Source organism: Rhinopithecus roxellana, chromosome 10, assembly GCF_007565055.1.
Source record: "Rhinopithecus roxellana isolate Shanxi Qingling chromosome 10, ASM756505v1, whole genome shotgun sequence".
In the NCBI taxonomy this organism is placed as follows: Eukaryota; Metazoa; Chordata; class Mammalia; order Primates; family Cercopithecidae; genus Rhinopithecus; species Rhinopithecus roxellana.
This window is the reverse complement of record NC_044558.1, coordinates 91,347,733-91,491,911: the sequence shown is the minus strand read 5'-3', so window position 1 is coordinate 91,491,911 and position 144,179 is coordinate 91,347,733. Positions and strand designations below refer to the sequence as shown.

General features: G+C 44.9%; 1 protein-coding gene and 2 long non-coding RNA genes across 7 annotated transcripts; 2 read left to right on the top strand and 1 right to left on the bottom strand.

Moving 5' to 3' along the window:
- Positions 1–47,546: 47,546 nt before the first annotated feature.
- On the bottom strand, positions 47,547–101,884 carry TBX5 (T-box transcription factor 5). 5 transcript variants are annotated; one of them, XM_010380140.2, is made up of 9 exons: positions 101,257–101,884; positions 97,218–97,402; positions 94,965–95,059; positions 92,630–92,749; positions 91,695–91,842; positions 87,826–87,978; positions 78,834–78,925; positions 59,597–59,823; positions 47,547–49,730 (listed from the first exon to the last, which is right to left on the bottom strand). In XM_010380140.2, the coding sequence occupies exons 2-9, from the start codon at positions 97,362–97,364 to the stop codon at positions 49,156–49,158; spliced, it is 1,557 nt and encodes a 518-aa protein (XP_010378442.1). In that variant the 5' UTR covers positions 97,365–97,402; positions 101,257–101,884; the 3' UTR covers positions 47,547–49,155. The 5 variants fall into 5 exon arrangements, with proteins under 5 accessions (XP_010378442.1, XP_010378440.1, XP_010378441.1 ...); XM_010380138.2 differs by lacking the exon at positions 101,257–101,884 and adding an exon at positions 99,777–99,846; XM_010380139.2 differs by lacking the exon at positions 101,257–101,884 and adding an exon at positions 99,077–99,592.
- Positions 101,885–102,178: 294 nt separating this feature from the next.
- Positions 102,179–103,203, top strand: LOC104675549. The gene is made up of 2 exons (XR_004059770.1): positions 102,179–102,461; positions 102,930–103,203. It is a non-coding gene; the product is annotated as an uncharacterized LOC104675549 (long non-coding RNA).
- Positions 103,204–104,115: 912 nt separating this feature from the next.
- Positions 104,116–106,259, top strand: LOC115900088. Its single transcript, XR_004059771.1, has 2 exons — positions 104,116–104,270; positions 105,425–106,259. It is a non-coding gene; the product is annotated as an uncharacterized LOC115900088 (long non-coding RNA).
- Positions 106,260–144,179: the final 37,920 nt, after the last annotated feature.

The window sequence follows — 144,179 nt, the reverse complement described above, 5'->3', positions numbered from 1 at the left end:
ATCCAGGCAAGGATGACAGTAAATACAGAGGCTGAGTCAGCAAAATGCAAAGTATCATCCAGGCACAGTTAATAGATCATCAAGCCTAATAGATCATCCAAGGCTGCCCTGGAGGTGTGTACAGGAGATAACAATATATTGATTAGAATAAAGTTTGACTGCTCTTACAGAGAGTGAAACTAACAGTGATTCAGAAAAAACAGAAGTTCATTTCTCCCACACATATAAATCCCATTAAGATGCTCAGGGTCAATACAGTGACTCTACAATCACCAAAAGGTTTCTCCAGTTTTTGCTCTTCCATCTCCACCACACAGCTACCACCTCATGATCCAAGACAGCTGCTCGGGATCCTGCCATTATGTCTGAGTTCCAGCATGAGGGAGGGAAGAAAAGGAGAAGGGTAGGGCACATCACTCCCCTTTAAGGGAGCAAATAGAAAATTATACAAATCATTTCTGCTCTTACTCCATTAGCTAGGATTTAGTCCCACAGCCACATTTAGCTGCAAGGGAGTCTGAGAAATGTATTTTTGTGTGTGTGTTGGGTAGCTACACATAAGCTACAGATTCCATTACTATGGATTATTTGGAGGAACTGAATAATCAAGACTCTGCCACAAATAGCAATAATTTTTAAAACAATAATAATAACAATAGCTAAAATTTGTGGAACGCTTACTCTTGTGCCAGACACAGTTCTTTTAATCCACAACAATGCTGTGATTGATGTCATTATCCCCATTCTACAGAAAAGAAAACTGAGGCTCAGAGAACCACATGTAACTTACCCAGGGTTGCACAGCCGGTAATTGGTAAAATCAGGAGTAGATTGATTTGGCAAAGAAGAAAAGTCCAGCTGTTTGTAACCCAAAGAGATGAAACATTATTACCCTCAGAGCACTGGGGAGCCATTGAAGGTTTACAGCAGAGGAAGAAAACTCCGAATAGTCCCTGAGCTCAGGGCTTTATGTGCATTGTCTCATTTCAACTTCAGTACTATTAATATCCCCATTTTGGTGATGTCTTTTTGGTTCACAGCTATATCCCTTGTCCCTAGAATGTTGTCTAGCCTATAGTAGATGCTCGATAAGCATTTGTTGGAGTTGTTGAAAAATCATATTTGCAATTAAATTACTCTATGTGTCATTATGGTTTACAGTCTGTTTCCCCTAACAGACTGCAGATTCCACTTAGGAATTCCGCTTAGGACAAAGTGCGAGTCATACCTATGCTGTATATTACTTCTTATTTCCCCAGTTCTAGCTCAGTGTCTGCAACATAGGAAGCACTTGATAAATGCCTGTGGAATGAGTGATCATCATTGTCACAGGGAATGGAAAGATTGAGAGGAATCTCTTTAAAATACTATCCAGGAACCGATCCTTTTGTCAAATTGGAAACAAAATTAAAACTAAAGAACACAACTGCCAACCACTGATGAGGCTCCCAACTGCTGGGCTCCAAACTCACTTTGGATTCTATTCAGAACTGACAGGACGCCACCGGCTAGTGCAGGGGTGACTGCAAGGATCATGAAGTTTCTTGGGTATCAAACAGTGTTGTGTGGACTTTGAAACCAAACAAATCAGTTTTGATGAGTTGGGTGCGAATAAATCAGAATCACATGAATTAAAATCCTCTGCAACATGAAATGATTTTGAAATGAAAAAGGATTCGGCTGGAATATCCCCCATATCCCCCAAACAAATTGTTTTTTAAACTACTTTAAGGCATGTTCCCGAGCTTACCAGTGCCTATGGTCTGCTTGACAGCAGGTGCTTTTCAGTGAATAGTTGGGATTGGTTTTTTGGCAACTTGGAGTAGTCCATAGTGCAGCTCCTTTTCATCTGAAAAAAGACTATGCTATCTGACATCCCAGGGCAGGGACAATTAGGCAAACAGTCTAGACTATCAAAGCCTTAGGAGCAAAACACTTCACAGTTAGACAAATCAAACTATTGAACCAGGAAGGCAAAACTCTGTGTTTGGCAAGACAAAAATTTAAAGTGTGTTTCTACTGCTGGTCAGGCTGGGAGGATATTAGTTCTTGATGAGAATCCTGAAATCAGTAGAGTGACTTATCACTGAGAGTCAGCTGTCCTCCGCATTATTCTAGACACGATAAATAATTACTTGCAATAAAGTAATCCAAAGGTTCCACGCTCCTGTCTGTGTCTCCTTCTCTGCTTTTCTGCCACTTACATGGAAAAATAAGGCACAGCTGGAGAATCTTCGTCTCACACCACTCCTCTCACTGCCCACGACATACTTGCCTTCTTGCATTTCCTTGAATCCAGGAAGCTCTTTCTTGGCTTGGATTTTAGCAGCCATTGTTCCCTCTGCCACCAAGGTTCTTCCCTCCAACTTTGCATAAAAACTTGAGACTCTTTCCACTCTCAACCCAAGTGTCACTTCCCCAAGGAGCACTTCCCTCCACCCCACCCCTCATCCACCTGTATGTTTTCCGTCCTATCATTCACCAATATTTGTAACGAGATGTATCATTCTTATTTGTCAAACATCTCATTCTCTCACTTATCTGTACTTTCCTTGGGGAGGGGGTTTGGGTGTTTTGCTGTACCCCACCCACTTATCTTTCATCTAGAAACCAGACTCTGCCAGCCAGAGGGGCTGGAATTCAGAGCCTTAGAGGAAGACACAGACTCAGCCAGTGCTAACAGAACAACAGCCATCTATCACTTCCCCATCTGTGACAGCCTAGATGGATTAATAATCCTGGTTGGCCTGAAAATAACTGGTAGACGCATCTGGTCTATGCTTTCCCTTGGCTTTTGAATTCCTGCAATGGCACGGACTGGATTTTGCCCACCTCATCCTTCAAGCCCTTCTCAAACCCCATCTCCTTCATCATGCCTTTCCTGTTCTTCCCAGGATGAAGTTTGCTCCCACCTCAGATTTCCCAGAGTAAATCCTGTCTATTCCCTGCAATTGACAACAAATCTTTCATGGGCCTGTAGCAACCCTTTCAGTTTCATCTTGAGCTCTTAAATCTCTTTTTGTTTAACTTTCAATATTCATTCATTCTTTTACCTTATAACATCCACTCATTCTCTGGCCGATATGTAAAGTATAGACCATATGAAAGAATAACAATCTTGCCTTACTAGATCTGGTCGAGCAAGCAGTCAGTGATCTGATGTAAAACATATCCGATTCCATCCCCCTTCTATCCAAACCCTCCAATGGCTCCCAGTTCACTCAAAATAAAATCCAGGGTCCTTACCACCATCTTCAAGCCTCTATAGGAACTGCTTCATGGTGATCTCTTGCCTTCACCTCCTACCATTCTCACATTTCTTCATCCCACTCCAGGAATCCTCTGATGTTTTTCCAGCATACAAAGTGTGTGCTACCTCAGGACCTTCGCACTTGCTTTTATGATAGAATGCTATTCAGCCACATGCACTTCTTACCTGGGTAGGAACATTTCACACCTCTGTGTATAATCTTCATCCTAACCTTACCTATCTGGTGGGATCATGCCTTTCTCTGCCTCAGATGTCTGCCTGGCTCATTCACTTAATTCATTTAGGTCTTTGCTCAAAATTCAACATCTTAGAGAGACCATCCTTGGCCTTGATCACAGTTGTCACGCTTTATTTTTTTACCTTGTTCTTCTTTTCTCTCTGGCCCCTTTGACTACCGATTTCATATAGACTTACTTATTTCCTTACTGTCTACCCCACCATTAGAATATTCATGCTTGCTTTCAGTAAGGACCATGTCTGTTTTGATCACCACTGTATCACTGGCAACAAAAACAGGGCTTGACACTTATTGAGTGCCCAATATATACAATGAATTTAATGATTTCTTTCAAAGAATTATTACTGAGCACCTCTGTATTAGTGCTGGGTATTCAGAGATGAATAAAACACTGCTCTAACCCTTGAGGAACTGGAAAGCTTGGGGCTGGGGAGAGAAAAGCAGATATGGAAACAATTAAGTGCCTGCCAATGATTCAAGTATAATAGAAGACTATATATATATGACACTCTGGAGCCCTGAGGGTTAGTGCTACCTTTTCTAGAGAGTTCCTAGAGGAAGGCATACTCACAGGGTTTCAAAGGAGGAGTTGGAGTCAGACCCCATCAGGCAATTGAGTGTGATTCTATCATAAAGCTGTATAGTAGGCAGAGCCTGTGTCATGAGGGTGCTTGTAGGCTATTGGAGGAGTCTGGATATTGTCCTGAGCGCAGTGGAGCTCCTTGGGGTTTTAAATAGGGAGGTGCTTCTGAGTTAGCTTCTGCCTTTGTTCAGACTGCTACAGCAAAATACCATAGATTAGGTGGCTTAAACAACAGACACTTATTTCTCACAGTTCTGGAGGCTGAAGCCCCTAGATGAGGGTGCCAGCCAGGTCAGATTCTCGGTAGAGCCTTCGTCCTGGTTCACAGATAGCCATCTCATTGTATCCCCACGTGGTAGAGAGCAGACGGAGAGGGCCAAGCTCTCTGGTGTCTCTTTCAATAGAGCTGTCAATCCCATTCATGAGAGGTCCCTCTTCCTGACCTAATCACCTCCCAAAGGCCCCACCTTCTCAAACTATCACATTGGGGATTGGGATTTCAACACATGAATTTGTGAGGGACACAAACATTCAGTCTATAACCGTTCTTTTAATTAATTCAAGAAAGAGAGTGTCCTATGTAAAACAGCAAATCCAGAGTGCCTCGAACATAAGTGCTTTTTTAGTGGTCTGTGTTGATTTGGATCCCTACTTCTTCTGAGAGCAGCATCTCAGTTTTCCTTTGAATAACGTTTGTAGTTAAACTGATGATTTTCCTCCAGTATCTGTTATCTTCTTCCATGGTAAGAGAGCTTGATCAGAGCCCATGGCCACCTAGCTAATGTGTTTTGCAGCTTCCCATGCAACCAGGAATGGTCATGTTTACTAGATATTGGCCAGTGGGATGTGAGCACAACTTCCAGATGCTGTTTTTGAAAGAAAAGGGCCCTCCCCTTTCATTGTCTTCCTTCCTGTTGGCTGGTGTGCAATGATGGCTGGAGGAGCAGGCATCCTTGTACCTAGACATAGAAGTTACAAGTTAAGAAAAGCAATGCACCTACCCCAAACAGCTCTAGGACAATAGAAATGAACTTCCATCTTGTTTAAGATACATATTGTGAGACCCTTTCTTATAGCAACTTATGCTGTTCTCTAATATAGGTTCGTTTCCCCGTTGTTTGCAGTTTTGATGGGACTGTCAGTCAAGACACCTTGTGGTATATGGTCAATTAGTTGTTGAGTGACCCGAAATAAGCAAATGAGACCTTCTCTCTTGTAAGAAAAGAACAATGAGTATCCTGAAACACTCATGGAAAGCAATGAGAGCTGATTAATCATCTCAAACATTATATTTTAAGGATAGCAGCTCTTGCTACCTAGATATTGGAAGCCTCCAGAAGCTTACTGTTTGTTTTGCTGTTCAGCTTTTCTTTCAAATCACTGGCATAACCTGTGTCCTTGAAACAAGCTGTTTAAGTTAGCATGAACTGCCAAGTGATAGAATGCTTTATGGCTGCTTACTCATTTGATGTGATTCAAATTGTTGCTGTAAAGTCTAAATGTTTATTGGTTAGTGTCTAGTCTGGAAGATAGAGGCACCCAACCAGGTGGCTCAAAATAAAGGATTTAATGTAGTTCACTAGTTACAAAGGTGTTGAAAGAGCTGAAAAGACAAACAGGACATGGGAAACACCTCGGAGACTTGCAAGAGCAGAAATCTGCTACAACCCTGGGACAGGAGCGAGTGAGGGAGGAGGTGGTATTACTAGAGCTCAGAAATAGGCATTACCCAGTGGGAGCTGGGGCCATGGAGGAACACAGATGAAGCTGGAACCATGTAGGAAATACAGCCACTGCTGGAGTCTCCACCACACCAAAAGACAGAGTGTGAAGTATGGGAGAATGATCTTAACATCTCCCACCATCCCGTCTTCCAATCTGCCAGTCCTCCATAGCAGACTTACATTGGCTGAACCCAACCAGAAGCAAGGGACATTGGGAGCTGTAATTTGTAGCAGTCAGCCATCCACTGGAAAGGAGCGAGGCAAGGAAGAGCAGGAAGTAGATGTGAGAAAAACAGACACAAAAGGAACAAGAAGAGTCCCTCTCTATAATTTGTCTCCCTTACACTCATGTTGGCTTTCAACATGGCGGCCCAATGGGAGAAAACTAGGGTGGAGAAGAAGAAAGGCACATTGCATCATTGTACTGCCTGGTGTAATCCTACCATCTACCAGCAAGTCTCTAGGTAGCCCCTTTACAGACTTCAGTCTGGACCAATGGCCTGGCCACTCCACTCCTGAATCCATGAAGTCCACCAGGCCTGCTGGTAAGCAGAGTCCTGTCTTTTGCTGGGTTCCAAATAACTGGAGGTGACTCAACTCCATCCCGAGCTCTGGGCAGGGCCAGGGCAGCAGAAATCAAGCCCTTTTCCTGTCTAGAGTTTGATGAATTCTCTACCAGTTGCTTCTACCCTCAGAATTAAAAAATAATGTTTGTGCAGCCCAGCCCATTAGCGTGCTTCCCTGGTGACACAGCCTCCTCCACCTCTTTGCTGCAGGCCTGCCTTTCCGAGTTCCAGCCAGAGCTCTTGTTAACATGCTCTCTGAAAGTCATTCTTGGACCAGAAATAAGGAAGTGGGGCCAAAGCTCACTTCGTGGAAAGATTTTATTTCCATCTGAGTCCACTTCAAGGAACAGCCAGGAATTAGTTTTGCTGGGTTTTTTGAACCTTCCCCCATCCCCCCCAAAAATTGCCAGGCCTTTCTGAAGCAGATTTATGGTATTGCTTGGCAATCATGTTTCAAACTATGGAGACCAGAAGCCTTTTCTTTGGGGATGTCTCCAAATTGGCTGGCACTGCTAAATATAGGCCAAATGAAAAACATTCATCAAGCTTGGCATGGGCAGTCTCTTTCAAGCCAGGTTTGACAGAACTTGGTGCAATGCTGAAGGGGTCCAGCTAATTTCCTATATGCTAGTTAAAGCTAAGAACTCATCCAACTTCAAGTAATAAGGAGAAGTAATAAGACAGATAAAGAAACTTAACATTGAGGGGTTACCCCCAGTTATGTTCCTGAAAGCAGTGGTTCCCAGACTTTAATGTTGCACCCAGTCACCAGGGGACTCTAATTTGGTGGGTCCGGGGTGGGGCCTGGGATTCAGCAGCTCTAACCAGTTCTCAGGTGATGCTAATGCTCCCGGTTCAGGACCACACTTTGAACAGCGAGGACCTGGACAGTGGTGTGCAAAGCAGTGTACATAAAATAATCCTTTGGGGTTTGAGGGAAGATACCGGAACTTCTATTTATTTTGTAGCTCATCCCTTTCATTTCTAATTTTTGCATCTAGTCATAATGGGGTTTTAAAACTTTATTTTTATTTTATTTTAAGTTCGGGGATATATGTGCAGGATGTGCAGGTCTGTCACATAGGCAAACGTGTGCCATGGTGGTTCGCTGCACCCATCAACTCATCACCTAGGTATTAAGCCCGCATGCATTAGCTATTTTTCTTGATGCTCTCCTCTACCCACCCCTCCTGTGACAAGCCCCGGGGAGTGTTGTTCCCCTCCCTGTGTCCATGTGTTCTCATTGTTCAGCTTCCACTTATAAGTGAGAACATGTAGTGTTTGGTTTTCTGTTGCTGCATATATATGTATAAACCTAATGTACATGAACATATATAGGTATGTGTGCATATATATATCATCCATCCTAACTTTTGTTTTAGTTTTGAGATGGGGGTCTTGCTCTATCACCCAGGCTGGTCTTGAGCTCCTGGACTCAACAGATCCTAATGCCTCCGCTTCCCAAGTAGCTGGGACTATAGGCACAGGTGCCTCTGCACCCAACTCTCAATTTTTTTTATACTGGTGAAAGTGAAAAACGTTTAAAATTTGTAGTCCTCTGTCCAAGTTCACAAAGAATGTACTCCCTCAGACACTTGGAAGGAACCTATATAACATAGAAACGTCTTCTCCAAGTTGCTTATTAGCTTTTTCTACAACTGAGAGCTACTTTTATATGAATAGGAACTTATCATTGAGCACTTGTTATGTACCTAATCCTGTGTGAGGGGTTTTACCTCTTTATCTTGTGAGTAATGTTCACATTACTCACTTCCTCAGACACTTGGAGGAAATCTATATAACATAGAAACGTCTTCTCCAAGATGCTTATTAACTGTTTCTACAACTGAAAGCTACGTTTTTTATGAATAGGAACTTATCATTGAACACCTATTGTGTACCTAACACTGTGTGAGGGGTTTTATGTCTTTACCTTGTGACATAAATAGTATTACACCCATTTTACAGATGAAGAAACTGAGGCACAGATCAGGGAAATAACATACTTACGTTCCTTCATCTAACCACCACTAAAGTGTCAGGCTCAAATTTGATTCAGAGAAAATACAAACAGAGGCAAAATGCTACAGTCCCCAAGTTAGTCACTACTAAGAAGGGGTAACAAGAAGTCCTGAATTTTGGTGTCTGAACATTTTCCTGTTTACCTGTATTGCTCAAATTAAACAGCCAGTGTGGCCTATACTTTACATACCTCCAGCAGCTTAGAAGACAAAACTTTACCAAATTCAAAAAGCAGCTGTGTGTTAAAATTGGCAGACTTTCTTGGTATCTCAAGCCCCAGGAGTGATTAAAGTAACCTGCAGTCTGTGATCAGGACTCTGGGTTTTCCTCCTTGTCTATTTTCTTTTTGAAATAAACTTCCCCTTTTCCCCTAGGAACTTACTATATGGCAGATACTAGCATCAGCATTTCATGTGCATTATCTCCATTAACCCTCACAGAAACCACCAGAAGCTGCTACTACTGTCCCCACTTACTGGTCAGGAAACTGAATCTTGAACAGAATAAAGGCATTCCAGGAACGGGACACGCCAACATTAGTGCCAGAGTTGGTTTGAGGTATATCTGGTGCCAAAGCTCAGTTCTGAAGCCATGTGCTCTCAGTCTTTCCCGCTGGATTCTTCATCCTTCCTTAGCCCCATACAGGAGTGTGGATGTTCACTGGTTCATTACGCTGACACCCAGCTGGCTTGAGAGAAGAGAAAGAACCTGTCACACCTCAACCCTGCTTACCTGGGACCGAGGCGTGGAGGGACACATGTGCCAGCCAAGGCCTCCGACACAACAGTTCCAGTGAAACACACAGGTGGCGTCTCCATCGCTCTGCAGTTAACAAAGCAGGTGTTCTGGCTCCCTGGGCCTGGGTGAAGTTTTCTTTGGAACCAGTCAGGGTGTGAAGTTTGGGGAAACTGACAGAGCCAGGGTGCCTAGAGCTAGAGGGCTTATTTTTAAGTTGTAAGTCAAAAAGAGCCTTGAGCAGAAATGTCTCCACCTGCTGCAGAATTAGGCATCCTCTGCCAAGGAAGGGCTGGGAGGTGTGGGGACCTCTCAGACACGGAAAGGTGCCCGTGTGTGTGCATGCGAGTGTGTGCATGTGAGTGTGTGTGTGTGCGAATGTGTGTGTGCATGCATGTATGTGTGTGCATGTGTGTATATGCTTGTGAGTGTGTGTGCATGCGTGTGTGTGTGCATGCGAGTGTGTGCGTGCGTGCAAATGTGTGTGTGCGTGTGAGTGTGTGTGTGTGCATGCGAATGTGTGTGTGCATGCAAGTGTGTGCATGCGAGTGTGTGTGTGCATGCAAGTGTGTGAACATATTTGAGTGTGTGTATGTAAGAATGTGAGAGATTGTGTGTGCATGTATGTGAGAGTGTATGAGAATGTGTGTGTATACATGTTTGAGTGTATATGTATGTGGGAGTGTACATGTGTATGTTTGACTGCATGAGTGTGTATATGTGAAAGTGTGTGTGAGTGTGGGAGAGAACTCTGAGTATGTATGTGAACCTGTGTGCACATGTGACTGTGTATGTGTGTGTGAAGATGTGTGCAGGTGTGTGTGGACATGTTTGAGTGTGTGTGTGTAAGAATGTGCATGTGTGATTAGGTTTGAGCGTGTGCATATAAGAGTGTGTGAGAATGTTAACATGTTTGAGTGTATAAGTATGTGTGAGTGTGTGTATGAAAGTGCATGTGAGAAGAATGTGTAGGTGTGAGTAAATGAACATGTTCATGTGTGTGCATGTTTGAAGGTGTGTGCATGTGTGAGTGTGTGTGTGCATATTTGAATTTGCATGCCTTGGTGGGTAGTATGCATAATTTAGGACAGAAGAGACCCCAACCACCTCTGCTATTGATCTCCAATTCACCACCTGATTCCCTCCTCTGGGAATGTCCTAATGTATTCAGAGTTAACATGACAACTAGGGTCATGGTTATATTTATATTCAAATCAGAGACAAGGCAGCATCATGCCTAGTAACACCGCATTGGAACTGGAGAACCCTGGGTTCCAATCCTAGCCCTACTACTCTCTTAGCTCTGTGACTTTGGGTAAGTTTTTACGACAATAATAATGAATCTGGACAGTGTTTAGGAGTAGAAAAGTTTTTAGGGTAATAGGAGAAACAAGAATAGAGACTCAAGGAAGTCTATCAAAGAGAGAAACTAGGAGAGAGACTGGAAAGAGAAGTCCCAGCCAGCATGAATCGAAAAACTATCAGCGGGAACTCCGATGACATTTGTTGGCAGGAAACAGGGCCCAGTCAAATGCGGTAACTGCGAGAATTTAAGGATGCTATTTATAAAGGTGTGGGCAGGACTAAGGAAATCAGCAAGGGTGGAGAGGCACATTAGAGACCCTGAGGAGTTAGTGGTATTACTAGTCCTGAAGGAGCAAAGAAAGAGAATGTCACTGAAACTCAGACAGAAAGGGAGAAGAGAGGTCTCCTGACAAAAGCTGAGACTTCTGGTCAAGACACTGCCAGCCCTAGGCAACCTAGCAGTGAAGGAACCAGGGAAACAAAGGTCCCAACTTCACTGTCCCCTACCCCTCACATCACTTATGGTGCATCCCATTGTCTGAATCCAGTTGGGAGCCAGAGACAAGAAGTCAAATGATAGCATCTTTACAGGGCAGCCATATGGGTGGAGTAAGATGTAGAATGAATGGGAAGGGGCAAATGGAAGATTCCTGGCATGTAAGTCTAGCGTCTGTCAGGATTGCATTACTCTACTAGTCAAAGAGACCTAGGACTAGCAAGATAGGGATTTGTCTTATCTCATATAAAAAAGAAAAGTATAGGCTGGGCGCGGTGGCTCACGCCTGTAATCCCAGCACTTTGGGAGGCCGAGGCGGGCGGATCACGAGGTCAAGAGATCGAGACCATCCTGGCCAACATGGTGAAACCCTGTCTCTACTAAAAATACAAAAATTAGCTGGATGTGGGGGTGCACATCTGTAGTCCCAGCTACTCAGGAGGCTGAGGCAGGAGAGTCGCTTGAACCCAGGAGGCAGAGGTTGCAGTGAGCTGAGGTCACACCACTGCACTCCAGCCTGGGCAATAGAGAGAGACTCCGTCTCAAAAACAACAACAACAACAAAAACCACAGAGGTAGGTAGAGCCATCATGTTGCCTAACTCCAGAGACCTCTGTTCACAGCATAAACAATGAATGGTGCTCCCTGAAGTTAAGAAACAAAGGCTAGCAAGTGATATAGTCAGTGTCTCAGGTTGCCTGTGTTTTTCTGCTCTGCCATCCTTAGCACTGGCTTTCATCCTCAAGGTTGCCTCATGATCACAGGTGGTTGCTAGAGCTCCAGCCATCACATTAGGAAGAGGAAGGAAAGGAAGAAGGGGCAAAAGCTCTCTGGAAGCTCCACCCAATGACTTCTGCTTATATCTATCTCATTTGCCATCCCTACTGCAAGGATGCTGCAAAGTATAATTGCTTTTTAACTTGACATCATCTTACTCCCCCCAAAATATATAAGACTTTAATTGAAGAAGAAAGAGAATGATTATTGCCTCTGCCTCAAATAAGTACTGAGTTGGGAGTCAGAAGGCCTAGGTTCTGGTCTCTACTTTTATCCTAATTGACTGGATGATCTTGGGCAAGATACCAGTTAATCACTCATTGGCCTGTGATTAGCTAGTATGCCTCAGCTTCAGGCTATGAGATTGAATTCAGTTATTGTCTGTGTATCCATCACTTTGAAACCCAGGTTAAAGCCTCACCAACCACTTAAGGCATGCTCTTCTCATGGTTCAGGGCAGAAGTACAAAGGGACAAACCAATACTATATAAGCACATTTAAAGTTTCTACTCAGATGGGATATAGAGTACATCTGCTCACATCTATTAGGCAAAGTAAACCACAGGAGCAAGACTGAAGTCCGTGGGCCAAGGAAGTATATTCCTGATACAGTAAACCATGATAAGCGTGGCGAAAGAAGAAAGAATTATAAACAAATAATGCAATCTTTAACTATTGTCTTGAGGTATTGAGCATTACCTCAATTCATTCTCACAATAATTGTTTATGATAGGAACTTTTACCATTTGACAGTTTAAAAAACAAAGACAAAAACTGAAGCTCAAGGGATTTAGCAACTTGTTGAAGGTTGCAAAAGTGTCAGACCTGCAACTCAAACTATCTGAATCCTGAACCCAAGCTCTTAACTTTCAGGCTAGCTATAGAAATCTAGTCTGATTTTAAAGTCCCTTAATTTCACATTTCCTGTAGTTCTTCTGCCACATTGGCACATATTTATTTTCTATGCAATGAAATGTTTTATGATGTTTCAGCCTAGCAGCTCACCTGTAAGCTCACAGCATTTATGTAAATACTTCTATTATTAATATTATATGAGCCTTGTTTCTAATTTATTGCAAAATCCAAGGCTGTCATATTGGGAGCTGTGTCTCCAATAAGCAATTGCATTCAGAGATGGAACAAACAAATGTGAATTTATAGATAGAGTGTACACAAATGTGAATTTATAGATATAGAGTTCACCCATAAGCTCCCAGTGCACACCGTTCCTGTGCATGCTGATGGCTCCAATGCAGGCATCCACAACTCTCCCTTTGAGGGCTTCTCCTGGAATCTCCTCCCGAGGTAGACCAGCAGTTCTGGGGAGCTGACTCTCCCAGGAACAGCCCTCAGACAATGACAGACTGGGGTTGGAAGACATGTACTCTATCTTTTTATCCCTCAAGTGGGACAACTCCAAGGCACGTTCTGTACTGTGTCTCAAAGTTCCCCAGCAGGAGTGAGCCTCAGTTTCCCATGACAGTAACCTACTCATTAACACATGCTGTATGAACTTCTCGCCTTTCAAATTTCTCCACTCCCTTACTGGTGCTTACTGGAATCACCTTCAAAAGCCAAACAAAATGAAATAAAAATTTATGAGCACTCAGATACTTGTCTTGGGGATTACTTCTGAGGAAACACTGCTAAGACGAGAGGTGACTCATTATTATTTTATTATTAATGAAAAGTAATTGGCATCCTCTACCTAGGTGGTAACTACTTGCATTCCGTTCATTTGTTTATTTCCAACAAGGTTTAACTTTTTCAAGGAGGGATCCCACAGGCTCCAATGAAGACTTTGAATACTCTCAGAAGAAAAATGGACACTCGCATAAAATGCATCTCCTAGGATTCTTGTCGGCCCTAAATTGATTTATTCAATACAGAAAGAGAGAGAGAGAGCGCTACAGGCAAGCCCCAACTGAGGCAAGAGATCCCAGAGCTCTAACTCTGGGGGAAAGCTCATAGACTACTGCTGAGCTAATAGCTTCTTCCATTTCTGGCTTAGCCAAGTTCAGGAACATCATCCTTCATAGCTCTAAAAACTAGACTAAGCAAAAGCCAGGCAAAAACTCATTGTCGGAAATTCTTCATTCTGTGCCTGGGAGTGCACTCTTGGTTGTTTAGGTTGCTTATCTGCTGGCCCTGTGTTCACCTCTTCAGTTCTCCGAAGCCTTCACCCTCCACGGCGTCACTACCGACTTCAAAGGCTTCTCCACCCTTGGAAGTGACTCGTGGATGTGTAGGTGGCAGGAGGAGGGAGCTGCAAGCAGGACTCCAGCCTCTTGCCTTTTGGAAAGGAAGCAAGGGCTGCTGCAGAGGCCAGAATTAATTCCTCCTGCTAGCCAGGAGGCCAACACATTGGGATGAGCCAAGCACGCACCCCACACTCCCACAAAACCAGGCTTCCCTTTCCTTAGGGTAGATTTCTCCACTCCACTTTCATTAGTCTGGCTCCACAGTCTGATAGTGGGTGGAAAAATGGGCTTTGAAAGCAGCCAGCCAAGCTTGAATTGGAATCTGGGGCTCAGTGGAGAATGACTTCACTTTTCTAGGCCTTACTTTCTTCATCTGCAAAAAAGAAAACCAGTATCTCTTTTACCAAATTGTTTTAAGAATCAAGGAGAAAACTAAAATCATGTGTCGATGAGAACAGAGCACACAGTAGGTGCTTCATGATTGCCAACTTCGATTACTGTCATCGTTATTGCTACTATGCCCAAAGGCCCTTGGCTAGTTTCCCTCGCTAGCTTTAATTCCATTTCTCTGCTTTCCTCTCCTTTCCTTGCAAGCTAGAGGACGTAATTCATCTTGCTCCCCTCCCAAATCCTACCTCGCTTGCAATATTCTCCTGGGTTTTTTCAGAGCCATGCTACCACCTGGAATTATCCCACTGTTCTCTCTCAGAGGCAATAAGATCTTTCTTTATGAAAAAGCCACAGCAAAAACCAGTTGAAGCATTTTAGATGTGGTCTGACCACCGCCCGTTCAGCTCGCCCAGAACAATGTCCCCTCTATGGAGGCTGCGTCGTAAATATCTTACTTGCTTATCCTGGGCTGGGAAGTGGTCTCCGGGGCCAAGAGATTGCTTTCTTCTCGTTTATTTATGGGGAAGACTTTTAAAATCCCACTCTTTGGGTCTGTAAAGCCCATTACTGACACAGACAATGGCAAAGTTTCACTAAAGCAAGATATCTATCACTCAGTGCCTCAGTTTCCTCATCTGGAAATGTGTCATGACTTCCTGTTACTAATTATGATGCCTGGTAAGACTATTACGATAATAAATAACAGTATTAGGAGAAACACCAATTCTCGGTTGCTGAGGGTTTACAATGCCACAGACACTGTGCTAGTGCTGTGTTTCATTCATGCCTCCATTAATACAGGTCATCGTCGTTACCATCCTCATTTCTCAGATGAGGAAATTGAGCATCAGACAGATTACATACACATAGTCAAGATTATATGATAATAAGAGGCAGAGCCAGGATTTGAATCTGGGTCAATGGCATCCCATAGCCCAAAGCCTAATCACCCCCAACAAACTACCACTCGGTAACCATGCTACCATAGTTACCATAGCAATTGAGAACCCAGTAAGAAAAACTCACAGAGCATGACCAACACCACTGGGCAGGATGGAGTTTATCTTTCCTTCTATTATTTTTATTATAAGACCAGAACACCCTAGTAACTACCAGCCCCCGCAGCCTAAACAGGCGGTAACCAGGGCTTGCTGCGTGTTATTATGGTCAGCCTCACCCTAGAACTAATAACACAGCATCTGCGCTCTTCTATGACCCTCCAGTCCCTGGGAGCTATGAGCAAACTCATTCCCCTATAAAAACAAAGAAGCCAAATTGGTTTCAAAGCAGCTGTCTTTATTATCTGGAGGCAAGGAAAAGCTTACGAAAGCTTTCTTGGGATCTGAGCCTGGTTTTGCTGTCTTTTTGTAGAAGACCCCGAGGGGAGCGCCTTTTGAGTTAATTCTCTTAGCCCCAGTGCAGAGTGCGCACAGGCTGCCTCCTGGCCTGTAACTCAGAGCTGACGTGCCCCCGTGGTCCTCTGGGAAGTGCCAAGCTGGCTTCTGGAAGAATGGACAGAACCTTGAATGCCCAGCAGGAAGGGCCCTAACTGCCCCAACTAGAAGAAGACTTTCCACTCTTCAGCAGCAGCTGATGTGGGAAGACACAGTTTTCTTTGTTCTTGGGCTGGTCAACAAAATCTCTACACTTAGTCTTCTCAGCTTGAGGCTGGGAGCTTAGTTTCTTCCTCTCCTATGACGAAGACATGGCAAGTGGTCAGTCCCACATCCAGAAGCCTCCACCAGATATCTCCATGGGTGCTTTCTTCTCAACCATCAAATTCTTAGCCCAGTTGTCACCTCGTCCAAGAAGCCTTCCCTGACTACTCAACCTATAGCATCACATCTCCCTGTTTGTTTTCTTTTCATTATGATAAATTACCTTGTTAGATTAGATAATTGATGGCTTATTGACAGCACTCCTCGTCCTCCCCACCCTGGAATGTAGGCCCCAGGAGGGCAGAGTCCTTATCTGTCTTATTCACTTCCATGTTTCTAAAATCTAGAACAACGCTTGCTTGTAAACTAGATTTGTTCAATGAATAAATTTAACAAACAAATAACTGATTGAATGAAAGATGGAAGATGAGCACTCACTTCTATTTGCTGCTTAAGGAGAGGGAGGACTGATGAAAGCAAAGCAAAATGGACAAGCCAGCAGTCGTGTGAGCTCCACGAACAGCCACCACACTTCCTCAGACCCCATCCCTGGCCCTTTTCTCTGTCCCTACTGAGTGGTTGGTTCTCCGCTAGACTGAGCTCCTGGCAACATGAGGCATTGTTTCATCTAGTTTCTTATCCCTAAAACCAGCACAGATCTGGGTGTGAGCAGAGCGGGGCATCAGACTTTCTAGATTCAAACTCCACTGACTCAAGTGTGATTTTTGACAAGTGACTTGTACTCTCTAAAGTCAGCTTCTTCATCAGTACACAGGGATCATGATAGAACTTCCCTCTAGAATCCACGCAAGGATTAAATGTGACAGCTGTGTATAGTCTAGGCCAAACTCAATAATTATAATAATAATTACAATCATCACTAAATGTGTTAAGGTCGTAAATGTATTATTACAGTACCAAGTGTTTTAATATGTGTAAATATTTATATACATATTTAAAATGTATTATTGAATATTCTTATGTCATAAATATATTATTATAAGATGTTTTCCTGTTTAAAATGTATTATTAAATATTTTAGTGTTTTACATGTGGTATTTTTTAATGTTTGCTGAATAAAGAAATTTTTTAAATGGATGATTTCATTTTTCTCTCTTTCCCACCTCCTGCCCCTTTTCCTCTGCAAATTGAGGGCTTAGGCTCTAAAACTTGGACTATGACAGCTCCATTTCTATTTCTATCCTTGAGTCCACATTTCTTTCCAGAAAGGTCTAAGGTGAGTATTCTTATGGAGAATAGCCCGAACAAGAGCTTTGAAATCTAACAGACCGGAATGTGAAGCCTGGCTCTACTATCTATCCCTTTAAGTTTCTCTTTCATTATTTGCAAAAAGAGACTCAGGAAATCTACCTACTTCGCAGGTTCATTTTGAGGGTTAAAGGGGACAGTGTATAAGAGAGGGCTCAGTCCAGACTATACACATTTATTGAGCACATACTCCATGCCAGTTCCACTACTAGGTACCGGGGATAGCTCAGCAAACAACAGAGCTCCTGCTCTTATGGAGCCCCAGTGCAGCAGGCTGGTGTTTTTCTCTTTCTGAGTAGCGGACTCCATATTTCCTGGAAGGTAAAGATTCTGAAGTCCCTGTCTAATTATGTGGCTGTCTGCCTCCTCCAGCAGTGTTTCTCCTCCACCCAAGTCTCCTTCCTCTCTTGTTCTTTATCTAGCTCACAGTGGCAGACATTTAAAGAATATGCAGAGCTGAGTATGCAAGGCACAAAAAACTAGAAAGATGCTACCTTAGATGGTGAGCAACTGAGAGCAGGGTCGATGCTGTAGTGGGCACCGTGCTGATTGCCCAGATCCCACCTTGGATAGAAGCATTATTCCCTCACCTGCTGGGAATATTGCCAGCTGATTGCCAGCTGGTAGCCTCCCTGGAATTGCCCTTGGCTAAATTGCTTTTTCTCTCAAGGTTACATTCCCTCAGCCAACATCCAATGACTGGTTCATGCTGGTCTCTTTCTTCCAACTCAGGACAACTCAGAAAGGTGGTCCCAGTTCCAGCAGTCTCTGTGGGTCTAGCCAACATCTTATAACTGTACCACTGCTCAGTCTCTCCTGCTGTCTAATCTTGCTTCCTTCTCTCTCATTGCACATAGTAATCTCCATCTCAGAGTCAGCCTCCCGGGTGAATTCAACCTGCAACACAGTGCTATCCTCAGTGTCTAGCATGTAGTCAGCGTCAATCAATATTTGCAGACTAAATGGCATACTGTTTAGAATTCTTGTGATGGCAAGCAACAGAAACCCAACTCAAACATAGGAGATGAGACACTCAAGTATCTGAAGAGCCAGAGCATGTCAATGTCATCAGGACTTGCTCTCTCTACTCTGCTGAGATCTGTTCTCTTCCCTATTAGCTTTATTCCCAGTCCAACCGTCTTCATATGGTGGCTCCTTAAACTTCAAGTTTGCATTTACCCAACTTTCCCCACATTTTACTGTCTATTATTTTAATTGGCAAATAAAAATTGTACAGTCCAGGGATGGTGGATCACGCCTATAATTTGAGCACTTTGGGAGGCCGAGGTAGGAAGATTGCTTGAGTTCATGATTTCAAGGCCAGCCTAAGCAACATAGTGAGACCCTCGTCTCTATCAAAAAAATTAAAAAATTAGCTGGTCATGGTGACATGTGCCTGCGGTCCCAGCTACTCTGGCAGCTGAGGTGGGAGGATCACTTGAGCCTGCAAAGTTGAGGCTGCAGTGAGCCATGATCATCTCACTGCACTCCAGCCTGGGCTGCAGAGTAAGGCCCTATCTCCAACAATAGTAATAATAATTGTACATATTTATCATGTATAACATGATGTTTTGAAACATGTGTACCTTGTGGAATTACTAAATCAAGTTCATTAATATACACATTACCTCCCATACTTTTTTTTTGCAGTGAAAAATCTTAAAGTCTACTCTCTTAGCAATTTTCAAGAATGCAGCACATTATTATTAACTATACTCACCATGTTGTACAATAGATTTTGCCACTCAGTTTTAAGACCTTCAGAGAGAGAGGACTTCTCTTTCCAACAGTACCTGAAAAACTACCAAGGCTGAATCGCATTGGCCTGGTCACATGACTATCCCCAAGCCAATCATTAAGACTGATGAACTGACTTTCCTGATTGGCCAGGCTTGAGAGGTATGGACACACCGGGAGCTGGAGAGAAGGTTCAACTTCACCTAAACCACAATGATAGCAGAGAATCAGTGGTTCTCTTAAGGAAAAACTGGAAAATTCTGCTATAAAAAGGGATAATAAATGTAGGGCAGTGAAAACTCCAAGGGGGCCGCTACAAGTAATTTATACAAAAAATTCACCTGACAACTTTGATTCTTCCTTTTTCCATTATTCATGCTTCCCAGCACTTAGGTATTTTGGGAGAACTTTCAGTCTTCCCTGGAGATACAAATGACACTATCAGCCAAGAAAATGTATAGGCATTCTATGCATCCACTAATAAAACAATCAGGAATCTTAAAAAGTACCTGCAAAATTCCTAGTATCTTTGCAAACCCAGCTCCAATGTCATCGCCTCCTGGAAGTCTATCCTAAATCATTCCAGAAATAATCCTCTGATCACTCTTCAGTGTTGCTCTGTCCCTGTTGTACCGACTCCATAAGGTGCCGTTATCTATTTCAATGTCTCTTCCACTGACCTATGAAGCTATACATAGTGGAGCTTCTCAGAGAAATATTCTGTATACAATGGAAGCTAAATATAGACCTTTTCAGGGTCTGTTCTCCAACTGGTAAATAGGTGTTTGGCCAGGATATGTGAAACCTGCTAAAGGAATCCCTAAAAAGGGTTCTGGAGATTCTAGAACTTCTCTCTTTCACAGAGCTTGCCATGATCCCTGGGTGTATGGTCAGTGGTAACAATTGCTTATGTTCGCAAACACTCTCTTGTGCGTGCCTTTTATCTGTTGTTATTATCAGCAGCAGTCATTAGTTTATGTCTCATTTGTTGAGTTCATGATGTGTACAAGCCCCTGGGGTAAGCACTTTACCTATATCATTGTATTCATTCCATATGGCCTTAAGAGGGAGGTACGACTTATTTTATAGATGAATAAGCTGAGACTGTCTCAGAGAAGTCAAGTGATTTGCTCATGGCTACGCAGCTAGTAAGGAGTGGAGCCAGAGCTCAAACCCAAGTCTGTTTGGCTCTAAGATCCTTGGTGTTTAGCAAGGAACTAGTATTACACATCTCATCTTTACAAAGTCCTGTGAGGGAAGCAGAAAAGATCTGCTTATCCCCATTTTGCAGATGGGAACCTGAAGTATAGATTATTAAAGGGAAATTTACAGAAAGTCACAAATACATCCTAAAGATCATAAGGATCAGCTATGCGTCTGCAAGAGATGGTTGTTATTAATTCAGAAAAGGGAAGCGAGGTGCAGAGAGCAGCAAGCCTGAGGAACACTTACTCTCCCAGAGATGTCTGGTTTCAGACACGTGTGTGAATTAAGCACTTGGCACAAAATAGACCCTGGATAGGCATAAGCTGAGCCCGAAGCCATGGACGCAGCAAGCACAGAGGACTCCTGACAGATGTGATATTTCATGTGGAACCATTCATTCACGTGATGGATGTGAGGCAGCGAGGCTGAGCCCAGGGTCCCATAGAAACCGGCATCCATGGGGAAGCACCTCACATGCCACAGCCCCCTCCCCACTTAGACTTGGAGCCAGCTCCCAATAGTGCCTGCGGGCTCTCCTCCTTCCTCAGCAATAAGCTCCACTGTAGAACTTTATCAAGTGTTTCCTGACCCTGCAGTAAGTACCTAACATTGCCTGTACTCTCCCTATTCTGCCACCCCCGCCCCCGCCCCTGCCACAGCCTGCACCTTGGCTGCAATATCTCCTCCTCATAAATCACACAGCCATATTAACTGTCTCTCAATCAATCTCTTCCAGGTGTTGGCTCAGACAGTCTCTCAAGGAGAGTGTCTCTCCCCTTGAGGCTTAGGCGCTAAGAGCCTCCTCGTCTGGGAACAGTTTAAAGCCAGATAGCTTCTTTTCTTTCTCAGGATTTCTTGATTCAAACTTGAGACCCCCAGGATCCACAGACTGCAGAAAGCTTTGAAAAACCCAGGAGAGGGTCAAACAGGCTCTAGTGGCATTTATCAACAGCCAATGGCTTAGTAAATATTGCCAATGTTTGATATTTCCACCAGCACATATACTGCAAAGGAAATCTAAACCTCAAAGCTGGGGCTTGAAGCTGAAAATGTTGGATTTTCCAAATTCAACTGTAAATATGAGTTTGTTTTAGAGAGTTGCCATTTCACATTGTCTGCTCCCTTTATTGGACACTTTGGTGGGTGTGGCAGAGATAACGCTATGTATTCATAGAATTCTATTACAATCTTTTATTTCCCACAATCTTTAGTTAGTTTGAGGACATGTGACTAGGTCTTGGCCAATGGGAGGTAAACAAGCATATCCTACCACTTCCAGGTTTGGCCATGAGATTCCCTGTGCAATCATCCATAATCTTCTTTCCTTTCCTCAATTACCTAGGAGGTTGTGTATTCAAAATGGAAGGAGCCTTGGTCCCTGAATCACCACCCGGAGGAGAGCTGCCAAAGATGGCTACCTAATCCATGTGATGAAAGTGAGAATCAAGCCACTGAATTTTCTAGCCTATCCTAATACAATTAGATTCAGAAAAGCCTATCAGTTTGCAAGATATGACTTCCACCTACTTACATACCGCCTTTCATAACTCATCTTCACTTATAAATGCCATAGCAGCTGTGATTAGTGGTATATCCAGTGACAAGGAACATCAACTGTTTAGTTGATATTTAATTTGCTGTAAATCAGGCTATCAGTTTGCCCCACTAATTAGACTTTAAATTCTATCAAGGAATCATAGAACAGTGGTTAAACATGTGGACTCTAGAATTGAGCAGACTTGGGCTTTGAATACAGCTTAATTATACACACTAATGTGTAAACTTAAGCAAGGCTTAACTTTCTTTTTTTTTTTTTTTTTTTTTTGAGGCAGAATCTCGCTATGTTGCCCAGGCTGGAGTGCAGTGGCACAATCTTGGCTCACTGCAAGCTCCACCTCCCAGGTTCATGCCATTCTCCTGCCTCAGCCTCCCGAGTAGCTGGGACTACAGGTGCCCGCCACCACGCCCGGCTAATTTTTTGTATTTTTAGTAGGGACGAGGTTTCACCATGTTAGCCAGGGTGGTCTCGATCTCCTGACCTCGTGATCCACCTGCCTCGGCCTCCCAAAGTGCTGGGATTACAGGCGTGAGCCACTGCGCCAGGCCTGGCAAGGCTTAACTTTCAACACTCTCATCTGTAGAGAAGAATAGTATTTGTAGTAGATACTGTTGCCTGCTCTTTTCCTAGATCCCTTCTTTAGAATTGAAGGATTGATTCTCCACCAGAAAGATTGTCAGCTGACAGCCTTCAGATGCCAGAAATAGCCTCATCAGCAGAAAGCTACCTCTTCTAAGGTCACAATCCTTTCCTGGGATGGCTCACGTCCACTGATGGATTGACAGGGAGGTATAAAAGTCTGATCTTCTGGCTGGGTGCAGTGGCGAACGCCTGTAATCCCAGCACTTTGGGAGGCCAAGGCAGGTGGATCACGAGGTCAGGAGATCGAGACCATCCTGGCTAACATGGTGAAACTCCGTCTCTACTAAAAATACAAAAAAATTAGCCGGACGTGGCAATGTGCGCCTGTAGTCCCAGCTGCTGGGGAGGCTGAGGCAGGAGAATGGCATGAACCTGGGAGGTGGAGCTTCAGTGAACCGAGATCGTGCTCCTGCACTCCAGCCTGGGCAATAGAGTGAGACTCCATCCCAAAAACAAAACAAAGCAAAACAAAAGTCTGATCTTCTTTATTCCTGTTCCCAACTTGGGACAGCTCAAAAAGACCATCCCAGCTTCACAGCTTGTGATGGAGAGTCCCTAAGATGGTCCTAATGATCTCTGCTTCTTGATTCTCATGTCTTTGTATCATCTCCTCCTCATGAGCATGGACAGGATCTGTGACTTTCTTCACTGTGATGGAACACAGTGAAGGGGAGGATGTCACACAAGGCTGTAAGGTCTGACTTCCCAGAAGGTTCTTTCCTTTGTTGACTTTGATGAACCAAGTGGCCATGTTGGGAAAACCCATGTGGCAAAAAAACTAAATGTGGTCTCCTGCCAACAGTCACCAAGAAATGGAAGCCCTGAGGCATACAATCTGCAAGAAACGGAATTCTTCCAACAACCACAGGGGCTTGGAATAAGATGCCCCCACCAGCCAAGCCTCCCGTTCTGTCTGACATCCTGATTGCAGCCTTGTGAGAGACCTTGAATCAAAGGACAAGCAAAGCTATGCCTGGACTCCTGACCCACCAGAACAGTGAGATACTAAATGTGCGCTATCTTAAGCTGCTAACTTCATAATTTGTTATATAGAAATAGACAACTAATATTAAGCTTTCTGTGGGGTTGGCTAAAGACTTCATTAAGACTTATTACATGGGAGGCTGAGGCAGGCAGATCACTTGAGGCCGGAAGTTCAAGACCAGCTTGGCCAACATGGTGAAACCCCATCTCTACTAAAAATACAAAAATTAGCTGGGCATGGTGGTGTGTGCCTGTAGTCCCAGCTACTTCAGAGACTGAAGCAGAAGAATCACTTGAACCCAGGAGGTGAAGATTGCAGTAAGCTGAGATTGTGCCATGGCATTCCAGCCTGGGTGACAGAGCAAGACTTTGTCTCAAAAACAAAAACAGAAAAAAGACAACTGTCCTACTCCTTCCTCTGTTTACTCTTGCTTCCCTTCCTTCCCTTTCACAATTGTTGGTCCCAAGAGCACTCTTGTCTTCACTCACTTTCTGCTGCTATAACAGAATACCACAGACTGGGTAATTTAAAAACAATAGAAATTTATTTGGCTCAATTGGCTTACAGTTCTAGAGGCTGGGAATTCTAAGAGCATGCACTAGTGCCTGGTAAGAACATGAGATAGAGACATGTGAGGCATTAATCCATTCATAAGTGCAAAGTCTTCATGACCTAATCACCTCTTAAAGTCCTCACCTCTTAATACTATTACAATAGCAATTAAATTTCAGCATGAGTTTTGGCCAGGACATTCAAACCATAGCAATTCCCTAATGAATCTCTTGCACTCTAAACTCTGAAGGTCTACTTCTCAGAGAACCCAACCTGTGAAACCTATTTAATATCTACTTGTTCCCTTTTCTGTTTTGCTGTTAAACTCTGATTTTTATATTTGATTCTCCTTGAAATGACCGTATGCTTCCAGGGAGGCAGACCCCAACCCATGGGTCAGTGGGGTGGACAGATGGATGAGTGAATTAATAGATGGATGAGTGGAGGGAGAGATGAGAAAGAAATTGAAAGATGGATGGATGGATGGATGGATGGATAGATAGATGAATTGATGGATAGCAACACTTTCTTCCTTGCTGCCTGATGTCGTTACACAGAGGTCTGATGTTTCTCAAACCCTTGCCTATAGGCCTAAGCTAATGTGTGTGGTCATTTTAAGAACTTTTTATTTCCTCTTTGTCAATGACAACACAAAACATGAGACTTCTCTTCCCTAATGTGCCTCATGTCTCTTTAAATGGAAAATGGAGTGGGTATGCACATTTTTTAATGTTCCTGTTATCCATTGTCACCTTCCCATGGAAGCACAAACAAGAGTACAAACCTGGGATATGCTAGGTTCCCACTGAGACCAAGGAGGCAGAAGTTTTCTCTGTCAGTGACTTATTGTATGACCTGTGCCAGCCCCTTCCCCTCTCTGAGCCTTGGTTTCCTCCTCTGTTTAATACGAGCATCGAATGAGACAGTGTCTGAGCTCCCCATTCTCTCTGTCATGCCCTATCATTTAGGATATATGTGCAATGAATAGGATTTCATGTGCAATGAAAAGACAACTAAATATAGCAATAGTAAAATGTATATTAAAATATCATTAACAAGATTAAAATCTCCAGAACTGTTGCAGCTGCTCAACAATTTTGTCAAAGATATAGACTTTTGTTTTTTTAATTTTAATTTTAGATTCCGAGGGTACATGTGAAGGTTTGTTACCAGGATATATTGCATGATACTGAGGTTTGGGCTTCTATTGATCCCGTTACTCAGACAGCGAACATAGTACCCAACAGGAAGTTTTCTCAGCCCTTGTCCCCCTCCCTCACTCTCCGCAGTGTCCACTGTTCCTAACTTTATATCTGTTTGTACCTAAGATTTAGCTCCAACTTATAAATGAGAAGATATTTGGTTTTCTGTTCCTGTGTTGATTCACATAGGTTGATTGCCTCCAACTCCATCCATGTTCCTGCAAAGGACATGATTTCATTGTTTTTTTGTGTCTGTGTAGTATTCCATGGTGTATATGTACCATATTTTCTTTATCCAGTCCACCACTGATGGACATTTAGGCTGAGTCCCTGTCTTTGCCATTGAGACTAATACATGTGCAGACTTTTTCAATCCTTTCTCTTCACCATATTTAACATGTTGGCTTCCAGTCTCATTTGTGTCGTCTCACGGTCATATTATAGCTGCCAGAGCACCAAATATCATACTTCACTCTAGTATCCAAATCAGGAAGGAAAGACCCAACAACAACAAAAAATTGTTTTCACAGAAAGGAAAACTTTTATTAGAAGCCCCCCAACAAGATTCTTCTATGTTTCTTTGGCCAGAATTGAATCATGAGGCCACATCTTGCTGTAAGGAAAGCTGGGAAAGTAAGTACTTGACAACAACAACAAACTGGGATTTCCATGGGTGTTTTGCTGCCTTGATCAGGGCAAGGAAACAAGATATATTTGAGGGAAGGAACTGAGAGCGTCTGCTCGGGGGCCTCAAAGGTGGGTATCAAGTCATCCATGCTCCAGTCTACTCAGAGAGACAGAGCAGCCATGAATGAAATCATTTGAGGCCACAGTGAACACACACGAGAAAACAGGAGAGAAACAGAACGCTTGAGTACTGAGTGGCTGTGTTTGAGGGAATGGAGGCAGGAAGGAATTGGAGATATTGATTGGATGGGGATGAGCATGAAGAGACAGGAAATCCTGACCTCTCGCTCATCCTCCCTGGTTTCAGGGCCCTTCCTTTTGTCCCCACATTTGTACTTGCTGTCCTGAAATCTTCCATGTTCCCTCCTGATGGAGACCAGTGTGAACTTGCCACAGTGCTCTCTTGCTGAAACCCCTGACATTGTTTTCCATGTTCTGAAGAGTAGAGAGGAAATTCCTTCAACCAGTTCCCAAGGCCCTCTGTGATCCAGTCTCTGCCAACCTCACTGGCCCTCACCACTTCTGCTCTCCCAGCTCCCTGCACTCTAGCCACACTGACCTCTTCCCGTTCCTAGAATTGATTTAGCTCAGTCCCACCTCAGGGCCTTTACACATGTGTCCCCTCTACCTGGAGAACAACTGGCCCTTATTTTTGCTAGTTAATTCCTACTTATCTTCCTAATTGCAGCTTGGAGAATACTTCCTCAGAGCAGCCTTCACAACTTTCCTACACCATCACATAAATCAGCCATACTGACAGGTGTTCACGTAAGTCTATCCCTACCTCCCACACCTCCCATACACTTGCATTTCAGCTCCAAGAGGGCAGGAATGACGTTCATGTATCTTGCCAAAAGCGTAATAGTGATTAAAAGTGGAGGCTTTAGAGCCCAACTGCATGGGTTTAAATCTCAGCCATGCCACACACTAGCAGAGTGACCTTGAGCAAGTTTCTTAACTTCTCTGTGCCTTACTTTCCTCATCTGTATAAAGGTAAGAATAAAATCTACTTCATAAGATTATTATAAGGATTAGATGAGTTCAATGTATATTAAAAGCTTCACATAGCACCTCACATAATATGTGTTATATATGTATTTGAAGTAATAATAATAATTAGTATTATTATTATTATTGTTACCTCCACATTCCCAGTACCTAACAAATGCTGGCACATAGTAGGTACTCACACAAAAAAATACTTGTTGAATAGATAAGTGATTGTTTATTTCTCTCACTCAAGGCAGAGATAATTGTGCCTTTTTGTTTCTTTATTCCCATGATAGGAATAGGACTTGGTGCATAGTAGTTCTGCAATAAATAGGGATTGACTCAACGCCTAAAAGCGGAAAGTTTCCTCCCCACCCAAGCCATGTGGACTCTCAATATTGCTATCTGCTTTGAGCCTTCCCCCTTCCTTTTCGAATCCAGGTGGGGATCTTCAGCTGCCTGGCCATGGGACAACCTCCCAGCCCCCTTTGCATCCCCCAACCCCAGCCAGAGATGCAGAGCAGCTTTGATCATTGACAGCAGTCTTCTTGGAAGAGAGAGAGAGAGAGAGAGAGAAATCTGGCCATTTAAGCCCCCTGAACATGACACTTATTAATAGAAGGAATGGATTTCAGCTCTGCTCCAATTAGTTATCCATCATGCAGGGGAGACAAGGCTTCAGGATAACCACAAAGCTGCAAGTTGGAAGTAGGGGGACAAGTGAGAAGTCACTGCTTTCAGATATTAAACTCAGGAGCAAGCCTGGGCTTGTGCTACTTGGTTGAGAAAGGCCTGGAACCCTTAGAATTCCCCAATCTCATTGGATTTTGACAGCCTTAGGTACTACATCCCCAATTTCCTCCTGTTTTCCTATTGTTGTTAAGTTTTCTGTTTGTTTGTGTTTGTTTTTTCCAGACAGGGTTTTGCTCTGTTGCCCAGGCTTGAGTGCAGTGGTGTGATCATTCACGGCTCACGGCAACCTAGACCTCCTGGGCCCAATCGATCCTCCTGCCTTAGCCTCCCAAGTAGCTGGGACTATAGGCATGTGCCACCATGCCCGGCTAATTTTTATATATATATTTTTTTGTAGAAATGGGGTTTTGCTGTGTTGCCTAGGCTGATCTTGAGCTCCTGGGCTCAAACCATCCCTCCACTTCGACCTCCCAAAGTGCTGGGATTACAGGTGTGAGCCACTGTGCCTGGCCTGTCATTAAGTATAATTATACATTCAATACCTGAATAGGTTCTTCTTGCTTAACTCTACAGATAAGGGCACATGGGCCCCACCCCACCTTGGTCTCCTCATTGTCTCCCAAGAAGTAACCATTGATAGCATTTTGGAATATATGTCTCTTTCCAGAACTTATTTTATGCTTGACTTTCTCTGTACCTCATTCAATAGATAGGCTTACTTTGCATGTGCATATATTAGTATGTAGACTTTTCAGTGGAGTATGTTGATTTGTTTTGTTTTTCTTTCTTTTTTAATAGCACTATCTTGAACATGTGATGCTACACCTGGTTTCTTTTGTTCAATGATGCCGTATAGGTCCATGCAGAACAACCTCATTCTTTTTTACTAAGGCATAGCATCCCTAAGGGTAGATAAATCCTAGTTTATTCAACCCTAGCTGCATATTAATTACTGAGGGGTGTGTGTTTATGTAAGGGAGGGAGGAGTCCTTTATAAAATATGAATGCCAAGGCCCATCCCTGGCAGAGTTGAATCAGAACTCCAAAGTTCAGGCCTGGGCATCAGTGTGCTACAATCCCTCAGTGATTTTAATGTGCAGCAAGGGTCAAAGCTTATTCATTTAGCCAGTCCCATACCAGTCCCCTATTAATGCATATTCAAACTGTTTCCAAGTCTTTGCTATTGGGGGGAAAAAAGCCTTTCTGGGCATCTCGTTTTCATTCTTCCCTGTGCATCTGTGCTGGTATTTCTCTAGGGAAGGTTTTTGAACCTCAACACTATTGATATTTGGAGCCAGATAATTCTTTGTGATGAGGGCCTGTCTTGTGCATTGTAGGGTGTTGAACGCCATCCCTGGTCTCTACCCACCCAATGCCAGGAGTACCCATGCACACACACATCATGATCATCAAAAATGTCTCCAGACATATCTGTGGCGGGGCCGGGGAGGGCAAAGTCACCCCTGGTTGAGAATGACTGCTCTGGGGAGGAACCCAAAAGCGAAGTTACTGGATTATATGGGACATGCACTTTTTCTCCTTTCTTTCTTTTCCTTCCTCCCTCCCTTCCTTCCTTCCTTCCTTCCTTTCTCTCTTTCTTTTCTTTCTTTTCTTTTCTTTCTTTCTTTCTTTCTTTCTTTCTTTCTTTCTTTCTTTCTTTCTTTCTTTCTTTCTTTCTTTCTTTCTTTTCTTTCTTTTCTTTCTTTCTCTTTCTTTCTTTTCCTTTTTTACAAAGCAATTCCGGCTGAAGGGGAGGGGTGGATACATCCCTCATCCTGCCCGTACCTCGAATTTCCAGAATACACTCTCAGTCTCATTAAGGTCACTGCCTCTGTCCTGGTTGTTCTCATTTTATACGTAATGAGAATAGTGGACAAGAGGGTGGAAGATGAGGTAAGCTGTATTGAGAGACAGAAAGAGGCTTCCCAGGGACTCTGTGTGTGTTTATGTGCACGTGTGTGCGTGTGTTGAAAAGAAAATCAAATTCACAGGCTGGGCAGGAAGAGGAGGGGGAAAAGCAACAGGCCCAGCCAGTCGTGTCTCTTTAAGCAAGATAAGACCCCTGGCCCATCCATCTCTCCTGACACTATCGGCCTGTTGTCTAAAGTACTTACAGTTCTCTCCTGGGGGGGAGGAGGCCTGACCTGGGGATGCTGGGGGAGGGGAGGAAGTGGTGCCTCCAGGACAGGGTACCCTGACTGGCCCACTTCCCCAAAGAGCAGGATGCCTTGCAGACTGAGGTCACCCCTCCCCTCCTCCACTCTGGGCCTGGCCTGTTTTTAGCTCAACCGTGAGTGCTGGAAAGATGGGCTGGTGCTGGCTCCCTACCTGGGGCCCCGTTCCCAGGGGAATGGAACCACTTGAAACTGCAACTTGTCTTTCTCAAGTGGCCGGGAGAGAGTGTGAGCCCCAGGATAGAGAGAGTGAACAGAAGGGAAAGGCCAAACCAACCTCAGCTCTCCTGCCTTTAAAGGGTCCTTCAAAAAGCACCGTGTTCACCGTGATTCTTACTATACTATGAAATAGATATGATTATCCTTTAAAAATCTTTTATGTGATGAAATAGGTCTGAGTATTCTCCCTGTCTCAGAGATAAGGACACTGAGACCCAGGGAAGTTAAATATCTTGACTGGATTCACAGAGCTAATCAGAAGTGTTGGGTAGGATTAGGACTTGGACTTCTCTAAATTCCAAAACTGGTGGGGCGTGGTGGCTCACACCTGTAATCCCAGCACTTTGGGAGGCTGAGGCTGGTGCATCACTGGAGGTCAGGAGTTTGAGACCAGCCTGGCCAACATGGCAAAAACCCGTCTCTACTAAAAACAGAAAAAATTAGCCAGGCATGGTGGCAGGAACCTATAATACCAGCTACTTGGGAGACTGAGGCAGGAGAATCGCTTGAACCAGGAAGGCAGAAGTTGCAGTGAGTCGAGATCACACCACTGCACCACTCCAGCCTGGGTGATGAAGCGAGAATCTGCCTCAAAAAAATGAAAACAAAAATAAAATAAATTCCAAAGCTGATTTCTGGCCTCTAACCAGGGTATTTCTTGCATCTCCTCTGTGATGAGAAATCATGTCGTGAATGATTGGTCTGAATTGATGTTTACAAAGATCATTGGCTTAACCAGACTTTTAGTTAGGTTTCTGAATCTTTTCCTGGGCCCATCTGTGTACTTTCTTGTAAAATCCAACCTTAGCAAAAGCCCTGCTAAGTCAGGTTAGCCTGTATCTTCAAACTCCGTATCTGATCACTCTCCATATCTGATCCCTCTCCATATGTGACCAGGTTCCTCACCCTCCAGCACTCCCCAGGTGATGTCTGACCACCCTGGCCTGTCTTCAGCAAGACTCCTGTTAGGTCAGTTTAACCAGAATTGCCCTGAGCCCTAATGCTTCCTTTCAGTAATATTCTATCCACTGACCCCCAACCCCGTTCCCTGGCTATAAATTCCCACTTGCTCATGCTGTATTCAGAGTTGAGCCCAATCTCTCTCCCCAACTGCAAAATTCCATCTCACTGGTCCCTGCACCTATTGTGATCATTCCCCCACCTTGAACAGGCTGCCTTGCCATCTTGAACAATCATCATGAATGATTTTTTTAAATTTCAACTTCTGTTTTAGATATAGGGTACATGTTCAAGTTTGTTACATGAGAATATTGCATGATGCTGATGGTACAGATCCCGTCACACAGGTAGTAAGCACAGCACCCAGTAGGTAGTTTTTCAACCCATGCTTCCCTCCCTCCCTCCCATCTCTAGTAGTCCACTGTGCCTATTATTCCCATGTTTATATCCATGTATACTCAATGTTTAGCTCCCCCTTAAAAGTTAGACATGTGGTATTTGGTTTTCTGTTGCTGTATTAATTCATTTAGGATTATGGCCACCAACGGCATCCATGTTGCTGCAAAGGACATGATTTTATTCTTCTTATGGCTGCATAGTATTCCATGGTGTATATGCACTGCATTTTCTTGATCCTATCTACCACTGATGGACACCTGGGTTAATTCCATGTCTTTGCTATGGTGAATAGCGCTGTGATGAACATATGAGTGCAGGAGTCTTTTGGTAAAATGATTTATTTTCCTTTAGGTATTTACCCAGTAATGGCATTGCTGGGTCAAATGGTAACTCTATTTTAAGCTCTTTGAGAAATCTCCAGACAGCTTTCCACAGTGGCTGGACTAATCTACATTCCCACCAACAGTGTATAAGTGTTCCCTTTTTCCACAGCCTCACCAGCATCTGTTGCTTTTTGACTTTTTAATAGTAGCTATTCTGACTGGTGTGAGATAGTATCTCATTGTGGTTTTGACTTTCATTCCTCTGATGATGAGAGATGATGAGCATGTTTTCATATGTTTGTTGGCCATGTGTATGTCTTCTTTTGAGAAGTGTCTGTTCATGTCCTTTGCCCATTTTTTAATGGGGTCATTTTTTGCTTGTTGATTTAAGTTTCTAATAGATTCTGGATATTAGGCCTTTGTCAGATGCATACTTTGTGAATATTCTCTCCCATTCTGTAGGCTATCTGTGTGCTCTATTGATAGCTTCTTTTACTGTGCAGAAGTTCTTTAGTTTAATGAGGTCCTATCTGTCAATTTTTGTTTCTGCTGCAATTGCTTTTGGAGGACATGGCCAAAAATTACTGGCCAAGGTCAGTGTCAAGAAGAGCATTTCCTAGGTTGTCTTCTGGGATTTTTATAGTTTGAGGTCTTACCTTTAAATCTTTGATCCATCATGAGTTAATTTTTGTATACAGTGAAAGGTAGTGGTCTAGCTTCAATCTTCTGCACATGGGTAGCCAGTTATCCCAGCACCATTTATTGAATAAGAAGTCCTTTTCCCATTGCTTGTTTTTTTGCTTTTTTCTTTGTTTGTTTTATTTTTTTGAGATGGAGTCTTGCTCTGTCACCCAGGCTGGAGTACAGTGGCAGGATCCCAGCTCACTGCAACCTCTACCTCCCAGGTTCAAGTGATTCTCCTGCCTCAGCCTCCTGAGTAACTGAGATTACAGGTCCCCACCACCACACCTGGCTAATTTTTGTATTTTTAGTAGAGATGGGGTTTTGCCATGTTGGCCAGGATAGTCTCGAACTCCTGACCTCAGGTGATCCGCCCACCTTGGCCTCCCAAAGTGCTGGGATTACAGGTATGAGCCACTGCACCCAGCCCCATTGCTTGTTTTTTATTTTTTTATTTTTTATTTATTTTTTGTCCTTGTCAAAGATCAAATGGCTGTAGGTATGCCGCTTTATTTCTGAGTTTCCTCTTCTATTCCATTGATGAATGATTTTTTTCTTTAATGACATTTAGCCATTCATTCTTTATTCATTCAACAAACATTGCTTGCAAATCACCTTTGTGACAGGCTCTTCTCTGAGTACAGGTGATAAAGGCCTGGCCTCAATTGCTGATCAATTTCTATTAATGCTTACCTAGATTAAAAGACCTGCAGGCCAGGCCTGGTGGCTCACACCTATAATCCCAACACTTTGGGAGGCCAAGGTGGGTAGATCATGAGGTCAGGAGATCGAGACCATCCTGGCCAATATGGTAAGACCCTGTCTCTACTAAAAATACAAAAATTAGCTGGGCATGGCAGCACGTGCCTGTAATCCCACCTACTCAGGAGGCTGAGGCAGGAGAATCGCTTGAACCTGGGAGGTGGATGTTGCAGTGGGCTGAGATCATGCAGCTGAACTCCAGTCTGGCTGTAGAGCTAGACTCCATAAAAAACAAAAACAAAAACAAAAAAACCCTGTGGAAGGAGCAGAAAACCAAATACGAAATACCACATGCTATTCCTTATAAGTGGGAGCTAAAAGATAAGAACTCATGGACACAAAGAGAGAAACAACAGACACTGGGGCAGTGGAGGGTGGAAGGAGAAGGAGAGGAGAAGAAAAAAATAAATACTGGGCACTAAGAGCTTCGTACCTGGGTGACGAAATAATCTGTACAACAAAGCCCCATGATACGAGTTTACCTGTATAACAAACTGGTACATGTGCCCCTAAACCTAAAAGTCAAAAATTAATTAATTTTAAAAATGTTTTAATCAATAAAAATAATTTAAGCCTTATAAAAAAGACCTGCAGAAACCTTGTATATTAGTCAGGGTTCTCTAGAGAAACAAGACTAATAGAATAGATGTAAACACGAAAAGAAGTTTATTAAAGAGTACTGACTCACATGATCACAAGGTGAAGTCCCGCAATAGGCCATCTGCAAGCTGAGGAACAAGAAAGCCAGCCCAAGTCACAAAACCTCAAAAGCAGGGAAGCCAACAGTGTAGCCTTCAGTTTGTGGCCAAAGGCCCAAGAGCCCGTGGCAAACCACTGGTGTAAGTCCAAGAGTCTAAAAGCTGAGGAACTCGGAGTCTGATGTTCAAGGGCAGGAAGCGTCCAGCGTGGGAGAAAGATGACGATCAGAAGACTTAGCCAGTCTAGTCTCTCCGTGTTCCTCTGCCTCCTTTCATCCTAGCCACATGGGCAGCTGCTTAGATGGTGCCCACCCAGATTGAGGTTCGGCTTGCCTCTCCCAGTATACTGTCTCAAATGTTAGTCTCCTTTGGCAACACCTCACAGACACACCCAGGAACAAAACTTTGCATTCTTCAATCCAATCAAGTTGACGCTCAATATTAACCATCACACCTTGATAACCAGCCTTTATCATTTTGTCCTCCAAAACACTACATGTCCCCAAATTGTGACTTGGGATTTTGTAGCACATCTAGGGAACCCAGGAGAAACAGTCCTATAATATTTGCCATTGGGTTTACCATGATGGTGTCATGAAGAACATCATCAAAAAATTATGCAGCACTGCAACATCTGTACAAGAACCCAAGGGAGAACTTGCTCCTGGTTTTTTGCAAACATCTCAATTTATTTGTCTTTTACGAACTCACGAGCTCTTATAGCTGACTATAATTCTCAACTTGTTTTGGCAGCTAGGAAGCTCAGAGCCAAATGTATTTCTGTTAACTACACAGAATGTTCCAGTTCTGAAGGCTAAGAAGTAAAATACCCTAAAACTTCGTGGTGTAAGCAAAATACCCTAAAACTTCTTGGTGTAAAATGACCACTTATTATGCCTTTGGATTCTGAGGTTGGCGATTTAGACAGGGCATAGCAGGAGCTACTTGTCTCTGGACCATGATGCTGAGAGTTGAGGGTGGAATAATCTGAAGGCTTTTCAGTCACATGGCTGATGGTGGATGCTGGGTTTAGGCTGGGGGTTTCAACTCCTTGCCATGTAGGCCTCTCCTGTGGTCTCTCCCTGTGGGCTAGTTTGGGCTTCCTCGTAGCATGGTGGCTGGGTTTCCAAGAGCAAGTGTTCCAATGGGGGAAATTAGGTGGAAGTTGTACCACCTTTTTATGACTTAGCTTCAGAAGGGTTGCAGACTGAGGAGGTAACCCCCATTTTCCCCAACCTAGTGCCTGGTCTATTTTTATCTCAGTTCTTAGTGCTGGGTAACATTAACCCCCTAGCACATCCTATCTGTCAGAAGTAAGCTGCTGGATCCAACCCATAATAAAGTGAAGAATCACATTCCACCCCTTGATAGAGACATCGAGGTTCTGAAAGAGAAGGAGTGTAAAAATATTGCTGTGGCCCTTTTGAAAAATAATGCCACACAAGACCAAATGGAACTCAGTGATAGGTGCTCATTACTCTTGGCTTTATCACTATTTTGTACATTGTTGTCATTGTGGGTGGCATGTATTTTTGCAAGCAGCCTCAAATTCTTTATGGAAACAGGCAAAAGGTAGACAACAGCTGTGACCAATGCCATTTTCTGAGTATTTGTAATGCGCTTGGCACTGTACAAATAGTTCCTTCCTGGTGCCTTCACTCATTTAATTCACAAACAGCCTTTTATCAATATTTTGCAAGTGAAGAAAGTGGAGCACAGGAAATTGAAGTTTACTAGATCTGACATCACTGAATAGTGGCAGAGGTGGGGTTCAATTTCAGACCGTCTGATTAGCTCTGCCCAGGTAGTCACCTCATACAGCTTCATTCTTATCCTTCGAGCCTTACTCCACACCAAGGGCCTGACCTGGCGTTGTAACATGAAGGTACTCAAGATTTACCCCTCTCCTCTGCAGAACATCTCCCCTGACCACTAAGTGTTCTGAAACACCACTTTTGCCAGGAAATAAGAGAGTATTCAGTGACCCCTTCATATTCATCAAAATTAGCATTCTCTCCAACTTAGATCAGCCAGCCTGAGAGAAACGAGGCAGAACGTTTCTGAGCACCCACTTCTGGCCCAGCACTGAGCTAACGCTCATGAATCTAAGAACAAAGCAGTCCATGTCACACTGGACTGAGATCTCCTTGAGGGCAGGGATTGGGGTTGTTTGGCTTTGTAGTTTGGCACATTACAAAATGTACCTAGCATGGTGAATGAAGAAAGTGAAAGTGTTTGTCTATCCCAGGAATGAGACCTTAGGTAAGTGACAACCCTCTAAGCTTCCATTTCCTCATCCATAAAAGAGGGATAACAATATTTTCCTGCACACCTCATGGGGCTATATTGGGAATCCTTTAACTGAGTAGGTCTCCCTTCTGGCTCTGACTTCCAAAAAGCTCAAGGGCAATTTTGAGACCTATGCATGATAATCATATAAAAGGCTTAGCACGTAATCAGCCTACAATAAACAGGGCTTTGGGAGCACTCTGGGTCTTCTGCTCTGCACCCCATTATAGTTGATGGCAAAGGGAAGGAAAAGATTGAATGAAGTCATTGGTCTTCTCGCTTCCCCACCTCTGAAAGGAGCAGCCTCAGTGCAATGGGATGGAAACTCGGGCTTTGCTGTTTCAAGAACTAATGGAAATCTCCTAAAAACCTATTTTTATAAGCCTTTGATCCTTCAAGCCAAGATCTTTGGGCCAAATGTCTGAGTTAGTGGATCCAACCAAATACAGTCAATGATGCTCAGAGGTTGCAGCCTCTTTGGGGTGTGCCTAGTGGAGGGGTGTTGAGTGAGCAGGTGGGACTAGCAACCTGTTTGCAGAACACAAGAAGTTAGCTCCAATGGCCAGGACTTGCTTTGTCTCTCTTGGCCCAATTAGCACTGACTGCTATTTTTATTTTTGATGTAGGATGTGGCTGGTGAGTCAGGAAGAAAAGGGTGCCTCATTATTTGTTCCTTGCTTGCTCTTGGAAATATCAAGAATACTTGGCCCTCAAGACAAACCCCAGTTCTGGGCCTAAAAGCTAAGTCCAGATATGTTATATATTTATTCAAGGCAGCAATTGGCCAGGAAACGACTATAAAACACACATTTTGAATAAAAGAGGGAGATTTATGGTGCAATGGCGAATCTGAGTCATATCTCTCTGCCTCCCCCAGGCCAGGATCCTTTAATCACTAACATACCCCCAGCTTGTACACTCGGTGGGCACAGAATTGCTTCCTTCTGGTCCTGTCCCTGCTAAAGATGTGATGGGGATTGTGCTACTTTATCTGACAGTCGGTAAATGAATTGCCAATTCATTCTGAGCTTAGATGGGGGCTGGTTTTTTCTTTGGGAAGAAAAAAAAAGTGGGGTTCTTTCATATGTATCTTTGATCAGTCGGGACTTGACAAATTATTTTCCTAGGAATTTCTCTGTCCGTAATGCCACTGGGAAAAAGTGGATTTACTCTAAAAGAATAGCTTTTATGTTTCAGAAATTAGAGCAATGTAAAAGCTTTCACTGAGTTCCTTTATCCCTCTCTCTCTCTCTCTTTTCTCTCTTCAATTGTATTTTTCTCTAGAGCAAGGAGGCAGGTAGCAGAAAGAGCTAGAAAAGTCCACTGATAATAGATAAGTTTCTGGCTGCTTATTTCAAGTGTATAAAAGTAGCAAGAAAATAAGTCTCAACTCCCTTATACAATTGGTATTGAGAAAGCAAAGTCAAATCTTCTACCCCAATTTTTCCTTGCAATAACTGAATTTTTCTCATTAGAACTCTTGTTTTAGGGACAAACTTTGACCTGTAGAATACCTGAATTGTATTTCAGCAGGATGCAATCACGCCACAACTATCTCATGCCCATGGCTTAGACATCAACTTACAAAAGGCAGAGGACTGGGACAGAAGATCTTGAAGTTATTTTCATATCAAAGTTTTTATCAGCTATAGTACAACCTGAAAGAAAAAAATGTATTGAAAATATCATCGCACAGAACCACACGAACAGTTGGGTGAGTTGTGCACTGCACAACTCTAAGAGGCACCACTGAGATGGAGTATCAATGTGAGTGACTTACCCTTAGGATTGTGCTGTGCACAAGCTGTAAAACTGTGAATGGAAGATTTGAAAGGGAACTCAAAGATAATCATAATAAAGGGCAATCTTGGGGATCTGGATCAAAGGAACTAAAAAGAGTTTTGTTAGGGACTAAATGAGCCCAGTAGTTTTGGTCTGTTTATTTCTCCACTCAAGATTCTCTCTCTGGGAAAGAAAGTCTATAAGTGCCCATGAGTCAACTACTCCCAGCCCCTTGTCTAAGGAGGAGAAAGCTCTTTGGTTAACAGCTTTACTTTCTTAGTAAAGCATACCCTGAGATGAGGATTTGGATGCAGCATTTTATTTGGGTAAGGGGGGTAGGAAACGAGACGAGGAAAGGAAGGAAGCCAATGTGTTAAAGTAGTAATGTGCTAATGTGTAGGTCACCTTTGTGGGCAACTGGGGCTTGCTAGCAACTGATCCCTGCTGGAGACCCTCTGAAAGCGTGTGGAACATGCTCAAAATTGTCCCACCAAGGAGACAGAAGACTTGGATATTTACATACCAACCCCCATCTCTCATTGCTTAGGGGACATTCTAGGAGGCCTTAATTCCCTGGCACTTATAGCCTGACCCACACACAGGCCAATTACACATCTGTGGCCAGAGAAAGACCTCAGGCAGAGAGATATAGATGCGGGAGGTAGGAAGTTGTTGGCCTACATGAGAACTACACACCAAAGCTGCAGGCGACCTGGAGGATGGGCCCAGGAGATAGGGCCAGGCACTGACAACATCTGCATACTTGCCAAGATCAGTCATAAAAAGAGAAAGAAAAATGCCTCTCACCAAAAACAATTAGGGTGACATCTCCAAAAGAAGAAGAAATGGATTCAGGGAGGTCACAAGTCACCTAATGGCAGTCACACAAGGGTTCCAGAACAAGTACAATTTTGCCCAGGTTTTTGCCCCATCTCTGGCACTAAACAGCCTTATGACCTTGAGCAAGTCACTGACTCCACTCTGGAGATACTCAGGCTTCAGTTTCCCCTTCTCAAAACTCTGTAGAAGAATAATATCTGACATTTCCAGGGGCCTCAGACCTCGGGGATAAAAACAGGGGCTCCTCTCCCAGTGGTTTCAGAGTTGTAACATAAAGCAAAGGCTAAGTGAATTGCTCTCCAGCATGAGATGTACACTAAGTGTCTGCCCCACTTCATCAGATGAGGGTTGAGAGTTCACATCACAGCTGAGCTCAGAACTTGCCTGCAACAGGAAGGACCTTAGATGGGAGAGTTCGTGTGGGGTCTTAAAAAGCAAAGCTGAGGCTTCCCTAAAACGAAAGAAGAAATTCTGCCTGTGGACAGCAGCTTCAACCATAACTGAGAGTCACAGCCTGCCAGGTACAGACTGAATTTTGCCCAGCCCCCACTGCCAAAAATTCATATGTTGAAGCACCAACCCTCAATATGACTGTAGTAGAAGATGGAGCCTTAAGGAGGTAATAAAGGTCAAGTGAGTTCATAAGGGGGTTTCCTAATCTTATAGAAAGAGGGAGAGACACCAGATCTCTCTCTCTCTCTCTCTCTCTCTCTCTCTCTTTCTTTCTGTCTCTCTCTCCTTCCCACCCTCATGTGCCCACAGAGAAGAGACCATGTGAGGAGACAGCCAGAAGGTACACTTATACTGTGGAATACTAGTCAGTGATTTTTAAAAAAAGAATGAACTATTAGTACACCCAATGCATTGGATGAATCTAAAGGGAAGTATGCTGAATGAAAAAAAGCCAACTGCCCAAAGCTTATATACTGTATAGTTCTATTTATATAATATTCTTGAAATAGTCCTATTTATATAACCTTCTTGTCATGTATATAACATTCTGTATAGTTCTATTTATATAACATTCTTGGATAAAATTATAGAAATGAAGAACAGATTAATTAGTGGTTGTCTGGGGTTAGAAAAAGGGTTGCAGGGGTTATATGTGGTTATAAAAGAATAACACGAGAGATCCTTGCAGTGATGGAAATGTTCTGTGTTTTGACTGTAGTAGAAGATACTACATGCGTGCTAAAATTGCATGGCACTAAATACACACACCCACAAGTGAGTACAAATAAACTGGAGAAATCTGCATAATATTGGTGGTTGTACCAGCATTAATGTCCTCATTGTGCTATTGTGCTAAAGTGTTGCAAGGTATTAGGATATATAGGTAAAGGGTATAGGGGATTTCTCTGTGTTTTCTTACAACTGCATGTGAATCTACACTTATTTCAAGATAAAAAGTTTAAGAGAGGCTGGGCACAGTGGCTCACACCTGTAATCTCATCACTTTGGAAGGCAGAGGCAGGTGGATCACTCGAGGCTAGGAGTTTGAGACCAGCCTGGGCAACATGGTGAAACCTTGTCCCTACTAAAAATACAAGAAAAATTAGCCAGGCATGGTGGCATGTACCTGTAATCCCAGCTACTTGGGAGGCTGAAGCATGAGAATCGCTTGAACCTGGGAGGCGGAGGTTGCAGTGAGCCAAGATCGTGCCACTGCACTCCAGGTTGGGTGACAGAATGAGACTCTGTCTCAGAAAAAAAAAATTAAAAAAAAAAAAAGAGTTTAAGAAAAAGGGAGAGAATACAATGAGTCTGGAGAAGGAAGGGCTAGCAAGAGCCAGTCAGACCCTGACTTAGTTTAGGCTCACCCCGAGGGCAGGATTTGGGAGGATTTGGAAGGTGATCCCAGGGAGGAAGAAGGATGAAAGGAGAAAAAGCCAAGTGATTGACTTATTGAGCTGATTACCACTGTGGGCAACCAGAGTGCAGGCCTCTGAGGACTCTCTGAGGAATTGTGTAGAATGTACCTCCAAACTGTCCCTCCAAAGGATAGGAGGCTGGGGCCTCTTTCCACCAACTCCCCACCCACTCTACAGAGAGTGTTCCCAGAGTCATTATTTCTGGGTTGTGCCTGCGTTCAGGCCAAGGGAGCCTCTCAGCTTTAGAGACAGACCTGCTGCAGAAAAACAGATTTGTGATGGAGCTCAAGGTGGGATGCTGTCAGCATGCACCGAACCTTCTGCCCTTACTATGTCTGAAATTAGAGGTGGGCAGAGAGGATGCAAGACATAGCACAGGAATCCTCTGCTACAGCAACCTGGACAGGTAGAACCCTGTCCTCCAATGAGCACATCTGGTGAATCATTCTTAATCCGTTTGTTCAGATCATAGTGAATACCTTCCAGGGTGAAAATACAAGCAATTAAGACTGGAGCAATCCTGCCTCTATGAAGCTCTCTTGGTCCCAGGAAAAAATCTACAGTTAGAGAAATGAGAAGATCCCAGTGCTTTGAGAGGCCGAGGTGGGAGGATCACTTGAGCTCACGAGTTCAAGACCAGAGTGGGCAAAATGATGATACTCCTCTATGAAAAAAAAAAGAAAGGAAGGAAGGAAGAAAGGAAGGAAGGAAGGAAGGAAGGAAGGAAGGAAGGAAGGAAGGAAGGAAGGAAGGAAGGAAGGAAGGAAGGAAGGAAGGAAAGTAGGTAGGTTAACTGTGATTAATCTTTATAAAAAAAAAGAAAGAGAAGATTCTCCTAACTCATTATGTCATGAGGTTGTGACATGAGGGAAGTTATGGTTTTTAAGCCTCTGTTATTAAATGTGTAGAGAGGGCCAGATGCCCTGCTGATTGCTTTACATAAACTCTCTCCTTTTATCACTACCTCAAGTCTGCAAAATAGATCTTATCACTTCCACTTTGCAGAGATGGAAACTGAGGCTTGGGGCAAGTTAATAATTTGCTCACACGCTAGAGGGCTAGCTGGGCTTCCAAGACCAGGGAGCCAGTCTTTAGCTACAAGATTACAAATCCTCCTTTACTTGTTCTGAGATTGACATCTCCAAGGACATGCCACCCAAAAGCACTGCTCTGTCATGCTCCAGCCACCATCTCCCTCTGCCCCTCCCTCTCTTCTTTTAGGCACATGGGAAAGGACAGCGATGACATGAATCATTCCATCCCCTAAAGGAGTCTGGACAGCGTGGAATGGAAGACAAGCCACCATGAGCTGGGGAACACTGGACGATCACCATGTTGCTTGGTATAGGGACTAGCACATGGTACATAAATGAAAGCTATTATTGCTATTGCTACTACTATTATCAACACTGGAGGGACATCAGTCAAATATCAAAACTCTGCCAGGAACAACCTTCAACTTGCACACCAGGCTGTCTCCTCCACCCCAACACTCACAGTTCTAGGAACTGGAACCAAGTATGCCTAAACCAACATATTCACTAGGATTAACATGCATGACTTCTTTCTAAGTGGAATAAAAATGAATTCTGACCAGGCGAGTGGGCTTCTGCCTGTAATCCCAGTGACTCAGGAGGCTAAGGCAGGAAGACTGCTTGAGGCCAGGAGTTGAAGACCAGCCTAGGCAACATAGTGAGAACTCATCTCTTAAAAAAAAAAAAGGCCAGGTATGGTAGTGTGCACCTATAGTCTCAGCTACACAAGAGGCTAAAGCGAGAGGATCACTTGAGCCCAGGAGGTTGAGGCTATAGTGAGTTGGCACTGCACTGCAGCAGCATGGGCAACAAAGAAAGATCCCATCTCTTAAAAAAAAAAAAAAAAAGCGTTCTGAAGTCAGAAAAGAAAAGGTGAGGTGCTGATAATCAGTCTTTAGAGATGTAAAAACTACTCTTCCTTCTTTGTTGCCACAAAGGTCCAAAGTCGACAGTCACTTACAAAACCAGCTATTTATTTTATTTTATTATTTTTAGAGAGAAACGGTCTCCCTCTGTCACTCAGGCTGGAATGCAGTGGCTCAATCATGGCTCCCTGGAACTTCCAACTCTTGTACTCAAGCAATCCTCCTGCCTCAGCCTTCCAAATAGCTAGGACTACAGATGCATTCCACTATGCCTGGCTAATTTTAAAAATTTTTATAGAGATGAGGTTTCACTATGTTGCCCAGGCTGGCCTTGAACTCCTGGCCTCAAAACTATCCTCTTGCCTCAGCCTCCCAAAGTGCGGAGATTATAGGTGTGAGCCATTAGCCACTGCACCTGGCCCAAAGTCAGATATTTAAAGAAGATTTAAGATGATGCCTGTGGGAAAGCTGTGTTTTAATTATTGTTGAAAGTGATGGTACTGATGACGGTAGTGGTGGTGGCAGTGGTGGTCAGGATGATGACGGTGATGTTTTCTAACCCCTGCTGAGCTTAGGTCTATTATAAAAATAGTAGAAGATTATAGGGGCAAATTTTCCAACAAGAGAAGGAAGAGGAGAAAGACAAGAAGAAGCAGCATTAATAATTATAAATCTGGCCGGGCGTGGTAGCTCATGCCTGTAATCCCAGGATTTTGAGAGGCCAAGGCTGGTGGATCACCTGAATTCGGAAGTTCGAGACCAGCCTGACCAACATGGAGAAATTCCATCTCTACTAAAAAGACAAAATTAACTGGGCATGGTGGCACATGCCTATAATCCCAGCTACTTGGGAGGCTGAGGCAGGAGAATCGCTTGAACATGGGAGTCAGAGGTTTTGGTGAGCTGAGATCGCACCATTGCACTCCAGCCTGGGCAAGAAGAGCAAAACTCCATCTCAAAAAAAAAAAAAATTATAAATCCTAGTTAATCTTTTCATGAGCTAACAGCTATTGAGCATTTTCTCTATACCAGGTGATATGGTTTGGCTGTGTCCCCACCCAAATCTCATCTTAACTTGTAGCTCCCATAATCCCCAAGTGTCCTGGGAGGGACCTGGTGGGAGGTAATTGAATCATGGGGGCGGGTCTTTCCCATGCTGTTCTCATGGTAGTGAATAAGTCTCACAAAGCCTGATGGTTTTATAAAGGGCAGTTCCCCTACACAAGCTCTCTTGCCTGTCACCATGTAAGACGTGCTTTTGCTCCTCCTTTGTCTTCCACCATAATTGTGAGGCCTCCCCAGCCGTGTGGAACTGTGAGTCCATCAAACCTCTTTTTCTTTATACATTACCCAGTCTTGGGTATGTCTTTATTAGCAGCTGAGAACAGACTAATACACCAGGCTCTGTGCTAAGCATTTTATGCTCATTGTCTCATTGAATCCTCAGACAAACGAGGAATCTCTGGGATACTCATAGTAACCCCATTTTACATATGATCAAATGGAAGATCAAAGAGGTTCAGTGACTTGCCCAAGGTCACAAAGGCAGTAAGTGACAGAGTGAATTTTATAACCCAGTTCAGTTAGAGAACAAAGGTGAGATAAATGAGTACCTGATTCAACACGTGTGTTGTGTTTATTAAAAGGGAATAATAGCTCATCCCACGCCATAGTCTAACCTCCCAAGAGGACCAAGAAAACACACAAATAGCACCCTCAGAAAGTGAAGACAAAGAGAAATATCCAGGCGTCACCTTGTCTTTTAGTTGAATATGGAACATTCCATGATGAGCAGTTGGCTGGTCGGTACCAGTACCCAGCTTTGTCACTGATGGGGCCAATGGCTCTCATTATGGAAGCTTTATCCCCTCCTCCTCAAGGTAGACAGGAGTGTCCCATCTTCCTCACAGACTCATTTCAATGAACAAACAACAAGCTAGATTTTATTTACTAATTCTACTTCTAGTTACAAAGATAATTCATCTTCATCATGAGGAAAACTGGGACATCCCCAAAAGAACAAAGAAAATTTGAACACCCACAATCCCATCACTGTTATTGTTATACATCCTAAGAGTGCTTTTGTTTCAAGTGTGAATATGTACTGGTGTGTTTAATAAAATTGGAAGCTGCTGTGCAAGCTACTTGAAGCTTCTTTTGCTTGCAGTGAATCTTAAACATCTCCACAAATGTGTTTCTTTTCTTTTCTTTCTTTTTTTTTTTTTTTTTTTGAGACGGAGTCTCGCTCTTTCATCCCAGCTGGACTGTAGTGGCGCCATCTCGGCTCACTGCAACCTCTGCCTCCCAGGTTCAAGAGATTGTCCTGCATCAGCCTCCCGAGTAGCTGGAATTACATGCATGCACCACCAGCTAATTATTGTGTTTTTAGTAGAGATGGAGTTTCACCATGTTGGCCAGGCTGGTCTTGGACTCCTGACCTCAGGTGATCTGTCTTGGCCTTGCAAAGTGCTGGGATTACAGGCGTGAGCCACCACACCTGGCCCACAAATGTGTTTCTTAATGGCCATGTGGTATTTCATCATGCACTAATTTATTTAACCAACTCCATATTATTGGATATTAAGGCTGTTTCCTATTTTGCATGATTTTAAAAAATCATGATAGACTTCCTAGAAAATAAATGTTTATATACATCTCTGATGATTTCCTTCAGACCAATTCCTCAAAGCAGAATTATCAGATTAAATGATTTGCACATTAACACTTTTGATACATTTTGCAAACTCTCCTTGCAAAGGTTTATCTAATTTGTATTCCCAACCATTAGTTTATGAGATTTCCTACTTTCTCATTAGCAATAGGTAATATTATTTTTAAAATATACATTTGCCAAGTCAATGATTTAAAAAATTATATTTAACTTGCATTTCATTGATTAAAGTCTTTCAAGCATTTGTTGAACACCTACTTGTTAAATACTTCACTGGAAACTTTCACAGATATTATCTCACTTAAATGCACAACAGTTCTTTGAAGCATGTAGAATATCTTCTCTTTTTTTTTTTTTTTTTTTTTTTTTTTTTTGTAGAGACAGGGGTCTTGCTATATTTCTCAGACTTATTCCTGGGCTTAAGCAATCCTCCATCCTTGGCCTCCCAAGGTGTTGAAATTACAGGCATGAGCTACCAAATCCAGCCAATTATCTCCTTTTTAGAGAGGAGGAAACTTAAGGCTTGGGCTAACTTAGGTTTCATGGTAAACCCTGCCACACACCAGCTGTGTAATCTGGGGGGAATTTTCAACCTCTCTGAGCTCAAGAATACTAATGAGCTGACCCTCTTGAAAGTTCTTGTGTTTCTTCTACCCTATAAGCTTGGGTCCCAAACTGTAGAGGACCAGAAGCCAGGCAGATGCTGTAATACTCCTCTCCTGAACACACACAAAAAAAACCTACCATCTCACATATCCAGAGTCTGTCCTCTGCAACTTTAGAAATTACCTGGAAAAGAGCCTATCACAATTAGTAGGTCCTGTACAAGTAAAGATATCGACCGCACATAGTGGAACTTTCCTACATGTTACTGAATGAAGGAATGTGAACTGGGTGATCGACAAACCTACATGTCATTTCCTCCATCACAATTTCTGCCTCAGGACATTTGCACACATTATTCCCTGTGTCTGCAATCTTTTTCCTCCCAACCTTTCACCTGATTAATTCCTACTCATCACTAGGGCTATGCTCAAGAGTCATCTCCCCCAGATGGCGTTAGGACCCCTTGCCTTATCCCTTTATGCCATCGTGCAGTCTGTCTTCATAGTAATTTCCACTGCCGCAATCCACTGAAGATGCACATAATTTCCTAAAGGCTGTTTCTCTCACTAAATCGTAAGTTCCAAAGGAGACAGCCCCTCTCTTTTTGTTCACTGCTGTGTCCCCGGTACTTACCACACGCCCAGTCTAAAGCAAGCACCCACCAAATATATTATCGGAATGTAACAATGTGCATTGTGCCTTACCATGGTTTTATCAACACCATGATGAAACGACATTAACTCTTGGACATTGTATCCTTAATCCTACTGATTCAGTGAAAAGATCCACTATAACAATCGTTTGGAACCCAAAGAGGTTAACCTGTATTGGTTATGAAATGACAGTGTCCCTTGTCTGATTTGTGAAACTTGCTGTGAACATGTTTTTAATGATTTTCCAATGGTGGCAACTGTTTGAGCTGTGGGGTGGGGACGCTGATTCCTAATTTGGATGATGTTCCTCTGAAAGGGTAAGACTGACTGTTGTATAGAGTTGATAAAATTAGTTTCAAAGGCAATTTCTTCGAAGGCAACTCTTTTTTTAAAAAAATCTGAACCCATCAGAATAAATATCTATTTGGAGCACAGTCAGAACCTGTTCAGTGAAACTTTACTAATGCAGTCCTTTGGGGGAACAGGAAAGCCATTGACCTAGTTTCTCCATTGCACTTGAAAGAAGCTGAACTGTCATTTCTTTATAATTAATTCACACTTCTCAGGGCTTCTTTGCCTGGGAAAGGTCCCAGGAGACCTGATTAAATGAATAATTTGTAATCAACAAGCCATTTGTTTCTTTTTCAAGGGGATGTGGCATATTTGATAGCTCTTGATAATTTGAGGGGTGTGGGCATCAAAATTACAAAAACAGAACAAATCTGCAGCACAAATGTACTTACCAATTTGCTGCTCTCTTCTGTCCCATATGTGTTCTAGAGGTCAAGTTCACAAATCCTAGATCCATGGATTTAAAATAAATATCTGATTCACTAACGATTCATAAAGTTATTTGCAGTGGAACCTCCAAAATGCCTGGCTCCAACAATTAATTCAGAGAAAGAGATTCTTGAAAAACCCAAACATTAGGTGTTACATATAGTATGACCGATACTGTTTTAAATCAGTTGGAATTCCTAAAGACTTTTCTTCTCCGATGCCTACACAAATTCCATTAAAACAAATAACTTCATTCCAGGGATATAAACCAGTGGATACATATATTCAGCTTCATCACACTCAAGGACAATGGATCCCAAATTCCCCTGAGATGGGCATGAGAAATCAGGTGGGGTGAGAAATTCACATGCAACTCCTTCCTGTTTCCTCCACTTCCTATCCCCTCTATTCAGTCGGTAGAAAGAACATGAAAAAAAAATGGGTGTTCAAGTTCCTTGTACTTGTTTAAGCACATGGTATTTATTAGGCATTAATTGGCACACAAATATAAGGCACGAGTACTTAGTCCTCACCCTCCCCCCTTAGCAACATAAAAAGACATAATCGCATAGGGACACTCACTTACAAACACACGCGCACTCTCTCACGTACTTAAACACACTCAGCCTCACATCTTACCCTGTTCTGTTTATTAGGGTCTGTTTAAAAAAAAGGAAAAAAACTTATTTTTAATCAGAAAAAGCAAAGCACATTCGAAAGAGGAAAAAAACAAAAAAACACAAACTTGGTTTTGAGTATCAATAAAATTAAAAGCTCTCGGCCAGCTCGTATGCTGGGTTTCATTTCATGTTATTACTTAATTAAAATTCCTATTTATAAATAAATAGTACCAGTAAAATATTACATCTGAAGAACCCTACCATAACACTTTACTTACACACTTTTTTTTAATACTGTTTTCGGCTTTCAGTAAACACAGTTTTGTGTCGGCATTGGTGTGGGCGTGGTTTCTTTGGAGGGACATCATCGGTGACCGTGTCTTGCCTCTTCTGTAAGAATTATGCATTTTGCTTCACATCCAGTTTGGATTGTTGGTGATGGAGGTTTGGAAGGTTGGGCTGGCCTTGGTTTTTTTTTCAAGTTTTCTTTTTTTTTTAATCAGGAAGAATATTTATTTTGGCTTTTTGTCCACAACTCTTGTCAACACAGACCTTGCACTGTTATCACAGTCCTGCCTGCATGTAAACCGGGGCTTTTTAAGTTTTTCAAAGCAAGCTTTCCGGAAGGGAAGCTATAGGCCACATTTTAGCGACAGACAGTTGGAAAGACAGAGCTGGCAAGACGGTAGGGCTGAATAAGACAGGATGCCAGGGGGCGTCAGTGTTATCCTGACTCCATGGGTAAGTAGAGGCAAAACTGAGCATGTGATATTGGAGAAGGCAGGACAAAACCAAAGCAAATGGGGACATAGGGAGGCTTTTCAGAAACACATCGCATGGCAGAGGTAGGTGCTTTTCTTAGTCAAGGAGAAAAGTGAATTTAGGTTTCAGGGGTGGTTTACTTGAAGGGAATCCCGCAAGTACACATTTTGAAATATACTTGCCTCAGACCTCCCACCAAATAAGGGACTGGGTCCCATTAAGAAAATTGAAAGAAAAAAATATATTATCATTTATTTTATAACAATGTCAACATTAACACCAAGACAGGGAAAGACTCCAACTACGCACCAGGGAAAAACACTCAATGAGGCAAGACTCTCTGGAGCCCAAAAGAAGGAATGGGGGAAGAGATCTGGGGAGTGGTGTGAATGTGGCTGGTTGATGAGTGTGGTGGTCGTGGGGGGTGGGACTCAGCTTTTTGTGTTTGTTTTTTTAAGTTTTGAGACAAAACAAGAAAGTCACATTTTTAAAATTGTGGTTTCAAGCTACTGATTAGATCAGCATCCAGCGACCTTGAGTGCAGATGTGAACATTGGGTGAAATGAAAAATCTTGTCTGTGGGGTTCTCTTGGCTACTGTCTGTCTCCTTCTCTCTCTTTCTCCTCTATCTCTCTCTGTCTCTCTCTAGGAAATGTCTGTTGTGAAGCAGGCTTCACTTTAGCTATTGTCGCTCCACTCTGGCACCATGCCAACTCCATGCACTGAGTGGTACTGATGCGGGGACAGAGTCCTTGGCACACCATGCGAGTAGAGGAACTCAGGGGGCTGAAGGGTGCCAGGGGACTGCAGGCCAGTCTGAGGCCCACACTGCCTGACCACAGGCTGGTGGGCCACGGAGGTCTGGTGCTGGAACATTCCCTCTCCCAGCTGTGGGGAGCCATGGTTGGCCATGCCTGCCAGCCGGGGGACCAGGGGCCCCGAGGTGAAGTGAGCAGAGAAGTGCTGGTAGGGTAGCCTGTCCATGGGCTGCACAGTGGTGACGGTGCAGCTGCTGTAGGAAGGCATGCTTGGCCACGTGTTGCAGCTGATGTCCTCCAGGCTGGGCACAGGCTCACTGGGGGGCGCAGAGCTGGCATACATGCAGGCCTGCCGCTGTGCTGACTCTGTCCTGTAGGAGGCACCCAGGCCCTGCTGCTGTGGGTAGCTTGAGCGGTAGAAGGAATCTTCTTCACTGGGTGATGTCTCCATGTAGGGCTTCTTATAGGGATGGTCTGTGGTGGAACATTCTTCCTCTGTGAAGACAGGAGAGACAGCAGTGAGGCCAGGAGCAGGCACCAGGCAGCTAAAAGTGGAGACAGTTATTTGGCCAAAGTACTGAAGAATAAAGCCTGAGAGATTGTTAGCCCTAACCACCATTCTGAAAACAAAAAAAGAGGGGTGGACTGTAGTGGTTAAGACCTTAGGCTATGGAGTTCTATGCAAACAGTTTGACCTTTCTGAGTTCAGCTTCTTCATCTGTAAGATGGAAAGGGAAATAATAGCATTTCCTACAAAGGGCAGTGTTAAGAATTAAACGGAAAAATACACGAAGCACTTAGTCCAAAGCCCAGAAACACTCAATAAATAGCAACTAACCAGGTGCAGTGGTGCACACCTATAGTTCCAGCTGCTTGGGAGGCCGAGAAAAGAGGATCACTTGAGCCCAGGAGTTTGAGACCAGCCTGGGCAACACAGTGAGAACTCCCATCTCAAAAATAAATAAATAGCCATTATTATTATCTTTCCTCTTCTCCAGCATGTAAATTTCATAAAAGCAGGACATTGTCTGCCTTATCCGTCACTTTATTCCCAGAACCTAGTAAACACCTACTATTAACAAGAGCATCAACAATAAGTCAAGACAAACACATATAGTGTGTACTCTGCGTAGCACGATTCTAAGCACTCTCCATAAAGTAATGCATTTAATCCTCATAACAACCCTACCAGGTGGGTTTTACTATTATCCTTATCTTACAGATGAGAAAAAAAAGGACTCATGGAGGTTAAGAAACTTGCCCAAGGTTTTACATGGCTGATAAACAGTAGATCCAGGATTAGAATCCAAGTAGTCTGACTGCAAAGTCCTTGTTTTTCACTGTCTTGATACATAGAGAAGGCATGCAATAAATATTTGTACGATAGATGGATGGATGGATGGATGGATGGATGGATGGATGGATGGATGCATGGATGAGTGGGAGGGAGCTTGAATGAATGTTCAAATGCTTTCCTGATTCTTTATGTGAGCAGGTGCCTAGTTAATACTTGTTAAGTTGGTACAAGTTAATGTGTTGCTGTTTCCTGCTGAGCAAGTCACTTCCCTTCCCAGTGCACTAGTTATTTCCTAGTGTAGGGCAGTGGAGATAGTTCTGTCTCTGAAAGGGGGTCTCGTTTCACCACTTTGGGGCCACTGGCCCCTTTGAAAACAAGCAAAAGTGCTGGGCTCTTTCCTAGAAAACTGCATTGAAACACGTTTTGAAAACTGCATGTGCATACAAGGCTTTGCATACAATTCCAGGGAGTTCAAAAACTCCCTAAAACGCAGACCCCAGGTTAAGAAGCCTAGACATGTCTGGATTTGAATCAGGCTCCTTTACTTAATATCTGTGTGATACCAGCAGGGCATCTATGCTCAGAGACTCATCATCATCTCTGAATCAAAGTGAGTAATACTTACCTTACTGGGTAGCTAAGAACTACGTAAGATTGAGCATATAAGTCTCCTGATTTCCGTCAACATGAACAGCTCTTGTTGCAGGGGCAACACCACCAGTCAAGCTCATGGCAGACATAATTCACAGTAATACCCTCAAGGTATTCCCTTCAGGGGAAGCAATGCTTGGGTATATCTACCAAGGTGTAAACCTCAACACAGACTCATTACTCATCTGAAATTTTACCTTCCAAACTGAAAATTCTCTTTCCTCATCTTTCTGTCTCTTTCTAGTCAATAAATGTTAAGGAGTTACGTCTGTCTTTGGAGAAGTGAAGAAAAATGAAACACTGGGGCATCCATGCAACTCACTGTGATGGCTGATGGCCATGAAAACAGAATGCTGAACTAAATAACAAGAGGAAATGATCAGAGCTATTATTTATTGAGTACCTACTACGTGACCTTACTCTTCATCTCACAGTAATTCCTCAATTACAGTGTCTGCTGTAATGCCTGTCTCCATAAAGGCAGAACTAAAGCTCAGAGAAGTGACTTGCCCAAGGTCACATGGCTGAGAAGGAACAGAGGCTGGAATCCAAGCCAGATTGGATTGACTTTGCCTACACGCCTTGCTTCTAACTCTCTAGATTTCTAATATCCAGTGCCACTCAAGCAATCATATAATAGATAATTACTGAGCTGCTCCAAAGTGCTAGGTATTGTGCCAGGTGCTGGAGATAGAGTGGTGAACAGGGTAGACATGATCCTGTTTTTGGTGCATGTCCTCAATCCCAGTCCATCCTACCATGAGCAGTAAATGAGGGAGGCTGACACTCTGCGACTGAGAGGTGGTCCTGAGATATAAAGACACAAGTAAGCCATTGACTCAAGAGTAAATCTTTTGGCTTTGGACTGGCTTGTAAAACAGTTCCCCAACCCAGGTAGAGTAGATTGGGTTTGGGTTCCACCAACCAGCTCCATTTGTATCAATGTCCAAGTGACACCCACATATAAGCCAAAAGTGTCCACAAACAAAACATATCTATGTTAGGGTTGTGCCCACTTAACGGCAAGCAAACTTATTTTCAGCTAGACTCCTTCTGGGCCACATCTGGGACCTATAGGATGCCCAAAAAGTTTGTACCAAAAAAAAAAAAAAATATGAAAAACACATTCTTCCAGGTGTTCTATCTACATCATGCCAACCATGCAGATGTTTGAAAACATCCAGATGAGTGAATGGCTACATTTTTCACCTTTTAACTGTGCGGTTTTGTGTGTGTGTGTGTGTGTGTGTGTGTGTGTGTGTGTGTGTGTGTGTTTGGAGTCTTGAAGACATTGCTATACTCAGCTTCGTTTTGTCCTCACCACCTCCTCCCTTGATTCCTTTCCTTCCATTCTTCCTTCCACCCCCCAGATTCATAAACCTGAGTGTTTCCATTGTTGCTGGAATCATAACCTTTGGGTTTTCCATTTAACCAGGCTGTTCCCCTTTTCAATAATAGAAAGTACAGCTGCAGGGCACCCTTGGCCAGAGAAAAAAAAAAAACAAGGCAAACTAACTATTCTCAAGTTTCTGATCCCCTTCCAGATTTGTTACAAGTAAAAAAGGAAGAATAATAAGAAAACGGCCGGAACACATTTTGGAAAATCGTAAAATGATACATTCCAGTCTTTAATACCCCAAAGATCTAATGCAGAGCACTAAGAAAAACTCAATCTTGGCTTATTGATAAAAGCAGGTACTGAATATTCTCAAATTCCTCTCAGGCCTCATCACATTGTAAAGAAATTCCAACTCAAGGATACACATTTCAGGTCAGTCATGATAAATGCTCGGGATGTAATCTCTGTGTTTATTTTGGTTATGGCTCAGTTTGTTTCTGTTTTTCATTTTTCTTTTTGAGAGCCCAATAACTGTTCAACAGCAAAGACCTATCTCCGGCCAAGTCATGATTAGCTTTCAGGGTTGGTAAATGTGCGGTTGTGTGTGGGGGGGGGCGTTAAGAGTTAAGTATCAAGTCTTCTGATGAGAAGAGTCCACAACTTGGCTTCAGAAAGTTGCATATTAAGAGTGGTCAATTACATTGCAACTATTCTAAACCCAAATGAGTCTCTTAGGTAACAGTAAAGTGCCTCCTGATTCTGACCATTCATGATGTCATGGCGCTGTAGAAAACCCTAGTACTTTGGACTTTTCTAGATGTTTTTGATTCTAGATGAAGAGACTTTAGTAATGTATCCAGGGCACAGATATTAAGGCACAGAGTTATGGCTCCAGTGCTCACTGGCCATGTGACTGTGGATGAATCACTGGGTCATTTCAATCTCAGTTCTTGATTGTAAGTGGAGATAATACCTGAGCTTTTTATGAGATTTAATTTGAGGTAATACTAAGGGCAGTGGAGTTTTTATCTTCCTTGCACATAAGGCATTCAAATCTTGTCTGTCCAAATGACCTGGGTCCATTCTCTTTTCCCTCTTTCTCTTTTGGAAGACTGGACAGATAGCATTCTGAAAGCTGTCCCATACTTAAAAGTATTTGGGTAGATTACAGAGCTGGAAACCTCACAGAGTGCTTTCAAATACTAATCCTATTGAGCAAATATTGTCACTATTCCCAAATGGGTCATTTCTCTTGCCAATTCAGTTCATTCAGATGAAGAACCATTGTCGAGTCTTCCCAGACAGAGACCCTGAAACTCAGAGTAGTAATCTTTCTAGCTGAGTGACCTTCAGCAAGTTGGGAAGGTGGCTATAATTCAGGCCTTCTGACTCACAAAGCAGTGCTCATTCTGACAGATGGCCCCAGGCTTTCCATTTCATGCAACCCTACATGCTCAGCCAACATGAAAAGGTAGCAAATCTTGACTCTTATGGATGAGTAGATAGATGGATGGGTGGGTGAATGCATGCGTAGATGTATGGGTGGGTGGATGGGGGGATGGATGAATGAGTGAGAGGATCGATGGATGAGTGGGTGGATGAGTGGGTGGATGGATGGGTGGTTGGATGGGTGAATGGATGCTTGGATTGGTGGGTGGGTAGATGGGTGAATGGATAGATGGGTGAATGAATGAGTGAGTGGATGGATCAGTGGGTGGATGGGTAGGTAGATGGAAGGGTTGATAGATGGGTGGGGGGATGGATGAGTGGGTGGATAGGTGAGTGGATGGGTTGGGGGATGGGTGGATGGATGAGTGGGTGGATGGATGAGTGAGTGGATGGATGAGTGGGTGGATGGATGAGTGAGTGGATAGATAGATGATTGATGAATGGGTGGATGAAGGAATGAGTGAGTGGGTGGATGGGTGGGTGGACGGGTGAATGGTGGGTGGATGGATGGGTGGGTGGGCAGATGAGTGGGTGGATGACTGGTTTTTTGTTTTTGTTGTTGTTATTTGTTTTTGATGTCCCCATGCTCTTAGCTCTTAGCATAAAGTAGAAAGAGTTGGAATGGTATTGTGGGAAGATTCTCAACTAGAAATCAAAAGAGTCAGTTCCAAATATCACCTAGTCACTACCTGAAATCATTATATTTACTTACTGGCTTATTATATGTCCCATCCAGTAAGAATACAAGTTTCTTGAGAGCAGGAGCCTTTTCCACTGTGTCCTCCACTTATCCCAAGCACCTAGCACAGTGTCCATTATACATTAAGTGCTCAATAAATGAAGATTAACCTGATGCATCCATCCCAGTTCTGCCACTCATCGGCCACATAAGCTTAGAATCTAACCCTGTCTCTTGGTCCTCCATTAGACCCCTGCAAAACAGAGATGGGTGGCATCTCCCCTGGTTCAAAGACTGCTGCAGGGAGCTGGAGAATCAGCAAAGGAATGGATGTGAAATCTCATTTTAAAACACACAGCACTGAGAAAATGCACCCTGCAAAGCCCTTTTCCATATCTAATTCCCCTTCCCCTCTCAATCTCTAACTTTCCTTTGAATATCTGATTCAACTCCTGGCTATGCTAGAATCTTTATTTGGGTTGCTTTTGCTTTATAATGTAAGTTGGGGTGAGAGTCAGGGGTGGGAGGGAGAAAGACAGACAAGTGCTGTCCCAAGCCCTGGGGTCCTGGATTTGATTGAGTGGCATTGATAAAAGACCTTCCCGGCTTTTTTGGCTCAATCCATCGGGAGAGATAGTTTGGAGACAGCCGGTTCCAAACACAAGGAGCCCTCTGGCCTGCCTGCCTGAGCCTGACTCCTGGGCTCATTGGAAAGGAGACAGACAATGAGGGGAAGTCAGATAGTGGGGCAGGCAGGGGCCAGGGGGAAAACCACCCATGGAGTTATCACTTAACGAGAATCCCAACTGGAAGGAAACCTCAGCTGATTTCTTATCACTTTACAATGTGGAGGCTGATGATGAATTGCTATTTGTTGTCTCCTAGGCAGGACAGAGAGCCCTTGGCTGGAATGTTCCCTGTCACTGGGAGCTCCCTTTTGGGGGTGGAGGGAGGTGAGAAGGGCAGAGGTTTCTGGAAAGGTGAAAGGATTTCTCCAGGGTGCACACCCCATTCACCCCGAGCCCACAGGCCTCAGTGTACATCTCAAGCTGGGCCACTCATGAGCTGGGTGACTTCGGGTAAGTTCCCCAGTGTTGGTTTCCAAATCCACAAAGAAGGGGCAATTCTTCACCTTGTTATCGCCAACCCGCCACTAAGACCTGATTCCACCCACATCTCTAGCTTCTCCCCACACCCTGGTGGGAGCCACCATCTCCTGTTTCAGACCGCACGATGGCCTTTCAATGGGTCTCTGGTGCCAACTAAATAGTCCTGTGCTATCAGAGCAAAGTGACGGCTTCCAAATGAAGAACTTAGGCATGTTACTCACAAATTTAAATCCCTCCAATGGATGTGCACTGGTGGTAGGATAAAATCTGACGTCCTTCATTAAAATGGCTTATACAAGTTGCCATCTCGCTGGTCCCTGCCTTTGTCTCTAGCCCTCATGCCCCACCACTTTGCCCTCGCCCTGAGTGCCAACATCCCAGCCTTCTGTTCACTCCCAGGTGGCAGGCTCTCCCTCAGCCAAGGGGCTTCATGCATGCTTTCCTCTATGTGTGGATACCCTCACACCGCCCACTTCTCCTATCCAACACTCACTCTCCTCTGATCTCAGTCTCAATGCTTCCCTGATCTCCCACCCTAGACTGACATTCCAGTTTGATATTCCTTAACACTTTGTATATCTTCTTTATAGCATTCAATCATTTATTTTATTTTATTTATTTTATTTTTTCTTTGAGACAGGGTTTCATTCTGTCACCCAAGCTGGAGTGCAGTGGTGCAATCACAGCTCACTGCAGCCTCGAACTCCTGGGCTCAAGCAATCCTCCCATCTCAGCCTCCTGGGTTAGCTAGTACCACAGGCATGTGCCAACACGCCAGGCTAATTTTTTATTTTTTGTAGAGATGGAGTCTCACTATGTTGCCCAGGCTAGTCTCAACTCTTGGGCTCAAGCAGTCCTCCAACCTTAGCCTCTCAAAATGCTGAGATTACAGGTGTGAGTCACAGTGCCAGGCTTCACAATTTCAATTAAGCAATTTATAATTACTTGTGTAATGTCTGACCTGCTTGCAACAGTGTGAGCTTCATAAGGGCAGGCCTGAGGCAAGCACATGTTTATTGAGCACTCATAGCTGCCAGACACTGTTCTAGGTGCTTTCTGTGGATGATCTCATTTCCTCTCATCACAACCATATCAAACACGTGCTATTGTTATTCTCACTTTGCACAAAAGATAGTTGAGGCCCAGAAAGGTAAAACAACTCGCCCATGGGAACACAGCTGCAAACTGTGAGTATTTCTACAATGGATCAGCCCCCAACTCCATCTCCCCCAGTGGCCCCTCCAAGTTGATTTTAAGTTCATCCGAGGATCCATTAAATGTTCCATGAAAGTCAAGTCATAACCTAAGAGGTTTGTGAACCTTGCATTCAAAGCCTCCCCGCCGCATCCTTCAGGAATGCATTTATAAGGATGCTGCTGTAAATATTGAACCTGAAAAGCATCATGATCCTTTTTAACTTCTTCCTGCCCGTCTTTTGGTCTGGCATTAATTTAATTGATTAGAGCTCCCTAATTCAAACCTGGTGAGCTCTTAATCAGCATGTCTGACCCAGTCTCAAAGACAGATCTTCAGTGGAAAATGAAATTTTGAGACTGTAGCAGATGAGCAAAGGTAACCAAGACAGTATAGAGTGGTGGTGAAATGCACAGGTTTAGAATCTGTAGACCAGGCTGGGGTTCAAGAACCACTGGCAGTTTTTGTTTGGAACCTTTCTGAGCCTCAGTTTCCCCATTGGTAAAGTGGGCTAATAATAGCATCTACTCCATAGTGTTGTCGAAAAAGCTTGATCTGGGACTTAGGAAGGGCACCCTTAGATATAATATAAAACAGAATCTCTATTCAGGGACCTGTATCCCATGGGACATTCTTAACCTCCTGCTCATGCCTAAAGAGGCAGACATATTTGCAGGCATCTGGTCTCCAGTCCATCCGGCAGCAGATGTGCCGGGAGTCATGCCAGGGAGCCTGTTGGAGTGATATTGCTCAGGCCTTTGAGATTCAAGGAGTTTGGATTGGCTTCAGGTAAGTCTGGAAGTCAGGCCTCACCCAGGTCAGCTCCCAGCCCCATGTAAATAGCAATGACAGCTCTTCCCTCCTTTAAAACACAAGATTGGTAAGTGTCAAATAGTCAAACTGTGTTACTTTCCTCATGTAACCCCAGCTCCAGAAAAAGCTACCAAAGCATCCATTCCTATTGGTTGTTAGCGAGTTGTTTTCTCCTAAAGGTCTAGGCACTGGGTACTGGATTCACAAAGGCTTGTGTTGACCACTGAGGCTGTGAGGTTCAACAGGCCACTTTGTAGATTAACACTGGTGTCGTTTAGAGCAAAACAGTTACTACTTTCTGAGTCAACCCTGAGATAACATATAATGTGTATGATTTTTTGACATCTTTGCACCAAGCCTATGAGATGAGTCGTACCCTGAGGCCAAATTTACAGATTTTTTTAAATGAGGCTTGGAAAGGTTAAGTAACTTGTCACTATTTATAAAAAATTTTTTAATTGCAAAGGTGAACTTCATCCTGATTTATTCTGCAGACCATAAATGTAAGCTTTAGCCTACACTATCCCCTCTGCATCTGTCTTCCCAAGCTCTCACCTAGAGAGGCAGTCTTCCCTGGGAAGACTGATTAAATTAATGCCAGACCAAAAGACAAGAGGCAGATTCCTCCTGGGAATCACTTTCTGGAGTGATACCTGCCACATACCCAATCATAGCTACCACCTACTGGGTGCTTGCTAACTATCAGATGCTTTAGGGAACATCATCATTCACAAAGTGAGAAACCAAGGCTAGGAGAGGCTAGACCTGAGTGAGGTCACACAAGAAACAGGGAACAGAAATGAGATTTGAACCTGCATCTCTCTGTCCCCAAAGCCTGCAGTCTCCCCACCATGCCATCTATAGCTCACGCCAAGCAATGGTTCTAGCAAGCTGAATTCCACCACACCACCTGTGCCAAACACTTCTATTCCGGCTCACAAGAAGGGCCACCAGGAAATTCTTTCTTTAGCATAGCCCCTTTAGATTTGAATGACTTAGAAAAAAAAGCCATTCATTTCTCATGTGGCAAAAAAAAAAAAAAAAAAAAAAAAAACACGGAATGCCTCAGCTTAGTAGATTTAAATGGGGGATGAGATGTAAAAATCATTTGTGATTTGTGTGTGTGTGTGTGTATGTGTGTTGGTTTTTATCAGAAAAAAGAAAAAGAGTTCAAAATCCACTTGGGAGAAACACTGACACATATGCCAGAGAAATATTCACAGTCACAAGGGGTTTTCCTACATCATGGCTTGTAATACAATCAGGGACCACTCAAGCAACCTCCCTGCCTACCAGAGGGGGTTGCAAAATAAAGTAGAGTATGTGAATGCATGCCTGTAGTCCCAGCTACTAGGGAGGCTGATGTGAAAGGATCACTTAAGCCCAGGTGGCTGAGGCTGCAGTGAGCCATGATTACACCACTGCACTACAGTCTGGGTGATAGAACGAGACCCTATCTCAAAAAAAAAAAAAAAAAAAAAAAAGTAAAAATAAATCTAGTTCATTCTCTGCACTCTCCGTGTTTGTGTGTGTGTGTGTGTGTGTGTGTGTGTGTGTGTGTGTGTGTGCATGTGTGCATAAATGAATACAATAGGTCTGAACATTTCAAATAAGCTTTCTCCAAAGAAGGGGCTGGAACTGGAGGTGGGAACATGTCAAGGGAACTTTTAGTTTTGGCTGTATGGTTTAAATTTCTTATCTCCATGTATTTTTGTGTTGTTTACATTTTTAAATAAAGTAAATAAATGCACACTCCTCCCCCGCACCCCCAACCCAAGGAAAGGAAAAGGTAAGAAAGAAAGCGAATTGATCAGAGGTGATCACACTCACCTTTTCTCTTGGTGCAATGGTAAATTTGGCTATGCTCCTGGGGCAGTGGGTATGGGTTGGGTGGGGGCAGGAGGTCCTGGGAGGGGCCAGAAACACCGTTCTCACACTGGTATTGGGACCCCAAATTGGATGAGGTGGAGAGAGCGCGAGACTCGCTGCTGAAAGGACTGTGGTTGGAGGCCACTTTTTGCCTCACGGTGCTCCTGGGGACCACGGGATATTCTTTACTGAAAGAGAAGAGATAAGAGATTATGCTTATCAGTGCCCTGATACAGATTTCCCGAGTGGCTGAACCAGGCATGAGAGAATCACCAGAAAAGTCACAGAATAAGGGAAAAAAGGGGTCTTTAATGAATAAAATGATCCAGTTATATTCATGTCCATCACATTTCACAAATGTATATTTGGGTACTAATTTTTCATGCCTTATATATCAGGCAAGTAGATTTACCAACAGTTCTATACCTAAGCAGAGAAGTAAATAAACACCCCCAGTTAAGAACCGCTTTGAACAATCAATAAACACACATGGTATTTTGAAATACATCAATTTAGTCTACGTATGTCTTTAAATTCTCTAATTTGAAAGCTAGTTAATCTGAGTATTTATTTAGACTTAACCTGTGGGTGTCCATCTTTAAGATGCGGCTCAGGTCATTGCCCGAAGTTAGTAAAAACTGGTAGCTGACCACCTAGGAAGGTCAGGTATAATCCTAGGTTACTCTCATCTGGATAGATTGCTGCTAGTGTCTTAGAATTTCCTTCTGAGCTTCTGTCCTTGTGACCACTGATGAACTTAACTTCTCCATACCTTAGTTTTCCCATCTATAAAGCAGGGATAATGAATGTCCCCAGTTCAAAGGACTGTTGATAGAAGAAATGGGTTAATGAGTTAATCATGAAAAGACTGAGAAAGGTACATGGCACACAGTAAATGCTCAACAAATGGCAACCATCATAATTACTGTTATTCTTTTGGGCAGAGAGAATAGAGGGGGGGAAAGAAAATGAGAAAGAAGGAGGAACAAGGACATAGAAGATTAAAAAATAAAAAGAAAGAAAAACAGCATGGGATCTAAGATTACGCAGCTCCCAATCCAGGCCCCATCCCTATCCCTTATGGGCTGTGTGTCCATCTGACACGTAACCCTCCCCTGAGCTTCAGGGCTCACACAGGCAAAGTGAGCATAATAAAAATTCCATGACATCATAGGTATAGCATCCCTCAATGTGCTCAAAATCCGGCCCCTCACACTCTTAGGATTGGTCCTCCACATTCCCTTACTTTCAGATTTCATACCAGGTGTTCCCACTTTTTTTCCTTAGAAGGACGCAGTGGAAACCTCTCCTGGGAAGAAGGAAAATCGTGCTGTGCAGCACGAGAAGGCTCAAAGAAAATGAGACAGGTGGGGAATGGATCAGATGTGGGAGGCTGCAGAGGAGTAGAGAGAAGGTGGGGTGGGGAGGTGCTTCAAGATAAAAGGGACAAAGAGAGAGAAATATCCAAGTATGTGAGACAAGAAGAGCTTGACCCCTAACATCCCATATCCAGCATTTAGGATGGGGATAGGGAATCTTGGGCATGGCATTTACAAACTGCATATATTGCTATACAGCATTTATAAAATATTTTGGTAACTATATTTCAAACATAACTGGCTTCCCTTGTAACCTATGTATTCTATTTCATGCATTTAATCATATTATTCTTAGAGATGATTCATAGACTTCAACACACTGCAAGAGAAACCCATGGCATCAAACAGGTTAAGAACCCTAGAAGGAGCATGCGTCAGTAAATCCCAAACTTCAGTCAGACACAATATTCACCATGACATAGAACAATCCATTCTTTAACTTATGACATTTTAAAAATTAATCATTTATCCAAATAAGTTAAGCTTCACTATAAGTGATCAAGCCTGTGAAATCACAGGCTTGTGGTGCTAATTATAGTTCTTTTAATGCAATTAAGACAAATGTTTATGTGCCTATGGTCATAGCAACTCAGGAGGCTGAGGCAAGAGGATTACCTGAATCCAGGAGTTTGAGGCTGCAGGGTGCTATGACTGCACCATTGCACTCCAGCCTGGGTGACGGGGCGAGACCCTGTCTCACTCAATCGATCAATCAATCAATCAATGCTTACCTATTAAAATTAAAGAGTATACCTGAAATAATCTCATGTGCAAAGAGCTACACATAATGCATTTTGAAGGATCTTGAATTTGTCCATTTCATCCTTCCTGTGACTCTGTGTGGTACGTATTATTTTTGATCCCATTTTACAGGCGAGGAAGTTGAGACCCAGGGAGATGAAGCAACTTGTTCAAGATCACAGAGTTAGAAAGAGACACAACTAGAATTCTAAACCAATCATTTCCTCTTAACTTTTGCATTGTCTCCTAATGACATCTTTCCATTTTTACAACACAATATGCTTTTAGGGGAGCAGGGTTTGGGGCACAAGACTCTTTCCACTTTTACCCCCTCAAGTGTGTGAACATCTCTACCCTATATTCCTGCCTTTGTTTGTCATGTGAAAGTACATCAGAGTGGCCAGGCAGGGACACCGAGCATCTGCCAAGTTTCCATGAGGCTATAGACACCCTCGGGACACCCAGGGGTCTCCTAGCCCAGCTTCCCTGTGCCATCTCAGAACCAAAGCTGGAGCCATCTGAGCGGCCGCACCAGTCAGAATCTCCCCCTGGAGCCAGGAGGCTGAAGGGAATGGGATTAGCTTTATGGCTCTTGCTTTGTGGTTCAAGCTACGTAATGGAAAAAAAAAAAAAAAAAAAGAAAGAAAGAAAGAAAAAGAAAAAGAAGAAAAATTATAATAACAATAAAACATTATGAAAGTTGTCAAAAGTCGCTGGCAACTCTATTTAGATCCATTTAGTTCCAATATTTCACTGTCAGAGCTCCAACAAGAAGGGGGAAATCTCTTTTGGTTTTATATTTTTAATAGGAAAGGTTTTGCTTTTTAATTAAAGAAAATAACCTCCAAAAAATGTTGGCTGAGAGAATTTACAAGAAAATATATCAATGGACTCCGTGGAATTCTCTGTTCCAGTACAGCCAAATTGCAAAATTGCTCTCTGGAAAGGCCAAGTCCTGCTTTTGATTACCAACACAGAAGTGGGAAAAGCAATATTATCCCAATAACCACTTGTCCCTCACAGCTTGTTTCCCTCTAAGGAGCCTGAAACATCATCTCCATCACCGATCATGAACATCTCTGTTAATGCCTGAAATACAATGTCCCCAAATCCCTCTGACAGGTGTCAAAATACGGGCGTGGAAAGGGGAAGTGACTTCTCAATCATTATAGAATTACACAGGCAAAGGAAAGAAAATGTTAGAATCAAACAACAGCGGGGCAATTTTCACAGAGCCCATCCATGGATCAAAGGAATGATCAATCAAAGAAACGTGGTTAGTATCACTATGACAGAAATCTCTAAAGTCCTCCAGATGAGAAGATAAAACTATTTTCTTGTACAGCTTAAGAACATCCATGAAGCAAGGACACAAGAGAATTAAAGTGAAAGCTGAAAAGCCCTTGTGTCTCTGGAAACACAGGCAGCAAGAAAGTCTGCTCTTTTTTTAATCATCATTATTATCATTCTCATCTACATTGTTCTTCAAGTGCCTCCTAATGTTCCAGCCACTGTACTGCTTGACTTATATGCTTATCCTGATTTGATCCTGGCAAGAACTTCATTTCACAGGTATAGTTAGATTTACATTAGAGATAAGAAAATGCAGACGGGCCAGGCATGGTGACTCACGACTATAATTCTAGCACTTTGCGGGGTCGAGGCAGGCAGATCACTTGAGGTCTGGAGTTCAAGACCAGTCTGGTCAACATGAAAAACCCTGTCTCTTCTGAAAATACAAAAATTAGCTGAGTGTGGTGGCAGGCGCCTGTAATCCCAGCTACTTGGGAGGCTGAGGCAGAACAATCACTTGAACTTGGGAGGTGGAGGTTGCAATGAGCCAAGATCATGCCATTGTACACCAGCCTGGGCAACAAGAGTGAAGCTCTGTCTCAAGAAAAGAGAAGAAAGAGAAGAGGAGAGGAGAGGAGAGGAGAGGAGAGGAGAGGAGAGAAGAGGAGACAAGAAAAGAGAGAAGAAAAGAAAAGAGATAAGAAAAGAAAGAAAAGTAAAAGCAGGTGCAGAGAGGTTAAGTGACTTGTCCCAGACCACACAGCTAAGAGGCTGTGTCTCACCCAGGGTCAGTCTTATTCCAAACCTCATGCCACCCAATACTTTTAAAAAAGCACATACACAGAAATGTATTTTCTCATAGTTCTGGAGATGTGGGTGCTAGCATGGTCAGTTTCTGGTGATGCCTGTCTTCCTCGCTTGTAGTGGCCGCCTTCCCTCAGTGTCCTCACATGCCAGGCAGGGAGGGTTAGAGTGGGGAACTATCTCTCTCTCTCTCTCTCTCTCTCTCTCTCTCTCTCTCTCTCTCTCTCTCTTCCTCTTTTTTATAAGGCCACCATCCTGTGAGATTAAAGCCTCAAACTTATGACCTCATTTAACCATTTTTTTCCTATCAGTTATCCTCTTTATTATTTTCACATAACATTTTTAAAATTTTTTGTTTTGCGGGAATAGGTAGTGTTTGGTTACATGGATTAGTTCTTCAGTGGTGACTTCAGAGATTCTGATACCCGAGCAGTGTACACTGTACTCAATATGTAGCCTTTTATCCCTCATCCACCTCCTGCCCTTCCCTCCAAGTCCCTATATCAAGGGGAATAGTGGTAGGGGGGGTGAGTGATAAAAGTCCCTATAAGCCCACTATTTCAGCCACCTAATACTTAATAATAAGCAATTGTTACCTCCATACCAACTAATTAGCAAATCCCACTTTAGAAAGCATGCCGGTAATGAGAGAATTGAACATTGGCTCCACCCGGGCAATAGCAAGATCTGCTGATCAATTCTACTCTTTGCAGAAACTTTAGTTTGCAATGGTCAAATCTCACTGCTCTCTCTGTATCAAGCAGCTATACCTGCATCTCTCGGACAAGCTCTGACAAGAGTCTGGGCCCCCCCCCACCCCAACACGAGGGGGTCCTGAGTACCTCGGCTGGCCTTGGGTATCAGCACCCACAGACCAGCTTCTCCCCAGCTCTGCCCTTCTCTCACGTTCTGTTCCACGTGAGCGAGTGCAATGAATGACGCCATTGTTGCCGGGTCTGGGTTGTAAAACGTTACAAGGGAATATTGAAATCCATGGCCAAACTGCATCCTCAGCCTCCCTCCAGCTAATGAACACCCCGGAGAACGCTTTCCACCACAGCTGACTGAATTGGCCTTTTCACGGGAGCAGGTGGTAGGGGCGCTGGCATGTTAGGACTTTTGTGTTTGTTTGTTTTCCCCTGGTGATCCTTACCCAATTTCTGGCAGCCTTTTTCAAACAACTAAAGCAGTGCACTGGGGCAAGGCAAGGGACTGTAAAATCTCTCTTCTCTTGGAGCAAATTCCTCTTCTCAATAGTATTTTAATCTGTGATTAAAATTAAAAAGGGGGCCACATCGCCCCTTGAGAGCTTTCTTGATTTATTAACATTCTAATAAACTTGAGGAAGTTGTTCTGATCTAACATGCATGGACACAGTAGGGACTGTGGAGGGCACACCCAAGGCTGGATTTAGCCTAATGCAAATAGTAAATAATCACTGGCCTCTTCAAGTCTGCCAAGTGCTTTCTCAGTTTACACTACACCAGCAAGCTGGAGAAGGGCGCTGGGTACCATGTTGCTGATGAGAATAAGGGGACACAATGTTCTCACTTATAAGTGGAGCTAAAGAATGTGTACAACGTGGGCATAGAGTACGGAATAGCAGATATTGGAGGCTCAGAAGGGTGGGAGGCAGGTGAGGGATGAGAAATTACTTAATGGATACAATGTATACTATTAAAGTGATAGCTACACTAAAAGCCGGACTTCACCACAATGCAATAGATCCATGTATAAAAGCTAGCCTTGTACTCTCTAAATTTATACAAATCTCAAAAAAGAATGGGGGTGAGGGCACGAAGAGGTTATAAAACTTTCCCATTGTCGGTTTTTTCTTTTGTTTGTTTTTAAGACAAACTCTCACTCTGTTGTCCAGGCTGCAGTGTGGTGGCATGAACATAGCTCACAGTGACTCCAAGCTCCTGGGCTCAAGGGGCATGTGTCACCACACCCAGCCAACAGTTGTATTTTTTTTCTAGAGATGGGGTCTTGCTATGTTACCCAGGTTGGTTTTGATCCGGCCTCAAGTGATACTCCCTTCTGTCTCCCAAAGCACTGGGATAATAGGCATAAGCCACCTTGTAAGGCCTAAATTTCCCATTGTTGACTCAACCAGGGCTATATGACTTGAGGAATGCCAGGAAACTCAAAGGCACTTCTCTTTCTGGCCTTAAGTACCCACCACTTATAAAAATTTTGGTTTGGGGCCTTGGGTCCCTCTTGTTAAATCTGTAGATAATATAGTATCAGAGTGGTAGCATCAAGCTCAGGCTCCAAAGTCAGGCCAGGTGAATGTGCCTTCCTTCAGTATCCAGCCACGAAGTTGACCACTACGTTGCTGGCTAGGTTCTTCCTTTTCCCAAGCCTCAGTCTTCTGTCTGTAAAATGTGGATAATAAAATAGCCACCTCTTTGGGGTATAAAATGAAATGATGCATGGAAAGGCTTAGCATACACACACACACACACACACACACACACATACACAATGGGGACACATTGCTCAATAAACACTATTTTGTAAATATACATTGTATTTTGGAGAAGAGGTTCTTAACCAGCAAGGGCTTCAAATGGGTATAAATACCCAAAAATATCAAATATTTAGAGCTGGTCACTTTTTCAAGGAAGAGGTTCACATTTGCATTGGCTACTCAAAAAGGGTCTGTGATTCAAAAAATGATTTTGACTCAAACTATAGAGATGGTTTGGAAATCATGGGGAAGATTCTTGGACAATTCATGACATCACCCTTTGTCTCAGTTTCCCTGTTTGCATAACGGAGAACAAAAGGCCTAACTCACAGGGTAGGTGTGGATCCTGTAGGTAAAAGCTAGATGTAAAACTACAGACATAAAAGGACAATTCAAGCTAAAGTTTGTTTGTTTTTGAGATGGAGTCTCGCTCTGTCATCCAGGCTGGAGTGCAATGGTGCAGTCTCAGCTCACTGCAACCTCTGCCTCTCAGGTTCAAGCGATTCTCCTGCCTCAGCCTCCCAAGTAGCTGGGACTACAAGCGCCCACCACCACGCCCAGCTAATTTTTGTGCTTTTAGTAGAGATGGGGTTTCACCCATATAGGCCAGGCTGGTCTTGAACTCCTGACCTTGTGATCTGCCCCCCTCGGCCTCCCAAAGTGCTAGGATTATAGGCGTGAGCCACTGCACCCGGCCTCAAGCTAAACTTTTAATGAATTTATGGTAATAATTCACCAAATAGTCTAGTACTGAATTGAACAGCTCAATATTTTAGTCCAGTCTTGTAAAACTAACCATTTAAACCAGCTTAACTATGACTTAGGTTTAGCCTTTTCTTTTACATGATTTTGGAACAGGGGTAGGGTGGTAAGAAGGAGTCTTCTGAGGCCTCAGTCATTCTGGAAGCTGGAAGGCTACAGCTTTCTCAAACTGCTTTCTGTACCAAAGGGATTGTCTTGAGTCATCTTTTGTCCCAGGGAAAATCATGTGAAGGCCATTGATCATTCAGAAGTAAGCCAAGGACTTCCTGGTGACCTTCGCTTCTGATGATGACCTTGGCAAAGTCACCCAAAGCAACTATTTCTGAAGGAATGCTAAATGTTTTGTGTGCTAATATAAAACTCTGCCTCCTTCCCTGTTCAAAACAACTACAAGGTAGCGGGTCTCTTGGAAAATAAAATTTTAATGTGAGGATATTGATTAGTGGGGTTGGGTGATTGGGGGACATGGCTTAGGGTGGGGATGGACAAAGACGAGGAACTTCCTCTAGGGGAGTTTCAAGCCTGGCTGCATACTATAGTCACCTGGGGAATTAAAAATACATGTACTGACACCTAAACTCACCCCCAGGGAATTTGATGTTATTGTTCTAGGGAACAGCATGGACATTGGGAGTTTTAAAAGCTTCCCAAGAGAAAGAAGTATTCCACGAAAGGTATACACTGGACGATCCTATTTATAATGAAATTCTATAACAGACAAAACTAATCTATAGTGAAAAAAAGTCAGGACATTGATTGCCTCTGGTGAAGAGAAGGAGGCAGGGAGTGACTAAGGAGATGGGAAATGAGAGAATTTTCTGGGGTGATGGGAATGTTCTATGTTTTGGTAGGGGCTTAGGTTTCACAGGTATGTGCATGTGCCAAAAAGTGAGAGGTGTACTTAAGCTTTGTGCATTTCACCCTGTATAAATTCAACCTAAAGTAAAGGAGTGTGAACAAAAATTGAGTCCTAGTTAATGATTTGCACACTGAAGTGTTTGGGGTAAAATGTACCCATGTCTGCAATTTAATTTGAAATACATCAATAAAAAGAAGGAGGGAGGGAGGGAGGGAAGGATGGAAGCATGGATAGATGAATGGATGGATAGATGAATGAATGGAGGGATATGTGGTAGATCAAATATATAGCAAAATTTTAACTGTAGACTCTAAGCAGTGAGTATATGGGCACTCATTGTACAAGTCTTCAATGTTTCTCACACACCTTCAATTTTTCATAATAGAACACTGAGGGGAGAACTACAGATAATTCTAATGTTCAGTATGAGTTGAGTACTAAGTAGAGAAAAGGGTTGCCTTTTATGTAAAACAGCCCATACATGGGCTTTGTTTGCAGAAATACAATCACGTGTTCATCTACATTCTCTAGTGGTCAATCATTCCCTAGAACCAAGGGATTACCCGGGTGTGACCAGGGGACACCTCCATCAGAGCCACTGGAGAAAATTGTTGAAGGGCAGTTTCTGATCCATCCCTGGAGCCACTGACTCAAATCTCTGAGAGTGAGACCTAGAAATCTTTTTTAACAAGCCCCCCAGGTAATTATGATGTCTACCAAAAGTTTGAGAAACACTGCTCAATTGTGGATGAATGAAACACACAACTCAATAGTGGTGAAAAATATCCCATTAAAAAATGGGCAAAAGACCTGAATAGACATTTCTCAAAAGAAGACATACAAATAGACAAGAGTTATATTAAAAATGTACAACTTCACTACTCATTGAGGAAATGCAAATCAAAGCCACATGAGATATATCACCTTATACCTGTCAGGATGGCTATCATCAAAAAGACAAAAGGTAACAAATGTTGGCAAGGGTGTGGAGAAAAAGGAATCCTTGCACACTGCTGGTGGGAATATAAGTTAGTGAAGCCACTATGGAACACAGTATGGAGGTTCCCCAAAAAATTTTAAAATAGAACTATCATCCAGGTGCAGTGGCCCACGTTCTGTCATCCCAGCACTTTGGGAGGCCAAGGCAGGAGAATAACTTGAGCTCAGGAGTTGAAGACTAGCCTGAGCAACATAGCAAGGTCTTGTCTCTACTGAAATTGAAAAACATTAGTAAGGCATGGTGGCATGTGCCTATAGTCCCAGCTACTTAGAGGGCTGAGGTGGGAGGATTGCTTGAGCCCAGGAAGTGGAAGCTGTAATGAGCCCTGATCATGCCACACACTCCAGCCTGGGCAACAGCATAAGACCTTGTCTCAAAACAAAACAATAAATAAATAACCAAAAAATAGAACTATTATATGACCCAGGGATATATGCATATTCCTCTTCTAGATATACACCCAAAGGAAATGAAATCAGTATCTTAAAGAAATACCTACACTCCTATGATCATTGCAGCATGATTCAAAAGAGCCAAGATATGGAATCAGCCTGAGTATCCATGATACTCAGGATCCATGAGTGGATGATTCATCCATGAGTGGATGAATGGATGAAGAAAATGTGGTGTGTGTATATATACAAACACACTCTAGAATACTATTCAGCCTTAAAAATAAAGAAGGAAATTCTCTCATTTGAGACAACATGAATGAACCTGGAGGACATTTATGTTAAGTGAAACAAGTCAGACACACAAAGATCAACATGACATGACTCACTTATAGGTGTAATCTAAAATAGTCAAACCTGTAGCAGTGGAGAGGAGAATGGTGGTTGCCAGGAGCTGGGGAGGGGGGAAATGGGGAGATGTTGGTCAAAGCATACAAAGTTTCAGTTATACAAGAGACCTAATTCCTGGAGAGCTAATGTACAGCAATGTGAATACAGTTAACAGCACAGTATTGTGTACTTAAAATTAACTAAGAGGGTACATCTTAAATATTCTCATATATATACATACACACACACACACACACACACACACACAAGAAAATAAAATGGTAACTATATGAGGTGCTGAATATGTTAATTAGCTTGATCATGGTAATTATCTCATATTTACATATATTAAACTATTCCAATTTGTATAACCTAAGTATACACACTTTTTGTCAATTACACCTCATTAAAGATGAGGAAAAACACGGATGGGTGAGTGAGTTGCCCCCAGCCCTGTTCCTGAATAGCAGATATGCTGGGGATGGGTTGGGTAGGGGTGGGGGTACCTGAGTGGGAAAGCGGGAATGTGGGAGGGGGTGGGTTGTGAGCATCCATGCCTTGATAAATAGCCATGATCCAAGATGAGATCCTTTCAGAAAAACAACTCAGTGTTACAGCTTCACTTAGGCTGGCTCAGCTCCCCAGACACAACCCCTCTCTTGTTTTACATAAATGCACTGCTTCCCTGGAGGAAGCCATGTGGCTAGGTAAATTACAACCCTAAGAGGGGAGTTAATGCCATCTCCAGAAGGTTGTCTAACGTTGTCTGGAAAACCACTTCTCATTAATTGGGCATTCAGATTACCTTTAACCACAAGCAGGAGAACACAAGAGTGCTAAGCCTTCAGTTTGAAAATGATCATTTGAGGTTAAGAGCTGAAAATTAATTTAAAATCAGGAAGGAAGGAATAGAAGAGGGAAGGTTCAAATAGAAGAATTTTAAACTTTTAGGAGACCCAGGCCTCATACATCCCTTGAAATTGTTTGAATTTTTTTAATTGAGACAGCATCTTGCTCTGTTGCTCAGGCTGGAATGCAGCGGCATAATCATAGCTCACTGCAGCCTCAGACTCCTGGGCTCAAGCAATCCTCCTGTCTCAGCCTCCAGAGTAACTGGAACTACAGAAACATGCTATCACGTCCAGTTAATCTTTTTTTTTTTTTTAATCTTTATCATTTCTTTTCTTTTTCTTTTTCTTTTTTTTTTTTTTTTAGAGACAGGATCTTCCTATGTTGCTCTGGTTGGTCTCAAACTCCTGATCTCAAGCAATCCTCCTCCTGTCTCAGCCTCCCAAAGTGCTGAGATTACACACATGAGCCACCACACCTAGCCTGAATTTTTTTTCTCTATTCATATATTATGAGCCTTTCAGAGGGTCTCTTGCTTTAATTAGATTTTCAAAAGGAGTCTTGCACCTATTTTCAGAAGCCCTGCCCTAGAGGAACAAGGTAGAGAAGGTGAAAATAAGCACCCATAGAGGCAGGAGAGGTTGGCTAGTTCCCAATGTGGCTGTGTAGAGTCCTCTCAATAATCAAACTGGAGCTGAGTAATGGGTGGGCTTCAGTCTGACTGAGACATCCTGGACTCCAAGCTTTCCCATCCACTCTCTGGTTGGGTGGCTCAGATCCCAGTCACCCAAAGCAGAGCCTCAAAGTACCCCTCATGTTCAGGGACCACGCCCCCTGATGCTGTCTGCAGCACACTAAGAGAGCAAGGAAGTAAAGGGAGCTTTATTTCTTCCATGAAGAACTCTGAGGCCAACCAAGCCTCCCAATCCATCATCTACTAACCCCCCTGAAAACGCTCCATAAATACTTCTTATGGTGAAAAGACCAGTCATTGCTCATGGCCATTCTGTGTGAGGTGAGGTGAGGTAATAAATACCGAGATGAAGGACTTTGATATTGCTTGTTCATATTCTGGGGTTTACGTTTACAAGAAGACGAGCAGCAGCCCAGATTAGTGGAAAGGGGGTTCCCTCCATCCTGAAGAAAGCAAACCTGCAGCCAGGCAGGCCCCTTCATCCAAACTAACTGTGTGACTTTGGGCAAGTCAACCTGGCATCTGGTTTCGCCAGACCATGGACCGTATCTTAACACCTACTGGCGATTGAGCATCCCTCTGGACCAGACACTGCTATGTGCTTCCATGCCTGCTGAGGCAGTTTTAAAACGCGTCGAGACGTTCCTTGACACTCCTTCTAGGTAGAGGAGAGAACTTGTCCTGCCTCCTTGAATCTGTTTTCTATTTGTTTGGTTTTTTTTTTTCGAGATGGAGTTTCACTCTTGTTGCCCAGGCTGGAGTGCAATGGCACGATCTGGGCTCACTGCAACCTCTACCTCCTGGGTTCAAGTAATCCTCCCACCTCAGACTCCCAAGTAGCAAGAATTACAGGTGCGTGCCACCACACCCTGCTAATTTTTTATATTTTTAGTAGAGATGGGGTTTCACCACGTTGTCCAGGCTGGTCTCAAACTCCCTGGATCTGAACCCCCCTGAGTGAGTCACATTCAACCAAAAGAATGCAGCAGAAGTGATACTACCTGTCCTCTGAGGTTCAGTCAGCAAGGACCAGGCGGCTTCCACTTCCACTTTCCATGAGAAAGTCTGAACACCCTGAGTCTGCCTTGCTGGAGAGGCCACATTTTGATTTTTCAGTGGACAACAGCTGAGGTCCCATCCAAAAGCAGCATCAACTGTGGGTCACAGGAGTGTGCCAAGCTGGACATCCTGCCTGATCTGCCTTCCGACACCTGCAGCCCAGCCACCATCTGATGGCCAGCAAGAACTGCACAGCTGAGTCCTTCCAAAAAGAATGACCCACCAATCACAGACAAAATAAAAGTGCCTCCCTGGTGCTTCCTGCTTCCCCTTTCACACAGTAGCGACCAGCAAGGCCTGGTCTTTCCACCGTGAGCAGCATTTATGGAACATTACTGGGGGCTAGCAGATTGCAACTGTAGGGAACTTGGGGACTTTGATGGTCTGGGAGCTCTTTGTGGAAGCACTGTGGTTGCCTATACTGCCTTCCTCTGTTAGAAGACTCCCAATGGGTTGTGGGGGAAAGTTGTCTCAGGTGAGACACTTTGGCTGGCCTGGTAGCATCACACACAGAGAACAAATGGGATAGTTTGGAAGCCAGGGTATCCCAGCCAGCCCAGCTTAAGCTTGGGAGTCATTTGCTATGCAGCAATAATAATCAGTACACATGTGTTACCTCATTTCATCCTTGCAACAGGCCTGGAGGTAGGCTATGTAATGATTTCCTTTTTACAGATGAGGAAACAGACACTCCGTGGAGTAGAAAAGCCCCGGAGCTGCTCAGGGCAGTAGTCTGGACCCCAGCTCCTGAGCCTGTTTCCGTCCATGGACCCTGGTCCCCTGTGTGTTGATTCATCCTTGTATGCCTAGTGCTTGGCATACAGCAAACACTTAACAAACGTTTTAGTTGCATAAACAAATCAGATCAAAAACTGAATAAGTAAATGAGTCTCTGGGCCTCAGTTTCCCATTCTGCAAAAGGGAGCAGGTGGATCAGATGCCGTCTTCTGGAGTCCCTTCTAGCTCTACAATTCCACGCTTCTAGGAGCAGCTCTCCTCATACCTGTCATAGAGCCACTCCAGCTGGCTTTCAGAGATCTTCAGAATCTGATCCCTACTCCAGCCCCCTAGACTTCCAGACCCCTGCCCACTTCTTCCTTGTTCCAACCCGGAAAACCCTTCTTCCCAACAGATTCAGGTCCCATTCTCTCTACGAGGCCTACTTCTACCCTCTCCATAAAGCCTACTCTGCCCCAGTCCCAGCTCTAGCCCCTTTGGCTCCTAGGAGGTTTAGAACTTGTTTGAATACATCTTGAAGACCGAAGCCAAGTCCAAAGAAAGAGTTGTTCTATGAAAAACCAGGGCCTCAATAGTTTCAGACAGTAATGGCACTCTCAAGCCTTTCTTTGTAGGTGGTTGAGCTTTTATGTGTGTTTCTCAAATTTCTGTGGTTTGCATACTATCTTGACAACGTTCCCCAAACCTTGTTACCAGCCATTCTGCTATTCAGTTAATATTTCCTCTTTAATCAGTCTTAATTCCCCTCCCTTCATAGCTTCCTTCTTTTCTTCCTTTCCTATAACTCAGTCTCATTCTGAGCAATAACATCTATGAAATCACAGGCCTGATGTGTCCATGGGTCTGTGCACCATCTAAAATCTGTAATTCCCATGCTTTAGAAGGGCAAGACATGAGGACTGCTTGAGACGAGGAGTTTGAAACCAACCTGGGCAACATAGTGAGATTCCATCGCTGGGCATGGTGGTATGCACCTGTAGTACAGCTACTTCAGACGCTAAGGCAGGAGCATTGCTGGAGCTCAGGAGTTCGAGGCTGCAGTGAGCTATGATTGTGCCACTGCATGCCAGCCTGGGTGACAGGGAACGACCCTGTCCTACATAAATAAATAAATAGTTTTTATTTAAAAAAATCCTTTGTCACCAATCTAAGGGTACTGAAATTTGGGGAAATATTAGTTTTTAGGATTATATATTTTTTTAAGCCACAGATTGATTAACCTTTCTAAATAACATTGGCACACCCTTTAATTGGTCTGCTTGAGACAGGATGTTTAAAAGACTTTATGCCTTGTGCTTCCCATAGCTCCCAAATTTTTATAATAAGCAGTGATTGCTCCTGTAACTAGAAACCATTAAAAAATGTTGGAAAATAATGAAGACATCATCTGCGTTTTCCAAACACAGGGAATTGGGCCAAGAGCTAGAGGTGGGAACGGCCAGACATTTGCCAAGCGAATCCAAAAGTTCTTTCTGTGGAATAAGTGCAAGGTAATGCTTAACTATCTGTAACCCCACCTCACTCCCTTCTTCCAATTGTTGGAATTAGAGGAAATTTCATCCGTCCTGCTTTTCTCCCATAGCCAGCTGTCACCGGGTGTGTAGGGGACAGGAAACAGGATTACAAGATTAGCAGTGAGCCTGCCATTCCTGCCTGGCTGTTATCAAGGCTGACTCTGGAGAGTCATATTCCCCACTTGCCACTACTGACTGCAACCTGGGGGTTGGGAAAATGACCCAAAATAAATTCTGAACAAGGGCAAAATTGGGAGTAGTGGGGAGTTGTCCCCCAAATTAGTTAAATTTTACTGAATATTAGACTAGGAATCAAGCACTCAGTAGGCCTTTGCTCATATAATTTTTAAGGAACCCTAGAAAGTAGAGGCTATACTTATCTATGCCCCTTCTGTAGATGAGAATACTGAGGTTCCATGAGGTTAAGTCACTTACCCCAGGGCACATACTGATAAATGCAGAGCAAGAATTGACCCCAGGTTTGTCTGACTCCAAAGCCCTCTGTTGGAACCACTCTTCTTCACTCTTTCTCCTTCCCCAAGGACATGTCCAGAGACCTTGGCCAATGACCTCGTCTACTCCCCCTACCCATCAGTGGTTAGTTCAGCCCTCTGGTTTCTGGGGCAACTCCTAACATGGCCACAAAGACACACATGGCTCTTAGGCTGAGTGGTTTGACTCAACACGTCAATTACTGGCTTTCTACTGATGACTAGCCAAACTTTCCTCCATTCCATCTGCGAAGTTCCTACCCATTAAGGACACCTAGTCCAGGCCCTCAAGCCATCTACAATACCTTGACAGATGGTTAGAACAGCCAATTTAGGCCAAAGAGGAGTCATCTGCCTAAATATATAAACAGCTGTGTGACCAGCCTGGGCAACCGGGGGAGATCCTATCTCTACAAAAAAACACAAAACTTAGCTGCATGTGGTGGCATGTGCCTGGTTACCCAGCTCCTTGGGAGGCTGAAGCCAGAGGATCACTTAAGCCTGGAAGGTTGAGGCTGCAGTGAGCCGTGATCGAACCGCTGCCCTCCAGCCTGGGCAACAGAGCGAGGCCCTGTCTCAATATCAATCAATCAATCAAGAAGTAAGTAAACAAACAAAATGAACATGTGTTTAGAACTTTAGGAGAGTTGGCCAGGGGCTATGGATAATGTCTGTAATCCCAGCACTTTGGGAGGCTGAGGCAGGAAGATCACTTGAGTCCAGGGGTTCTAGGCCAGCCTGGGCAGCATGGTGAAACCCTGTCTCTACAAAAAACACAAATTTAGGCCAGACATGGTGGCTTATGCCTGTAATTCCAGCACTTTGGGAGGCCGAGGTGGGTGGATTGCCTGAGGTCTGGAGTTCGAGACCAGCCTGGCCAGCATGGTGAAACCCCATCTCTACTAAAACACAAAAATTAGCCAGGTATGGTGGTAAACACCTGTAATCCCAGCTATTCAGGAGGCTGAGGGAGGAGAATCGTTTGAACCCAGGAGGCTGAGGTTGCAGTGAGTGGAGATCGTGCCACTGCACTCCAGCCTGGGTGACACACGGAGACTCCGTTGCAAAAAAGTAATAATAATAAAATTAAAACATACAAATTTAGCTGGGCACGGCAGTGCATGCCTGCAGTCCTAGGTTCTTGGGAGGTGGAAGGATCACCTGAGCCTGTGGATGTCGGGGCAGCAGTGAGCTGAGATCATGCCACTGCACTTGAGCCTGAGCAACAGAGTGAGATCCTATCAAAAAACAGAAAACAAAAAAGCTTTAGGAAAGACTCCCTTGATGACTGACATCTGAGCTCTCACATACCTGCACGTGCCCACCTGTCTCTCCTTTCATGGCCGGCTGTCATCTGTCCAATCAGCTTCCCAAGTTCTGGGCCTGAGTCGGACACAGAAAAGCCTGGAGGGCAACTGGTCAAGTTTGAGTGGCTGATTCCCAGGAGGGGTCCTGGTGGGAGACATGGGCTGACCACACAGTCTGTGGCCAGGGAAAGCTTCTTGGAGGAAGGAAAAGCTACAAGGAGACCCAGTGATGGCTGGGAGATGACCTAGTGAGAAGGAGGGGAAAGAGTTTGACGCAGACCAAATGTGTGTTCGAAGGGGTCAAAAATAAAGGAGAGGACACGGGTTTGAAGCCTTTCCTTTAGCATGATTGACACATATTAGGGGGACACTGGTGAAGGACAAACCTAGCAGGGTGGCCAGGCCAGACGGGAAGGGCATGGCCAAGCAGGCAAAAGACTCCAAACCTTATACCAAGGGCAACAGGGGGCTTGGACATGTTCTCCATTGCCAAGAGACCTTGCCTGATTTGTGTTTTACAAAGATCTCTTTGGTGGCTGCCTAAAGAAAGTCCCTAGAGGAGACAAGGACTGAATTTAGGTCTCAATCAGTTAGGAGGCTGGTGGCGGCTAGAGTTAGCACCCTGGCAGAAGAGGGCTGAATTCTGAGTTATGCTAGAAGGTATGATCAGTAGGACATGCTAACTGGTAAAGTTTGAAGGGATGATTCAAGACACCTTAAATCTATTATTCACCCCCTGCTCTTGACCTTGTAAAAAGGAGGGAAGCAGTGAGAGATGATGAAACCCTTTGATTGCAGGCTGGAACAGGCGATTTTCCTTCAGCTCCCACCTGCACAGCAGGAACTTGGCCTGTAGGTCTGAGAGGTGACTCTGTTTGGCAATGACTAAGCTACCTTAATGGCAAATCACCATCAGAATGGGATAGGAACAAAAAGTTGGCACTCTGAGCCCAGGGTCATGAGTAATCGAACCTCTCTCAGCTAAAACACGGTATTTGTTGTCATCTTTTCCACTGACCCTATGACCCAATTTCAAAATGTAGATGCTTAAAACCAAAAATAAATTTTAAATAGCAAACTCAGAACTTGTCTATTTTAGCCACAAAAAGTACCTTGTGAGTCCACAATCTTGAAGGAAACCAATTTATACAAACAGGAATCCATAGGAAACCAATTTATGAAAACAGGAACATGTGCACACCTGTACCACACTGCTTGTTTTCTTTAATGTTTGGAAACACGGTCATTGTCTTGTTTTTCTTTAATATTTGGAGACAGGGTCTTGCTATGTTGTCCTGACTGCAGTGCAGTAGTGTGATCATAGCTCACTGCAGCCTCGAATTCCTGGGTTCAAGAGATCCTCCTGCCTCAGCCTTCTGAGTAGTTGGGGCTACAGGAACATGCCACCTGGGCTAGCATTATTTTTCAAAAAGCACGCAAAATTTGACCTGATAAGCCTACTATCTAAAAACAATTTTTCCATTGCATGTATTTCTAAACCTAATATTAAAACCACAGATCTAAGATCTTTCTCCCTTTCTGTTCTTATAGGTCTCTTATCTTTCTTTGAATGAATATATCTGTCTATCTGCCAGACTCTCCCTTTCCATGTCTTCCAGAAAGGATAAGGAAAACATCCGAAATGATCTCATTTTATTTTGAAACACTAAACCCACCAAACAGAAAAAAGAGAAAACACACACACACACATACACACACACACACACACCACACACACAAACCTTCTTGGTCAGAGGGATCAAGATGTATTTCTAATTCACTTGCCATATGGTAAGTTATTTTGGAAGCACATCAAGAGGTAGAGAGAATGTTCCACAAAATTGGCAATGCTTGTACAATCCTTTCAAATCAGACCAAATTCCCACTAAGTACATTTGCTATAGCCCTTTCTATTCATCATATCAGCAACTATGACCACAGGATATGTAAAAATACAGAGCAATTTTTAGCACCAGCTTTCAATCCTCCAGTGCCCTGGACACCACATGGTATCAAGTTTGTCTGTATTTCACCCTCAGGAAATCAAGTCATTAACTTCTCTTTCATTTACCAAGAGCTGTTGCCAAAAAAAAAAAGCATTCATCGGCTGTGACTTATGGGAAGAAAAAGAGAAAGTGTTTCCCTACAGAGAGAGAGACAGCAGAGAAAGAAGAGAAAGCTGTACCTTCTGTTCCCTGGGAGAATGGAGAATGCCAAACTCTTTGTACCTTCTCTCCACTAGAAAATGTATTCTCCAGGTTGCCCAATGGTGTCAACCACATGTGGGGGTTAGCAAAAAATGGGACAGAAGAGGCTCATTCTCCCCATTTCTCTGTGCCTGGCATTCTGTGGGCAGGAAGGCTAGTGGAGGGAGGTGCTGGGTTGCTGCTGGCTTACCTGGGTAATTTGAGGGGTATGTGTGGAGGAGAAAGTTGAGGAATCCACTTTCCTACCTTTGCATTCTTGACATTCTGTGCAGCTCCATGTCATCACTGCCCCGAAATCCTTTGGCAAAGGGATTATTCTCGATCTTTAATTGCGTGATCTGAAGGAAAGAGGGAGAGAGAGCAAGCTGGTTTTCACTTGATTGCTGCAAGACCACCTCGGGACATGAGCTAATAATAAATGTCATGGAAATGCAGCCTCTGGCAACCAAAAGAAGCAAATTAAGCCAGTCACGTCAACGGGACCCACCACTTCATTCAAGTGGAGGCTTTGAAAAATGTCCTCCATTGGACTGCTTTTAAAAGGGGGAAAAACACCTGGATTTGGTTTACCCGTTAATTGGAGTCATACTCTGCATCATTCCAGCCGGGTTCCTTTTTTTTTTTTTTTCCAATCTTGCATTTGGTGTTTTAAACACCATCTAGTCCTCAATACTCAGTACCCCCTCCCCTTTGGAAAGCTGTGCATGCTGACATGATTGTTGCACATCCGGCAGCGTGGTAACCTCCATTTGAAAGGGTTGACTCCATCGTGTGTTTCTGCAGGAAACATGTCTTGATTATTGCATTCAAAAATACTATTATGCCTCTTTTCATGTCCATTTCATAGTTTTGCAGATAGCATTTGCTAGCTCTGGTAGAAAATAGTGTCTAATGAAATAAACACCAATATGTATAATAATAACATATATAATAGCTACTGAACAGCACCAAACCTCTTTAACGTCCAAAGGAAAGAAGAGAGGGTTCTATCTTGGAAATCTGTGTTGCAACATACAAGGCGTAGTTACAGAACAGGGTCTTTTTACACATTTTGGTTCCAGGCCCAGAACTTTAATTTACTCCATCAACACATTATATTAGTGTGAATGTACAGTAGCAGACCCAGGTGACAGAATGCATCCATATGGAGTTTGCTAGAAGTATTTCCTAAAAAACTGCATGTGAACTGAATTTTCATAGAGAGCATAGAGAATCATGTTATATACATGAGAGCAGCATGACTCAAACTTCCATCATTCAGGGTTTTCTTTCACTATCATTGCCATATCTATACAGCACCTGTACGCTGGCTTAATATTTTTATTTAAGTCAAACCACTTTTAATTTACATTTATTTCACACAAATATGATGTCAGTTCTTTGTATGACAAACTAGAATCACTTGCTATTCAATAAGAAGAAAACAAACATTTGAAATTATCTCTACTCATATCCAAAGCTTGCCTTCTCTTTGTTGCAAATGGGAATTAGACACTTCTAGAGTAGTTAACACAAACCAGTACTGAACTGAGACTCTCTCTCTAATAGAATACTAGAAAGATAATTTTAAAAAGAACAACTTTCAGCCAGGCATGGTGGCTCATGCTTGTAATCCCAGCACTTTGGGAAGCCACAGTGGGTGGATAACTTGAGGTCAGAAGTTCAAGACCAGCCTGGCCAACATGGTGAAACCCCATCTCTACAAAAAATACAAACAAACAAACAAATAAATAGCTAGGCATGGTGACAGGCTCCTGTAATCCCAACTACTCCAGAGGCTAAGGCAGGTGAATCACTTGAACCCAGGAGGCAGAGGTTGCAGTGAGCCGAGATCACACCGCTGTACTCCAGCTTAGGCAACAGAGCAAAACACCATTTCAAAAAAAAAAAAACGAAAGAAAGAAAAGGAAAGAAAAAAGAAAGAAAGAAAGAAAGTTTCTCTGTTATTTCATCATATTCAAGTATCCCTAAAAATCATTTAGAGTCTATCCCAGTAGTATAGTTACAGATTTAGGAAACTATGCTTGATAAATGAATATACCCTCTAATTTCTTCATTTGAAGAGAGGAGGAATTCTTGTCTGTTCTGCTTTCTGGAAGAGATGACCTACAAGGTTTACCTCTAACCCCAAGACTCTATATTGAAAGTAAAATTATTGTATGTATGTGTACCCATGTGTATTCACCATAAACACAAACATACAATTAATAGTTTAAGATATATGATTCCAACTATACAACATTCTAGAAAAGGCAAAACTGTGGAGTCAGTTAAAAGGTCAGTGGTTGCCACAGGTCGGAAAGAGGGAAGGATGAACAGGCAGAGCCCAGAGGATGTTTAGGGTTGTGAAACTACTCCCTATGATACTATAAAGGAGGATACACGTCATTATGCATTTGTCCAAACCCATGGAAGGTACAACATCAAGAGTGGGCTCTAATGTGAACTATGCACTCTGGGTGATGATGATGTGTCAATGTAGGCTCATCAACTGCAACAAATGTTCCACTCTGATGCAGGATGTCCATGGTGGGGGAGGCCGTGCATGTGGTGGGGAGAAGCTATAGGGGAAATCTTGGTATGTTCTGAACAACTTTGCTGTGAACCCCAAACTGCTCTAAAAAATGAAACCTTTTTGTTTTGTTTTGTTTGGATATGGGGCCTCAATCTAACACCCAGGCTGGAGTGCTGTAGTGCAAACATAGCTCACTGCAGCCTCAAACTCCTGGGCTCATGCAATCTTCCTGCCTCAGTACCCCAAGCAGCTGGGACCACAGGCATGCACCACCATGCTGGGCTAAATTATTTTTATTTTTATTTTTATTTTTAGTTTAAGTTGAGATGAGGTTTTGCCATGTTGTCCAGGCTGGTCTGGAACTCCTGAGCTCAAGCAATCCTCCTGCCTCGGCCTCCCAAAGTACAGGGATCACAGGCCAAGCCGCTGTGCCCACCAGGTTTTCTTTGTTTTTTTGTTTGTTTGTTTTTTGCTTGTTTTTGTTTTTGTTTTTTTTTAAATGGAGTCTCACTCTGTCACTCAGGCTGGAGTACAGTGGCACAATCTCGGCTCACTGTGACCCCCGCCTCCTGGATTCAGGCGATTCTCGTGTCTCAGCCTCCCAAGTAGTTGGGATTACGTGTGCCTGCCACCATGCCTGACTAATTTTGTATTTTTAGTAGAGAAGGGGTTTCACCATGTTGACCAGGCTGGTCTCAAACTCCTAATCTCAGGTGATCTGCCTGCCTCGGCCTCCCAAACTGTTGGGATTACAGACATGAGCTACCATGCCCAGCTGAGCCAAGTATGTATGTATGTATATATGTATGTATGTATGTATGTATTTATTTATTTATTTTGAGGCAGGGTCTCACTCTGTTACCCAGACTGGAGTGCAGTGGCGTGATCATAGCTCACTACATCATTGACCTCCCAAGCTCGAGTGATTCTCCCGCTTTGGCCTTCCAAAGTGCTGAGATTATAGGCATGAGCTGCTATGGCTACCCTAAAGTCTATTTTAAAATATTTTAAAAGTATCCGTGTGTGTGTGTGTGTGTGTGTCTGTACACATTCTCCCTCCCTCAACCTTTTTTTTTTATTTGGGTTTTCAGAAAGACAGAGTCTCACTATGTTGCCCAGGCTGGTCTTGAACTCCTGGGCTCAAGAAATCCTGTAGCCTTGGCCTCCCAAATTGTTAGGATTACAGGTGTGAGCCACCACACCCAGCCCATTTTTGTTTAACTGTGTCTATTCCTTTAGCTTTCAGATTATTTATTTATTTATTCTTTATTTTTTGAAACAGAGTCTCACTCTGTCGCCCAGGCTGGAGTGCAGTGGCGTGATCTCAGCTCACTGCAACCTCCGCCTCCTGGGTTCAAGCAGTTCTCCTGCCTCAGCCTCCCCAGTAGCTGAGATTACAGGTATCTGCCACCACACCGGGCTAATTTTTGTATTTTAGTACAGACAGGGTTTCACCATGTTGGCCAGGCTGCTCTTGAACTCCTGGCTTCAAATGAGCCACCCACCTTGGCCTGCCAAAGTGCTGGGATTACAGGCGTGAGCAGATTGGCCTCAGATTTTTTCTTGACTCTTCTGAATGAGTAGAAAAATCTATAAAATCCTTTTGGAAAGTCGTCTTAAGATGTGTACTCCTGCATTCACTTGTATTTTAAGAGTCTAAACACCCAACACCTAATGGGACTTTTCTTTCTCACGCAGGCTTTATCACAATGAAGTTTCACCCAGTTGACCATAAATCATCTTTTAATGGACTTGCAAAAAGTTAAGGAGAAATAGGTCATTTAAAAGTGGATGAAGGACATCTTTTCCTCCCACCCCCCACCCCGCCCCACCCCAGTCTCAGAAGTAAATGTCAAAGATGGTGAGGCTGTGACACCAGCATTTAGTGAGGATCTGAGCATCAGAATTAGTGCTCAGTCCATGATGTCCACTGAGAACTCAGAACAAAAAATTGCCCCAAGGAAAGAAGAAAAGGGAGAATTTTATGTTATCAGCAAAAACCTTTTGCTCAAATCCATTCCTTACACCTCAAACAGATTGGCTGTTCCTAATCTTGTGCTTACCATCATAGCTTGCAAAAATATGATTGCACAGAACAAGCACATTTCTTATATATTCACTTAGGTATGTTGATCTTTACGTGTAACTTCTTTTGGAAACTGATTATAGATGCCTATATGACCTAAGAATTATCCTTGAGAAATGTCAACATACAACATACATTATCTGCAGGTCAAAATATCTGTCCACTCACATACTACAGCCATGTTTATTAAATTCCCTTCCTAATATGCTGTGTGTTAGATCGTGGACACACAAACTGATACACCTGGATTTCCCAGTTCCACCAAAAGACTTCAGTAAAACTTTCTTCTATTCACCATGCAAATGTACTCCCTTCAAAATCAACGTAAAACCGGATATCCGGGAGAGATTTGGGAGTGGGGGAAAAACAAACATAAATACCAGCTCCAACTGAGACAGAGGTTGTAAAAATTAATGAGAATAATTGTTGTGAATTCTTGCTTTTGAAAAAAATTTTTTAAAACCCTCACGAGGACCAAAAATCTTAATTATGTCTCTCTATTAAGGGTTCATTTCCTGGTCCCAACCAGAAAGCTCATACCTCATAAATATAGACTCCTTACACAATGATTTAAGCAGGAGGAAAATGCCTTTTAATGGCAAAGTTAAGTTAATATCTGGGGATAGACATTGCTTGCATACACAGCCATTGTTGCAAGAACAGGGAAATGAAATGCCCATGTGACCTTTTTTAACACCTAAATATTTCTAGGGATTGCTCTGGGAGCTGCTGACAACTGCAGTGAAAACTTTACAAAAACGTGTTTCACAGAATGAACGTCGCTGGGGAAGATTTGAGTTTTTAAATATCTTTTTCAAGCTGTCAACCACCTGGGGAAATAAGTCCCAAATCCAGTCCGAGATCACAGCTGGGCTGAGGAAATGTGTCTCGTCATTAGGGGCCCTGTGGTATATGGGTATGTGATTGTAGCCTAAGAAATGAACCCTGTAGCATACCTATCTCCACCTGGTACCTACATCCAAGTAGAGAAAGATCATTCTGAAGGCAATGGGCCCTTTGACCTTAAAAACGGTGGTCCTTAGTTTTCCAAATTGTCTTGGCAATTTAATCACATGCATTGCTTTTCTTTCCCTGCTCATTTATCCAAGGCAAAACGCTAGATAAATAGTCCTTGAATTGATGACATGATCAGGGAATGAGCCAACTAAACCACAAAGACTAATATTTGCAGTTGTTTTTCAACCACAGGAATAAGAACTTATTTAAATTCCCAGTCTTTCAGATTCTAAACTAGCCAGGAAGTTAGAATGAGTAAGCAAAGAGTTTTCTGAAGTCTGCGTTTCGGATGGAACCGCCCTGTTAATAAACTGATCAGCTAAGTAGTCAATCAAGGGTCTCATCAATCATTACTAATGCTCTGCGCTAGCTCTCTGCCAGATCCCGCATGACACTCTTGCCGGGAATTATCTCATTGAATCCTCACAACAACCCTATGAGGTGAGTTCTCTTATTATCCCCATTTTACAGGTGGGGAAATGGAGTTAAATCATTTGCCCAAAGTCAAATAGGTTTGAACCAAAGCAGTCAGCCTCTACAGTCATCCACCTTAACCCTATGCGATGGTGAGCTCAGCTGGCTTCTACCCATGAAGTCAGAAGTCTCAACACCCAGTCCAGGTGGGACAATAAAGTAGCAAGACTGAGTCCACAAATCACATGCAACCCTGGCCCGCTTATTTAAATCACACATCATATATCCATGTGGGAAATGTTTGCAGGGGCCCTGCACTTGACTGGGAAAGTGCACAGTTTTGGATTTGCTCCTGAAAAAGAAAATAGGTGTCTTTGGTGCTCTAAAGTAAGAAGTGGGGGAGGGAAACAGAAAGTTGTCTTCCATGAAATTTCTCTCCCAGATGTCAAGGAATCTGTCAGGCTGGCTAAACAGACCTTTATGCACAGCTCAATCGGGCTCCCTGACTCAATCAATACAGAAAAGAAAAGCAATTATTGTGTGTGAACCCTTAGTGTGGCCATCAAATACACATATATCCAAATGCATATTTGAAGACACACATTCTTAGACACATGATTCCCTACATTGTGCTAAAAAAAAATAATTCACACATACACACCCCATTGGGCAGGCAGGCATTTATGCACATCAATCACTAAATATGTGCATTGGGAAGACATTTTTTAAATAGAAATGTAAAGGGTGTTGGGCATATTCACAAATGGTTGCAGTGACAGTTTCACAGGTATACATATATATACACAAGAAGCTTATCTAATTGTCTATTTCAAATATGGCAGTTTATTGGATGACAATTATGCCTCAATAAGGCTGTCAACAGAGAGAAGGAGAGAGGGAGCGAGTTTTCCCACATCTATCCACACCTGATGAGTCTTAAGACCATAAGCATAAGCACACAGAATTTAGGGTATTTCTTCCAAAGGACCTGAGTACTCAGATGGCTTTTTAAGCAGGTCATTTTTATATGTCTACCCCTTCCTGTCCTCCTGTATGAACCTGAGCTTTCTTGGGGTAGACGGGGCAAAGATACGATATGTTTTTGGAACCCTGTCTGGTCTGAGAGCATGTAAGCATATACATATAGAGGAAGAATTGAGTTTCCTTATTGCTATTTTTTTTTTTTTTCCTGGGACCATCACCACAAAGCTAAACACAGGTTTACACCAACCATTGAGGGAAACAGGTTTCAAGCAGCCAGACTCAAATTGGCCTGAAATAGTTTTACATCTTTCAGGGCATTCGACCCTCAGTTTTGCTCTTGCTGGTTCAACAAGTGGAAGGATGCTCAGAAAAATCCTCCTACCCATTTAAAAAGGAATGGTGTGTTGAGGGGAATGAGTTTTCTTTGCAAGGGCAGGAAACTCTCTCTTGACCTGGGTTCCCAGACAGGTCTCGTGGCCTGGAAAGGACTGTCTATCACAGCTTGGTCTGTTCACAGACAATCTGGATTTGGACATTACCCACAGCATTTTGGAACAGTCCCGGCCTCAGTTGGGGCATTCTCTACCAAGCCAGCCTGCACTGGAATGAACTTCGAGGGGTGACGGGAGGATTTGGGGTGCTAAGCCCACCTCTCACCCTTCTCTGGCCTCTCCTGTCCGGTTCCCATCTCCTGCAGTTCCCCCTCCACTCCAGCCTTGCTGGTGGGGACAGGAGCTATGAAGGAGGCGTTGGAGGGGGGTGGCGTGCACCATCCCCAAATCCATCTAGGTGACCTGCCCTCACAGATCCCATATGGACCCCCCTCCCACTTTGCCCTCCCACAGCCTTCTAAGCCCACATCACTGCTTAATACTCCTAACAGTCTACAACCCCATGAGGGCAGGTGCCCCTCCCCCAGCACCTATTATTTGCCTCTCCAGATTCTAGATATTTTCATAACAAGGCTTAGGAAACATTAAATCCCTCCTGCCACCCGCAATAAAATGAATCCACAAGCACTTGGGTATCTAAGGAACAGAGGTGAATCCTGACAAGTTGAGACAAGCTTTCTCCTAAGGAAAAAGAGAAGATCCTCCCCCTACCCTCCAACCTGCCGCTATAGGCAGCCTGCTCCAAATTTGTTGTCAAGCTTTGAAATGCCGAAACCAGTGCCTGGATTTTGAACCTCATGGGGTCTGACTTTCACACAATCCATCCAGCAGCATCCGGCCCGACACCAAACTGCAGTCACCTTCTACCAAGCAATTCAGGTGTGCCTCCCCTCACCAAGCTGTGGTTCTGCAGGCTCTTGTCTAAGTCCTGGGAATGTTATCCCAAGCTGCTGGTGGTGCAGGTTGCTCTGTTTTCATTTTAACAAGGCAAACCTTGCTCAAGAATGTGGTCTGGAGTCAGTGATTTCTGAAACAATTAGGGAAGCATCAGGAAAGTCCAATCCTAAGGATCCTGGCAACTTTGCCACCTGCACTGTTGCCAGTTGAGTGGCAAAGTTGGGTGCAGTGGCTCATGCCTGTAATACCAACACTTTGGAAGACCAATGTGGGAGGATCGCTTGAGACCAGGAGTTCAAGACCAGTCCTGGCAACATAGCGAGACCCTGTCTTTACAAAAAACAAAAGTTAAAAATTGGCTGGTCTTAATGATGGTGTGTGCCTATAGTCTCAGTTACTCTGGAGGCTGAGCAGGAGGATCTCTTGAGCCTGGGAAGTCAAGGCTGCAGTGAGCCAAAATTGTGCCACTGCACTCCAGTCTGGGTGACAGAGTGAGACCTTGTCTTGGAGGGAAAAATATTAAAAAGGCGGAGAGGAGAAAACTGACCCCAGCAGAAATGATGGCCCCAGAAACGAAACGGCAGCTCCAGAGCCATGCAATAAGCAACCTTTCTTCCCACTAGGCATTTCATAAGGTCAGTGGGATGCCTTCTTGTGGCATTTGAGTGTGTGGCCCATCTATGGTTTGACAAGTTTGTTTCTAACAGGTGTGGGTGCATATGTGTGGTTGTGACTGTCATGCCAAGCCCGTGGATATACTAAAAACAGCTGAAACTCTTAGGCTGCAGCTTTGACCCCACCCCAGCATCCTGGGGTCGAAGTTGGTGACTGCTGCCATTCAGAGGAGCAAAGTTCCAGCAGGAAACCCTTGCAGATTCATGCAAAAGAAAGAGCAGACGGCCCCAGGCACCCGTTCCTGGGCTTCGGGCTTACCTTGTGGTTCTGGTAGGAAGTCACTGCTATAAACGCTGTCTCAGGAAAGACGTGAGTGCAGAACGCTGTATTTTTTGAGCCAAATCCATTATTTTCATCCGCTTTCACGATGTGTAATCTGGGCTGGTATTTGTGCATGGAATTTAGAATAATCTAAAAATAATAAAGAAAATGAGATTGTAAGAAAATCAAAACTCCCTTTGTCTCCAGATAAAACCCTGCTCCCCACCCTCTAAATTCGCCTTGTTATATCGGCTCTCGAAAAATAGATATTTTTCTTCTGTTTTGAAAAGGGGCCAGGGATTTCATTAAAAAGAAACATTTCAAAAATAACAATTTCCAACTGAAAAAGCTGGGTAATATTCCAGGAATCTACCCAAGGCACACAGAGCAGTAAATCAGAATTCTTAATAAAGTTTGCTTAATAAATTAACTCCCTGCATAGGGCACTTCCCACCCCCAACGTGAGCTGAGCAAGTCTGGATCGAGGAATCCACGTCTGGAGGGAAGCCTGAACAGCACTTTTGGATTGAAGGGTGGTGTGGGGGCACGGGGACAAACAAACAACAAACATGCAAATAACCCCCACTCCCCAAATCTCTAAGGGATGCAAGAGAAGATACCAAGTGTTTGGAAAACTGAAATTTATAAAACAAAAAAGTCACCAGTTTGGGGCACAACCTTTTTCTGAGGCTTAGGGTGGGTGATCAGACCTCAAATCCCAGGCCTTTGTTTGGAGAACAAGCAAAGTAGAGTTAGTGAAAAGAGAAGATATTTGGGGGGGCGCAGGTGATCTGCCCTCCAAGGACGTCAGCTCATAAGGTGTGGGGAGGAAGCACCCCTAACACCCCTCAAAGAAGGGGCTGGTTGCCCTGAAAACTCGCTTTCTCCAGCTTTATCACGTTTCAGAATCCATAACCAGAATTATCTCCACTCTTGACCCCAAACAGAACGGCAACATCTGCTTTTTCAGGAATATTCTCTTTCTACTTCCTATCTTCCCCATATTTAGGGGTGCTCCCAGGGACAAGAGGGTTCCTAACTGCTATAGTTGTGCTGTTATTTTTACAACCACCATTATCATTAGGAAGAGGAGGAGGAGGAGGCTGCATGTTCTTGCTGGAGCCGGGGCTAGTCACAGATGAGCATCCTCACCAATAAAACTGGGTTTGTTGTTCTGATGAACTAGGTTTTGATGCTCCCGGGAGGCTCTTAACGCTAATATTTACCAAAACGCTCTGATACATCCCCACCCAACGTGCGAATTGCTGCGTTTAACAGCCTGAAAATCTAGCCTGCTTTTTCCCGGGAGCTGCGGAGGTTGTCTCGGTGATTTTGATTATTTGCACTGATGACCCTGGGGCAGGATTCTTGGACCAACCCCGGAGCCCCGCCCCAAGCGGGTGGAGGTAGTTGGGGGAGGGGAGCCGCGGCCCGGGCGGGGGAGGGACGAGGAACTCTCAGGCCCCGCGGCTGCCCGACCCCGGGCCGCGCGGCTCTAATCTCCGGCCGCCGTGGTCCGGCCGCCTCCCCGGCCGATAGCGACGCCGACCGGGGCGGCGTGGCGACAGAGAGACGCAGCAGGGCCCCGCTGGCCGCCACAGTCCCCGGCCGGCGGGGCCATCGGCCCGGCTTAGCCAAATTGCTTTGACGGCTGGGGACAGTGTGGAGACAGCAGCGCGAGGGCGATCTAATGGCTCCTAATTTCATTAGGGCGGCTCTGAATTAAAAGTCTGGAGTTTGGGGTGGGAATGCCTGGTTTCTAGGCAGTTCTGAGCAGCTCCGAGTCCCTCTCCCCAGCCGGGAAGGTCCTGAACCTGGCAGGGATGCCAGGAATTTGGTGGTGGGGTTGTGCACCTTCCGCAGGCATCCGCCCCAGAGAGACCTCAAAGGCACTCCAGAGGAGCAGAGAAAAAGCTAGGAGCTGAAATGAGTGGGAACCGTCCCACTTCCCAGCGTCAAGGACCACGCAGGACCCCACCCAAGGGTCCCATCCTCCAGAAGAAGCCAGCCCAGAGATGCAAGTGGAACCTTTAGAAATGGCGCCGGTTTTCCCTAGTGCTGGTAAGGTATCCGCTGGGGACTGGCAGATACACAGTCAGAGCGGGTCAGCCAACGCCCACGTAAGCTGAATTTACAGAGCACCTCCTGGGAAGTCCAGCAAGAAGAACTCGTGGGCAAAACACCAGGGTTTAACAGAGCGCCTCTGCATTTGCCGGAAAATGCCTTTCGTGCCCTCCTAGCAGGCTCCACAGAAAGGGAATGGTTCTTTCTCCTCTCCACCCACGGGCCGAGAGCTGCATTTACCCATCAGTGGGGACCCCTGGGATCCTCTTCCCATTCCAGATCCTGGGGACTTCAGTGCTTCATCCCCAAGGCCTCAAAGGAGCAGATTTCTCGTTCGGACCTTCATAAACCATCCTCCCCGCCCTCTTGACCAAATTCATTCCGTCCCAGCCCCCTCCTTTCCCTGAAATTGGCAACCATGGGCCTATCTGTTGCTCCTCTTTGAAGCTACAACCTTACAGGACAGAGAACCCCTTTTGTAATTAGAGAGACCTAGCCGCAAATCTCTGCTCCCAAATATAGGCTGTAGGACCTTGGCAAGTCACTCCCCCACCCCCACCCCCCACCCCATCCCCTGGACTCTTCCTGTACAAAAGTTATGCCTCTCCGTCCTCCCCCTAGGCTGCAGTGAGAATCAAATGCCCTGAGATGAAAGTACACACTTGTATGGCAGAATCATCCAGCTAAAAGTTCTAAACGTTAATTCAGAATGCGTGTTCCGTTCTAGTTATTAATTATCTGCAACGATGAGGTCTGGGGACATTTTTTCAAAAATCAGCGTTTTGTGTTTTGTTTTTCTTTGGGAAGAGGGGTGATGACCCTACTAAGAATCCACAAAACCTACACATTCTTTTGGGTGGTGGGCAGGCTGCACATTCAATACCCTGCATTCAGTTTCAGGAAATTCACCAGTCCCCTCTCTTGGGTCCAATCCAGACTCCAAGTTTAGGACCCCGGTTTAGGTTCGCCCGCTCTGGGCACAGTGTGGAAAGGGAGAAAGCTGGATGTTGAAAAAAACAGATCTCCCCAGGAGTATCAAGCTAAAAAGTGGCACTGGCACCATAGTTCGCCTCTTATGAGTTCATTTCCCATCCGGAAAAGAGGAGGCAGGTGAGCTGGGCTCTCCCTTTCCCCGGAACATCCCAAAATTAAGGCAGGATTGAGAAGTGGGGAGCGAAGGTATATGGCTTTCATTGTGGTCCAGCCTCTGTGCAGTCTATACTGGGTATCCACTGGGCTAGAGGATCCATATTTTCTGCAAGACTGAAACACAGCCCTCCACTCCTAACCACAAATCGAATTCACAGACTCTCCAGGCCTGGAATGAGCAGCTTTAGTCATTCCTCCATCTCTAGGCAAAGGGAGAGGGGTTGGGCCCTAGCGGCAAGGATGCAGTCCCAGACCAGGTGAGCTGGGGGCCATATCTCCAGCCGCCAAGGAGCTACAGACCCAGACTTGGGGAGTGTGGATCACAGGGAGGACTGCAGAGGGGCAGATATCTGCCTAGGAGAGTAGTGGAGACAGAGGATGAAGTAGTAGGAAGAAAAAGAAAGTAAAGGGAAAGTGAGTGAGAAGGTGAAAGAAGTTAACAGAAATGAATGAGAGAAGAAATGAGACAGAAGGGAGGAAAAGGAAGAGGAAGGAAGTCCAGATCAAGAAGGTAGAGGCAGAAAGCGACCAAAGTGGGGGAAAACGGAGGAAAGAAAAGGAGAACAGAGCCAAGAAGAGAGAGAAACCCAGTGAGAAGAAGGGAGAGAGGACAAGAGGGAGACAAAGCGTGGAATCCAGGCCACAGTACTCACATGCCCAAATGGGTCCAGGTGGTTGTTGGTGAGCTTGAGTTTCTGGAAGGAGACGAGCTGCCTCATCCAATGCGCCCCGGTGGCGGGAGAGTCCGGGTGCACGTAGAGGCGGCCGGGCATGGCGGGCTCAGCTTTGCCGGTCACAGACCTAGATGAAGGAAAGGTGTGATTACAAGCCTGGCTCAGAGTCTGGAGGTAGCGCACTGCACCGAAGCGTGCTTCAGTTCACGCACCAGGTGAAGGCTCTTAAGTAGTAGCTGGAAATAATCTGGAGGCCCTCCCGTCTCCCTTAGGTATCTGCAATCCCAGGTGCCCCAGCGTACTTGGTGCCTGGGTCCAGGCAAGCCCCTGGCCCAGCCTTTTCTTCTTACAGCCTCTCACATCCCAGAAACAAGTGGCGGGTTCTGGAGGTCTGGACGTGCAAAAAGCCTTGAAAATTCCTTGAGGGCTTTCAACGGGGACTTCATCGTCAGGCCCCTGCACTGCTGGCAGCCATGGGAACAATTCTACCCAAGAAATGGGCCTCTCCTCTCTTAACTGTTTAACTTGAATACCACGAGCTGATTTTGCAATTTCATAAAAATGCATGTTCAAAGCAGGTAACTCATAAAAAATAACTGTAAATGGTTTTATGCCCCAGAAATACCTCCAGCACTTGGTAACAATACCCTTTGTAAAAATCCACAACCTATGGGTGCAGCGATAGACACAGGCACCTCACTTTCTCTGAGCCTCCGTTTTCTCATCTGGAAAACCGGAGCTAATGGTTGCAGTTTCTTCGTCTGAGAATGGTTAGTAAAAAGCAATGGGATAGGCGGACAGACGCCTTTAGCACACAGTAGGAACAACAACAACAAAATGTTCACTGATTCAACTTCTCGGGAGAAGATTCCACTTTTCTCTCTCCCCGCTCCACCTGCCAACCCAGTGCCTACCATTTATTATCTGCGAATTTGTATCTGTGATCGTCGGCAGGTACAATGTCCATGAGAAGAATGTACTTCGTTTTGGGATTAAGGCCCGTCACCTTCACTTTGTAACTGGGAAACATCCGCCTAAGAGAGGGACGGAGGGAGAGAGGGGGGCGGGAATTAATGCCAATGTTTGAAGGCAGCCTCCATCCATTTTAATGGAAAAAAGCGATTCCTGGAGAAACGTGGAAGCGGAAAATAGCCCCGTTCCGCTCACCGCAAGATCCATCCCGGGTTTCCCTTGAAGTTATAAGGAGGAGAAAGGCGAAGGGAGGAGAAAACAGCAGGCGGGCAACTGTAGGTATCCTAACAGGAAAACAAACCAGGACGCAGGCGCCTTTAGAGAACGGGTTTTGAAGATGCTTCAAAGGGACCTCCATTTCAGCTCTTGCTAACTGCCCTTTTCAGAGCCAGACACCTACTATTAATATTTGTGGGAAGAGGAGGCTTATTAGGTACAAAGCTAGGTGCCGATCCTAGAGGATCTGTCTAGCCAGGTGCTTCCGCCGATCCTCGCGGCGCTAAGGTGTCACGTGTACGCAAGGTGTGTGCGCCCCAGAGACGCACACGCGTGGGTGCGCACAGGCCTCCCGACCTGGCTTTGGTCCTCTGCCCCTGGAGGAGGGGGTAAGCCGCGGTTCCCAGTACAGCTCGGTTAATGACCTCTGATACTGGTCTCTAGCAGTTTATTCCTGAATGCCCCCACAATTTCTCCAAGGCGCCTGACACTCTTCTTTGAAGAGTCGAAATTCCTTGGCCTTCAGCAAAGAAATTCCAGACCCTTCCAGATTTGGTTTCAGAAAAAGCTGAGGCCTGAACTAAGATCGAGTCGTTAGCAAGCCGATGGCCCGGAACTGTGCCGTCTCTGCTACCTTTCTGGCCCCTGGCGCACTCCAAATTTCCCTCCACCTTCTAAGGAGCATGCCCCAGAAAGCAAAGATTCTCAAGGTTGGCCTGGGGGGAAAAGACAAGTTGGCAGATCTGGGTTCACTCGGCGATGATCGGAAGGGTCGAATGGAGGGAGGCCTCTCCCTCCGAGCCGCGGAGCCAAAGCCTCGCGGTGTTTATCAGCCTGAGCGAGTGCGCCCGGAGGCGGAGGCGCAGAAGACTTCGCAGGCCTTTTATAGTTAAACCCTCACGACTCCGGCTGGGGGAAAGAGGGACTCGGCCGTGTCTTTCCTTCCTGGGGGACTAGGAAGAGGACTGCAGTTCGTTGATGTAAACAGTACGCGCCTCCTAGTTCACTCAGGGCTTGGGCCGAGCGGGGAGCAGACTTTGTTTAATTTTAAATAATAATAAATGTCACTGTTGTCAGTTTATTGAGGGAGGCTTCGGCTGGAGAACGGGGGCGGGGGGGGGGGGGGCGTCTGGAAAGGCGGCTCCACCCTCCCCCTTCACACACTCGGTGGCTTGGGCCTACCGGTCGCCTGCTCCACACGCCTGCTCGGGACATCCTCTGGCTTTTTGCTTTGCGGGACGCGGAAGACCAGTCCAGCATGGAAAGGGATGTGGCCAGGACGTCCCCAGACCTGGGCGCGCGCGTACACACACACTCTCACACACTCACACTGACATATAGAGCTGCACCACTCTCCCTCCTTCTCCCCCAGAAGTCTAGCACTTCTAGCTAAAACTCTGCGAGCTTTAAAGGGGAACTCCGGGGCGAGTGTCTTGGCGAAGCTGCTGTGTTTATCGGTGTCTGTATATAGAGCCCGGCCGAGCCCCGGTTCAGTTTCAAAGGCTTCGCCAGCTTTCTATAAACAATGAAAGAGGTAGCGAATACATTCAACGATTCAGAGTTTGACAATCGGGTGGGACCCTGGAACCACTCCAAGGTCAGGGAGGGTGGGAATGAGTGTGGAAGTAAAGAAAACGTCCAAGACCCCTGAAACCTAAAGACCTTCTAGACTCTGTCTTCTTTGGGTCTCTGTTTTCTGTTTTTTCCTTTCCCTCTTCTCTCTTTCCTTCATTACGAATCCAGATAGCACGGTCTCCCAAGCTCTTTATTCTTTTTATGTGTGAGGTGGGAGAAATGCCCAGTTTCCGGACTTGAACTTTTGGAGTATTTCCTCCATCCCAGGAGAGATCAATGGAGGAATCTCCCTGTGCCTCTCTAACCGGGATCTACCTTTCTCTCTTTCTCTCTATCTCTCCCTGCCTCCTCCTCTATTCTCTTCTTTCTCTGTGTTCCCTCTTCTATTGCCCCTTTCCTTCCCTCTTCTCTTCCAAGCCACCTTTTCTTCTTCACCTCTCCCACAATTTCTCCTAGTCCCTCTCTCTACACAACTAACCATCTCACCTTCCAGCTTTGGTTATGATCATTTCCGTGCCCACTTCGTGGAATTTCAGCCACAGTTCTCTTTCATGGAGAAACACTTTGATTCCCTCCATGCCCTGCAAGAAGGAGAAAAAAGTCACACTGACAAGCCCTGGCGGTAGTGGGCATTCCTTCCCCAAACTCCCCCAAACACAGAGACTGCTCCTCCTTCCCACTGGAGCCTGTGGTCTCAGAGGGTAAAAAGTGGCCTCCGCCTACTGTAGAATTATCTGGAGCACCCAATAGCCTCTGCCCAGGGATCCCTATGTAGGCTGAGTCCCTGAGGTTTGCACCAACCACTTGAACCCACAGTGCTGTATTGTCTCCTTCTAATGACACCAGCACAAGGCTATGGAATGATCACCCACCATCAGGGTGCTTCGGAGTGTCACTGAGGAGGACCAGAATAAGCAAAACCCAACCAAACAAACCAAGAAAAACCAGAGCCAATTTCAATCCACTTCACCTGAGATACAGGGAAAAGAAAACAAAAACAAAAACAAACAAAAAACCTAACCTAGAAAAACTAGAAACCTAATCTAGAAAACCACTCAGAATATTCTTATGTAGCTGCTCAGATGCCCACACACCAAACATACAGATGTACAAATACTTGCTTATTCTTGGCCATGGGGGTACAAAAATGAACATATATGAATTTTTAAACTTAAAAATGCTTATATTACCATATGTTCTCACAGTCCAGAATGAAAATTAATCCTAAATATCTATATTAACAAACCCTCCAGGCTCTCCCTGCAAGTAGCTCCATCCACATCCAGCTATTTTGATTATAGGGCAGGCCTGATACCATTTCACATTTTGGCTTTCTGCTAAAACTACATTCATAGAACCAATGCAAATATAAACATATATACACATATATACATATGTGCACACACACACATACACACACAAACTCTTCATTTTGGAATAATTTGCAACAGTTTAAAAGTGGGTTTGCTTTTCCTTAAAAGAAAAAAAAAAATCTGTAAGTTTCCTAAACTGTGTTCATGCTCTGCTTCTCTACAAATATACACACGTTTTCCCGAAACTTAAAGGCCAAAGAAAGAAGCGGGGAAAACCCAGGAAGGACATCGAAATCCCAAGGTAGGGTTTTAGCTATGGGCAAGTGTCTCTTCTGGTGGTCACCCCGTTTCACACCCCCGTGACACCTTATTTAAAAATCACTGGATCTACTGAGGGGCCTACTTGAACGCCCAGTGCGTCCCGGGTTTGGGGCGCAGAGCGCAAGGTGAGGCTCCTCCCTATGCCCGGGCCCAGGTGGTAGCCTGGCGAACCCGAGGCTCCTGGTGCCCTCCGGGCGGAGCCCTGTGCGCTCCCAGCGGCCGGTGATGGCGTGCCAGCCAGCCAGGCCCCGACCGCAAGACAAATGGTGGGGCGCGCGGGTCTAGGCGGCGGCGCGGAGGAGGCAGGAGGAGGCAGGAGAAGGCGAAGGCTACGGGAGATCAGAAGAGGGGTCAAGCCATCGCTCATGCCGGCCTGAAGCGGCCGCTGACCTGGCCCTTATTAAGATGCTGAGGGCCGATTCTACACGTAGTGCAGCGGGAAAGGAATTATCTAGGCCATTGTTAGCTGACCCCAAACAGCCGGATAATTGAGATTTGTCGAACAATTGAAGTAGATTTCAAAAATCCTTTGTAAAGATAACTGTCACAATAAAGTGGATGACAATACTCTAGTATTTGAGGAGACAGGACAGAGAAGGTGGAACTGAGTGGGAATTAAAAGGAAAGGGGGGCCGGGCGCGGTGGCTCAAGCCTGTAATCCCAGCACTTTGGGAGGCCGAGACGGGCGGATCACGAGGTCAGGAGATCGAGACCATCCTGGCAAACACGGTGAAACCCCGTCTCTACTAAAAAATACAAAAAACTAGCCGGGCGAGGTGGCGGGCGCCTGTAGTCCCAGCTACTCGGGAGGCTGAGGCAGGAGAATGGCGTAAACCCGGGAGGTGGCGGAGCTTGCAGTGAGCTGAGATCCGGCCACTGCACTCCAGCCTGGGCGACAGAGCGAGACTCCGTCTCAAATAAATAAATAAATAAATAAATAAATAAATAAATAAATAAATAAAAGGAAAGGGGATGATTACAGTCGGTGGGTTTGTTTTGCTTTTTATTTTTGTTTTTGTTCTGTCCGGGCAAGAGAAGCCGAGCAGGGAAGCCAGACTCTGACTTCGATCTCTGCAAAGGGACCCGAAGCGCGAGGTCTCCTTACCTGCTGGGTGAAGGCGGCCTGTGGGGACGACGGAGACTTGCTGGGGGCCCCGAGCGCGCTCTCGGGTTTCGAATCGCAGGGCAGGTCTTTTGCGTCAGGCTCCAGAGGCGTGTGCGCCAGGCCAAAGCCCTCGTCTGCGTCGGCCATGGTGCGCCCGGGGCCCTGTGCCCGCGCAAGGTTCTGCTCTGAGGACAAGAAGCAGGGGAAGATGGGGGTGGGGAGGAGAGAGAGAGAACGAGAGAAAGGTTGGAGAGCACAGTTCTAGTGACAGGAGGGAGCAGTTTGGCCCCCAATTTCCAGCTACCAGCACCTCCGTTCCCAGCTAAAGGAGACTGCAGAAGGCCCTAGAATTATTACTATTACTAGTATTCCTAGTATTATTACTATTACTTTATGACCAAGCACAACCTCTTGCAAAAGACCCGCGTCAGACCCGGAGGAGGCAGGCCCGCATCTCCCCTGCGCAGGCTCTCCGTGATAAGCAAGCTGCCCGTCAAATTTGTCTGGACTTCTGGAAGAGCCAATAAAGATAAGGCGTGGGTATTTTTGGAAGCCACTGGGTAGGAACCAAAAACAAAACAAAACAAAAACCCAGTGTCCTTTAGAGAATTTCTTTCTTCGCCAAATTACAAGATGCCGTCGCAACTCTTTTTATTAAACCTCACAAGAGGAATAGTTTCCTGCAGCAGGCAAATATGTGTGAAGTAACCCGCCTCTTGCAAAAACAAAAACACAGGAGAGGGGAACGTTATGCAGATTGAGACTAGGTTCAAAAGAGAATTCACATACATCTTTTACCATTTACAGGCCTAACATTAAAAGTCCTTTAAAATTAAAAGTCCTTTTCTTTACCCCAACCTTAAGTAAGATTCGTTGAAAGATAAAAAATAGCCAAACAGAAGACTGTATGAAGAAAGCCACCGTGCAGCGGTTCTGTGGGAGGCTCGTCACTGGGTGTCCGCCACCAGCGCTCTGCAGCCGGGTCGGGGATGGCGGGCATTTTGTGGAGTGACCAGGCTGAAGAGGGTTTCTCTGAAGGGGCTTGCTAAAACTGCAGGCCCAGGCTCAGGATTGGCGAGGACAAAGTCACTATCGGATAAGTCCTAGGCTGGAGGCATTGAATCTGCGGCCCGGGTCACCGCAATGAACAGAACGGCCAGGGTTTGCAGGCCGTTAGAATACACAAAATAACAGCCGCAGAGCTGTTCAAGCCCAGTGAGCCTGTCTCCTGCTCTCTGATCTCTTTCCAATCTCCTCTATACTCAAGTAGGAATTCCCCCTAAAACGGAAAGAGTTTCGGAAGCGGACACAAGCGATAGTCCCCCAAAACCTTAGCAGCTGCTTAAGCAAGGGACCAGATCCCATCCTGATCTGCAGTGGCCAGAGATCTAGAAATGGGGCCGAGGAGAAGGACAGCTTCTGAGGCCTGACTCGCAAGCAGCTTTCTTCGCCTCGTTCTCTGGGCTTCAGGGAGGCGGCGACTGGAGCCCCGCAGCCTACTCACAACAAAAGAAAGCAGGGCTGGCGCTCCCACACGCGCTCCCATTCACTGCCGGCCGCGGGGAGAATCCTACCCCGCGCCCTCGCTAGCGTCCCGGGGAGCCCTGGGCTGGCGGAGACGAACAAGATGCGGTTTGACAGAACCAGGCCGTGCTTCCTGCAAACCTCAATGCCGCTCCGCCAGCCGCGGCGGGCTCCCGGACTCCATTCTCCGCGGAGCTCCGAGTCGCGCAAAATCTCTGCAAGCTGCGCTCTGCAGAATGCACAGCCAGGCTGGAATCCGCCATTCCCGCCGCCCCAGCCGACTCGGCCGACTAGCTCCCTCCTGAGCCTCCTGGGCCATCTGCCGGGACGGTTACCTCTCTCGGTGAAGCCGGTGCATTCACAACATCCTCTGCTGCTCCTAGCAGGGAAGCCGGCGGCGAGGCGGGGGTGCAGGCATGGTGGCTCCGGGGTTTATGCGGAGTTTACTGCGTACCCAGAATAGCGGCTACTGCTGCCTACTAGGGCGCACCTACCGCTGGAGCCTCCGCGGCGACTGCCCCCCCACCAACACACACCTCCTCCGCTGTGCGCTTGCTCTCGCTAAATACTTCCAAGTTGCCAAGCGCCAAAGAACACAAAATAGCCTCCAAGAGCACCGGCAACCATAAAATCTCAGTGCCCCGCTCCTCCCTTACACCCCCAGGGAAGGAAAGTTGGGAGCCCAGTGAATGGTCGAAGTCCTTTCTGGGCGCAGCTTTCAGGATTAAAGTTCCCGAATTCGAGGTAAGAGTCAGTCTCTCTCTCTCTCTCTCTCTCTCTCTCTCTCTGAAATACAAGCCAACTCAGCTGAGCACAGTGACGTTGGGTTGCCTCGATGCTCACAAAGTACTGAAATCGCCTATCCAACTAGATCCCACTGCACTCTGCCGCCCTCCCCCTTCTCTCTCCCTCCCACCCTCTGGTCCTCCCTTCCCCCCCCACAACTTTTCCACTAGATTTCCCGAACACTCAAATCACAAAACGACTCTCAACCCAGACCTGCAATAACTCCCTCCTCTCTACCCCTTTCCCAACCTCCATCCATCTCTGCTTCTCTGAGCAAGCGGTGGCTGCAGAAACTCCTGCACAAATCATTTCAAACTCGGTCGGCTTCTAACCGGGAAGTAATCTCAATGACGCTGGCGGTGCAGAGAACCGAGTCTGGACGCACACACACAAACACACCCCGGGCCTCCGCAGCCTTGCAAACATTCTCTCCAAGGCTGACCTCGAGAAGGAGAGCTGCCTGACCCCGCCTGGCCGGCGCTCGCCTTCCTGACATCTCCCCTCCACCCCCTACTCATCACCCCTACTCTCAACGACTCTAGGGTGAAGGCAGGGTGAAGGTGCATTGGGATGGGGGCCGAGATCAAAGATGCCAAGAAATCGCTGCGGGCCCCCACCCCCACCCAGTGGGGCCACCAGACCTCCCCTGCTCCAGGTGTACACAAGGCAGTGCCCAGTTTTATTAAAATAATCAAAGAGTCACTGGGGACTGGGGAGGGTTTTCATCTCCACTGGTCTCCTCTCCTTGCCCTTTCCCTCTCTGAAATGTTTTTTTTTTTTTTTTTTAGGGTGAGTTGAAGAGGTCAATAAAAGCATAAACACAGTCAGTAGGTCTCAGTCTGAGCAGACCCAGATTGGGACACCAAATATGGATGCTTGGAGTAAATGTCAGGAGTCCTGTTCTGTTTCCCATCCTTACCTCCTGTACCCCCATCGTCCTGATTTTTCTAGGGTTCTGATAAGAGACTTGGGCCTGCAAGTCAAGGTCTGGAGAAAGGGATGGAGGGAGGAGAAATGCCCGAGATCAGCAGTTGTGTAACCCTCTATGACTGCTCTGCTAAAATCCCAGGCCAGGCCACTGCTGCAAAATGCCAAAGTGGAGAATCTCCAACCCTAAATGTGGGGCAACCAGGAAGAAAACCAACCCTCCTTTGCTATGGTGCTCACTCCGCCTTCCAGGTTTGTTTGCAAACAGATCTTTGCCCAGGCGTTTTATTTATTTGTGAAAACACCCTCACCCTCCAAGTCAGCTTGGAGGCCTTTGGGCTTGCTAATAAGGTCATGCTAGGTGGAAGACACAAAAAACAAACATGGTATCGGAAGGAGGCTGAACCGCTACATCTCCGGTAGAGGGAAAGGGAAATCCAGAAAGACCTCCCCAATCCCTTTAAGTTCTCAGAGATTTGGGGATAAAATTGATTCCCATAAATAATCTCCAGGCCCCTCCAGAGAGGAAAAATCTAGACTCTCCCAGGTAATAGCCTAGCCAGATTTGCTTCGTTCATTGAGCACAGATGGTCTGGGCCACCAAGCAAAATACGGATTTTCAAACCTTTCGAGAGAATCCATTCTTGCCAGGTGACACACGAAGCCATTCTTATTTTGTTCATGAAAAGTAGAAGCACAGAGAGGGAAGATTCAGCAAGATCAAGACGGGGTGAAAAACTAAGGAGGGCCAAGTGCAAAGAGAAACCTATTTCCCCCCTTAGTCCTCCAGGGCTAAACTCACCTCCAACTATCCCACCTCTTCTTTGTAGCGCAAAAGCCAGGAGTGCGCCTTGCTGGAGAGGAGGGCTCAGGTGAAGACTCTGAAAAGGACCCCCAAAAGAGACCTCTTTAGGCCAGGTCTTCTTCCAACGTCTGTCAAGAAGAGCACGTACCTCCCAGCTCAAAGTTGGTTTGTGGTCTCCGACAAATTAAATATTGCTGTTTATTACCAGGCATACCCCAATAAAATAAAGAGGCAACCAGGCGATAGCGACTATCTCACCAGCTGCTGCACCTATAGGACTTGGAGACGTCACGAGTCACGCAACCGGCCCGCGCTCTGTCACGCTTGGCTGGGGGGCAGCGGCGGGAGGTTAATTTCTTTCCGTCTTCGCACATCAGTGCCGGGTCTGTGCAGCCACAAGTCCCGAACGTCTCGGCCCCGGGAGTAAATAAAGACATAAACCAACCGGCTTTCTCCAGAGAAATGAGGGTGATGAACCTAAGACACAAACAGAGCCAAGATCGACTTTCTTAGGAAGGGGGAGAGGAGGGAACTCTTCACGAAGGGAGGTGGGAGTCCACCTCAGACCTCTATTGGAAGGAAATCGAGTTGTTCCGGGGGACGGAGATCTCTTGCATAAGGCGTGGGATCCTTATTATTAAAAAAAAAAAAAAAAAAAAAAAAAAAAAAATTCCCCTCGGAGGAGCTCTTGGCAAATGAATATCGAGGCGCCGCTCTAGCTGGTTAGGCTGGGATGCGATAACTGAGTGCCCTCTTGCAGACTTGCACAGAAATAATTACTGGGTTGTCGTGGAGGGGACACGAGACCGAGGGAGTTCTCCGTAATGTGTCTTGCTGAGAGAAAGGTCCAAGAATGCAATTCGTCCCAGAGTGGCCCGGCAGGGGCGGGGTGCGAGTGGGTGGTGGAGTAGGGGTGGAAGTGGAGAGAGGTGATTTCTGTAGAGAATAATTATAGCACCAGGGCCCGCCGAGGCACGAGGCACTCTATTTTGTCTTGTAATCACGACGACTATTATTTTTAGTCCGATCAATGAGCATAATTTCTAAGCAGTCCAGCGGTGGATGCGCGCAAACTTTTGCGCACCGCTGGAAACCCACTAGATTCAGTTGCAGAACGTACCGCGTAGACGCCCCTGGTGGCGCCGAGAGAAGAACTAGGCCTGCCCAACACAGAGCCTGAGAGCGACGGGCCTTCCGGAAGGGTAAGTTCCCCGTCAAGGGGTCCCGAGGGAGCCGGACGTCTGAATCTGGGCTTGCCCCCAGCTTCGGGGTTCGATCCTGGGTTTTGCGCGTCCCTAACCCCCAGGGCTTTCCGAAGCATGGCCTGGCTCCAGGCCCGTTCCGCTCGGGACTGGAAAGGCAGCAAAATGTGCAGGGAGGCAGTCGGCCGGCAGAGCTGCTGCGGGAGCCAAGGTCAGGCCCGTGGGGAGAGCGGGCAGCTTCCAGCGCTGGCCACGAGCTCCCAGGCCAGCTGGGCCGCAGACCCCTTTGCTTCCAGAGAGCACAACCCGCGTCCTTTCTCTCGGCCAGGCTGCAGTGGCTGCCCCGAGCTTCGCTTTCGTTTCCCAAGTTGTTAATAACGATATTTCCCCAAATCCGAGGCTCCTTCGGTGCAGTGTTTGCTCCCAGATGCCAAGAACGCAACTCGAAATCCTTCTCCCAAATGCTAGTTCGATGAGATGAGTTCCTATTTGACCTCTGAGCCGAGGCGGGCCGGAAACCGAGGCCTAGGCCCCGCCGGGGCTGCAAGGGAAAGGCGAAACTCCGAGCGTAGCGACTTTTCCGTGTGGTTCCTTTCTCTGGCATCCCGGACCGCGGGCCTTGCAGCCACCTGGACCGGCATTCAAAGGTTTCTACAAGTCCAGCTTCACACACTGGCTTTCCCAGACGCTCCGGAGCCCGCACCACGAACAGAATAAACGAGAGACGAGAGATCGCAACTAGGTTTGAGAATCCTCGTTCTTTTCCCTAATCGTTTGGGCAGTAAACTCCGGAGCCGGCTACAGCGCACATCCTCCCTTCCTCCTTTCGGAGAACTGTCGCTTTCCCGAACCTGCTCCCAGCTGGGTTTTCTCCCAAAGTGTATTTTTCTCATTTTGCAAAATTCCTGCCCTGATTTTAATAATGCAACAGGACAGCAGAGATTCCTCTTTAAAAAGTCAAAACCCAAACCAAAGGGGCTGGTTGCTGTTGATAATTTTTTTCTTCACTTGCTCCTTCCGTTTTTAAGAAAGACACATCCAAAACTACCCACTGTTTTCCTCTCAAAAAAGAACTCACTTTAAAATGCATCCCCGTCTATATCTCTCCCCGTATGTCCCCACCTGACCCGGTGGCAACTTGGGGGTGTGGGGTGGTGAAAAACAGAAGTGTGGATGGGGCTGGGAAAATTAATAAGAATTATAACAATATAAATGATGACAAAACTAAACTTTGACCAACTCAATTTGCAAAAGAAAGGGTTGGTCTGAGGGTGAGACATTCCCTGGTTTCTCAAGGGGGTCACTTTCCCTCTCACCCAGTTAAATCTGGCTCTGTTATATTTTTTCCAGGAACACAGTATGTCTCTTCCCAATGTTTCATTCGGTTTCTGGTTTCCCCGCTTCTGACCGGAAGTGTGCGGGAAGAATACTGGCTGTTATTATTATGATTATTGAGCATCCAATACTCTCCTCCAATATTTCCACCAAGAATTATTATTGCTACTCTCCTCATTCATGTTAGTGTTGCTTCGTGTGCTTTAGATAATGATTGTCCTCGTTACTCTCCAAGTTTTTTGTTGTTGTTGTTGTTGTTGGGTTTTGCTTTGTTTTTGCCTTTTGTTTTTCCTGTTCAGGGTAATGAAATGAGAACTAGAAGAGGGGATATCATTTCGAGGCCCAGCTGAGAAGGATCCCAATGCTAAAAATTTACACACTTCAAAGAGCAGAAAGGTGGAAGCGAGTGTTGCTTGGACACAAGGATGCCACTGTCTTATCTCCTCCAATTTGGGAAGTGCCCAGCCTAGAAAGGTGAGGGTCCCAGCTGGGAGACCATGGAGTCCCTCCAGGGTCACACTGAGCCTGAGAACTCCAACCATCCTGCAGGTCAAAACCCACTGATAGGTCTCCCAAAATGTTTGGGGTAGGGGGAAGAAACATACAGCATTCCAGGTCTGTAACTGTGTAAGAGAGAGACTCGGACTGATATGTCTAGGTCTAGGGTGAAGGTGGGGGACCTGTCTGGATATCTTCTACCTCAGTTGAACGGCTCCTTGGAAACCTGGGAGCCCATTGCTCTCTGTGACTCTGGAAAGACAAATTTTCTTTGGCAAACGGAACAGTGTCGCGCTGTCGACAGAGCAGACTATTTTTCTTGTTCCCTCACAAGGTGGGGGTAGGGGGAAAGAAAAGGAAGCAAGAAAGAAAGGGAAATTAAATCCACACGTGTTAAGCTCGCTCAAAGGGCCAGAGTTAAAACCAGAGATGAAACTTCGACTCCAGTTCTGGCTGCCTGCGGGCCTCTTTCCAGCCAGCCAGGCCTCACAGAGCAAGGCATCCCCACCGGAGAGAATTCGATCTGATGTTTCATAAAGTGCTTGATTTAAGGAGAATGGGTGTGGGTCTGTCTCCAAGTCTATGCTGCAGAAATCCAGAATTTGTAGCAGCAAAGAAAACAAAGGAGATAGCAATTGTAATAATAATGACCCTCTTTACGAAAACTCATCCTAATATCCTCCAAATCAACCCAACAATTCAGGCAATATTCAAGCAATGACCATTAAGTCATCCAGGTCATTGATTTACAAAATTCCTAAGGTCTGATCAGGCTTTCGGACTTGGGCCTAGCTGGGTCAAGAGAACCTGAAATGCTGTTGTGGTGATTGTGAAATTGCCAGTTTAATCAGGACAGTTAATCTCTGCATCCTTCATGCCACTCTTTTGGGGAGAGATTTTCTTGAGAGAGGACACGACAGGTCTCAGCTACAGAGCTCTGGTATACATGGGAGAGAGTGGAGGCGGCCACCCCGCCTGGAACTGTGAGTGAAAACTCTAGTAATGACCTTGAGGAGGTGAAGGGAGGTGGGTGGGGGTGTGGGTGATGAGGGAGGCCAAACCCCAATCTGGAAGGATCTGTCACTGAAACAATTGCTTGGTCGAGACCTCTAATTTTTCTTCCTCTCCAGCTAGTCTCCTATGGCTCCCTGGTGCTGGGTTTCTGGCCTTTGGTGACATCCCAACAGAAGGGTCCAGAAGCAGGGACCCCAGACACCTTGCTCCCTCTCCCAAATCACACCCAAAACATACTGGGGTGAAACAACTGACAGAGGCTCTCTGTGGCGAACAACTGACCAAAGTCACCAGTGGAAAAGTTCCTGATAATTATTTCCGCAAGGACCCTGAATTCCCTGGTCACCATGGCAACCTGGAAGTCCCACCAAATGCTTTCAACAATGGGGTACCCGGAGGACATTCGCTCAATTGACTGCACAGTCTGAGGCCTGAAAAGCATTTCTGCCCTTCATTCTTGACTTTCTGGAGCCTCCTTAGTGGTTCAACAGAGCAGAGATTTTTTAAACTGTCCCCTTTTTTAAACAGGAGAGAAAATTGAGGTTTAGTACCAGGTGGGTTCAGGTCTTGAGCAAAATCCCCGTCTTTGAATTCAGAATGCTTACCCCAGAGCCGATCATGTAGAGCCTATGATGTATCTTAATCGAAACCCGTGGCCCAAACATCTCAGCCAGGAACCTGGGACTTTAGGTGTCACTTAATCTCTTCACATCTGTTAACTACACCTATCTGCATAGGAGGCTCCCCACATCAGTCCAGGCAACCTTTTTATTTGCCTGGGGCCATTTCTCCTAAATGGAAGGAGAAAAGCCTGAGCATTAGAAATTGTGGCATTAATGTCTGTAAGGGCTAATGGAGTGAAAAGAATACATTATTCTCCTTTTCTTTTTAGAAAAAAATTTCAATTGTGGATGCAATTGAAATAACATTAAAATAATATTTCTGATTGCACTGCTTTCTTCTTGAATGTGTATCAGAGGGGAGGGGGAAGTGGCTCTTTTCATTTTGGGGTGGACAGTGGATAATACAAGCTGTTTTTCTTGTGCCCAGCTCCGAGGCACTGAGCCTGCAGGGTTTGGGAGCAATGCAGGCAGCCAGGAGAGAAAGGGTGACAGAGAGAAGGCGTCCAGGCCTCGGAGGTCTTTGGCGGTGGGATAGGAGCAACTCCTCCTCTGGGTCCTCTCTCAGCTTTGTTCCATTCTGCTGCCAACTCCATCTTTCTCCCGACTACTCAGGAAAGACAAAATTTAACTTCTCTCCCCCTATTTCCGACGGGACATCTAATGTCCCTCAAAGCCACTGGCTGGCTCTGTAGTGCCTCCACCCATTCCTTTCCCTTCTGAGAGCCCAGGCAGCCTACAGAGGTTCTCATTTCTAACCCAAGGCCTCTTGTTTCCTTCCCTCCCCAGCATTTTGCATTAATATTTTCAGAAGAGTCCTACTTGTGTCCACACAGCCACCAAGAGAGCAATGTGGGTATTTTAGGCTCACAAATCTGTTAGCATTTGAGGTGCAATAATAGCTAACATTTATGGCAGGCCAGGAAAGAGCCATTGTAACCTGGTTTTGCTCACACATTTAGCTCTGAATTGCTCTATGAGAAGGGAGATCAATTCTCTTCAACCTTACAGAAGAGATTTCTGGCGGTCTGGCCACCACCCCACTCTGGCGGGATTCGAACCCATCAGAAGGAAGGGTTCCTCTGTCAAGGCAGGAAGGGGAACAGGGAGTGGTCTGTTGGATTGGGGGAGTGCAAAGGGCACTTTTTCAGCATCGAAAAGCACATTCAGTTGAAAACCGGTGGCGGGGGACGGTGGGGAATTGCTCCTTCTGTCACGGAATGAAGGCTCAAATCATTTCTGATGTCTCCTCTTTTCTCCCCACTCCCACTGAGGAAGCAGAGGCCCCAGAAGAGAGCCTGGGGGCAGACAGCCCAGATTCACTGGCATTAAGCAAGATGGGAGGGAGGACGGAAAGATGCTGATGTTCTCCTTTCCAAACCTCACTGTTCTATTCCCAAGTCCTGGCCCACATTCATCATAGCCTCAAGGCCAGTACACACTGTCCCCTGGCTTTGAGGGAGGAAGATGGGTGGGTGGGATGGAGCCGGGGAGAGATGTGCCCGGCTCCATTTTTTTTTTTTTTTAAACAAATAATTAGGTTCTGAAAGGGTGAGGACTTGCTCGAAGTCACACAGCCCCTGCTGGAAATGCTCCTTCCCTTTCCCTACTCTCCCACGCCTTCAGGTAGGGCGTTTAAGGGATTCCCAGCAGTTCCCGAGTATATGTGGAGGCTGCGCCCGGCGTGCTCAAGCGGCTGTAGGCTCAGTCTGAGGAGGACGCCCGGGTGAAGTGTGGAGTTCGCAGCTCGACGCGGCCGCCAGGCCTCTCTGTTCCAGACCTTCCCCTCCCAGGCACTGCGTTCTCCGGCCGGGGACAGCACGCACCAGGCGCAGCCCTTCTCCTATCTTTGCTCTGCGGCTGTCCCTGGGGCCGGAGGAGTCCTGCCGCCTCAAGGCCCCGGTGGTGACAAGAAAGTCCCAGACCTCATAGGGGCTCCAGACTCGGCACCCGGAGGGACCTGCCGCTGGCACCGCTCCTGCAGCCTCCCCAGGCGCTCCTTTGGCTTCCCGGTGTTGCAGGCTCTTTCCACCGCCTGTGTGCTCTGGGCGCAGCGCTGGCTGCCACACTTGCAAGTTAGGAAGAAAATGACTTCTTTAGAAGGTGGGGGACTCCGAGATCCAAATCCCTCGAGTAGCGCCTCAAAGGGAGATGCAAGGGATCCCCACTCTCTCACTTCGCTCCCTTGGGTTCCCTCCACCCTCCTTCACCTGTGTCCTCCCTGCTTCGGAGTCATTCCTCTAGTGCCTGAGTCTTTCCACCTCCACGCAGAAAACATCCCCTCTGAGGCACCCTCAGGTGATCCTGCCTCATCTCCAGGATCCTCAGCTACCCCCCAGCCCAAGCCACCCCTATTCTAGCAGACACCAGGCTCAACGTTTGGGGTTCCTCCCAGATTTCTCAGCCTGCCCTGCTCACTAGCAACGGCTCCCACAAGAGCCCCGCGTCCTGGTTCCTGGTCCCCATGGATGAGTCTTGATGAGTGCCCAGGACCCAGGAGACTGAATTTTAAAGACAAGGGCCAGTCCTATAGCATTCCTGCCCATGCTCCCAATCTCCATCTTCTAACAAAACCAGAGGGTCCAGGCTGCCCGGCTGGAGAGGTGGGCTTGTGTGTCTGCTTTCTGTGTGGCTGAATATGGCATTGTCCTGGAGTCTTTCTATAGGACTGTGTCATTTGAGGGGGAGCTGTATGTGTCTCTGTGATGTGTTGTTGTGTGTGTCTGTGTCATTACATGTGCTGCCTTGAGAGGGGGCATTTCGAAAATAGTTACCTATGTACTTTTTCTGTGGACCTCCTTATGTGAAAACACCTGTGAGCCTGTAGAACATGGGGTCTTGTGCATGTGTGTGGTGGGAGTTTGTGTGAGCCTGTGTGTCGTTGTGGAAGGCAGTGTGTGTGAGTGTGTGTGTGTGTGTGTTTAGAGGGTGGGGCAGCCACCGCCCAAACATCACCTCGGGTCAGATGGTTTTCTGGGCTCATAACTTAATGCTCAGTGCCCCCCCTCTTTTATTGGCCACTTTTATGATTATTATTTTTACCGGCAGCTCCAAGCAAGGCCTGTGGGCCTGGGCCTCCTGGAAGGCAATCACTGTTCTGCCATTCAGCCTGGGAGGCCAAAGGGGCTGTCTGCAGCAGCCTGGGCCACCCGAGTCTATATTTGGAAGCAAATTCCACAGCCACTTCCTGGGAACTGGGAAAAAGGTGCCTGGGAATTGGAGAGGACAGTGATGTCAGTGCAACTCTGTCCCTGTCCCTGAGCGCTCAGGGGAGGCCCCAACACCCTTGGCAGGTTGGAAATATCAGGTGCAAGATCCATGCTGGGCACGAACACGGGGCAGAAATGCACCCCTTTGCAGTAGTGGAGGCACAGTTACTTCCTCTATAGGTGGAGTGAAAGGTGTGAGTAGGCAATGTACAGGCACAACCCACCTACTGACATGCAGAGCACCTGTACCACAGTTGTGCACATGCTCCCCCTGCACACAACTCCTGGGCCTTCCCCAGTCCCAGAAGGACAGGGGAGTTGACTCTAAATCCTGATTATGTGTACTTCTTGGAAGTTGATTCCAGGAGATCAGATGAACCAGTCTGGCTGCCCACAAGTCCTTTGCCCAAAGCAGCCTTTGACCTTGTCCCCAAGGGTTCACAGATCTGGGGGACTCCAGGGAGGGTTTGCTTCTGCTGCTCTATAGATACCAGGGTGACAGCTCCAGGGCTGGCATGATTAGACACAGCCACTTGCAGCGTATCTTTCCTGGGCTAGGTAAAGACCTGCGTTGCTGAGCCGATCCCTCTGCCAGTCACCAGCCACACGCTGAAAGCAGCAGCAATGCTCTGGCCTCCGCCACCTGTGACACCACGGGGCTGGGAGAAAGCTGGTTCACCTGTTCAGGGTGGCCAAGTCCCTCACTGACACCACCGCCTCAGCCCTCTGTTCCCAAGGGGTCAAGCAGTGAGATGCCACAGACCCGGCCACTTGGGAGTCACTTATTGCACACACAGCCATGCACAGCCACCCACTTTATATACGGGTGCAGCATTTCTATCTCACACACACAAGCATGCCAGGCAGCCACCCACCACGTGTCTAGGTTCAGCAATTTTGTCACATAGCTGCCACCATATTCATCACACATTCATACAAACATATATACTATATATATACACAAATACATGTATATATTAATATATGAATTCACACATACATAGACACAGTCACGTGCACATTCCAGTATTCAAAGTCACACACAGCCACACATGCACACACCCATATACACACACGGCCTGATCACAAACCCACTGCCGCTTTCATGGTCACATTCAACAACACATCACAGACACACACTGAATCTTTGATATGCACAAACACACATGTATACTCGCACGCTCAGCCTCACACAATAGGCAAATACCCACAAACATACACCTCTTTGGCCACATACACATACTCTCACAGGCATCCTCACACAAAGGCACACACCCACAGATACACACCAATTCAGACACACAATCCTGGTCACTCACAACCACCCACAGGCTCACAGCTGTGCATAAATGCACATCAGTTCAGTCACACACACACTCACAGTCACATTTACACTCCCTGTTGTCCACCCTCACACACAACCACACACTGCCCCCCACCCCCAGTATAAGTCCCCCTTCAGTGTCAGGCACACACATTGCAACCAAGGCCATGCATACATACATATTAAATTGCTCATACATGGAGTAGCTCATATGCACTCACAGCTGTGTGCACAGTGCAGTCACACACACTCTCACACACTGTGCATGTGCAGTCATGCACACTCTCACACACTCAGTCCCAAACAAGCCACACTCACAATTACAGGTCTTCCCTCGAGTCAGAGACATTAGCTCATGCATACACTTGGATCCGCACATACCCTCACTGTCACATTCAGATCCATTCACTCAGGATTCACACGGTCACTGCGTCATCCCAGGGTCCCCCACACATCAGCCTCAGACCCTCATGTATCCTCTTATGTGGCCACACACACGGGTACACTTGGAGGCAGGCTGCCCCTGCCCAGTCAGGCAGAAGGAATTGTGTGGTCACAATTAGAGATTGTTCCCCATTGACATGGTAAGGTTAGCCTGGAGAGAAACCCTTGATTCCACAGGTCCCGCTCAGTCTAGAAACCACCAATTCAGGAGGAAAAAAGATGTGGGTTTGGAGCAGGCAAAAGAAAAGCCCATCTCCAGCCGTATCCTCAGTCCTCAGCCCACCCCTACAGGTCCCAGGGTTTTGACACAGCCCCATTGCGTGGGCTATAACTACTCAGGGTGGGACCTGAATAGTCCCTTAGCAATAACTAGTCCAACTCTTTAATTTTATATATGAGGAAACTGAGACCTAGAGGTGCAGAGAGTGAAGGGAATTGCTAAAGTTCTCCAGGAGTTCGAAGCAAGCTGAGAGTGGGACCCTTTTCTTCTGCCTCCAGTGCAAACCACACTACAGTGACCTCCGGGAGATTCCTGGACCCCATTAACCCCTCTCCTCACAGCACCACCACTACCATCACTATCCTTCCACCCAGTTGTCCCATCTAGCCCCCAAGGATGCCTGAGCTACCTGATACTGAGCAAAAATGAAGCATCAGCTCATGTCCTGATCCTGTTCACAACCCTCCAAAGGTCAGGCACCATGGCTCATGCCTGAGATCTCAACACTTTGGGAGCCCAAGGTGGGAAGGTTACTTGAGGCCAGGAGCTCAAGGCTGCAGGGAACTATGATTGCACCACTGCACTTAAGCCTGGGTGACAGAGTGAGACCCTGTCTCAAAACGAACAAACAAAAAGTCTTAGAATAAAACCCCAACTCTTTCCCGTATCATTAAGGCCTTGCAGGAGCTGGCCCCTGCCTGCCCTCCTACCTCATCCTGCCCCACCTTTCTGCATCTCCATTCCACCTTGCTCCTTCTCTGATCCTCATTTGTACTAGCCTTTACTCCTACCCCAGGGCCTTTGCACATGCCATTCCCTCTACTCCCAGCTCCCTTCACAACTGCCTCCTCTGTGGCCAACCCCTTTGTGAGGCCAGCCCTGACCACTGGCCATTGAAATTCCCTCTCTCCATCTCATCACTCTGTTTTATTTATTTCACAGCACTGACCACTATCAGAAGCTATTTTATTATCCTTAGCAAACTAACGCAGGAACACAAAACCAAACACTGCGTGTTCTCACTTATAAGTGGGAGCTGTACAATTAGAACACATGGACACAGGGAGGGGAACAATACATACTGGGGCCTGTCAGGGGAGGGTGCGGGGTGGGAGAGAGCATTAGAGAAAAGAGCTAATGCATGTGGGGCTTAATACCTAAGTGATGGGTTGATAGGTGCAGCAAAGCACCATGGCACACATCTACCTTTTGTAACAAACCTGCACATTCTTCACATGTACCCCAGGACTTAAAAAAAATAATGATTTTTTAAAAAGTTATTTTGCTTGTGTATTAGCTTCTTATCTGTAAAGTGGTACTCCCCTCTGTTAGGGCTTTTGTGAGGATTAAGTGAATTTCTAGAGGTAAAGCTTTTAGAAAACACTTGGTGTCTAATAAGCACCCTGTATTGCCGTCATTTTTTGTTATGTGCTTAGTTATTACGTTTCCACCTCAGACTCTAAGCTGCTAAAAACAGAGGTCACGGCTGCCTCATTCAACACCGCATCCCAAGTATCCAGGATTATGCCCTTCCTGTAATTGACACTAGTTAAACTTGTGTTAAACAAAATATATGATGGTGTCATAACAGATAGACTTGAACCCAGGGAAACATATGCAAAACATATATAGATGCTCCTCGACTTAAGATGGAGTCACGTTCCAAAAAGCTCATCGTAAGATGAAAATATTGTTAAGTCAAAAGTGCACTTAACACCTGGATAAACCCATTCTGAAGTTGGAAAATTGTAAATCGAACCATTGTAAGTCAGGGACCATCGGCATAAAGAATCAATAAAGTGCATAGGACCAGGGAGCGCTCCTCCCACTGGGCAATAAAAATAAGAAGATAATTCTGAATGGCGATCAGTTTGCAGGGGAAAATAACCACTGCCCCCCACCCCCCCGCCCCGGCAACATGTTTTTTGGCTTTCTGAGCTTCGCTTCCCTGAGAAAGTTCCTCTCCTTCTGCCCCAAGTGGCCCCCATCACTGATTACCCTTCCCCTGTCCCCTGGGCCTTTCTTTTGCCTACCTTTCCATCTCTTCCCAGGAGCCTGGAGAAGGAGCCAGTAGATAAGTGAAAGTGGTATTTTTTATAGGCTGATAAAACCCATGCTTATCTAGAAAGCTTGTCCCATCTCCCAGTGTCCCTAATTGATCATTTGCCCAATGCCCTCTCCACCAGGGCTGCAGACACCAGGGAAACGTGACTCAGGCCACCCTCCTTGGCCCTCTTGCCTCTCTGTTTAATTTCCCTGCCCTTTGCTGCTGTGAGAGAGTGGCTGCCCCTACGCAGTGTTTGCCAGGAGAATTTGAGGAATCAGGAGGGAGGTGAGAAGAGATGGGGAGAGGGATAGTGGGGTCCAGACTTCCCCAAGTGGGTTTGCTGTGCCACTATTTAATGATGGTAACTATATTAAATTCTATACTCTAGCAGCCTCTTAAATCCGTTTATGGCCCATGCTAGACCCTGAGCTGTAATAATAATAAAAATAAAATAAAGGATTTATGCATCCAGGGTGTGGACCAGTCACTGGCTGAAAAGAAAGAGCTGTTTCTAGCTGATTTTGCTGGCCTGTTGCCCACACTCTGACCTCCTGTTTTCCCTGGGTGGAGGCTCCCAGGAGCAGGGAGAAGAACTGGATTCCTGGCAGAAAAGGAGATTTAGGGAACCGAGAAAAAGCCAACTTAAAAGGAGCATTGGCTGGGCTCTTCTCAAACCAGTTTTTCTAAACTCCATTCTCTCTACTTCCCTCTCTTGGGCTCATGTAGAAGAATTTGTTTGTATTGTAGCTTGAGCAGACCTAAACCCAAATTGTGACTAGGAATTGAAGAGAGAGCAGACAAATGGAGTGGATATTGCTTAGAGAGGAAGCCGGATATTGTGGTCAAGCCTTAGGCATTGCCACATGTCCAAATCCTGGCTCTGTCACTTCCTAATTGTATGAACTAGAAGAACTAGGACTTACGAACTAGGGAACATAAGTCTCTTCACCTTTCTCAGCCTCAGTTTCTCAGTCTGTATAATGGGTTTCATGAGAATATCAGCTTCAGGTGATTGTTGAGAGGAAAAATAATATAACATAGAACAGTCATATGCCATATAAAGACATTTAGGTCAATGATGGACCACATATACAATAGTGGTCTCATAAGATCATAATGCTGTATTTTTACTGTACTTTTTCTATGTTTAGATGAACAAATACCACTGTGTTACAATTGTTTATAGTAATCGGTACAGAAACATGCTGTTCAGGTTGGTAGCCCAGTAGCAATAGGCTATACCATACAGCTTAGGTGTGTAGTAGGCTGTACCATGTAGGAGTTCACACTTGAACCAAATTGCCTAGCAATGCATTTCTCACAACATATCCCTGTTGTCAAGGGACATATGACTGTATATGTAAAACATCTGGCACAGGTTTAGAGTAGGTCTTGAGTGCAATGTGCTGAAGAATGCCAGTCCTCTCGAGATAAGCAGAGGCAGGCTTCACCTGAGTCCCAGTCCACGGTGGGGAAAGGAGGCAGGAGAAGGATTCAGCAGCCGTATGTGTAATTGATCTCCTGGAAAACATTAATACCAACTGATCAGTATCTGGAAGGAGAAGCTAAGCCTCCTCTGAGCAAGGTTTCTAAGAAACAGGAGGCAGGGTGAGGACAGAAGGAGGAGGGAAAAAATGCTCATAGCCTGGTCTGATGGGTCTGGAGATCCCTGGCCCCCTTCGGGGGCAGGGGTAGGAAACATGGCTGTTCTGCAAATTCATAATTATGGAGCAATGGCCTCTCTGGGCTTCTGTGGCCGTGCACCCCCATCTCTGCTCGGCACTTAAGAACCTGAATTGTAACCGTTGACTTCCAGGCCTGTCTTCCCACAGGACACAGCTCTTTGGGGGCAGGAACTCTGTGATTGTTGTCTCCCAGCTCCCAGATCATCAAGAAACGCTCATTCAGTGAACGGTCAAACAGGAGGACGGGGGCCTCTGGCTTTCTATTTCTGGCATTTGGTATTGATGAGGCCAGCGTCAGGGACAAGGAGTGAATGTGTTCAGTTTTTGTGCTAGTTGTGGCATAATTCTCACTATCTGATTACCTCCTATCAGGAAACTAAAGGAATACATTTGGATCCCCAAAAGAAAGGAAAACAGTATATCAAAGAGATATTTGCACTCCCATGTTTGTTGCAGCACTGTTTACAATAGCTAAGATTTGGAAGCAACCTAAATGTCCATCAAGAGATGAATGGATAAAGGAAATGTGGTACATATACATAATGGAGTACTATTCAGCTGTAAAAAAGAATGAGATCCTGTCATTTGCAACAACATGGATCCACCCCTGCTGGAGGTCATTATGTTAAATGAAATAAGCCGGGCACAGAAAGACAAACTTCACATGCTCTCACTTCTTTGTGGGAGCTAAAAATTAAAACGATCGAACTGACAGAGATAGAGAATAGAATGATGGTTATCAGAGGCTGGGAAGGGTAGTGGTGGTGGTATGGTGAGTAGGGGGGTGGGCATGGTTCATGGGTACAAAAAATAGTTAGAAAAAAGGAGTAAGATGGAATAAGATTTAGCCTTTGATAGCACAACTGGGTGACTATAGTCAAGAATAATTCAGTTGTATATTTTAAGATAACTAAAAGAGTATAATTGGATTGTTTATAACTCAAAGAATAAATGCTTGTGGTAATGGATATCCCATTTGCCCTGATGCGATTATTAGGCATTGCACGGCTGTATCAAAATATCTCATGTACCTCATGAATATATACACCTACTATGTACCCACAAAAATTAACAATTTTAAAAAAGAATCCATTTGGAGCCTATGGAAGATTGATTGCATCTAGTGACCCCATTTTCCATGCTACCTTCTACCCACACTGACTCTATATATAGTGACCCCATTTTCCATGCTACCTTCTGCCCATGCTGACTCTATATATGGTGACCCCATTTTCCATGCTACCTTCTACCCATGCTGACTCTAGACTTGCCCTCCGTGACTCGCTTTAGGCAATGGGATAGTAGCAAACACAGCCCCTTGTGTGTTTCTACACTCTCATCTCTCTGATTTCTTTGTGTGAGCAATTCTGGGCTATCCTCCCAGAGGATGAGAACATGGCTGAGTCTGCCCAGTTGTCTCAGCCAAGGCCCTAGATAGGTAAGAAAGTCCAGCTAAGATCAACAAAGACACGTTGTTAACTGCAGCTGACCACAAATACCTAAGTAAACTCCATCTGGCAGACCTTGTCCAGCTAACCCATAGATTCATAAGCAAAAATAAATGTTTATTGTTGTCAGCCACTGGTGGTTGTAGTAATTTGTTATGTAGCATTATTGCAGCAATATGGCTAACCAATAGAGCCTTGAGCTATATCTAGCCCTGACTGGCTCCACACACGAGTCTTTGGCAAGGAAAGAAATTTTGAGGTTCCAGTTGCAAACATTCAGCCTTACTTTAATGTCAAGTGTTGGCTATTTAAAGCATCAGAAATAGAGTGGTGCTTCTGGCTTCAAAATTATGGAAACTGGAGCTGACAAGAATTCCAATAAGGCTAGGTTTACACGGAAGCAATTTCCCGGTTCATCTAAATCACACAGACCTGGGTTTAGTGAGGCCAAGTGAGTGGAAGCCCCTTCTGAAATCTATGGCGGGTTTTTCTGTAGCACAAGTCATGCAATAGTGGACAGCATCCATTTCCTTCTCTGGTGACAGCATCCTGAGTTTCCCTTCCCAGCCCTCATTACCCAGTAGATGGCCAACTAGCATATTCTATCCTCCAGATGCAATGATTGGTTCAACTGTAGGCATGTGTTTAAATTCTACCTAATCAGAGGTTATTGTGGGACATCTGCCAGAAATAGTGGGAAAACAAGGCCTCTCTACTGGCCTTAGAATGTGAAAGATGGAAAGCTTAGTGATACTGGCCACCATCTTGTTACCAGGAGAGGAGAGCTTGCCCAGACAGGCAAGTGATGTGACATCCCTAAGGTTTAGTATTTTTCGTCTGTAAAAAGAGGATAATAACTATGTCCCCTCAGTATTGTTTTGAGGGTTTGAGGAGATAATAAATAAAAAGTACCAGACAAGTAATCCACAAATGTAAGCTATTGTAATTAATTTGGTGTAATTATTGACCTAGATTAGTATCTGATATTTAACTTGTAACTAAAAATGAGCGTGTGTGTGTGTATGTGTGTCTGATGTTTTCCATGTTTACATGGATGTTAATAAATGTATATATAGTATCCATTAATCTGGGCTCAAGTCCCAGCATTGACAATTACATACTGTTTAGTTTTTGTAGATTAACAAGCTTTCTGAACCTCAGTTTCTCTATGTCTGAAATCAGGAAAATTACAGGACTCACATAATCAGTTAGAAAAGTAGATAAATGATAACAATATATGTCAGGTACTGTGCCTGGCACAGAGTGAGGACTCAATAAATGTTTCTAGTTTTTCCCTCATTTTTTCCCTTGATACTTGTTTAAATCTCAATTTTAAAGAATAGGTAAGTACATATATACTATAGCGTACAACCTCGGAGCCGAGCCCTATTGAGCAAGACAAATCACCCCAAATTTCTGCTGTGGATAACTCAAGTCTCTGGGACACGGTGGGACATGGTTTTCGGAAAGAGGAAGCTATGAGACCTCAGTTCATAGTGCATTCCCAAGGAAGCATCTACAAAACGTCAGTGAAAGAAGTTGAGATTGTAGAATGTCTTCAGCAGGTCAAATCCCAATAGCAAGGATGTGGGTTTAAACACCTGGAGGTAGCTCAGGCACCGTTTTATGGCAATGCAGCTGTAGGCTGTCCTGGTCCAGTTTTCCCCCAAGCCCCAAAGCTCATAAAGTAGCCATGCCTCGATGTACGCGAAGAAACAATGAATGAATGTACTTTGACCCATCTGCTATGAGAGCTCAGAAATTTACCAGAAACAACTTACATTCCAAACAAAGAAGATATTGGTGCAGACCACATGGATCCTGGGGACAACATCCTCTTCTCCCAGGACTGTCAGTCTCCATTTATTTATGTCAAAGCCTGATTTCCCCTTCCATACCCCTACAAAGGAAATCAACCAGTACAGGGGTACAATATACCAAGAGACCTCCGGAGGGTTATTAAGCAATAATGAAAGACAGTCTTGCTCAGAGCTGACCTATAGTTTCTCTTCTGCTGGATTATGAAGGGAGTTCAAAGGATGGCCCTAAAGTCAAGGTGACTGGCTAAAGCGTTGACATTGGAAAAGGGCCTTTCATCTTCGTGTCTACATTCTGGTTGAAAGTCATTATCATCTCTGGAGCTGAGTGGTTGCAGGGTGGAGCTGGTGGTCACTCATCCCAGCTGCAGCTCAGTTTCCACATCTCAGTAGCCCTGGGCAAAGCTGCCTGGAAGGATTCATTCACATGACTGCTCCAGCATTCAGTGAATATTTGTTTAGAATCCAGTATTGCAACACTTCCTGGCCCATCCACTGTCTAATGTCTCATTTCATCAACATGGAGAAAAAGGAATGGTGAAGATTTCAGCGAGCTCTGGTATGATGTAAAAACAACCTAATTCCTCTTGGTCTTTTGGGACTTTGGGGGAGTGTAGGCGGTAGGGAAGGGATCCCCAGTCCAAAAGCACACATTGAATCAAGCTTGATCCCCTGTGCAGGGTATTTTTTGTCATGGTTTCAAGCATAGACAGGCAGATATGGGTGACCACAGGTAAGTTATTAAAACCGTCTGATCCTCAGTTTCCTCTTCTGTAAAATGGCCACAATACTACCTACTTTTTAGAATTGTTGAGAGGATTAAATAGATTCTTGTATAAAACATGTAATGTATCCCAAACAGAAGGTTACCAAATCTAGTAGAATTGCTACTCTCTTTCCATATGCCCAGTGTGTAGAACCAAGAAAATTTAACCCCCCCAAAAAGTTTTTCAGCCTTTTAAGAGGGAAAAAGCCAACTCCAGTTAGGTTGTTTCTCAGCCTTCCTGACTGTATCTGAAAAAGTGAAGCTGTGAACACCCACCACGTAAGGATATTACAAAGATTGGGGGTTACATTTGCAAAAAGTCTGCCACACCGGAGAAACACAATAACCTGATGTCACGTATAACTGCCATCATAAGTGACAAGTCAGATAAAGGGGCCCATGGGACAGAATTTGCCAAGGTTTATTTCGCTGCTATTCTCTTAACACTCACTTTTCAGCTCAAATACGAGAACTTAGTTAATGTGCCACTGGTCTACCGCTGAGAGCATCTTTTCCACCCTGTTTCTCTGGACCAGCTGAAAGAAATTTATCAGAAGTAGATTTGAGCTATACTTGGAATTAACTGAATGCTCCAACCTTATCTAATTCTAAAATCAACCTCCAGGGTTACCAAGTAGCGGCTTGTAATTTAAATAAACATTGACTGTCTACTACCTGCTCAAAAACTATTCCTGGTGCTGAAGTTAAAACAGTCACCAAAACAGACAAATATTTCTCCCCTCAAGAAGCTGGTATTCTAGTACCATACCAATCACCAATGCATAAGAGGCCTACACAACTGGATATCAACTGCATCATGCTTTCTCTCAAGTGTCATTCTGGAAAGAACTATACATAAAGATCTTTGCAATGGAAAGAGTAGAATTTACTCATATTGAGAAACAGATAGAGATACATATAGGTCTATATAAATACATAGCTCGAGATACAGAAAATGATTTGAGTACTGGTCCTGTATCAGGGATTGTACTAAATGCTCAACTTAATTTTAATTCAAATTTAGTCCTCACAACAAGCTTCAAAATAGGAACTCTTCTTGTATCCTGTTTACAGATGAGAATATTTGAGGCTCATAATAAAAGTAATTTGATTTAATAAAGAATTGCTCCAGAACTCCAACCACAATTAGTGTAAATAAGTGCAGCTTGTGAGTAAAAGCTGGGTCACTGGAACAAATTAGAGCGCATGAAATAAATTCAGACCAGTTAGAATATGGGGCAGTGGAAATGGTTTTCATGTGCATGTTGAGACGAAGGAAACCAGGGGCCTTTATGTGTTTGCAGGAAGGCTACCTTCCTGAACAAATCTTGAAAAAGTGACCCCAAGAAAGAAGACTTATGGAGACACACCTTGCTGAAGATGACTTAAAATGGATTGTGGTTTGAAGGTAGGTCTGAAGAGTCACATGGCCTTGAAAACCCAGCACCCGTAAAGTCGTGGCCAATAAACCTCACAAAACTATGAGCTAGTAGACACAGGAAGCTAAATAGACTTTTTCCAAAGACCACTTCAGTGGAGTTCATGGAAGGCAAAGGCTTAGAGCAATCTCATATTAAGTGTCTAGTGAAAAAGCTGTCACCTTCCAAAGGATTAAATGTTATACCTGCAAAAATGCATGCAGAAACATTAGATGAACTCAAATAGAGGGATGTTTTCCAAAACAACCGGTTTGTACTCTTCAAACATGTCAAGATCAAGAAAGACAAAGAAAAACAGAAACACTTCCAAATTATAGAACAACATATCAAGTAAATATAATGCATGATTCTGGATTGGTGGGAGTGGCATAGCCACAAAAGCCATTATTGGGACAATTGATGGAAATGAAACGTAAACTGTGGATTTGATAATAGCATTGAATTTTCTGATTTTGGTTATTGTGCTGTGATTATGTAAGATAACGTCCTTGTTTTTAGCAAATGCTCTCTGTTGTATTTAAAGAGGCACAATGTCTCTAACTTGCTCAGATGGTTCATTAATAATTATTTATATAGGGAGAGAGAAAAAGAGAAACTACTATCTGGAATGATTCTGTCTGGTGAGGAATTAAGCGGAGAAAAAAGCAGAACCAAAAGATAAAGAGACATTGTTGGGGTCCTTTGATCTAAATATACCTGAAGCTGACATGTCCATAAGCTTCCACATTTCATCAGCCAATAATTTCTCCCCTTTAAAATTTTATTTTTGCATAAGCCAGTGTGAGTTGTGTTTCTATGAGTAGAGTGAAGTCAGCTGAGAATCCATGAGTCCTGCCGATTATTGTGATGTAATATATGAGCACCACATTGCAGGCACTATGCTAGGCAACAGGTGTAAAAAGACAAATAAGACCCACTCGTCTTAAAGGTCTCACAATGCTCCAATAAGGAGATGAATGTACAAGCAAATCATTGTAATACAGGTAATGGCTCTAACTGGAAAATCTAAATTCCAAAGTGCTCCAAAATCCAAAACTTTTTGAGTGCCAACATGATGCCACAAGTGGAAAATTCCACGCCTGACCTCATGTGATGGGTCACAGTCAACACAGTCAAAACTTTGTTTCATGCACAAAATTATTTTAAAATATTGTATAAAATTACCTTCAGGCCGTGTGTACAAGATGTATATGAAACAAATGAATTTCATGTTCAGACTTGGGTCCCTTTCCTAAGATATCTCATTAGGTATTTGCATATATTCCAAAATTTGAAAAAATCTGAAATCCAAAACACTGCTGGCCCCAAGTATTTATGATAAGGGATACTCAACCAACACAATACCATCTGATTTTGCTCAATGTCTCCTCATTGCTTCAAATAGTCTCTCCTCTTTTTTTCTTTCTTTTTTTTGTTTCTTCAGACAGAATCTCACTATGTTGCCCATGCTGGAGTGCAGTGGTGCAATCTCAGCTCACTGCAAACTTTGCTTCCCAGGTTCAAGTGATTCTTCTATTTCAGTCTCCCAAATAGCTGGGATTACAGGCATGTACCACCACGCTTGGCTAATTTTTGTATTTTTAGTAGAGAGGGGTTTTCACCATGTTGGCCAGGCTAGTCTTAGACTACTGACCTCAAGTGATTCGCCTGCCTCACTCTCCCAAAGTGTTTGAATTATAAGTGTGAGCCACCACACCTGGTCCTCTTTTTTCTATCTATCCAAATTATCATCCTTTAGGAGGCAGCCCATGTTATCCCTCCTTCATGAGCCTATGAACCACTGTTTTCATAGTGATTAAACCATCAAGCATCACTTTATGTGAAAAATGGTAACACCACATGCCCTACCACGCCAACTGCATGCATAGCTCATTGGGAATAAAGTATATAGAGATGGGTATATAACAATAACTACAAAATGTTTTTGAAATTCACAAAACCTTATAAATGATCTAATTGGTAGTTGGATGAAAGGTGTGAAGGGGTATGAGGTAGTGAGGTGGGAAGGTTAATGACGATTTCCAAGACAGAGAAACTGAGAGAAATTCTGAGGTGAACGTTTTCTCAAGCCTGATAAGCCATTTGAAACATTGGACAACATTAACTGCATTTTTTTTTTTTTTTTTTTTTTTTTTTTTTTTTTTTTTTTTTTTTGAGACGGAGTCTCGCTCTGTCTCCCAGGCTGAAGTGCAGTGGCACAATCTCCGCTCACTGCAACCTCCGCCTCCCGGGTTCACGCCATTCTCCTGCCTCAGCCTCCTGAGTAGCTGGGACTACAGTTGCCCGCCACCATGCCGGGCTAATTTTTTGTATTATTATTATTATTATTATTATTTTTTTTTTTTTTTTTTTGAGACGGAGTCTCGCTCTGTCGCCCAGGCTGGAGTGCAGTGACCGGATCCCACCTCACTGCAAGCTCCGCCTCCCGGGTTTACGCCATTCTCCTGCCTCAGCCTCCTGAGTAGCTGGGACTACAGGCGCCCAACACTACGCCTGGCTAATTTTTTGTATGTTTTTTAGTAGAGACGGGGTTTCACCGTGTTTGCCAGGATGGTCTCGATCTCCTGACCTCGTCATCTGCCTGTCTCAGCCTCCCAAAGTGCTAGGATTACAGGCGTGAGCCTCCGCGCCCGGTCCATTAACTGCATCTTGAAGCATGAATCTGGGTCAGAAGCTCTGCAGAATTCATTGCTCAGTACAAAAGTGACAGAACCATTGGTACCCCAAACCTTAGCCTCGTGCAATATACCAAGGTAACAAGCTTACATGTGTACTCCCTAAATCTAAAATAAAAGTTGAATTGAGTACATATGGACGCAAAAAGGGGAACAATAGACGCCAGGGTTTACTTGAGGGTGGAGGGCCAGAGGAGAGTGAGAACTGAAAAACTGCCTGGTGGGGACAATACTACTACCTGGCTGAGGAAATTATTTGTACCCCAAACCCCAGCAGCATGTATTTTACCCATATTGCAAACCTGCACAAGTACGTCCTGAATCTAAAATAAAAACTTGGGGAAAAAATTAAAAAGATAAAAAAGTTTAAAAATAAAATAAGGCCAGGCATGGTGGCTCGTGCCTGTAATCCCACAGCACTTTGAGAGGTCGAGGCAGGTGGATCTCCTGAGGTCAGGAGTTTGAGACCACCCTGGCCAACATGGTGAAATCCCATCTCTACTAAAAATACAAAAATTAGCTGGACATGGTAGCAGGCACCTGTAATCCTAGCTACTCGGGAGGCAGAGGCAGGAGAATCGTTTGAACTTGGGAGATGGAAGTTGCAGTGAGCCAGAATCGTGCCACTGCACTCCAACCTGGGTGACACAGCGTGACTGTGTCTCAAAAACAAAACAAAAAATAAATAAATAAATAAATAAATTTGAAAAAGAATAAAGAGAATAAAACAAATGTCCTGAAGCATTTGTTCTTATGATGTGCCAAAATCTGAAAGAGTTCGATATTAAAATCAAAATTGCCTTTGAGTTGTAAAAGCATGTAAACATACAACCTTATTTCCAAAACGTATATTTCCTTTCCATCTAAATGAATTTGCAGGCTTAAATTTCATTTGGTAAAATATAAAGCTTCTAGATCAGAAGTTTTTTTAACAACAAAAAAAAATGACTGAGTTTCACAGAATCCTAGAATTCTTACCTAAAAATTAAACTGGGTCAGAATCATTGGGGATTAGTCACTCTTCCCACATAATAACCACATTTCTTACATGACAACATTGCTGTGAATTTGCCAAGAAGGCAATAAGGAGGCCCTGCTTCAATGCAGGATTCACTATTAATTTTTGTGGTCTGTGCCATCATCTGAAACTTGGATCTAAGTAGAGTCTGAGCCCATGTCTGCATATGGCTAACCACCAAGGGTGTAAACAAGAGTCTCTCTGGATATACACTCTATATGCATGGTATTAGTTTGCTAGGACTGCCATAACTAAATAACACAGACTGGGTGGATTAAACAATAGAAATGTATTTTCTCATGATTCTGGAGGCTGGAAGTCTCCAGTGCAAGGTGTTGGTGGGGTCGATTAAGTACTGAGGTCTCCTCTCCTTGGTGTGCAGATGGCTGCCTTTCCCCTATCTTTACATTGTCTTGCCTCTGTCTGCATTGCTGTGTGCTGATCTCCTCTTCTTAAAAGGACACCAGTCATATGGATGAGGACTCACCCGAATGACCTCATTTTATTTTCATTATCTCTTTAAAGGCATTGCCTCTAATTACAGCCACATTCTGAGGTACTAGGGATCAGAACTTGAGAACATGAATTTTGGTGGGACACAATGCATCCAATATCTTAGGTGCCAGGCACAAACACTTTACATACCTGATCTTATTTAATGCTCACAACAACTCCATGAAGATGGCAGTATCATCTCCATTTTACTGGTGGGTAAGCTGAGGCTCAAAAGTGTTAAGTAACTTGAATGTAGTTATCCAGCTGCTAAATATTAGTGCTGAAACTTAAGTCTGACTGACACCAAACCCTACACTCTTAACCATCACCCTAAAGTGTCCCACACCCTTGGCCATCCACAAGATGATTTTAAGTTTGTGACCAGATGAACTTTAGACGAAATGTTAATATGTGTCTCTTTATTGTCATGTATGCTATTTAAAAAGACAAACCCAACAAACCCATAATGGCTTCAGATAAAGCCGAAGTAGACATTTAGCTTTAGAGAAGTAAATGAAAGAGAAAATAGAATGCACAGTGCTTGAATATGGCAAAAGTCATTAAGGGAATTTAACAGTAACTAAATTCAAAAAAACAGTGATTTCTGTAATATACAAATTCATACAACCACATTACAAAGTCATCAGTTTGCCTTTTGTTAGCTTAACACCCAGACTCATCTCTTTCAACAGTATTTAACCTCTAACTGAAGACGATCATGAAGTCGTACTTCTGCCTAGCATGACACAACTACTCCACATGCAACTGAAACTGTGCTGATGCTTTCCCACAAGAGAAAATAAACTGTCTTTGTCTTTGCGTAGTGCCTATTCTTCTCCTAGCTGATTTAAACAATTATAAAACATCTATTTCATCATGCACCTTGCCTTCTCTGTGTTTGTGTGTGTGTGTGTATGTGTGTGTATACGTGTGTGTGTGTGTTTGTGTTTCTGTCTTTCTCTGTCTCCAGCCCTTTTATTCCCATACCCCTAGCCTTCGGAAAAATAAGCCAGCCATTACACCATTAAGACTTGGCTGGAAGAACAGGTTTCAACCACTGGTTAAGTTTTCCTTCTAATTTCTTCCCTTCTCCCTGGTGCTGCATTCTTTCCCTGCCACCAACAGCAGCCAGCATCTTTCATCAGTTATTCACCATGGATGCTGGGGCTTTATTAGCAAATGAAAATGGCCCAACTCCAGCTGACATCAATGGGGTCTCAGCTAGGAACAGGACCAGAGCATTTCCTGTGGCCCCAGCCTCAGACAAGCCAGTTTGAAGAGGAGCCAGTTGGCTTCATCCAAGCTACCAGTGAGCTATTTTTGACATAAAAGATGCTGAATTTAGCTGATAACTGATTAAAGAAATTTTAAACACAGCTAGTTTGGGTTTTAATATCTTGGCAGTGGTGGCAGATAGACAAAGGAAAGATGCCAAATTTGTTCAGGCAAGTTATTTTTGAAAACAATTAATCAAATCCCATCAAGTAACCAATTGCTTGCAAAACAACTGTTTGATTGAGTTGCATCTGTGTATTTTCCTCTCTCTCCCATCTTTCTACTAGCTAAATCAGTTTATATAGGAAAACAAAGCCTTAATATTTTCATGAACCTGAAGTTGGCACAGCAATGAGAAAAATTCCATGAACACACCAATATGGTATGTTCCTTTCCTCTTCTAAGACAAACTAATTTCAAAAGTTAAGATAAAATTTTCTGAAATGTTTTAAGTATGTATGCAATAGTAAAATACTTTCTGGTATCCAGCCAGAAAATAATATCTTTAAATCTACTTCAGATCTTTTATTTTCCATAATTCAAAAAAAAAAAAGGATTCATCCAGTTCTTTCATCTGCTTCTTTATAACAACTTTACCTTGCAAGGCAAGAAAGTATCATTGTTTTTCCTTAAGACCTGGAGAACAAGACACCCAGAAAGTCCAAGGGACCTACCCAGGCTCCACAGTCATCAATTAGTCCAGAATGGTTCAGTTGTGTAGTTTAACTCTTGGCTTCATTTTCCCTCCTCTGGGTTGTTTGGTATGGTTTGACATAAAATTTTATCAGAAATTCCTTTTGCTTATTTTCAAGCCTATAAAATGAGACAACAACTAAGAAGAACTGTCCAATTCAGTCCTAACAATCATTTTTGAACTTTGAAATACTTATCCTTAATTAGAATCTGGTCAACACTATCACAGTGTAATGCAACAGTAATATTCTTATGAGGATGTATAATAGCTACTCATTATTGCTGGTTTAGCACATACAGCTTTTTAAATCTCTACCTCAACCTTTATGAGCCAGCCCTCATGTTCCCATTTTACGAAGAAAGAAACTGAGGCTCAGTAAAGTGAAGGCTGCCCCAAACCACACATGCAGATGTTGACATTGAAAATATTGAGCAAAGTTAGCAGGGTGCATACTCAAAGTCCCAGCAATCGTACTCAAAAGAAACTCTTTCACATATAAAAATAAATGGCATATATGAAGAAGCGGATAAAAAGATGTTCGCTGTATCGTCTGTAATGGTTATAAAAAACTCTAAAAATCCACCAGCTGAGAAAGTGACCTTGGGCTACTTACTTAACAGTATGTTTCTTATCTGGAAAATGAGGATAGCAGTAGCAAATATTTCATAGGGGTGAGGATTAGGTGAGTTCAATACATAAAATGGTTAGAACAGTGCTTGGCACATAGGAAGTATTATGCAAGTATTAGCTACAATTATTATTCAATCATAGGTTACTATGTTGCAATTAAAATGAATGAAATATATTTATATAATATAATATTAATATTTACAACCATATATTATCTAAAAATATGTATCAAACTCAGAAATATAATATTGAATAAAAAAGCAAATTATAGACCTGTATATATAAGATTTATGCAAATTAAAAAACACAAACCAAAATTTTTAATTGCTAAGGTACAAGTGTATATTTTATGAAAGTGTAAGAAATTAGACTGCAAATAATTTGCCAAAATTAAGACAGTGGTTTCTCTAAGAAGAGGAATAGAAAGGAGGACAAGGTTATAAAAGGAAAAAGCACTTGAACTTTATAGTATTTTGCTTCTGTTATTTAAAAAAAAAAGATTTGAAGTGAATATGACCACTTGTTAATATGTGTTTTTTCTAAGTGTGAGTACATAGGTATTTGACATATTAATCTATGTACTTTTCTGTATTTAAACAGCTTTTTAAGTATAAAGAAAAAAACCCACAAAGTTTATGTTTATGTTGCTATGAGAAGCTCACACTCAACAGATTTGAGATCTTGCTATCCTTCTGTTTTTTTGGCTTCATTCCTGGCAGGGAGAAGGGGTAGATTGTACTTGCGAATGACAACCCTCCCATGCCAAAAAAAACGCATCATTTAGTATCCAACTGTGCAATGATCTTTGCAAAGAACTGTGAAGTCATTTTCAAAATCCATCTACAGGGAAAAGCCCAGCATTTGTCATTGTACCATAAAGTACAGAAACCTGCACCCGCACCCTGAGCATCAGAGACCACTCTATCACCAAGGGGACCAGAAAAAAAATGCAGGGGAAATATCATCTTCTAGGCCCCCCCCCAATATTTTACACAAAGTGAGGATTCAACTTAAGAAAATAAGTGAACACACTTCCAAAAGGGAATAAAGTTTTATCCAGACAAATTCATTTTAAAAGTTGATATAGTTTGTGCATAACCTTCAATTTGTAAATGCCACCCTACTTTTAAATATGACCACAAACATTTTCAAGTTTAATGCAAATTTCCTTTCTTATTGAGGTCTATTCACATACAATGTGGCCAGGTTCTGGGTTCAGGCACTTGCCTCAACTGCCTGTGTAACACACATATACAGGTGTATGCATACACACACACACACCCCAGAGTAGTAACATAGTAACAGTAATGCTAGTTCTATTTTGTACAGAACCACCAAATACAACATCTTTCTATTTGGAAGAAACCAGTATTGGAAAATTTTAATACCCTTCCCCTTTTTAGACATTGGAAGTTATAAGATACTTTCACTGACGGTAGAATCTTAATTCCTCACTTATTTTTCTAGTTTTGGTCTAGGATACTGTCACCTACGCTGCATCAGGAAGAAATTTGGTGGGGCAGAATGCAGAGTGACACACAGAGAATAGAACACAACTGTGTATTAAGATAATAAAGTACTAATTATCTTAGCTCCTCTCATAAATAAAGAAGTGTTTGTGCCAGGCACAACTCTAGATGCTTTACATTGCTTTGTCACATTTAATCCACAGAGGAAACCTTTCATGCGGGTGTTGGTATCATCCCTTTTTCAGATGAGAAAACCAAAGCACAGCACTTTAGGAACCAGGCCAAGTACACAGACCTAAAAAGTCATGGACCAGCATGTGGATCCAGGCATCTGGGCTCTTACACACTAGGCCATGGCTATATGTTGGGTCTAAGAGGTAATGATTCAAATAAGAAAAAAATCAATCATGCTTAGATTATATCCAGAAAATATACAAGGAAGAGGTCACAGTTGGAATGGCCTCAGAAAAGCAAACTAGAGAACTGGAGAAAGGAACTGAGATAGAAATGTATTTTCACTGTATAACTTCTAAAAAATAAAATTCAAATTTGATTTTTGTAATAATTTGAATTTAATTTTTATAATATGCAAGTATATATGAAACTGACATACATTTTGATACCTTGACTGTACAGTGCCTTGGACATCCTAAGTGTTCCAGAGCTATATGCTGACTTGGCCACGAGTTAGTTCCATGTGCCAAAACATACGATTCCTGGTATCTTTCTGGGGCCTCGCTGTGGTAGCAGAGGAATGCATTTGAAGTTTGGAGGCCTCACCTGCAGAAGCCCAATCCTCAGATAAGAGGAAACTTGGTTAACAGCCCCAGCTCCTATGTTTAAGGGCTCCCCGCAGGAATCTTGGCCCCACATCCGGATCTTAACCGAGAATTTTTCCAAAGCCAAATTCTCACACCCCATTACCTTTCAGGACTTAGTGCTGGCTCTAAGAATGAAGACCTGCTAGGATTTATGGGAACTGCTGGAGAAAGAAACAGGACTTGTGAGTCCATGGGTGGGTTTCCTATGAACAGCCGAGGGACTGACTGATTTCTGTCTCCATCAAGTCTACCTTTCCATGCCGTCTGCCACCATGTAGTTCAGCAAATTGTCTTTGAATTTGCCTTAGAACCAGTTGGCCTGCTTTGGTGTGGACTTAGCTGTTCTCCTTCCAGCATTTTATTTTCATTTATTCAATTGTGAGTGGTGGGAGATGGCGTGGAAATTAAGGGATGGGGAAGTGGCTAGAAGACTTGGGAGAATAAATGGAGAAAAGAAAGAGGATATGGAAGTGGGGGTCAGTTAGATTGTAATCATTTGCTTTCAGAAACAGATTATCTGGGTTGGAAAGCATCTTATCAGGTATGTGAGTTTGGGCAGGAGATTTGTCACTAAGAGCCTCAGTTTATACAACTGTAAAATAGGACTAAGAATGCCTCTCTTGCAGAGCTGATGTGAGAATGAAGTGAGGTATTTTAAAGCAATTGCCACAACTTCTGCATGGGGTGAGTGTTCATCGGGTGGTGAATATTATTCTGAAAGGGAGAGGAGAATGAGAGAAAGCAATAAGAAAGCTGCAGAGAAAAAGAAAAGACCATGAGGACAGAAACCATTTTTCTATTATTTTTTCAATTCCTTTAAAAATTACGTATAGCATAAGTAGGACATGTGAAATGCAAAAATAAAAAAAAAACTGAAAAAGTATAAAACAAACAGTGAAAAGCAGATTTTCCTTCTTCTTCTTCTTTCTTAATTTAGTTGGCTCTGCCTGGAGGTAACCATGGTGACAGGATGGCAGTGTCTTTTATGCCCCTCTGGGGAGTCACTACACACACACACACAGACACACACACACACACACACACACACACGGTTGCATGCTATACAAACCATTCTGCCTGTTGCTTTTAGTTTCATTGTCCTTTGCTTATATCCTAGAGATGCTTTCATATTTGTACATACAGAAAGCCCTCGATCTGTTCTATAGCTGCATAATATGTCACTGCTCCTTTTACTGTAATCAATTTAACCAGTTCCCCATTCATGCCCACCAAGTCATTTTCAAACTTTGGCTATTACAGCAGTGCTGCATTGAACATCCTCATACGTATGCCATTTTGCAAATGCATGACTACATCTGTAGGACAAACACCTAGGAAAAATATTGCCATGTCAAAAGTTTGTGCTGTTATCATTTTGATGGCACACCAAACTGCCACCCCCCATAGGAGTTGTAAGTGCCCATGTTTGAGTGCTTACTACCCACATCCTCAACAACACGATATGCTAATTTAACATTTTTCATCTGCACCAACCTTACTAAGCTTTAAAAGAGCCAGGCAATCAATGTCTAGGAGAAGGGCTCAGCAGCTTGCTGCTTGGGTCATTCCAGAAAGCCAGACTTAAAGGGCATGCGCTTGTGAAAATGAACTGTGATGGAGCCAGGATTTCTTTCCCGAAGGCACTCCCTTGATCTTCACACAGGAGCGCCTGTTTCTTCAGTCTCTAGAAGCACAGGTCCCCAGCATGGTTCCCCAGGAAGCCTCTTCCCTTCCCTTGGTGAGGATAGGATCACCCTGGTATTGCCTCTGGCTCAGGTATGTCAACATTTTCTCCCTGTCTGGTCTGAATTGCAGGCTGAGCTTAAGGCCTGGAAGGAAGTGACCTCTTATTAATAAGGAAGCTTTGGAAAGGTGGATGGGGTGGAGGCTACTCCTGGGGGCAGAGTGGTCAGATGTTAATGTTCTCATCACTTGGGAAAAGGAGCAGAAGTATAGAATTCCTACACTCTTAGTCAAACCAAAGAAGTGAAATGGTTGGAAGATGAATGTTGCTGGCTCTGAACAGCATATTATGGAACACGAAGCTTTTCATTCAGGTGTATTTATGGGTTTATATTTACCCAATAAATATAACAATGGATGAACAGCTGTTGAGAAGGGGAGACCTGGGCTCCCAGGGAGGAAAAGTAGAAATCTGTCATCCAGGAAAGGAGCTGGTGGTCTCAAAAGGATTTTTATCTTGGGTGGTTTATTTGTCTTCTTGAAATTCATGCTAACTTTTAGCAAGATTTTCTCCGGCGCTCCCAGAACAAAGATGGAAATCAAATGGGCAGCTGATATGCACAGACCCTGGTATGCTCACATGCATGATAACGCACGGGTGTCCTGCTGATAACTGGATAGTTCACCCCTTCTAAATGGACAATCTCGTTGGCCATGGAAAGTTTGAGTTCTTACTAATCTTTCAGCCCCCTCAGCTCTCCAATGTACCCAGCCCTGGAGAGGCTAGTGCTAACTGAATGCAGGACTTCTTGATGCTGCTATCAAAGTGTTCTCCTCCACTTTCTAATTCTCTCCAGGCCAGTGTAACCTGTTTTTAGTTAAATTTGCCATAATCAAGGAAGTTTAAGTTCAAATGCACCATTCTGGGCCAAGACATGAAGAATTAATCACAGAATAAGAAAAGAAAGAGAAAAAAAAAGAGAGAGAAAAGGAGAAAATAGATGGGGGATTGCAAAACAGAGTGAACAAAGGGGGGGGGGGGGGAAGACACCAGAAACGAGGGACTTTGAAATATTGCAAATGTGGGGAGAACAACCAGAAACTTGGGCATGAAATGAGAAAGGATGAGGCAAGGAGAAAAGGGGGAAGAAGACAAGAAAAAAGAAAGGAAATTAGGAAGAAGTTTGTGAGGGAGGGATGGCGGGAGAGAGAAAAGGCGGAGGAGGGAAGAAGGAAAAGGAAACCGAAGAAAGAAAAAAAGGAAAAAGGGGAAAAGAGGACGTAACAAGAAAGACTATGGAGGGAAAAGAAAAAACAAATGGGACCCAGAAAACGCTAAATAATGAAAAATGAAGTCAAGAGAGCTTTCTGGACCGTAAGGCTTCTGAAATTCTTTCCACGGAACCTCTGCGACGCACTTCTGTGGCAGCACATGCATCCTAACCTCTTAAACTAGCTTTAGCTCTTGGCTAGGCGTATAAAGGCATTTTCGATTAGCAAGCCCAAGCTAAAAGACTGCCACAGCGGCGGGGCCCGGGGAGAAAAAGCAGCGTTCCCGATTCCCATGCTCCCAGCTCCAGGTTGTCGGTCTTTTGGCATCCCCCAAGCCAGGGTGCTCAACCTGGCCCCCTTTCTTTCCTGCTGGTGAGGCCACCCGCTCTGGAACAGAACTCTGGGCCTGCGTCTCAGCTCTCCCTCTTAGCGCCCGGCTGCCCAAGCCTGGGGACGGAGCCCGCAGACGCCCATGGCGCATTGGCGCGCGCCCGGCTGGGAGTCAGGTTGGAAACCCACAACTCGCCTTTTTTGAGCGGCCAGACTTAGGATCCTTTACGATACTAACCTATAATTTACACATTAAATTATATCCTATATTTTATATGTAATTATATTATTATATATTATACTGGAATTTACACATTTTGATTCCGCCTGTAATTTGCCCTTGGAGCTCCGATGCCATAAAATCCATGGGGTCTGGCAGAGGAACCCCCCACCCCACCCCCTAAGGCCCCAGCTCTCCCTGAACTTCCCTAAGCTACTACAAATAATCGCGTGGAAGGCAGCCAAAAATAACTAGAAAATAAACACAGCTCTCCCGGTCCTCTGAGCGCAGACCGCGGGTCCCTCCAGGCCCCACCTGGCTCTTCTCCGGCCTTGGGGAGGCGAGGAGGCTGCGCCACAATCTCTGTACTCATTGTTCCCACGGCGCTGCCCTTAACCCTAGAAGGGTCCTAGCAGGGTGACCCTCTGGCCTTTGTCCCCGCTGTCTTTCCTAGCAGGAAAACTGTTGGGCATTCAACCTCTGTCAAAAAATAAAAACAAAAAACAAGAACATACATCCCAAACCCCAACAACAAAGAGAGAACGCGGACCCCAGAGAGTTTTCTCCTTTCAACTCCAGAACTTTCCCCGGAACATAAGACGCCCAGTGCTCATCTTTACACCCTTAGGTCTGCGCCTGCGGGTGGGGGCCACGGGCTGCGCTGGAGCGCATAGCCGCGGGTATGCCCTTAATTTTCGTGTATATAATGAAGTGTGTGCGCGCTAACGCGCCTGCAAATAATGTGTGTGCACAAAGTCGTTTCTGTCTACAGATAATTACGCCTAAATTATCCGTGGCAAACAACATATGCAAACGACATATGCAAACAACATATGCAAACGATTATCTATGTGCAGTTAATTCCATGCCCACGAGCCGACGATTTACAATTCTCAAGTACTTCTATGTGCGTATAATTCTGCGGGCAAATTGTTCCGGGTACAGGTGATTTGGTGTGTGTGTCAGTGATGGCACCGCTGAAAACAATTCTGTAGATGTGTTGATGCCTTTAGAAGAAAGGGCTCCAAAGAATCGTCGGTCAGCACGCGCAACTGCGGCATTGGCTAAATCCCGGGAAGCAGCGCGGAAAAGCAAAATGTGCTTTGCTTCCAACCGTGCCTTCTCTCTGCGGAAACCGCCTGCTCCCTGCACCGCACGGAAAGCAGAGGGCAGAAGGGTGAGTAGGTGTTCTGGGTTCTCTGTTTTGCCTCCTCCAAGCTTTGGAGGCTCTGTTTTGCCTCCTCCAAGCTTCATGCGCGTTCAGGTTGCTGCATCAGTTTGCACAGCGCTGTGCCGCGCTCAGTCGGGAATTGCCCCAGACGCCCGATTTCCTCGGTGCCATGTGGGCTCCTAGCTGCCGCCACAGAGCGCCCGGACCCTATTATCAGGGTTTCCCAGTGCCCGGGTACCTGCAAGAATCTTCCCAGGACTGGAGCAGTGGGCCCTGAGCAGCGCTGCCGGTAGCAAGATGTTGCGTTTTGCCAAGCTCTCACTCGCTCTTCGAAACCCCAGTCGGTAAGACCTTGCGTCCCCCACGGGCACTAAAATGGAGAAGCACGTCCTGGCTAACGCAGTCTGTCTCTCCCAGCACGCTCACGTGTGCCCAGAATTATAATACAATATAACACATCGTAATATCGGATATTATACCACGTTTACCTTCCATTAGGATGTGTATATTGTGTTAGGCTGTGCTTATGTGTTTGTTACCACGTGCTGTGATACTGTATCTCTCAATCCCACTACCACGTGCCACACACCTACTCCTTTACTTCATTCGCACAATTACCCTGCAGGTAGGAGTCATTTCCAGCACTGCCTACTCCAGGCGCAGAGAGGGGAAGACACTTACACAGAGTCACCCAGCAAGAAAGGGGCAGGGCTCAGACTGGAACCCACAGCCTGAGGACTGGCCTAGGAGTGAAAAGCAGACATCCACCCACAGGAAGCTTTCCTACACCACACATTGCTGTTTATGGAATAGCCCAACAATATATATTTATTTTATTACATTCTCACCATCTGGCTGAGAGAGGCTGCTGCCAGCCTGCACGCTGCAACCTGCTGGCTGAGGACCCAGTATGGACAGGCCTCCAGTTCTACTACAGACCAGATAAATCTTGATCTAGCCATTCCCTCCTCCTGCCTCCTTCACTGGCTCCTCCTAACAACCCTAAGAGCGGAGTACTGTTATCATGGTTCACAAATGAGAGCCAGGTTCAGAAAGGTTAAATTGCTTTCCCAACATCACTTAGCAAGTGAGGGAAGAGGTTCAGCTTCAGCATTCGGACTCCAGAGCCTTTGATTCTGAAAGCTACATTTACCGACCCAGACCCGCTCCAAAGTGTCCCCAGTTTAATTCGAGTTGAAGCGTTGATGGAGGACTGCCAGTGGGAAACAGGTTCTAATGAGGATATTCTTAATGTTTGGGAGTTGGGAACATCCTTGGGATGCAGTAGAATCTCTGGATCTTCTCCCCCACCCCCCGTGGGGGGTGTTCCTGAACTCCAGTTAAAGTCTTTAGAACCAGGATCGTGGTCCAGGACCTCATTGTAAATTAGCTGGAGATCTGCAGGCTGCCTCCCTGATGACAGGGCTGAGGATTGATCCTTCACGTATTCCAACCTTTCCTCCTCTTTATATGCTGCGGGAGGAGGAAGAGGGTGTGCACATGCTTGAACATATGTTTAATCCCCTCTCCAGCTGCAAAAGTCAGGGGTCTCTGTGCCCTCAAAAATATCCCCAACAACTGAAAGACCATAACCAACCACAGCTCTTAAGGAGCTCCCAGAGCAGGGACTTCTGGATCTTCTCTCACACTTCTCTGTCTCTAGGCAGAGGTCTACACTGGTGAAATTAAGGGAAAGGAAAGGAATCAAGATCCAGTCCAGCTGGATTATGTGGACTCCTGCCCCAGGCAGCCATACATTTCCCACCACCACCACCCCCCATACCAAAGTTGTTGGGGACACTTTGTGGACAGATTCACTGGACTTTGTTAGTGCAGAACAGGCTCTATCCTTGAGTTCTGTCCTAGGTTACAAGATGCAGGAGCCTGAAGAAACAAAAGTTTTAGAAATTGGTGCTTTCTGGGGAAAATGGGATCCACTGGGATTGAGATCCAGCAGACATTTCCTAAATAGAAAATGTCGACACAGTTGTACCAAACCCTAGCCCTGTTCCTCTGCTGCCCAGTGACGTCAGCTCAGCACACACAAACAAACACACAGCCTTTAAATGCAGGAAGAGAGTTTCAAACAAACAAATACAGATTTGTTTTGTTTGCCTTTCTTGCTTGCTTTCTTGCTTTCTCTCTCCTTTCTAGGTAAAAGTGGTGTACTTACACTTCTCATGACATAATGGAGATGAAAGAAAATTAGAAAATTATCCGGAAATTTTGGCCTGTCTTCTCCTCTCCCTTATGTACTTAATTATCTGAAAATTTGGGAAAAGTTGAGAGATGTAGTGTCTGAATGACCAGGGAGATTGCTTTAATTCTCTAATTCGGGAAACCTAGTGGGACAGCCTCTGAAGCTCTTCTTTCAGCCATGAACATACTCAGAAGCCCATGAAGCACAGAGAAGACGCCAAGGTAACCACCACTCTCATCACCACACCCATCACCACACCCATCTCTCCCTCCCTTCTCCATCACAGCCTTGGGAGCATCGTGGAATTTGCCAGGGAAAAATAAATCCAGAAATGCTGTATCAGAAAAATTCAGGAGAGTGAGCAGGGATTCAGCCACAGCTGGAAAGCGGAACACTGTGCTAATACAATCTGGACGATTGTCCCTGTAACAGCAGATGTTGACTACCTGGCAAATCCAGGAAATTCTGGGAAATTCAATATAACATTTGGATAATTGACAGTTTCGCCTAGGTAATTCAAGAGACGTATGATGGAGGAATCTGTAATTAGGCAGCGAATTCAAACCTCTCTAAACGAGTTTAGGTTAATTGTGTTTTGTTTTAATTCAGAATGCGCAGTTTTCACTGGAATTTCCACCTGGGCCACACTCACGGAGGCAGAGAACAGCCCATCCCAGTGGCCACTTTTCTTGGCCAAGCCTCCAGAGCAAATCCCTGGGGGCCCTGCAGGGCTGGAGTGGAGGCCACTGGGAGGGGAGGGTCGCTGGGAGCGCGCGCGGAGCAAATTTGCCCGCGCGCACCCAGAAACGATGACATAAGTGGCGCTGATGAGCGCTGCGCGACTGAAACGCGACTACATAAAGGGTCCGCCGGCGGCGTGGGCCGGAGGGATTGCTTCACACTCCGGAATTGGGCCCAGACACATTTAGAAATGTTTTGCTGGACGTGTGCCCCGCAAGGGCGACAGCGGCAGCCGGGGTGAAGCTGCGCCGCTGGTCACAGGCTGGCGCGCGGCGGCAGTCACAGAGGCGTCCTAGGTGGAGAATGCCTCTGCCCTTGCCTGTTCTTCCCCAGCCCCCACGTTTGTGTGCCTCCTGGGGGCAGGGGTCTGTCTGCAGCCTGCAGCGCCCCAGCTGTGACCAGAGAAGCATTAAGGAGCGGCGCGGGCAAGAATTTGGCATCAAAGGAAGTACTGTAGGTTTGGCATCGGTCTCTCCCGCTGATCGTCGGGCTCCGCGGGGCAGAGGACCATCCTGGTCACAGCTGGGCCTCCAGAGCTCAGCACCGAGCCTGAAACTAATGGGATGTTTATCAAATCAATGAATGAACCCAGAAATCAGGCTTTCAACCCTAACATTCTCATTCACACGGAATGCCTCATTCTCCTTATTCACATGGAATGCCTCTCTCCGGCTCTGTCTCCTCTGTAGAGTGACAGGGCAGTCTTTTGGCTTCTGCCCACGCTCTTACAACTCAGTCATAAGAAGGGATAACCACAGAAACATCTGACACCAATTGCCCACCTACACTTTTCTACGAGCTTTGCAGTCATTTAATCTCCCAACAACCGTCAGGGGTAGATACCGTTCTATCCCCATTTTACAGAGGAGCAAACGGGAGGTCAAACAGGCTGACCCAGGCCGCCTAGTTCCTTCGGGGATTTGACGACTGTGGGAATCCCGTGCTAGGAAGGCGGGCGTTGCTACAGGGCACGATGAGTGTTGAGCCTGTGCCCCAGTTTCGCCAGACTTAACGACAATTTCTACACAAGTCCCCCCCAAACAAGAAGGGCCAGCCTTAGCTTCCGCTTCTCTCTTAGTTGTGTATCTGGAGCCAAGGAGTCCAAACCAGCTCACCAGCTCTAAGTGTACAGATTAGGTCTGGGACCCGGAACCCGCCTGGGCATGTGTTCCTGCGCACTTACTCCTGAAGCCAGGGAAAAAGGTTTGCCTGAGATCCTGACCTAGGCCACGCATTAAAAGACTGAGTAGAATCCCTAAAGCCTCTAAGAATCTAACGTCCTAAGAAAGGGCACCCCAGAAGTAGATGCGATGTACCTAAGCCCTGGCATTCGGGCTCTGAGCCCCACCGGCGTCTTTACGCACAGGCGCAATTGCGCCCGGCAGGAGGGCGCAAACCCGGATCCTGCGCGCTGGCTTCTGGTACCTCCCGGCTTCCGCTTTGACTTCGGCCACTGCACACTAGTCAAAGTAATGAATGGAGAGAGAAAAGAAGGGGCGGGGAGGTAGGGAGCATTGTGAAGGCGGGTGGAATATTTTGGAAATAATACCCTGAGAGAAGGAAATATGGACAACCGTTTATCAGCAGGCCCGCCCCCATTGTCCGCATGTTTAAAACCCCTAAGTAATTTTAGATTGTGTCTTCAGTTAATATATCTCTCTCTCTTTCCCGCGGGCTGACAGAGAAGCGCCATTGCTGCAAGATGTCTGCAGAAATGAGTCTTTAAGAGTTTCCACATTGTTTAGCTACACAAACGTGTTTGCGGTTCCCGAGGCCTTCTCCCTCCCCCACCCGCCTCCGAATCTCATTTCACTTTATGACTCCAATTGTTTGAGGATGCCCGCGCCACATAAATCCTGCTTCGAGATTAATCTCCCTGCTCGCTAGCGCTGGGCGCAGTGATTTTTTTTTTTTTTTTTTTTTTTTGAGTTCTTTAAAAGAGGGCGCCGGGCGGAGATTTATTAACAAGGAAAAATAGTTTATTTTTATAGCCGATCTCAGAAAGGTGGGGGTGGGAGTGGGCCGGGAAGGAGAGCCCTTCATATGGATAAACAGTGAGGCTGAGGCTGAGAAGCCTGGGCGGGGGGGGGGGGGGGGGGGGGGTTTAAAGACCACTTCAGCTGGCGACTTGAACTTTTCTCACTGCCCTCAGCTCAGCCGTGAATGCTTAGCCAGGGGTTTGCAGGACCAAGCCAATACCGGCAGGTGTGCCATTGTGGGTCGGCTGTTGGGTTGTGTGTGAGTGAGGATCCCATATACTCCCTGGGACAAGCCTCTTCAGAGACATGGAGCCAAGGTGGAATTCCTCAAACAGCCTTCTTCTCCTCTAGGGCTGTGAGCTTTGGGTCAGTTGGAGTGGAGGTTCTTAACATGACTCCATGGATGGCTGTCACAGGTCTTCAGAGTCTGAATGCTGTTCTCAAAATTGTATTTTGGGTGTATTTTTCTGGAGAAAGTCCATAGTTTTCATCAGTGTCTCTATGGGTACTTTACCATCCTAAAGGTTTAACATCTACTAATTAAGATAGAGCTAAGCTGAACCTTTCATCTTTCCAAGCCACTGGTCGCCTGCAAACTCAGGTTTGTGTTCTTCAACTAGTTTAGCATGTGCCCTTGAAGAGTAACCAAAGCCAGGAGTCTTAATCAAGTGCATTGTGGAAGCCAGTTTCCAGTTGAATTGTGAACTGGTGATTAGCTTGTTTAGCGCTAATAATCCATTAGATCTGATTCTTAGCATCAGATCAAGAACCAACAGGCCCATGTGTTACTTTTAGCCTCTAAATGGCTGTCTGACCTTTAACCAGTGGCAACTCCCATCTGGGCCTCAGTTTCCCTTTGGGAAGAGACATTTTTGAAGTGTGTATGTGTGTGTGTGCTCTCTTTCACAGCCAAGTGCCTTAGAGGCACATGTAAGAAAAGAACACACAATCTTGTTTTTTATTGTTGTTGTTTGTTTTTGAGACAGGGTCTCACTCTGTTGCCCAGGTTGGAGTACAGTGGCACATTCATAGCTCACTGCAGCCTCAACCTCCTGGGCTCCAGTGATCTTCCCACCTCAGCCTTCCCAGTAGCTAGCACTACAGGCATATACCACCAAGCTTGGCTAATTATTTTTAATTTTTAAATTTTTTATCGAGATGGAAGTCTCATGTTGCCCAGACTGGTCTTGAACTCAGGGCCTCAAGTGATCCTCCCGCCTCAGCCTCCCCAAAGAGCTGGAATTACAGGTGTAAACCACCGCCTGGGGCCTGTAATCTTGTAATGTTCCATCCTGCCCCGACAACTCCCTGAGCTTCTGGTGGAGAAAGATGGTTCTTAACCTTAGAGGGAAAGTGGATCCCACTGAGAAGCTGATTTTAAAAAGATGAACCAAAAAAAAAAAAAAAAGAGAGAGAGAGAGAGAAAACAAAAAGCACTTAGGCGATTCTGTATGCAGTGTTGGGGGGCCCCTAAAGAGGTCTTATAAGGCCCCCTGGTTAAAGTAAAGAGAAGCCGCCTCAGCGAACCTCTGGGCTCTGGGCCACGTGAGCCGGTTGGCCAGAGCCTGGCGGGCTCTGTGCTTGGCTAGCCAGCGGAGCGGGGTGAGAGGGTGAGAGAAGGACGCTTCTCCTTTGATTCGCAGACCCGGGCGCAGCCGGAGACCGCCCGACACCGCGGCGTCTGTCTGTCTGAGCGCCTACTCGCGGGTCCTCTGCTGCCCCGAATGAACTCTAGGCGCAGCTGGACCGGGGTAAGGGCGCGCGGTGAGCCCAGGCCAAGCGCTGGAATAAATGAACGGGGGGCCGAACTGGCGGGGATTTGCCAGGGACCCGGTACTGAGCGGCTTGTTTGGGATACTGAGATTAAGGCCTCAGAGGAGCACATGGCTAACGTCTGCAGCCCTCGGAGGGTCACTGACGCCCCCTGCTTTTCCTTCCAAATGTCTTTCCCCGAGGCTGGGGACACCTGTTCTGAGCAGAAGACGGCCATGGCTCAACCTGTTTGACCCCGCCCGGGTCTCCTTCCGCTGGAACGTACACACCAGTCAGCTGTGCTGCCGGCTGACTTTCCCTAGACAGTGCCAAAATGTTCTAATAATAACAATAGACCACCAAAAATAAGGCTCCTTCTACTTTATAAAGATCTTCCAACTCCACATCTTACTAAACTCCAACAACTCACTTAGTTCATAATAGAATTTCTCTCTGCAAGATGACAGGGCTGGGCCCAGAGAGGTTAAGCAAGCGGCCCAGGAATGCACAACAGTGGAAAGCCTGGACCTAAACTCAAGGCTTCAGACTAAATTTCTGTCATTTTCGACTATACCACAAACAACTTCTTACAACAGGTTCTCCCACCCCAAGACAAGGCACCCCAATACGCATGCTGGCATCGCGGTGGAATGGAGCCCCCGCCAAGCCTGAGTCCAGGAGTCTCAGGTCGAACTGTGGGAAAGAGAAAATGAGGATAGGAGGTCAGGTGCACCCTTACCGGCAACTTGGGGTACACAACCGGGGTTCCAGCATCCCCTCCTCTAGCCCTGCGCTCATGTCCCCACTCTGAGGCCCGTGGGCACGGAGGTGGCACTGACTTCCCGGGACCCCTGCATTGGCTCACACTTTCACTTCCCTCCCTGCTCCGCAGTGTCCATGAAATACCAGCGTTCACCTGCCTATAGCGAACGGATCCGAGGGTGGAGGCGATGACTTACCTGGTTGCGAGTGGATGGATAAAGAAGGCCTTTACTTGGAGCCTAAGCCCTGGTGCGCGCGCACCACGGCTCGAACTGCTCCATCAAGCATCCACTGGCCTCCAGCCGCGTTTCCGGTTGTAGCACTGGGCGCCCCCCGAGTGGACCTGATAAGCTATCTGCCCAGCCCAGGAGGGGCGGTCAGCGGCGAGTCAGGGCACCTCGGACCCGCTCCGGGCTCCCGGCTCCCGGCCCGGCTGCCTGCCAGCGGCCGCTCAGGACAGAAGCGAGATGCCTGCCTAGGCGTTTCTGGTTACAATCACCTCACACACCGGCCTGCATTCCGCCCCCCAACCCCCATCCTTACCACGAAGTCTAAAGTCACACCTTCTCCCTGGCTGGGAAGCTTTGCCAGGGTGGGGGCGATGAGTGCTGGCCGAGGTTGTTAATCTAAGGAGCTCCAGCAGGTCCGTAAAAAGGAATATTTTCAGTGGCCAGAAAAATCAACATTGAATTAGGTGTGTCATTCCCCCCCCCCCCCCCCCCCCCGCCCCCATCCACCAGGAGTTCATTTTCTACTCATTTAGCCGGGACTGCCGTGTGTTCCTGATTGTTTTCTGGAAGGGCTGAAACATACAGTTTAATGGACACTGATGTGTTTTCTTTTTATGAAGATGAAGGTCTTACAGGGTAGGAGAAAGCAAATCTTGGTTCACAGGTAGACTGAAACATAATAATCATCATCATATATGTAGCTACCATTTGATGAATGCTTACGTGTATTAATCCTTCCACAAAGTCAGTGCGGCAAAACTATTATTTTACCCATTTTGCAGATGAATAACCAGAGGCTTGAAAAGGTGAAGTGACATCCCAGAGTGACATGGCTGTAGGGACTTCACCCAGTAGGTCTGTACTAAAGGTTTGTGGAAAGTCTGAATCCTGCTGATGGAAAGAAAGTAATCACCCCACCCCCTGCCCCCGCCACTAGCTGGTCTTGGGGAGCAGTCTGACACTCAAAGGAGAAACAGTCAAAACTGAAAAGGCCCTGCACCCTTCCTTCCTTGCCCTATGAAATGATTCATGCCAGAGAAAAATTCCAAACAGAATGACTCTTAACTTGCTTGGGAAGTGGGACTCTGCCAGATTCATTCTGGATAAGATGAAGTCTAGGGCTTTCCCAAACTTCTGTAAGAAACACAGCCAATCCATCTGGGTTTCTCTGCAAACCCAGAGTCCCCAGGATGAAAGCTCAGGCCTCAGTGACCCCTTTCTTCTCCCTCTCTGCAAGTCTTATTTCTCTGTTTGGTAAGATCTAGGAGCCAGGGCCTTAGCCATGCCTCTGGGGTCACGCCAGGCTTTGTTGAACCTCCCCCCATCTGGAAAACAGGGCCGCCCAGCATCCATAGGGCAATTAACCTCATCCCACCCTCTCCCTACCAGTTTCCTTAAAATAAATGTGACAAACATGAGCCTAATGATCTGCTGAGGGAAGATCTATATGCCTCAGGACTGTAACACATGGCTCCCTCCTTCCCCGGGCGGAGCAGGCAGCCCTACTTCAAAGAACAGCCGGTTAGTGATATTGCAGGGTTTCCTGGCTTTCAGGAAACAAACAACCAAGTTCTTTGGGTCAGGATAACAGCCACAGATAGTAGCACTAATGATGATGGTGATGACGACGATGATGATGATGATGAGGCCCATATTTACTGACCACACGTGTCAGGTTCTGTGCTAAGTGCTTCGCATGTGCTAACTCATGTGCTCTTTGCAATGACCCTAGAAGGCAGACGATACAATTGCCCCATTTTACAACCAATGACTGCTGAAGTCATGAAGTCAGGTACCCACACTCCTGGAGCTTGTAGGTGGGACAGCAAGATTTGAACCAAATCCACCAGTCTCTAAATAATAATAGGATTTTTAAAATCCTAAAAAATTATCATGTGCACTTATGCACATGATAAAAAATATCAAACAGAAAGAGTATGCAGTGACCTGTGCCCTCTACTCCATTTCCCCTCCCCCCAACGAATAATATCAAAGTTTCCATTTTGTGTATCTCTTTATATTCTTCATATATGTGTATAAAGGCATATGTTTATATAAAAGTCTTTTAAATTGCAAATGGAGTTCCCAATACAAACTGCTCTGCACTTTGCATTTTTACTATTTGGTTAACTTGATGATACATTTGCTAAGTATGGCCTTTTCATCGATAATCCTTCTACATAAAAGGAGATTTTGCCAAACAAAAAGAAGTGGGTATTGGTGGAGCTTGTTCCCTGGGGTTGGTAGAGAGTAAGGTTTTTTTTTTTTTTTTTTTTTTGCTCAGGGTCATTGTAGCGGCTTGGGGACAGAAATGGGGGTTGGGGCAGCAAGGGGAGGGAGGGACAGGGAAAGAGAGAGAGAGAGAGAGAGAGAGACAGAGAGAGAGAGAGGATATCGGGAAGTTCAGACATCTCTTACATTCCAATCAGAGATAG

Excerpts from the sequence above, each read along its gene's own strand:
- TBX5 (XM_010380138.2), bottom strand. Across the intron at positions 92,750-94,964 it reads ATCATAACCAAAGCTGGAAG|GCGGATGTTTCCCAGTTACA; the intron begins GTGAGATGGTTA and ends TCCCTCTCTTAG. Across the intron at positions 91,843-92,629 it reads AAATTCGCAGATAATAAATG|GTCTGTGACCGGCAAAGCTG; the intron begins GTAGGCACTGGG and ends TCCTTCATCTAG.